Here is a 143,262-nt window from a genome sequence, read left to right on the forward strand (position 1 = left end):
ATTGTTTGGTCACCTTACACAAAAAAACATGAAGAACGTATAGAATCGATACAAAAGCAGTTTTTATTATACGCACTACGTAATTTAGGCTGGTCAGTACTTCCTCTACCATCATATGAATCACGATGCATGCTTATCAATACGAAATCATTGAAAGTGCGTCGTGATTATGTTATGGTTTCTTTTGTTAACGATATTGTTTCACAGCGCATTGATTCTGCTGATATACTTTCAAAACTGAATTTTTATACTCCTACTCGTCACTTGCGCAATCGTTACTTGTTCACAGAAGGTCATCATCGCACGAACTACGCTAAATTTAGTCCGTTTAATCAGATGATGACTATATATAATCACCATTGTGAAATGATTGATGTTAAAATGTCTCGAACAAAACTGAAAAAATACTTTTTTGATTTACAAAACAATAGTAACTGAGGAATGTATTATGAATCGAGTATACTCAACAAATTTATAGTATATAAACACATAGATATTAAGAACACAATGTAATTTAGAATGGTCTACAAAATGTTTGACGTCAAATAAATAAATTTTTGTCGGCACACAAGGTTTTCACTTGGTCCACTCTGACTGAACAAATATTTGAATATTTCTGGTCTTCAATGCTCCGACCCTGCAAAACCTTAATTTTCAAGCTATCATAATGCCACTGATTTCGGTATTGACGAACGCATTATTAAAGAAATTACGTAACTGAACCATAATCTGTATAATCTGCTTGTATTAGAGATATGCACCCAGTTTGACCATGTAAGCATTAAATGATTGTTATTTTCCTAGAAATTGTTCAGTCAGAGTGAACCAACTCACTGAACGGTGTTCTTTAGTTCAGTCAGAGTGGGCCAAATACACATAGTCCATCCAAAAATCGTTCTATCAGAGGTTTGGATTATGATTTTTCATGATTATCACTTCACATTATATTATTTGGAAGAAGAACAAAGATGTGTAGAAATATTGAACCAAAATTTAAACGAGTTCAAAAATTACAGAGCGTTAGACTTTAAACCAATTCTTCTCAAAATATGCTAAATGTTACTTGGTCCACTCTGACTTAACGCCGACCATATGGAGAGTGAAAATGTATGTAGACTGAAGAGACTTATGAAATCATCGACATAGGGAGAGATATCGAGATGTAGAACATCGAGAAGTGGAGAGTCGACTGTATTTTCTACTCAACAGAATAAATAACATAATTCTTAGAAGACAGATTTTTCTTGACTCTCATACCATGCCAGTCGGTACCACAAGACCAAATAGGAACCAGGAGATAACAGTTCGATTCTTCATAACATCAGAACAGACATTTTTATTGAGATCTTAGATTTTTTTTTTTAGATGTCCTCGTGGCATTACTGTGTGGAGCGAGATGACATCAGTGTGTTTGTGTCGTCTCAGACCGATCGTTGCTTACCGATCAATCAGTCATGGTGGAATGCATTACATAGGAAGACGTACGTGTGTTCCCTTCTGGAGCGGTTGTCTGTTTGATGGGTGACTTCCCAGTTACAGTTTGATGTTGCACATTAGCGATCGTGACAAGTTTTGCTACAAATATTGTTGTTTAATATAAAAGCAAAAAAAGAACTTTTTCAACAACAATTAATCTTGCGGAAATCACCCATTGCGTAGTGTAATAAATATAGTGCGACCGATACACAGCAAACTAAGATGGCTGGTAGGGAGCAAGAAGGACACCTTAAGATATATAGGATCAAATCATGATTGATAAGCACAATTTTTGAAGATTATTCCAGTGTAGGGGCAAGCTCACCTCTTGTTCTAAATGATGTTTTCGATAGATTTCAAAAATATAAGAAACACATGATGATTTGAGATTTTTTTAAATGTCCCTTATGAGGTTTTTAAACGAGGCACGGGGCAAGAAGACCACCAGAGCAAAATTCCACATATTTTGTATATTATTATTTCCCCGCCTAAACGATAAATTCTAATTTCAGGAACCATTTTGAATGTCCAAAATGGTTTATTTTGATTTTATTTAGTAGGAAACATTGATTTAATGCAATATTAAACAAGAAAAATAAAAGTTCATTTGATTTTATATGAGAAAGTTGCGGTGTCCCTCTTGCCCCATAAGACATACTGTTTTTATATATGTAAAACTTAATGTCAAAAGGACTTTTTCGAAAAAAATTCCTCGCAGCTATATTAAGCAATTGAAAATCATCAATACGGTGCGGAAAAATCAATATGTTTTGTATTTATTGGGAGTCAAACCTTGTTTTCCAGCCTCACACTCTTATAATATTTCGCATTTTTTCGTTTACCGCTACGGCTATTTGGGCCGTAGTAGTGAAATAGTGAAATAATAGCGAGCTGGAAGAACCGGTTGAAAATTAAACAACGAGTTGCGAGGACCGCTGAGATCGGAAAATAGGGTGAATATTTGTTGTGAGAACCGCCACCTTTGACAAATAGTGTAAAAAATAGCGAGTTGAAAGCGCACGTTGTGATAACTGCCACCTTTCACTTATATTGTAAAGCGAGTTAAGAGGACCGCAGAAATCAGTAAATAGGTCAAGAGCGCGTCTTGAGGACCACACTCCTTTGACTAGTAGTATAAAAATATAGTGCAAATGTTGCGAGTTGAGAGAACCGCTGTAATAAAAATCTTTGATTTATATTGAAAAAGAGAGTGAATTGAGAGGACCGCTTTCAAATGAATCGATGGCTATTTCAGAAGACCATTGAGAGCGCGCAAAACGGTTTAAACGCATTTTAAGAAGCGCCATCTTGAACCAATAATGGAATGCACAGCGAGTTGAGAGGACAACTTGTGCATATTGTTTTTTTGCCATAGTCTAGAATGCGATTGCAGCTCAGTTTGGAAGCTGCGAGCATTTGCACGGTAATAAAAAAAATGCCCTTCACAACTTTCCAAAAATTTGTTGAATACTGACACCACAGAAAGCGAATGAAATGAAAGTTCACATTGATAATTTATGCTTCTTGCCAGAGTGGAGTGTTACAGACGGTAATTGATGAGGATGCAACCGTTCCAGAAAAATTAGAACATCTGAAATGTAATATGGTGTAATGATCATGTCGCAGTTGCATCATTTTTTTGTACTTTGTCATTGATGGCTCGGTGTGAAGGGATAAGTTTAGCCGTTTATTTACGTCGATGAAAGTTTTCACAGCTGCCATGAAACTGTTTTGACATTAGCTTTGCATCAGAAAATTGCATCACATAAAAAATGCGCGATTACGGTTTGGTACTGTGAAGTCAATAAATGGATTGGTAGCAAGTTGAAAGAATCGCAGAAATAAAAAAGCTTTAAGGGTGCGCGCAAATTAAAATTGGGTAATACTTCCATATGCATTTTGATGAGTTTGGAAAGTGTGTGCAAGTTTCTCGAGGGAAAACTGAAACAAACTATGTTTGACGAGCGTATGTGAATGTTTTGGGTTCAAATGTCATTAAGCTCTATGGCATTTGGTGAACAAACTGCATTAGTCATAGAAGAGATACAGCGATGTGGGGTATTAATAGGCGCGGTCTCGTGATCCTTTATGTGAGAGATAAGCGGAAGTAGAATGGAATGATTTGGCAACAGACCAGCAGTGCTGAGTTTGCTCGGCGTCGAGAAAAATATTGTAACACGGACATGACTTCCTCATTGCTAAAATGTGTATTTTGTTTCGTTATAGATCTTTGAGCTTATCCACACAAATAAACAGCAGAAAAAATCAACAACTAAATATCGCATTGACAAAAATTCAAAAGAGGAAGATATTTCATATTTTTTGGTCTATGAAAAACAACTTTCACTAGAATAATTTCAAGCTGATTGCATTACTCCTCAAGAAAATCTCAGAGCAAACATAACGGATGTTCGTTTGGTTCACGCTTTGACAGTTCTCACTGCTCGATTGACTCACAGTTGTCGTTAGGAGGAGTGCCGCATGGTACCTATAAATATTTAGCAAGCTTTTTATGTTCTTACTCTGGAATCCTGGCTAGAACGAGGTATTCAATGATTATTGAAATTTACGACTACAAAGTAAAAAGAGTATCCACATTTCATTCTTACTTGCGAAAAAAAAAACTTGAGAAATTCACACATCAACAACTTCGTAGTCCAGAGTTGATTCTTGCTGTATGCAATTGCACATCGGTGTTCTACAATATTTTTTGAATGAGGTCGTTGAGACGTGATAGATGGTCGAAGTATGGATTGCGTCTTGGAAGCGAGTGGATGATACATGGTTCCATATATGGCCTGAGACAGAAGGTTTTGAGCAAGAATGTTGCATTTTAATGAAGTGACAATTGACTTCACAAGTCCACCTTACATTGGAGTGACTGAGCCGGAAGTGGATGTAGCTATTGCAGGAGATTCCATCATGTTTGTTGGTTTGTTTTTGGCTATGGATTCCGTGTTAATTCGGGTTAATTGTCAGAACTCCAAGTCTGAAAGACTTCCTGTTGTTCCTGAAGGCATCATTTAAGGGCCAATATTATACAATATTTGCACATCTGACATACCCAAATTACCTCAAGGATTTAAGAAATCTTTATTTTCGGATGACACAGGCCTCTCTGCCAAAGGACGAAGCCCGTGTATAATCTGTAATAGATTGCGAAAAAGTTTGGATATTTTTTCTCTTCATACTTTTAAAAAGGGAAGATTTCTCCTAATGCTTCGAAAACTCAACTAACTATATTCCCACATAAACCAAAAGTTCTTTATTTGAAACCTTCAAGTAGACATGTTGTTACGATGAGAGGGGTTCCAATAAATTGGTCAGATGAAGTTAAGTATCTAGGGCTCGTGCTAGATAAAAAATTAACTTTCAAAAACCACATTGAGGGCATTGAAAACCAAAACTTTGTCATAAGAACAAGCTTTTGATCTTCAAACTAATTTTCAGGCCAGCCATGTTGTATGCTGTACCAATAAGGACTAGCTGTTGTAATACCAGAAAGAAAGCTCTGCAGAGGATTCAAAATAAAATTTTGAAAATGATTCTGAAGCTTCTTACTTGGTATAGTACTAATAGTAACGTAGAATATCCAATGTAGAAACATTAGGACAAAATTCGAATAAAATTATTAGGAATTTTAGACAAAATTCATTGCAATCTTCTATTTCCACGATAAATCTGTTATATATTTAGGTTAGGTTAAGTTAATTGAAAGTGTTGCGTTCTCCTATAGGCAAGTGAAAACAACTCTCTTGTAAAAATTCGGATCAGATCAGCTTAATATAGTTTTACCAAATACATATGATAGTGTTTTCCTACACAGAACACCTAGATATAAGAAATAAATGCAATTTTTGGAATGATACTAATAAACAAATAATAAAAAGGGTCCAAAGCCATATTCCCAACAAAACAACTTGCAAAAGTCACACTGTTTTTAATCTAAAATATATTTATATTATTTAAATTTAATTTTTATTAAACATTTCACAACACCATTGAATACACAAAAATCATATTCAACCCTGTAGTTTTCTTAGGAAACAGAACAAATATATTGCTTAGCAAAGCCTGATAACATCTCGCTGTAAATGAAAAATGTTCTGCCTATTCCACAGACTGCATTATCATGACAAAAAATTGGTATAAGGCTCGCAAAACCTAAAAATAAGTATCACTAAATGTATCGGCATGCTTCTACAAATCACCCTATTACCGTCATGTAGCTTTCAAAATTTAACGGAGCAAACCCAAATAAAGTCAAAATCAGTGGTCTCTGTGATCGGGCCAGCAAATAGCCATACTCTTTCTGTTGAATATTGTTCAGAAGATTCCACGGCACGCTGACTACTGATGCATACAGCTCATCAACCTAGAATGGGAAAATAAGTCTTTTGAACAACAAGAAAACGAAGATATAAGAATACATACCTTTAGCTCAACAAAATTTCCAATAAGGAAATAAATAGTAATTTCTCCAAAAACCACAATCAAAAAGCAAACAGCTGCATACCAATCAGTCTGGAAGAGAAGGTGATCAAAAATGAACCGAGAACATGGTACAAAGACTCACCAGAGCTACCAAAAGCATCGCATCACAGATTGTGAATATGCATGAAAATACTTGTACCAGACACAACAAACCGACAATATCTTCCGTACCGTTAAGGTATCTGAAACATTTGAGATCAATGTAATTTACCATTATTTTCGCCATTTGTCGAATAATCCGTGCCTTCTTATTGTGTTTTCAACAATCCTCAAGATTTTTACCGATACTCTTAAAAATTTCGATTATAAATCATTTTCAAGAAGATTGATTGTAATGAATTCTATAATCTCTACACAAAAAAAGCTGTAAGTTTAACTTTAAGTTCCGTGAATGATGTTTTGAGCTGAATTGAAAGTTCCATTATACACTTACTCAGTAGCAATTTGATGATCACACATGCAACAATTCCACTTTTCTTTAATTGCTCTCACATTTTTTGTCGGATCGTTCTCGATCAATAAATCAGACAATTCTTTTGAATGTAAAATGAACAAATCCACGTTCGCCACGGCATGGAAAACAATAAAAATGAATGTGTAATCGGCTAGAATTGATCCGAGAATCCCCAGTATGTAAATGTCGACGTGTAGGAACATGTTCAATATGTATCCGAACGAGCTTGCAGGATCGATCAGTGGAATTTCGTAGGAAAATAGAGGTACCATTTGACCTGTTGAATAGTACACGTAGATGGGCCACATGCCAAAAACGAATAATGTCGACGAGTAGATTAAAGCCAAAAACTTCCAAATGATTCCTAAATATCGTACAGTCTTATGGAGAATCAAAACTTCTTCCTTGTTGCCTTCGGAATAGCGCTGGTAAATTGTTTCCTCTGCGATATCGAACATTTTCCGAAGATCATACTTCCTCGAAATTGCATAGAAAAATTTGAAGATCAACTGTGAAGCAATTCCGAAGATTATCGTAACCTGCATCAACTTGACCGGATCCGATATCTGAGTGAGGACGGTGTACCCATTGCACACATTATAGATGACCATGTGTGCCATCAGCATATACGATGCTGGTTGAAAAAACTTGTCGGATGTCCAAATTTCTGCGCCCATTATTTTTGAAATGGTGATCAATGGGGCACGAATTCTATAATATCCCTCCAGTGAAGCCATGGTTGAAGACTGTTGGAATGTAAGCAATACTGTTTCAAATGAAGCAAATAAGTGTAAATTCACTTTAGATTACGGCATTGTTTTAGGAAAACCGATTAGACCGACACCTGGTGAATTCACATCCGGTGGAATTGCACATAAATGGCGTTGATTATCTTAATTACTGTTAGATTCATATGCAAAGTTTTGCTGAGTACCGATAGCGTTCTTTCACAACAATTAAATCAATTTTTCCATTTCATAACGATGTTAAGAATACAGTTACAGTCATTAATTTGTTAAATAGATTTACAAGGATATATTAAGAACAACAATTGGACTAGAAATCAATGTTTTTAAATTACTTATCATTTCAGATTTTGAAGGCTGTTTGGACAGGACACTTCCTTTTTCCGAGCAGCCTAGATAGCCGCGTAGTGTCGGTAGCCTTTGTTTCGATTGTCTCAGAATTAACACTAATGACTGCCTGTTCCGGTGATAAAAATCCACCTCACACTTGACCCCTATCATGCGGCTTCAAGCTTACCGTGCCTGAGAATGAGTGGTTAGGGTAGTCGAAATAAAAACTAACACGAAGCCTGTGGAGTACCAGGATGCCCTACACAGTAAGGGTATCTGGGGTAATATGTACCCCTGGGGCGAAACTTTTCGGGGTTTCTATGAATATTTTGGGAAAATTGAGACATTTTCCGTTGATTTTGCTTGTCAAATAATATATCGGGATTACTTACAATCAGTCCCTGATGAAAAATTCTTCCCAATCATTTTGCAAATAGCCTAGCACTGTGGGTCGTTTTGCCTCAAGGGTGCATATTACCACGCATTCCTTTTTTATTCTCCTCCTGCACTACCCGGAGCAATGGTGAAGGAGGCCTTATGTTCCTCCGAAATAATCGGATGCCCTTCTTCAGTATTTCTCCTGAGGCTAAATAAGGTTGGGATTATAAAGATGTTGTAATTTAGTTTAAATTTTCATCTTCATGGTTTGGCATTATGCGTTTTACGCAGTGTATTCTGTGATTTTCAACTTTGTAGACTTTGAGGAGATACAGATCTGGTAATTTCACAGCTGGATTTTTTCGATTTGTGATTGTAAAAAGCTTAATCCTGCTTAGTTTAGGTACTGGCTACGGTTAGGAAAGCTCCGATATTTTTTTAGCATGAAAGAACAGCACTCTTTGCAGAGCCATACAAAATGTTACAGCCCAAGTGGTGTTTATTCAAGAACCTTACTTTGCATTTTAGACGTTAACTACGTCTTACGGCAATATGCTGGGTGTCAATTGAAAATCTAAAACGCTGTGACCGTCACAAAATTATGTAATATTTTGAATACTAATAATTCAGCCATTTACCGATAGATTTTCAATATTTTCCCACCAATCGGTTTGAAATTTAAACAACATTTTACTCAAATTAAGAGAACTTTTGATTTTTGACGATAGACTGTCAAGAATTGTGGAAATGTCGACCCCTTTCTTACGCAACCAAACACGCTCGATTACATGGGTTTGGAAGCAGACTATAAAAGCAGAACAATTTCTGCTTCTTCGCTCATTCTTCTTTTGACGTTAACTACGTTTTACGGCAATATACTGGGTGTCAATTGAAAATCTATAATGTTGCGACCGTTACGATATTATGTTAGAGTTTGAACTAAAGGAAGCCTGCAACTATGACAATCAACTAAAATTCAAATACAGAAAATCACTTGGCGTAGTTAACGTCATGCGGTCGTGTCTTGTACACAACCCCCTCTGATTTTTTATACTCCTCAAACTGGGAATTGATTGTAACCAAATGTCATGGATTCTCTCCATGGATTGAAAATCCTAGTGATTTGGATGTTTTCTGGTGAGTCGGGACACAATTGTCCTTGCTTCGAGTGATCTTACAATTGCTTGTCACTTTCTTTATAATTAACTTTTCACACAACTCCCTTCACGATAAGAGTGGACATTTGGCTATTCATAAAGAAGTATGTCAGGTAGTCAGGCTGCTATGAAAGCTCTTGCTTCAGTCAACTCAAGGTCCTAGGCTTGTTATCGCATGTCGAACTCAAGCTGAGGAACTGCAATCAGTCAACTCTGTGAACTTTGCATGGGCACTTGGCAATTCTTCCATGGATTCTAAACCAGCTATTCCAATTTTGAAGTGCTGTGTAAAGCTTCAGAAATTCTTGGGCGGCAACTCAGCTAAAGCTAAAGCGATCATAAATGTCCCGCGAAACGCCCTGTCAGATCTCGTTCCCAATTAAACATTATTCGTATTGGATGCGTATTCTACAAATATTTTAGGTCTAAATCATGATCTATTTGCTCAGTTTACTAAAACAATTGAATTTGGCCCAGTAATATCATGTCGAAATTAACGTTGTCCCGCGAAACGCGGAAATATTATTGGAATAATTGGAATAATAATGTCAAAAAAACTGTACTTTACTTAGCCATTCCCAAAGGTGGCAAAGTATTTAACAAATCTGTCAAAAAAGAATTGCGGTTTCTTAGTCCGAGCGTTGACTGATCACTATCAACTCAACTATTACAAGGCAAATATTCAGTATGCTGACTCATTTGTGTGTGATAGTTGTGATAAAATAGGCTCATATATGGCGATGGCACAAAGCTCCCAAATGGCGAGGAACGTGCCTCTGGAGCCAGCCTTCTGCTACCTGATATCAATGGGGTACGAATGCTATAATAACCTACTAGTGAAGCCATGGTTGAGGACTGTTGAAATGTAAGCAATACTATTTCAAATGAAGCAAATAAGTGTAGAATTACTTTAGATCATGTCATTCGTAATGCTGTAGCAAAACTGATTAGATCGACACCTGGTGAATTCACAGCCGGTGGAACCGCACATCAATGGCGTTGATTGTCTTAATTACTGTTAGAACAATTTGGAAAATTTTGTTGACTACCGATAGCGTTCTTTCACAACCAATTAAATCAATTTCACCATTTCATAACGATGAATAGAATAGTAGAATACAGCAATGATCATATATTTGCTAAACAGATTTACAATGACAAATTCATAAATTCCAAAAATGGGTAAAAATATCAATATTTTCTTCTTTTTTATTGTTTACAATTCTTGTATCATATTTCATTCTTTGTTTCAGTTCAATATGTTATGATGAAACGGTAAGGTGATAGAGCTTGAATCGGTTCAAAAATGGCTGAGAAATGGATCAAAATGCAGGCAGTTGAAAATATTAGAATATGCTTTTAAGGTACCGTTTGAATCATTACTCTGTAACGAAAAGTCCGATCACTATGACATTTAATAGCGTTCTATGGGAATGTTGTTCCTTTCATTTGGAGCTAAAAGTGTTTAAATCGGTTGATAAACGGTTGACATAATTGAGTGACATTTTTGTAACACACACGCACATACACACACACACACATATGTGCTAAGTTCGTCAAGCTCTATCGATTGGTATATGAGACTTGGCCCTCTGGGCCTCGGATCAAAAGTCAGTTCTTCAAGCGATCTTTATACCCTTCTTATGAAAAATGAAAAATGTTGTAAAAAGGGTAAAAATAGATAAAAAAAAAGAAAAATAAAGCATTATTAAATTAACTCAGTTCCCGATCAGTAGATAACAACTGAATTTTATATCAATCGTATACAATAAATTATGGAACAAATAGTAAATATCATTTTTATTTTGGTAGGAGGAAATCATACTAAGGGTATGCGAAATACCGAATGATTCCGTCAAATACGCTTCGAAACGAAATTCCGCGGAATTCCACGGAACTCGCACAGGCGAAATTTGTATTTTGCTATTTCGTTTCGTTTCGCCAAATTGTTAAAATATTTCCACGGAAAATTGAAAACAAACGGAATAAAACGGAATTTCGCGAAATTCGAATTTAATTTCGAACAAAAATTGGCAAAGCGTTCGCTTCTACTCCTAGCTTTGAGTCAAAACTGGGTCCGTATTATGGATCAAATCGACTCATATCATGGATCAGAACACTATAACAGCAAATTACCTGCTAGGCAAACGAATGGTGTGCTAGTGAAAGCATACGTTTTGGCGTTTCTTTAGGAATCGTCTTATCTCAGATTCATAACTGGTATGGGTTTCAATGCCCCACATATGTGAATCAACGCTTCTAGGCATATGTATGACATTTTATTTCCTACGAATGGAACAAATGTGTTTAAGCATATTTTTGTAGATTGCGATGCTGTATAGATTTATGGTTCGCGTAGGTAAAATGGGTTCTGCGTAATTGCTACTCTATTTGATGAGATATTCTCCGTTTAATCCAACTTTGATCCATATCCGTGTGCTATCCATAACTGTGGGATCCCAGACAACCTGAAATCGCATGAAAGTACACGTTACAACTCGTTTATTCATACTAATTACATCAAACCCGCAAAAAACCGTGGATAAACTCGTCAGATTCATGAGTTTCCTCGCATAAAACACTTTTTTTCTGAGTTCATTTGCACATTTTGTTTCGTCTCGTACACTTGTACAAAGTAAATCGAATCAATTCGTAGCAGCTGTCAAATCCACATTTGTTATCATAAAATAATTTGCATAAGATCATAGGTTAGTTCGGTAGGATATTTATACACTCACATTGTATGTTATTATTCATCACATAATATATGCACGCATATCGCCTCCACTTTTGTACGTAGAAGGCCTTTTCGCGACATCTTATGAGTGAAATTTTGCACATACAAAGCCTCCAAGTGATTTCGTTATTCGTACATTTTGGTTGTCTGGGATGACTGACTTGTCCGCAGGATAATATGATAAACTGCACTGCCGTTGTAAAGTTTCCAAAAACGCCCATTTGCCCTAAATTCCTCGCGGCGAATAGCCCAGGAAAGGAACAACTGCGTTTGATGAACTACCGCAATGTTATCTTCATTCTTCCATAAGAATGAAGAGAGCAAAACCACGGTTTCCTCCGGGGATCATCGCGTGTCCTTTTGAGCAAATCCGTTAATATATCGCAAAAATTGTTTGTACACAAATGTCAATAAAAAGCTGCGGAGCGTGAGTCCCTGATGTTCTGGATTTGCTCAGATGGTGCAGATTATTGATGCGCGCATTAGTTCTCTCTCTCTTGCTTTCCCGCTATGACGTCACTTTTAACTCTGCATACGAACAGCGGGAGAATAAAAGAGAAAACTAATAGCACGCATCAATGACTAAAGGCTCTCCCAATTCAACGCGATTTTTTCCACGATGGCGACGAAAAATCGCCGCGATTTCGTTGTTGTGTCATAAAACTCTACATGTAGCAACGAAATCGCAGCGATTGTTTGTCGTTGTCGCCGTAACAAAATCGCGTTGATTTGGGTGATCCAAAGCCACACCTCATATCTTCAAGCATAGCATAGCATAGCATAGACTGACTGTACATGTCTATGGTTGCTACTCCGTGATTGATCGGAACTGGTAAGAATCGCACTACGATCCAAATAAATAAGGGATGGGAGTTTCCGCTTACTCTCGAAGTGCAATTTTAGCAGATCTAATATTATTGATCAATAACGGCGCCGGCCAAGTCCTTACAGTCAGTTGGGATGGAGAAGGAATGTTGGGGTGTAATGATTGTTGCTTCTAAAGACCGAGAATACCTCTGCATCTCCACAATCACCACGGGAAGGGTGTTTATTAGTGAGGGAGGAAAAGATCTGGGAGTCACCTCTGGTCGATGATGCGATCCATGGACAAGGGGGAAATATACGCCTTATATTTAAAGCTAGTTTTGTATTTTTGTGTCGAGAAGTTTTTGGTAGAAGCTTTAAAAAATACATCAACATCTATAATGTCGAACAATTCAAAAGATGTTTTTATTAATGACGAAAACTGAAAATTACATGTATAAATTTTAAATTATATGAAACAGGAATAATGCCGACACTGGTAGTGACGAACTATACATAGTTTGTTTGAAAATTACGTATGAGTATTACTGTGCATCTTGTCTCTATATGGTATCAGTTTTAAAAACATACGTCAACATTCACAATGTCGAACAATTCAAAAGATAATTTTTAATAATGTCAAAAAGCGAAAAATATATGTATATTGAAATTGTATAAGAAAAAAGCATAATGCCGACACTTATAGTGACGAACCATACAAAGTTTGTTTTAATATTACTTAAGAGTTACGCTTTCAAGAAAAAATGTGTTATCACAAGCTGCTTGGGCTTCACGAAGCACTCCCAAAGCCACACCTCAAATCTTCAAGAGCACAAATCTAAGAACCAGACGTCCATTCAAGCTGAAAAGTCTATCGATTGGTTACTCGATGGCCAAAAATCAAATTAATTTTGGACTCCTCTCAATATTTTTGAGATTGTTTTAAATGTTTGTAACTGCTTTTCGACCCAATTCTTAGTTGTTACATTTAAATTAAACCCATTCATTGCCTTGTGTGAATGTCAGATATGTTGAAATGAAACCTTATAAAGTTATTAAGAAGATTTCAAACAAACAGAAAAGAGCCATACCAAAATATGTAAGGATTCCGCTGAGCAACACTAAGGTTTCCATATGGTAGAGGATTTAAAAAGACATTTTTTATGCCCATTGTCAAACTTCCAGCTTTTGACAAGAAAAAAAAATAACTTAAACGTGTATTCCGCGAAACAAATTCAAAAATTTCGTTTCGTTTCGAAAAATTCCGTGAGATGTTTGATTTCGAATCGAGTTACACGAAACATTTTTAAATTTCGTTTCGTTTCGTCATTGTCAGCGCAAAATATTCCGCGTATCGTTTCATTTCGTATCGACATGGAAAAAATCCATATCGCATACTCTTAAATCATACTTCTCCATACATTTCTATTTATTAAAAGTTATTCATGTTGCGGAATCAAATCTCCACCCAGCATTCAAAAGAAAAAGTCGACACTTGTAGTCGAACCATTCAAATATTTTTATTATTAAAAATGAACAAAATTAAGGCATGTTACATTTAAACGTTATGCTTTACTTGTAATAAGGTTTATTAAGACAGTAACCTTCTTTTTACTGTTTGTTGAGCAAATACATAAACGTAGTATCCTCCTTCTCTATCTCAATAATAATGTGAACCATCATTTTGAACTCATATGAAACAAAAGCATGAAACGAGCTCACCAGTAGATAAAAAACATTTTCACTTCAATGACGCGAAAATGCGTGAATAGTTGAAGAACTTATCCAAAACAAAAATCATTTCATTTCTTCTGAGCTACAAAAAAAAAACAATATTACAGAGGCTACCCCGTCTAAAGGCTATTAATCTTTTTTATGATCTAATCCAGCAAGCATGCAAAATAGGACTTTAACTTTCAATTTAGATACAATCTAGTCGAAATTGCATGATTAAATTTTGATTAAATCGATTTTTTTCGCGTGCTTGCAGTACCCATACAAAATGCTTCGTTTCTCTTATATGTCAAAATTCAATACATTTCTGAACTATCACAAAATAACTTTTGACCATCGAAAGTACAATGAACTTTGTTGGTAAGTATTGTTATACTTATGAAGTTTGAATTATGTGGCAAAAAAAAGCAAATAAGTTTAAGTGTACAATATATTATGAAACGTATTTTTATTATGACAACGATGGGTATGTTACTTAAATAAGTCGATTCAACAAAATATGAACAGTTCGCCATTGTAAGTGTCGACATAGACTCTTGTACATTAACATTGAAACCCCATACTTTTCCTTTTACCTCATTTTTATCATTACCGTGCTGCCTCAATATCCGGACGCTTAAGCTGTCACAAATGATTAGGCCGCATTTTTTTAAATATTTCTTTTCGAATGTTATGAATTATTTTTATGTAACAAACAGTTTAATGATAGATCTTAGTGAGAATGATGAATTTTACGATAAAAATCATTATTATGTCATGAAAATGGTTTAAATACAGAAGCTTGTCTTGTCCTATAATCCGGACACTTCAACAAGTCTTGTTTATAAATCCGGACACTTTTGAATCAAAATCCGGACAGCTCTATTTTAGCGTAGAATTTGCAAAGTAAACCATGTTGAGGCTTCGAATCTAACAGAGTTTAAAACACTTTCAATAACTTAAGCAATGCGAATACAATATAATCATTTTAACATTCAAATGTAAGTGAAATTTGTAGTTTGATTACCTGAGGGGTCATGCACAAACTACGTCACGCTACAAGGAGGGGAGGGGGTCAAGCCAAGCGTGACAAGCCTTACAAAATTTCCAGAGGATTCATACAAAAAACGTGACAAAGGGGGGGGGAGGGGGTCGAAAAAGTCGAAATTTAGCGTGACATAATTTGTGTAGCATCCCTGATCTGAAATGCCTCCCGAGCAACACACATGTTATAATTGTGTATTATCAACTAATATATTACTAATTTTGGTCATATATCAGTTGATAATACACAATTATAACATGTGTGTGGCTGTGGTTCGTACTGCAACAATCACTGATTCATTCATTTTTTCTGCCTAAAACAATGCACTGCATTGTTTTTGTTATTCAATGTACATGTTTAAAACATGTCCAAAGCTTCCTTTTTAATATCTATTGGTAAATATGTTCCTACACTATCAAACTACACGATATACAAGCAATGTCCGGATTTAAATACACTTGTTTCCAATGACGGACAGCTCGTTTTCACTGTTTTAAATATACGTTTATACCATTTTTATGAAATGTGTTGTCACTGAACTCTTCAACTATCACTTTGTAAACTTTTTTCAAGAAATACGACACGAATAGATTCTTTTGAATGCATTAAAGTTTGCTAACTATTGTAGGTACGTTCGTTGACGCAATTACAAAAATCACCTGTATCGCGAAGAAAGGGCATTCGACTGAAGCAACTTTTTTGTTTTTGTTGTTATTTATTATTTGGCAATGGTAACTAGATTATAAATGAATGTTAAAAGATCAGCAATGTTTATAGAAGAAGCTGAGAATTGAAACTAACATATTAACATTTAATTTAGCGCTAAATTAATGAACATTACAAGAGTGTCCGGATATTGGTACCGTCCGCATTTTGATTCACCACGGTATAAAAAATAATTTTGAATGGTTCGACGCTAAAAGTGTCGACTTACCGTATGTTCACGTCCATGTGGGCTTCGTGGACGTGCGGTTAGTGTTACCAAACATTAAGCCGCATCGAGTCAAGGAGGATTCCCGCTTCAGTCCGTTTTTTCGTCAGGAATTTTCGTTTTTCGTTTTTAGAAAATTTCGTCAGGAATGTATTTCGACTGTGCCACTGGGCGTTTAATGCTAGTCCGTTGTTTAGGAAGGTGTTTCCTTCAAAATTAATAAAACTCTCACTGCTCAGCGAATATTTGACGGATTTCAATTATTTTTTGTCAGTATACTGGTACACATATCTAGTATCTAAAAGTGGTCAAAGAATCTCGGGAATGTTCATGTAGCCGGAGTTATTGCGGTTGATCACTGGATCAGGTCGGGTGACGAGGGTTTTGCGCTTCTGTGCCCCTGGAGTTAGGCAAATTTCAAGTCACAGATAATTTCTAGAATCTGCTATAGTGTGGCTTCTATATCAAGGAGTTTTAAGAAAAACGCATCAGCTTAAACATCTGATACAGTTGCTATCCGTCTCTCATCCAGACAACACGTTTTTATCAGTTCGCTCGATTCTTTTGTAGTTTATTATTTCTGCAACATGCCAGTGACAAGGAAAAATTGCATTGTGCTGGACACTTCGGTTCTACCAAAACGACCTAGCGTCGCCGATATAAAGCAGTTTTTAGACTGCGAGTTGAAACTGGACATGACGGTGGTGAAAAGCATCCAAATGCACAACGTGAAGCACGTAGTTTATTTGGCCATGCAAAGTGAGGAGGCAGCCGCCAACATCGCTTCAAATCACCACTTGAAACGTTTCATGAGTTGCGAGGGGAAACGGCTCGCTATCCCATTGCCGATTTACATCGATAGCTGCGCTGTCGATGTCCGTCTGCATGATCTCCCGGAGGAGATCGAAAATCATCTCATTGTCAGTTTTATGCAACAGTATGGTGAAGTGATATCCATACGAAACGACGTCTGGAGAAGCTACTTCCCGGGCCTCAGCAACGGCGTGCGTATAGTACGCATGAAACTAACCGTACCAATTCCGTCGTACATCACTGTGTGCGAAGAAACGACACATGTGTCGTATTTTTCGCAGACACGCACCTGCCGAAACTGTGGAGCTAAAGAACATCCAAAGCTACGGTGTTCTGAAGCGGCAACATCTAATAGTCACAAACAGCAGTCTAATAAAATGAACAATCGCCAAAGCCAGCCACCGCTTACCAAAAAACAATGGCCATCTCTATCCAAGCCGGAGACTGTGGGTAAAAGTAGTACGAAACAGATCAAAAATAAGCAGGAGCCAAAACGACAGAGATCAGTTGACTCGGATACAATCAGCACCAATGCCCCGAAACGTGTCGCGCCGCCTATCACCCTCTCCAGCGAAAGTGATAGCAACGAGGCTGTTTCTGATGTTCCCCCCGCTGCCCGACGAACTGACTTGCGACGTGGTTCATACTCGCATATTGATGACCCTGTTCTTCGGCAGCAATACATCGAGGAGGAAAATCAAAGGATAGAGGAATTATATAGGCAAGGATATACAATTTAATTATAATTTTTATTAAATTGATTTGATTATTCGGCTCCGTTATGCCTAGTGCGCTTGAGCATCTGATAATCGATTAAATAGAAAAATTATGCCAACTGCATTTGATTAATCCTACAAATGACCATTTTCGGGGCCCCAGAATGCCTCAAATCTATGATTAAGTGGACAATTTGTATCTTAACATCTGTGTCAAGCTAATGGGAACGCATTTTAGTGAACTATTATGTTTGATCTATATACTCAATGGTTTCAGCAACACTTAATTGAACAAAGAGCGGTATTTTAGTGCTTGAGACAAATACATGTTCCGCATTCTAATTAAACAGATTAATAACTTAAATAATTCCAAAAGATTTTCTGTAGTGAATAAGTATTCGTCTTTCACTACTTATAATCATAATTTATGTCAGATAAACTAATGCGAAATAATTGTACCGTTTTGACTCATATTCCGAACACTTAAGGCCAACAGTGACTTCAAATGCATCTGATTGGCATAAATTGGATGATATTTGTGTAAATTTTAATTCCTTCGCAAAGTCTAACTGTTAGCTGTTGAGTGTACCGATAATAATGTTGATTTAATTAGTTTTAGTATTGTTTTCACGTGAAAGTATGGAACAACATTTTGATTCAAATACCGAACACTGTGTTCATTCTGTCTCATATTCCGAACACCTTGATTCAAATTCCGAACAGCACGAATAAATCATATTCAAATGAATATTTTCGCAAATAAACTTATCTGAGCTTGTTCTACTGATCTCAAACTAAAGAATCATCACTACTCCCGCAGTATGAATTAAATTGGAGACGTTAAAATTGAATTGCAATTGACTGCCATTTCCTTGTTATTTTGTGACATATTTCAGCGAAATATTTCAACCAAATCGCCATACAAAAACCAAGTGTTCGGAATATGAGTCTGTTCGGAATTTGAGACAAAACGGTATTTCGAATTTGTATGGACACGTGTTTAATAAATACGCACAGAATTAAGAGATTCTCGTACTATAAAAAATAGTATTCACTGCAAACATAAAATATATGAAAATTTGGCGGTCGTTTATCGCATTGACCCAACTGTAGCACGTGTATATAATTGTAACCTTGTCAAGGTTTGCTTAGGTGAACCCAAACTTTTGCACGATGACTTGTATGACTGTTCCATTGATTTTGAATAGTTTTCAGATTTTTCCGCAAAAAAATCGTGAGTACCCTTCAAAGAATATAAGATTACGATTCTAATGACACCTTGTTTTAAAATTTTGGTCGATCCAATGCTGAGGAAATTAGGTTTGTTCGTCCAGTGTTTTTTTTTTTTTTTTTTTGAAAAATGTCACAACTTTAAGTAAAAAATTAGTATACAAAGTTCAAATAATGGTTTTGAAAAAAAAATACGATTAAGAATAACTCTTTGCCTTTCGAATGCGGCTTAGAGAGTTTCAATTGGACGTGTAATCACAGAGATATTGACTGAACACTTATGCATGTTTTTAAGGGGGTGAACCCAAACTTATGCACGGGAGTGTACCTACTTTTAGTCATGTCTTTTAAATTGACGTGCTGCTTCTGTTCCGCTCATCAGTTTTATCTCGTCCTTTCATGAAAAGCAAACCAAAGATGAGTGCCAAAGAATTGCACCGTCAGTGTATAATAATTCTCAACTTCAATTCTATCCCAGTTGGTGTGTCACTTTGGAATCCTGATCATTTTTCTACATTCGGATCGTACTAGATCATGACCCAGATGGTCATCTACTTCTGGTGCAACTTCTGGACGGTTTACAAGTACCGTCACGATATAATCCATGTCATGGAAGTGTTGAACTGCACAGGCATAGCATTTCAGCTATCAGCCAAGTTTTTCATCGCAATGAATAACAAGTCTAAGTTTCGTCGTTTATTGCAGACCATCGAAGATAACCTCTACACACGGTATCCAGACCGATCTACTACCGAGGGGGAAATGGTGTTCATGTTCGCAAGGAAATACCATATCCTTCTTAGAATTCTTACTGTTCTCTACTGCTCGACTCTTTTTGTGTTTGCAATGTATTCGTTATACATTTACAGTGAGAGGCAAAATAAAGTGCCCACCTTACCAGTTTTCGAATTTCTCTCATTGATTTGGTTCAAATTAAAGTTAACACACCTAAATCTTTTGTGATATTTTATTTTTGATGTTCTTTTAAAGTTGCACTTACGAAATTTTGATTAAAAAAAGAATTTTACTTAAAGAAAAAGAAAATCAATTTGTATTGAAAAAAAAGTAGTGACAAAAATAAGTGCCCACTTCCTTCTTGGTCCCAGAAAAGATGATTTAAGAAAAATAAAAAGCAATTTAATAGTTAATGTGTCCTCCTTTGGCCTTAAGGACTTGCTGGAGGCTCTCCGGCATGCTTTTCACCAGGTTTTGTAGGTGTTGTGGATCTAGTTCTTCCCAGGCGCGCTCCAAGGCTTCAAAATAATTATTTTTGTTGGTAACACCAGTTTTTTCAACCCTAGCATCGAGAATCGCCCACAAATTCTCGATGGGGTTGAGGTCTGGGCTTTGTGGAGGCCATTCCAGCGGTTTAATCCGACAAGACCGGAAGAAAGACTTGGTCTTCTTTCCAGTATGCTTCGGGTCGTTGTTCTAGAGAAATATGAATTTCTCTTCAAGGCCCGTCTGGATCAGCGAAACCTCCAGATTTTCCAGCAAGATGTTAATGTAGGAATCTGCCGTCATTATTCCGTCGATTTTCACGACGCTTCCTACTCCACTCCATGAAAAACACCCCCAGACCATCACATTTCATCACATCACACTTCCATGCGTCACCGTTCCTTGGATGTGGCGCTCCTGAAGCTCGAGCTGTCTAACCGAGAGCGGCGGGCTCGTGTGTGATGCAGAGCACCACATCCAAGGAACGGTGAAGCATGGAGGAGGAAATGTGATGGTCTGGGGGTGTTTTTCATGGAGTGGAGTAGAAAACCTCGTGAAAATCGACGGAATAATGATGGCAGATTCCTACATTAACATCTTGCTGGAAAATCTGGAGGTTTCGCTGATCCAGACGGGCCTTGAAGAGAAATTCATATTTCTCTAGAACAACGACCCGAAGCATACTGGAAAGAAGACCAAGTCTTTTTTCCGGTCTTGTCGGATTAAACCGCTGGAATGGCCTCCACAAAGCCCAGACCTCAACCCCATCGAGAATTTGTGGGCGATTCTCGATGCTAGGGTTGAAAAAACTGGTGTTACCAACAAAAATAATTATTTTGAAGCCTTGGAGCGCGCCTGGGAAGAACTAGATCCACAACACCTACAAAACCTGGTGAAAAGCATGCCGAAGAGCCTCCAGCAAGTCCTTAAGGCCAAAGGAGGACACATTAACTATTAAATTGCTTTTTATTTTTCTTAAATCATCTTTTCTGGGGCCAAGAAGGAAGTGGGCACTTATTTTTGTCACTACTTTTTTTTCAATACAAATTGATTTTCTTTTTCTTTAAGTAAAATTCTTTTTTTTATCAAAATTTCGTAAGTGCAACTTTAAAAGAACATCAAAAATAAAATATCACAAAAGATTTAGGTGTGTTAACTTTAATTTGAACCAAATCAATGAGAGAAATTCGAAAACTGGTAAGGTGGGCACTTTATTTTGCCTCTCACTGTACTACTCGGAGGGAGAACTTATACCATTATTCATGTTCGAAGTTTCCTACGTCGATTGGCACACCGTGTGGGGCTATTTGCTAACAAATTTTGTTCAAGTACACATAAGTTAGTACTGGGAATATGTGGAATATGTGGAATGATTTTGGCGAATGGACTTCTGGTTTTACTGGTTGTACATGGTTTGGTTTATATGGATTTATTCATGATCCACCTGGAAGAACTGGGAAAAAATACTTCAATCGGAGAATGCAAGCCAAAATAAAGAAAAGATAATTGAGTTATGGAGAGAATGCCTCGTAGAATATCAAACAATCATAGAGTACGTAATGTAGATGTGCTTCATCAAAGTGAAATATTCATTAAGTTAATTTTCCAGATATTTAATTGATATTGAAAGCTTTAATGGTGGAATGAGTTTAGTTCTCGTATTTACTGGCGTATTTGTCATGTGTGATAATCTGGTTTTATGTGCGCTGGTATGTGATTGTTTTTACAATGTATGATCTGGTTTAAAAGCATTGTCACTTTTTCAGACTGACTGGTACGCTTCTTATCTATTCTTGATTATATGCTTCATACAACTAACAATCTATTTTGCTATGGGAAATGCTGTTGAGCTCAAGGTAATCATATTTTACTTTATGCTGGGGATGGTACACAAATTATGTCACGCTAAATTCCAACTTTTTTGACCCCCTCCCCTCCCCCTCTGTCACGTTTTTTTGTATGAGTCCTCCGAAATTTTTGTAAGGCTTGTCACGCTTGGCTTGATCCCCTTCACCCTCTCGGAGCGTGACGTAGTTTGTGCATGACCACCTGGAGATATTACAGTTTTCTATCGCAGAGTGACGCATTGGATGTATGTGTTGTGAATTTTCCGTGGCGTTTGCTTAAAATAAATTATCAAAAAGAATACTTATTTTTGATTTGTCGAATGCAGTGACTGACGCTTCTAACTGTGTATGGGTTTTCTAATCTCAATCTGGAATCATATATGTCGATTGGTATCATTCGAAACAATAAATATTTCAAAATGTATGATTTCCGTTTTTTAACAGATGTTGAAAGCGTTGTATTAATTTGCGATGATGATTCTGAACTTTTTAACTTTTTAATTGCCATATATATTTCAATTAACAGAAATTTAATAACATATCATCGAGAACACCAATCATGTAATCATTCCTTAATTGAAAAATAGTAAAATGTGTTTAAGTGTACACGCTCAAAAAAGCGTTCTGGAAAACGTGAACTGTCAAAAATACACCGTGAACTACCATGATTGGTCTCGTATACATGATCTAGTTCACGGTGTATTTTTATTGTTGACGAGTTCACGCCTGCTGTTCACGGATACGAGAACGGATTTTTTCTGTGTGATACCGTTATTTCACAAAGGCAGCTTTAGCTATCAGAATATACCACAAATATGTGTAAAAATTTCAAATGAACTTAGTGCAAAAATATAAATTTGGTTAAAATGATGTTTACATCTCAAAAAAATTACAAATTGGCAAAACGGAAATGAGGAATTACTTTAAATTCTTTAAGTAAAGAAAACTCCATAAAATAACGTAAGAAATTGGTGATCTCGCGTAACAATTCTTAAGGGCCAATAATCGAACTGTTAACAAATCGGGTCTTCATACCATTTGATAGCATTTCCCAACACCCACAAACCAATAAAAATAAACCAATACATCGATTAAATAGACATTACCAAAAGGTTAATTTAGTCTTCACCTTGTTGTATGCTAGATTCATAAACATTTTCAGAATAATAAATTATTCCTATTCTTCCAGTCGGATTCATTTAAAATTTTGATATTTCAATTCCAGGATTTCATTTTTTTTTTATTTTTTCAATTTTTTTTTTATTTAAAACTTGCAATATCTTCAAAAGAGTTTTAACTAGCAGAATGTATTAATGTTAATTGAAACAACAGCAGATTTGTTTTGCTATAAAAATATGTTCAAAATGCAAAAGAGTGATATTTTATTGCTGAACGAATATTGGTTGCATTAATTAGTAGAATTAGTTAGTAGAATGAGTATATAATCAATGTTTTAGTATGTATTTAAAAAATCTCTTGTGCTTACTTTTTGAACATAATGGATATGGTTGCGTGATTTCAACACATGCTTAATTTTATGGTAATTTAGTAGCAATTCAATATTATCACAGGGTTTCATATTTTAAAAAAATAAACAAAATTGTTTTTTTTTTCAGTGTTGAAACGATTAATCGACTCTTTTATGTATTTGAGCTCAGTAAAATCCGAAAACGAAGATAATCAAAAAGTGATGGATGAGAGTGAGTATTATAGTACTGACCAAATCGACCTTGTTCTGGTAGACGACCAACATTTTCCGTCGTCATCGAAGTTATTTTTTTTCTATCTTTTTATTATCGAGTTTTTTAGTCCCGGGCTAGTTCATCTCGGGACCAAAGGCTCTACTTCGCTCATAACCATTTTTTGTCATAAGCGACTATCTCGGGGATGGGATTCGATCCAAGATCCTCGGCGTGAGAGATGTGAGTTCTAACGAATCTTGTTGCAAGTAATATTTGAGCGTGGTTATCAACCTTTTTGAGTTCAAGAAATCGACAATCTTTGCGTTTCAATATCCAACGCCTTTTAGAAGATGGTATAGTAGCGGACTACTATTAAAAGCTCGACGAGCAGATAAATGAAATCAACGAGAAGATCAACCTCAGCGACCTATGGAAGTCAGTCTACGGAGCAGTAAGCACAGTAACGCAACAAGTGATAGATACTCCTCAACAAAGACCAAGGAACGGTTTGACAAGGAGTGCCAGAGAATGACGGACGATAAGAACGTAGTGATGTTAGTATCTGGTACCCGCCAGAGCAAAGAACGGTACAAGGAAGCAAGGGCAACCGAAAAACGGATCCATCGCTGAAAGTAAAAGGAGCATGACGAGGCAGTAGTAGCTCCGGCGCAAGAAGCTATGGAACAGAACGACATGCGACTGTTTTTCGAATCTGTTAATGGTTTGCGGAGAAAACCAGCGTCGTTTCCCGGATAAAAAAAAGATGGCCGCCAGGTGGAAAGAGTATTTCGAAGCATTGCACAGTGGTACCGCCCATAGGTCATAAATCGAAAAACAAAATGTCTTGTTTGTCACTCCATTACCTTTTTATGGATCAATTTTGATCTCAAGACTGTAAAAACATAAACATTATAAACGTTCCTGTATGATATTCATAGACGGGCTATGAATGATTGAGTGTATTTTTCTTATTTTAAAAATACGTTAAAAATTAAGCAATTCCAGCACTTTGTTTATAGTCTTCGCAAACCAGAATCAATTGATTTTTCAATCAGTTTATTATACAGAATCTTAGTTCATGTGTATATCTATCACTTTCGATACATTTCAAAGTGTAATTTGACATCTAGGAGTCAGTATGTAATGAGGATTTGACTTTATTTGAAGTAAGTTTTTGAATATGTTCTTAATAACATTTAATCAAATGTGATTCTGCCAGCAAATGATCATGTTTGAGAAGAAAAATGAACCTGTGAAGGTTCTAGCTACAAATATTTGCAGATAAGTTAGCAGCGTGCCTTCAAAGTAGTCAGTTTTTACCAATAATGGCAATGATAAAAATATTCATAGAACTTCTTGCATACCAGTATATTTGTATCTCATTGGAATGCATATACAAAATAATGAAATTTTCGCCCTAAGTACTTCAATTCCATGTGAATACACTTGCAATATTGTATATTGATTCAATAAGTAGTTTTTGTGGGGGCGCTGAGACAAATGTGAAATTGGTATTATCAATTGATAAGTATTTTAAGTATTTATTTGGTATGTACATCTTCGGCATTCAGAAAAGCGTTCAATAGCATCTTAGATCCATATACCAAAAGTAGGCATATGAGCATGTTAAGTAACTCTGAGCGAGGAATATTCTCAAATTGGACAATAATAACCCTGATGTATTTCTTTCAATGTATACATTTCATGCTCCTTTTCAATCAAGTGTTAAATACTTTAGTTATTCTTGGACACGGATAATAGCATAGTCGGTGTTATGCACATATAATATTTCATATAACAGAGCCTTCGCAAAATGATCTCCGCATCCTAATCAGAATTTTTGAAGTGATACCAATGACGACATCAACCTCGACGGAGTTTTAGCAGTCAAAAATAATTAATTGTTCAATTTCTGATGGTATTTGCCATCGGATATTGAGCAAAAATGATTTATGACCGCTCCGTAGAACAAATGGTACCACTGTGCATTGTTGAGATAATGGATATCGGAAAATGGATCTGGTAGCAGAATTCAAATCAATGGCGATGGACAGGCTGTGGAACCTCCAACGCTAAATGAAGTAAAGAAAGCTATAAATGGGCTAAAGTGAGCAGCTGCACGTACTTTTACACCGTATAATTTCGAGGAAAAACAAATGTCTACAAGTTGGTTGGATGGTCTCATTTACCCTTTGCATGAGAGAGTACATCGACTGAAAATGCCAATTATCAAAGGATAACACTCCTTAATTTAGCGTACAAAATCATGACTGGAATTCTGTTCAACAGATTGAATCCGCATGAGGAGTTCTTTGTCGGTGTTTACCAAGCTGGTTTCCGGATGTGATAGTGGTAACGAAATGGTGCTAGATGATGAAATGTTCGAAGTGATGGAAGAATTCGTTTATTTTGGAACACTAGCAACGTACGATAATGAAGCTACCCGCGAGATGTAAAGACGTATTGCAGCTGGGAGTTGAGCTTTCTGCGAGCTCCGGAACCAGCTAAAATCCTGTAGCCTGCAAACGAAAAAAATCTCGCATTATACAAGACACTGATCCTTCCAGTTTTCCTATATGACTATGAATCGTAGACATTTAAGGAAGTCGACCAGAGAGTTTTCGGGTATTTTAAGTAAATTGCTGCGAACAATACTCGGCAGTAAATTACAAAACGCCATGTGGCGGCGTCGTTTGAATCACGAATTGTACCAAGTGTATCAAGAGGTGAATATTGTCAAGCGTATAAAATACGACAAGCTGCGTTGGGCTTGTCACGTTACTCGCATGCTGGAAGAAAGACAAGCAAAGATAGTAGCCTTAAAGTCACTTAAAGTTCAAGGCGACTCGAAGCGATTGGCCCAGGACTGAACCCAGTTGAGAAGACTCATCCATTCGGCGTAGATTCACCGTAGCATCAGCAAAAAGGTTGGCAATCAGGACGAAAATAAAAGGTACAAAACTCATGCTTACTTTATACTAGTAGAGTGAGTTTTGTACTTTTTATTTCCGTCCTGATTGCTAACCTTTTTGATTTCTGCACTGCTATTTTGCAAGCTCCCAACTCATATATTATTCAAATCTGTGCTGAATGTGGTCGTTGCCTTGTGGGTCTGGAGATATTCCAATGATCCTTGAAGAACCTCAACCCCAGTTTTGTTTTTCAGCTCAAAAGCCTTATTTTATATACAATTTATATAAATCTGAATTTACACGTTTAGCCTTCTTGTCCTGCCCTAAAGCAACTAACCACAAGCATCACAAACAAACAACATTGCGTTAATCAGTATTCTTCTTCTTCTGCTTTTTGGCATTTACGTCCTCACTGGGACAGAGCCTGCTACTCAGCTTAGTGTTCTTATGAACGCTTCCACAGTTATTAGCTGAGAGCTTTCTTTGCCAAAGTTGCCATTTTCGCATTCGTATATCTTGGGGTAGGTACGTTGATACTCTATGCCCAGAAAAGTCGAAGAAATTTCCATAACGAAAAGATCCTGGACCGATCGTTAATCAGTATATCATTTATAGAAGGAAAATGTCATCAGAACATCGAAAAAAAAATCGTATTTGTTTCATGCATGGTGTGTACTTAATCATAGTCAGCTGCTCCATTTCATTGCCTTTATTGAGTTTACAAGCAAAGTTGTCCTCCAGCGCTCACTTGCATTTTTCGTATTCGATCGTAAAACTAATAATGTACGTAATAATAATGTATGTTTCTCGTACATTTTATGTGCTATCACAGCAAAAACTAAACTCATCTATGTTTTTTTTCACCTATATACAAAGTTTACCAACATGGTATCCGAAGGCTATTTTAGCAAAAAATATTTGTGACAAAAATATACGCTCCATTTTTGGTCTGATTCTTTCATTGAAATTCGTTGTACTTTATGCTCAAGCTTGTCGTCTTTAAAGCAAGTATATGAAATTTGTTGCTAGTAATGTTTTGCCTTGTGTGGACTGTATGGTTTAGTTTCAACATGCACGTGTATTTGAAAATGCGGTTTGTAAATTGCCGTTCTAATCCATTTCATTTGTAAACGATTGTTAATATTAGTTACCTAGCTTGCTGTTGCGCGTGAACACTTTTAATGAGAACAGTGAGATGTAAGACGATATCGGCTTACGGCATTTTCTGGTTGATGGGATGCATCCAAATTAAATAAACGATAAACCGATTTTAGTACTATTCTTCTTCTTCTTTCTGGCGTTACGTCCCAACTGGGACAAAGCCTGCTTCTCAGATTAGTGTTGTTATGAGCACTTCCACAATTATTAACTGAGAGCTTTCTTTGCCGATTGACCATTTTTTTGCATTTGTATATCGTGTGGCAGGTACGAAGATACTCTATGCCCTGGGAATCGAGAAAATTTCCCTAACGAAAAGATCCTCGACCAGCGGGATTCGAACCCACGACCCTCAGCATGGTCATGCTGAATAGCTGCGCGTTTACCGCTACGGCTATCTGGGCCCCTATTACTATTATACCATTTAATTCCGCAAGTGTTTGTATCATTTGACTGCAATGCGTATTTCGACCTCAACTGTAAGGCCGCCTTCAGTGTGGTGTACTAGACTCGACTTATTTTCGTTTATGGTAGTGTCTTCCAACATGAATTATTATATCACGGATTACCAAGTACTATGGGTCAATGTTATAGCAATCCACACAGCTAATGGGATTTCGCTTACTCGTAACTAGAAGCATTTGTAAACTACCACGCGTCCCCATCAATGATATCATCGGCTTACAAAATACGTTGAAAACAACAAAAAATAGGGTGCCGGTACCAATGGTTGTAATGTACCAGTAGATTGGACTATGGAATAAAACGTACAATGTTCGATAAAAACGACATGCGATATTTTTCGGTGGATAAATCACCTCTAGTTTAGTCGATTTGCAAAAATTTTGCAAAAATATTGCATAAACACGTCATGATGTAAACTCAAAGGTAAGTCTGAAAAAGCACTAGAGTAAGGTGGGGCAAAAGTTCGACCTTAGTGGTATAATCAAAGTTTCCAGAAAAACAATAGCAGTTCAAACAAAACAAATACCATACAGTGAACCTTCAACATATTGGCTATAATTTTACTGATTGAACTTGTGTCAAAATACTTACCCATTTTTAGTTATATCAATTTTAAAATTGATTGTCTTATTCAAACTTTTGCCCCACCGGTGGGGCAAGAGTTCGAATCTAGTGTGGGGCAAAAGTTCGCTGGCTAAAACACAAAATATCGATCCTTACATGACAGGCATACTTTACACCAGCCGTAAACTTAAGTTTGACGAAAAATACACACTAAATGTTCATCAAAAAATTGCCCAAAACCGGATTGATTGTAATATACTGTAATATACTGTAATTCGCAAAACTAAGTGGAAATGTGAAATTTTGGTGACAGTTTTCACACGATCAGACAAATTTAACTAAATTTGAAGATAATATGTGGATTTTAGGCAATTTTTAAATTTTTCCGTGATTTTATACATGGGTCGAACTTTTGCCCCACTATAGGCCAAAAATTGTTTTCAAGCATTAATGCCAAAACTAATACACCTCAAAGCAACCTTATGATAGGCCTAGAAACGCCCTTACATAAACTATTGAAAAAGATTTCATCTTCAATTGGTTCCATGCAACGAAAGTTTGACCAAAAATTACAATATTGACGTCGAAAAACAACAAATATCCATAACTTTTCCAAATCTCAATCGGTTTTTGTGATATTTGCATTGAAAGTCTCTTACTTGAATAGCATTCGAACCACCATGACATTTATAAGATTTGTTTTGAATTGAGCTAGAAATCTTAAAAAGAAACTCTTACCCCACTCGAACTTTTGCCCCACTTTACTCTAAGTCATCGACTCGTCATTCGATTTGAATGAGCGATTTGATTTAGATTATTATGGAGGTGACTAACAGTAAGTGAAATTTATAGATTTTTTGCTAAGTGGCAGCTTTTTAATTCGTCTAAGAATTCAAAATTGCTACCCGGAATTCAAACCAGCGTTTCTGGATTATTAAGTCTTGTTCATAGATTTAAACATAAAGTAAAACGCGCGTCAAATAATTTTTAACCACAATATTCCTAAATAATGGAAACAGTGATTGAAAGGCTTTACAGCGAGGGACGGTATCCATTAGGCCAACCTTTTTCATAGTGTATTGTGACAAAAAGAGCACTGAACACAAAATGTTCGTCTTTTATAAAGGTAAATCATCCATATAAGCTTTGGACGGCGAGTACATTTTTTCCAAATCAGTCAAATTTTAAAATCTACGATAAAGTATTAGTTCTTTTCATTTTTAAACTTGGACACTATATTCTATGTTTTGGTCGTCATTGGATTTTGTACCAAATTTAGAAAAAAAAACTACGAAAAAACAGATGTTTCGAGCCATAGGCTATACAAAACAAAAAAAACAAACATAAACCATTTTTAGCGTAGTTTTTAGCTTAAAAAAAGAATATCTGTGGAAGACACTCTGGATTTCATATATTTTTGTGATTGAATGGTGCAGTAATGAATACAGCTTTGATAGTGTTTATTTTTCTGATAGTTTCATAGCCGTTTTTCAACCCCTTTCACACATTCCCATAATGCATACTCCCATAAGCTGTGTAATTTCTATAATGTAGATTGACGAGCCTTATGAATCCGTGTTATATGAGATCATGATATATACATCAGTGTTGGTGGAAACTACATGACTCAAGGCATGTTTTTCTTAAATTGAGGATCATTCTCCTTTCTTTTATATCTATGCAAGCTTAAAGAAGAGCTGCTTAAATTGGCTGCATATCTTGAGCGCCCAATCGCATAAAAATTGCGCTCCACCATGTTTTCGACCGGTATCACAAAACTATAAACCTTACTTGAATTCATAACAAAGTAAAAAATGTATCTCTGTATAGCATTGTGATAACGCCAAAGCCTTACCCAATATTACCTAATAGTGTTTCTCTCAATATTTCTCGTCCGGTAAATTCTCAATTTTATAAGAGCCTAAATTGATGTTCTTCATCTGAATTGCAAAAAATATTATGTTAAGCTATGAGACATAATGAGAATGCGTGTTCCAGAATGCAGGCGTGTACGTCCGTGCTTTGCATTTCTATCATATTTTTAGTGCCATGAGTTGTTTGTTTGTAAGGCATTAATAAGCTTTCATTTTTTCGTTCACTTCGCAAACTGAACCAGCTATGCTTAGACATTCTATAAATATGAACATTTTCCTAATTGGATTGAGTATCTGTTGATTTAAAACAACTGTGTCGGTCTTCATGTCTTACAACATACCGTCATGCAATGATCTTTTTCACTAGACTGGTTTTGATAAGATCCTACAGGTAAAATTCCTCGAAATTTCTCTATTCTATCATCATGGCTGTTTACAAATGCTTGCATTTGTATAACTCTACATATTAAAGAATGCAAAATATACTCTACTAGTCGCATGGATGAATGAAGGTAAAAAACTCCAGCTTAGCACTTCGGTAAAAGAAGCGTCGACTAATGAATCCATAAGGCTAACAAAGGAATGTGGCGTTGTATAGCAGCAACCAACTCGTATACGATCATGTCCGCTTTTGAGCCCACTTCATATCATCTGCCCTCGGTTTGTGGCCTGTGCAAAGCTCTATGGTGGCTTCCAAAGTGGACCAGAACCTAAAAAAATAATATGCATTACTTGATGAATAAACATGCATAATTTTACAAGAGCGCCTCACTTTATCTTCTCCAGGGGCCAATTGAGCCATCCCGTTGTGATGCAAAAATATGTTTCATGCGGTGCTACGTGATGAATACGATGATGTCGCCGGGGCAGAATGATGTGATGATTTTGCAGGAACAGCACCCACTTCGGTAGACCCCAGTAGGTGTGGGACCATTTGTGAATCTGAAATGTTGAAAACAAATATTGTGCTGATTAGTATATTTGATTTATTGCCTTTACGATACATATTTCATCACTGATTCCAAGGCTGCTATTTTGAATGTTTTTAAATTTGTTGTTATTAACAGAGGAATGCCAGATTTTTGAAAGATATTTGAAGCCCTCTGAAGGTGTTAGTTTGTTTTTAGAAGATTTTAATATCGTTTGTTGGAATTGATTCATTCGAAATTAGAAAAAAACGACTGACGTTTCGTTCCTAAAGAATATAAGTGATGGTAGATATAATGCTCAATATCCAACAGGGCAAGATTTTATTATATGAGGATAGAACAGGTTTGAGATTATCAAGGCCGTTTCAAATTCCAAGTGGAGTTCAAAACTATGCTAGGAATGAACGTATAAATCGTATAATGTCATTTTATAATGCAAACCGTGATTATGTCTATGTTTAAATGTCCAAACAACAAATAAAGTATGTAATAAGATATAATTTTCAACTGTATTGGTGGACGAACATTGTCATTATTTCAAGATAATGGGCAAATGCCTTCAGTCACAATAAATAATAATAATCTACCTAAAGATCCAAAGTGTATGGATGAACACATAGTGGATTTTTTTCTAGGTTTATAAAAGTATTCCTCTAGAGATTACTCCATGCAAGCACCGATAATTATCTGTGATGCAAGTATTTCTACACAGGTTCTACGAGGAATTTCAAAAATACTTTCAAGAAATTCCGCAAAAATGCTTTACCAGTTACAAACTCTTTTTAACATCCCTGCATTTATTTCAACTTAAACTATATCACATAAAATTGCATCACGATAAAACACTATAGAAGATAGCTAATCTATCCTTTTCAAACAATCAGACAATAGACTATAAACCCTAAGTTAGCTTTGGCATGTTTAGGTATTTCATTGAACTTCTTCTTTGATCCACTCATTAGGTTCTGTACAACATCTGACTACAGCTTCTTCTAACCTACTATTTCTTAATGTTTTCCTCAGATTCGACCTCTCTGTGATGCTTCGGGGGCTTCATGTCCTTGGGCAAAAAAGTGACCCCGTAGCACTCCAGTAGGCGAATTCCGGCGCGTATTTTCTTCGAAGAAAAGAAAATTTTCTTGCTGGTGGATTATGGAAGAAAATTTCTTCTCTTCGAAGAAAATGTGCGCCGGAATTCACCTGCAGGCATGCAGATTCAGCTATAACATCGAAGAGCTCTCGTTTTGCTTCAACAAAAGAAGCAAACGCTTATGTAGGCGCTCCACTTTACATATATCGCTTGTCAAATCGTATGTGGTATACTTTGAATGTTTCTGCTTCTTAACTTTCTCGGGAACATCAAACTTGTGCTTGGTAGTGAAAATCAGTAACCCCGGAAGCTGCCGGAAGTCAGCCTTAACGTAAGTCTCATCATCCATAATGAGACAATGACGCTTCATGGGGACAGGGGGAAGAGACGCTATTGTGAGCCAGTCATTTTTTTTTTTTTTTTTTTTTTTTCCTGAGGATGCTCATACCCCGGCCATGACAAAGTAGAGATAGGAGTTGCTGGAAAGAAGGCTAAGGACCACACAAAGGGGTCTATTTTATTCCTTTAGCTGTGTCGGTCTCAAGAAACACGGAAGTTTTATCAGAAGCTGAATGCAACTCGCGTCAACTAGAGTTTCCAATTTTCCCGGGAACTGACTTCCTGGGAAACGGGAAATGAAATTGTCATTTCCCGGGAATTGTGAAGTAAACCATGCAAAATTCACCTACAAAATGTCAGTGAAATGCATCCCGATTTGTTCCAATTTTTCAGTTGATTTTCACCAATATTTTAACTCACAAACACGTCGCATCTCTTCTAGTGAGGACATTGTATGGTATGATATGCAAAGTGAATTGTGCGATGGTTTTCATTTCAAAATAGATGATCAATTCTGTATTTAAATAAAGCTTCCTCGTAACAACAGAAATCACGGGAAATACGGGAATCCCGGGAAACAGAGAATCATTCCCCTGGAAACGGGAAATCCCCGGGAAATGTTCCCGGGATTGGAAACTCTAGCGTCAACGTACCGCGAACCGAGATGTGCAGGGATAAGCACGGTAGCATCTTGACGGGTGAACGTGAGGTGATCGAAAGTTGGAAGCAGCACTTCGATGAACACCTGTATGACGCTGAGAGCGTAGGCAATGAAGGTCGAGACAACGGAGGAAATGCCTTTGTCAATACTGTGGACGATGAAAACTAATCAACCCCTACTTTGAGGAAGGTCAAGGATGCCATTCTCTCAAGAACAATAAAGCTGCTGGTAAGGATGGTATCGAAGCTGAACTCATAGAGATGAGCCCGGAGAGGCTGGCCATTTGTCTGCACCGGTTGATAGGCACAATCTGGGGAACAGAACAACTACCGGAGGAGTAGAAGGAAGGGGTAATATGCCCCATCTACAAGAGAGGTGACAAAGGGATTGTGAGAACTTCCAAGCAATCACCATCCTAAATGCAGCTTACAAAGTGTTATCCAAGATCATTTTCCATCATCTGTAGCAAACGAGTTCGTGGGAAGTTATCAAGCCGGCTTCGTTGACGGCCGATCGAAAAAGGATCAGATCTATACTGTACAGCAAATCCTCCTAAAATGTCGTGGAAACGCGAGGCAGTAAAAGTTGAACTGGTGGTTAATGCTTCCAAGACAAAGTACATGCTTACATGTGGAGCCGAGCGCCTCAGGACTCGCCTAGGAATCAGTGTTACGAAAGACGGGAATACGCTCGACGTGGTCGACGAGCTCGTCTACCTTGGATCCTTGCTGAGGGCTAACAATAACGTTAGCCGTGAGATACGGAGGCGCATCATCTGTGGAAGTCGAACCTAATATAGCCTCTACAAGAAGCTGCGGTTAAAAAAGTTTTACCCCGGACAAAATGTATCATGTACAAGACGCTTATAAGACCGGTATTCCTCTACGAGTAGCGACGTGGACGTTACTCGAGGAGGACCTGCAAGCCACTTGGAGTCATCGAACACCCGGTGCTTATGACGATCTTCGGCGACGTTCAGGAGAACGGTGTATGGCGGTGAAGGATGAACAACGAGCTCGTCTAACACTACGGCGAACCCAGTATCCAGAAGGTGGCCAAGGCTGGTAGGATACGATGGGCAGGGCATGTTGCAAGAATGCTGGACAGCAATCATGCAAATATGCTGTTCGCTTTGGATCAGGTTGGTACAATAAGGCGGGAAGTGCAGCGAGCTTGGTGGGCGGATCAAGTGCGAATCGATATGGCCAGCGAGGTGCAGAACCGAGGATGGAGAAATGCGGCCACGAACCGAGTATTGTGGCGTGAAATTGTTGATTCAGTGTTATCTGTTTAGATGTTAACTAAATAAATTAAATAAATCTATTATGACTACTATAGGTGCTATGGTCAACACCGGTGATTCTTCCCTAGATACAATTGATTGCAAGTTTTATAAAATACGACATTTAAATTATAGTCTGCAAGAAAGAAATTAACAACTCAACGCACATTTTGAAATAAGTATGCTCTACTTAACAATATAAATTACACTCCTGTGCCTAAAATAATCCAAATTGTACCATTACTTGCCTCACCTGATTTGTCATGGCGATGAAGATAGAACACAGGAACAGATATGCACTCAGTGCGTACTCCTGCTGTATCTCCGAGTTGGTTCGTGTGAAAAAGTTCCACGCAAGCTTCGCTAGGATAGGCACGGCCACCATAAAGTTGTCCCCGTTGGTTTCGATGAAATCGTGCCGCGTGATTGAGGTTGGATCGATATGATGCTCTCGAAAGGGTCGTAAAAAATTCTGCAAAATAATAATGAAATTTGGAGATCGGACAGCAGGAACGGTCTAATAATGGCACTTACTTTTCCCAGTATGGGCAGTTCGACCGAACCCCACGTGTCGGCACCCCAGTGAACTAGACCGGAACCGAAATCGGCAGTCAGAATCCCAAACACAGCCGCCACCACTACTTTGCTTATCCGCTCCAGCCGGAAGTGTTTGAGGATGAGAAACAGATTGATGATAATTAGCGTGAGGCAGATGTAGACACAGATGATTTCCTGAGTGCGTTTCCCTGGGAATAATAGAAAAAAATGTAATTTTAATAATAGGGTATGCCTATAATTGTCAAGGTATTCCTCGAGCTTAATTTTCGATAAGAAAAATAATGTTCCTTCACTCATTTTCAGATTAAATGGCGCCACATATACAATCTCCTTCCCATGACAACAGCGTACATTCAGAGGTAATCCCGGTCTCTAATAACAATGGTTGACTAATTAGCATTATTCCCATTTCTGGCGCCACATATACAATCTCCTTCCCATGACAACAGCGTATATTCAGAGGTACCAATATTTTAACTCACAAACACGTCGTAGAGACCGGGATCTAATAACAATGGTTGACTAATTATCATTATTCCCATTTCTCGATAATGCCTCACTTTTTTATTATTCGTTTTATCTATCATATGAGATAGATTCCATAACACTAGATGGTACTACAACGATCACCTCTATTCAAGTTTGCGTCTTGGATCATACTGCTACATGTGTAATACTATTTTAGTAGTGCAGAGTTAATCCTAAGGAAAGACATATCAAAATAAATGTTCCATTGGTACCTTATGTATACTGAGCAGTGAATTTTAAAATAGTCCAAAAATAAATTTCTGCTGGTTTATTTTCATACTCCTAAAGTTGGGTGAGCAGTAAAGGTTGTCAGTCAAACTCAACCAGATAATTATAGCAAACTAATGACGCCCTTTTCGTCACCGGCGGTACAGCACGCCAAACATCGATAACACGATTCAGATTTGCATATCCCACCAACCAAGACAGAAACATTCCATTATTTTACTGGGCATCTCGTGAGTCCAGTGGCGTCGTCTTTGTCGCCACTGTGTCGAATAAAACAGTCTGTTTCGTGCACGAATGCCATAGTTTCTGTTCCATATTTAGGCCTTAACCAACAATTCAGTTGATTTCACGCGGTAAAAAAGGTAACCCTAACTTCAACAAAGCAAAACTACCGTTTTGTCTCAAATCCCCAACAGACTCCTCATATTCCGAACACTCGGTTTTTTTATGGCAATTCGGTTGAAATGTTTCGCTGAAATATGTCTTCAAATTACCAAGAAAAGGCAGTCAATTTCAATTAATTTTTAACGTTTTTTAATATATTTTTTGTTTAGAGAGTAGTTATGGTTCTCTAATTCGAGGTCAATAAATTTATTTGCGAAATTCTTCATTCCATAACGATTTATTCGTGCTGTTCGGAATTTGAATCAAGGTGTTCAAAATGTGAGACAAAACGAACACAGTGTTTGGCATATGAATCAAAATGTTCTTCCATACTTTAACGTGAAAACAATACAAAAAAAAATAAAATAAATATTTTCATCGGTATGCCCAACAGCTATCATTTTGATTTTACGAGAAAATAAAGTTTTCAAAAATATCAGCTTATTTATGCCTATCGAGTGCATTTGAAGTCACTGCAATTTTAAGTGGTTGGAATACAAGTCAAAACGGTAATTAGGAAGCCAAGAACGACAAAGAGTTGGTCATAAGGCAACGTCAGTAGATCACACAACGCACAGTGGGAAAAAAGGAAGTAAACCGACGAAGCATTCTGTATCGTAAGAACGCAACGCATAATCCTTGAGAAACTACATGTATCTTATGTAAAACTGTCTAAACAATTTAATAAAAATGATGGCAGCACGAATTTTTATGTAGCCCATTTTAATCAAATTCCCCATTTGTATTAGATTTTTGATTGGATTTCTCACATTATATGCAGGGAAACTGTATATGCGCTATTGAAATAACTTTCTTAAGACTATAGAAGTCTAAAAATGTAGGTGGAAGAGTTGAAACTGACCGCACGGATCGTTAGCATGTCCATTTAACACACTTTTTATAAGATTGTTCATATGATTTATATGCAGGGAAACCATTCATAAGCTGTTACATAACGTTTTTAAGCAATATTAGTCTAGATAAGGCTAGATAAGGGTGTGCATGAATTAAAACTAACCGCATGGATCAGTTCAAGCTAATTTTACTCTAATTCCCCAATTTATCAAGCTTTTGATAGGATTTCTTATATGATATGAAGGAAAACTGTGTATGGGCTATTGAAACAACGTTTTCTTCGCGATAACTGCCTGAGTAAGTGAGTGTAGGTGTTGAAACTGACTGCCATGGCCATTTGCCCCAAATTCACCATTTTATCAGGTTTTTCATATGATTCAACATATTATATAAAGGGAAACCGTTTATTAACTATTGACATGACGTTTTCTTAGCGATAATAGTCTAGAACTGGCCTGCTCGATGTACGGCCTGCGGGCCGCATCCAGCTCCCAGCCTCATTTTGTGCAGTCCGCGCAGAGCTTAGAAACCCGTCTTATATCTAGCCCTTTTCTTACTCTACCAACTTGATGTTTGATTAATCCAAAGCAAATTGTTACAACTTTTGATTCATCAATATTAAGCTATTTTACTTGTTACTTCTAAATTTGGTTGATTTCTTGGAAGATTTATTGAGGGTTATATACAACAAATTTATCTACTATCAAATTGACAAAATTGATCGTGGAATCCTACCTTCTACTCTTCCGCAAACGCCTTATTGGGGAAACGCGGAATGGGACCTGCTTGCTGGCACGTCCTGGCTGCACGATGGTCCGAGGTGGAAAGAGGCAGAGTCAACTTCGTGAATACGCAACTACCCACGAAGCTTCTGGTTAAACCCGAAGACCATAAAGGGGAGAGAAAATATGAGAATGTCGTTGATTGCTCTCTTATGCAAACATCGACTATGGACCGATGCACGAGATCAGTTGTCAGCCACCGCTCGTATACATCGTACGCGTTCTCTCTCATCAGTTCCTCTTTGAGTTTTTTTTTCTTTCCCATGAGTGTCGAACAGAAAAATACTTTGGTGATCGATATCGATATCGATATCTTGCCCGTACGGCCTGATGTACCGAGAATCCATTAGTTCCTGGAGAAGGACATCCAACAATCAGAGGTAGAAAAGATTCAACTGAACCATGTTTGAAATTGTGTTTTCTTCGAAGTTAAGGATAGCGAGACTGCTGCTCGCTATCAGCGCCTTCAGGCAGGTTATTTACCATGGAGACAAAGGTTTCAAGATCCCTGTGTACGTGGAAAGTGAAGCTGTGCCAGTGCGTGTTCTTGACCTTCCGCCAGCTATGAAGCATACAACGGTTATCGACTTTCTTATCCAGTACGGTGAAGTCGGTCACAAGAGAGCGCTGGAAGAACTTCTTCCCCGGAGTCTACAACGGCGTTCGGATTTTACACATGAAAATCAAGCACCCAATCCCATCATTTGTCACCATCGCTGGGCATATGTTATCTATCTCCTACCCTGGGCAGCAAAAGACGTGCAAGCGGTGTGGAAAGGCGGCTCATCCACCTACGACGCCAGCTGATGTCCGACAATATGCAATCGACAGTAACAACAATGAAAACGGCAACGATTGCACATCATCAGGTAGCATCAATGCATCGAACAGGCGGCGGCGGTCAGCCAGGCTGGCGAATGAGAGGAAGAATATTTGTTCAAGTCAAGCGTCTCTGGACAACTGTCAATCCAGCATTGATAGTTGTTCAAAGAGAAATGGTTTTTCCTCGGACAAAGTTTGTCCAAATGTTCAGAACAATAATAATCTTGAATAAGATTTTGTTCGTAATTTGAAAATAAAATGACTACCGTCTCCGTATGCTCTCGGGTGCATGAGCCTATCGAAAAAAGATTAAGGAAAAAAAATGCACGAGTGATTCATAGCAGTAATGAACATTAAAAGAGAAAACGGTTATATCGGAAATGAAGTCTTAGTAATTTCGGGTGTGGACCAATGCACGAGTTCACTAATTTGACGTTTGAGCGGTGCCGAATTCACTGGTTTCCATGGCCACATGAATAACATGGTACCGCTAAAACGTCAAATAATGAACTCGTGCATTGGTCCATTGAAATACAATAGGGTGACCAATATCTCACACTGATTACATATCAAATTTTAACAAATATTCTCAAAATAATATAAGGCCGAATAAAATAATACTTGACAGAACCAGAGGCAGATTATTAGCTTTTAAAATTTATACATGATTGTCACATATCTTTGCTGTAAACTTTGGCAAGATGCTCTCAAAATGTCTAGAAGATTGTCACGGAATTTATAGCAGAATTTTTAAGAATTCTAGTCATGATTATCATCAATTTCGGGACATTGTGCTGGTAAAGATTCTTACACAACCCTTCATAAATTTCTTAAAAAAAATCTGAGCAGGACAAACTTCTCCAGTTCCTAGAACAGTATTTAAAATGAGCCTTGGGTTAGATTTATTATTAATTATTAATATTTATTTAGGACACTTTACCATTCGTGTCGAAATAGTCTTGGGTTAGATGGTATTGGATAATATGCACAGAATCACAAAATCCGAGACTTCATGCTTAGAAAATACTGAACAGGATTTTGAAATAATACTAGATGAGATTCTAACAAAAACCTATGTAAATTTGTGATATAACTCTGAGAATGATTTGTATAAAAACCTGAACTACATTCTGGCAAGCTGAAGTTAGAACATCTAAAAGAACTGTGAACTGGATTCTGAAGTAATTAATGGCACAATTCACACACGTTCTTCAGATTGTCACAGGAGCATATTTGTACTTTCAATTTCCCTAAATGAATTTTTTTTTCGCTTTATTACATAGGCTGTTGGAAAACGTCATGAAACGTCCCATATAAAAAGACAGACCCTTTCATTCTCGTGGGAAACCACTTTCCTGGTAAATATCCTGATATTTTTGTACATACACACAGTCTTCTAAGAGCATCCTTCTGCTCCCAGATTTAAACAAGCAGCATGCTTTGAAATCATTTCAAAGCGCGGGATCGTTTTGAATCCTGGTTTTTCCAATCTCAGCGTGCATGATTCAGCCAAGGATTCAATCCCATGATTGAATTTCGTCATTACGCTTATGTGCAATCGAGTCAAGGTAAAATACTCTTCGTCTGGAATGTTTGACGGTTAATTGGAAATTGGGACAAATAGAACCTGCCTACTGAACATGAGACGAAGTGATATGGAAAGCAATCAAGTTCAGTAAGTGAGGATAGAGGAGAAATGGTATCATACCACAGCAAAATGCCACTAAGTACTTTTGGTCATTTCCACTCGAAAAGAAATTAATCAAGTCAAAGATTTGAAAACTAGAGTTTCGTTGAATCTTGACATGTTTCAACCGAAATTGAATTCAAATTGTCCTGATTCATAGTTTCTGTTAAGAAGCTCAGAGTCCCGTCTACATATGAGTTCATTACGTCAGGTCAAAAAGCTACCAAAAATTGTCGCTAGCTTCCTGAAGCCGTTCACTGGAAACAGCTGTGCATAATAAATTCCTGTCAGACCAATCAATAAGGAACAGGGTCGGGAAAAAATCTTAAACTCACTCTACAGTAGCCAAGCAAAGCCAATCACAGTCAGCGAATCCAGTGAAACTCAGCCCATCGCTGCTGTAGGCAAAAAGCCTTGAAAATTGAAAAACATCCGTTGTTAAGGGCAACTCAAAATTACTGTAGAAAAATGTTCTATTTCCCGCATTTAGAGCCTTCAATGACACTAACGATTTAGAAAATTCATGCATCCAACATAGGCTACTTGATGAGATTCAACGTTTTTGAACTACTGTAGTCAGAGAGCCACGTGACTTTCTCGAAATTCAAGCCTACTACTATTACCATTCCCAGCACTGATAAGGAATAAAATATCAATGCTTACTCGATTCATTTACCCGGCTAACAGACGATCAAGGATTGAATCTTATGATTCAATCCTCTCATACACGTGGCATTATTCATTGCATGCCTGGATTTGAGCAAAAGATGCGCGCAGAAAAAATCTTGTTCTGATGGCTGTTGATCTCAGCAGCTCTTGGAGAGGGATTTTTTGAAGACGCATAGTGCATACACACGTCAGAGCACTATGGACCGGTGCACGAGTTCACTAATTTGATGTTTGAGTGGTGACGAATTCACTTGTTCCCATGGTTACGTAGATAACACGGCCCCGCTAAAACGTCAAATAGTGAACTCGTGCATCGGTCCATACACACGTCAAGCACATACACACGCCAAGAACATGACTATGATATAATTTTCAATATTGGATGTCCATTTATATATATACAGTAAGATAGATAGAAGAAAACCAAGAATTTGAAAATGGTTGCGTTAAAAACGTAAGAAGTTATAGTGACGACTTCCTTCGGAAGGTAAGTAAACCCGTTGGGCAAAAAATCTAGTTAATAAAGATAAAAAAATACTTGGCCCGTCACGCAATATTATTTATGAGATTTGACCCGCTATTCAAAAAGGTTGGGCAAGTCTGGTCTAGAGAAAAGGTTGCATGAATAAAAAATGACCACCCGGATTGATATCATACTCATTTTACTCAAAATCCCCAATTGATCAGACTTTTGTTAGGATCTCTGACATTATTTGCAGGGCAACTGTTCATGAACTATTGAAATAACGTTTTCTTAGCTATAAAAGCCGAAGAAAGCAAATGCAGGAATCGCAATTTATCCAAAGAATCGTTATTATTCTTATTTTACCCAAAACTCCCATTTATCAGTATTTTGATAGGATTTCTCATATTATACTCAGGGAAGCTTATAATGAGCTATGCAATAACACATTCAAAGCGATAACAGTTTAAGGTATGAATTCAGGAATTGAAACTGATCTCACGAATTGGTATCGGTATGCTCATTTTATCTAGACTCCCTATTTTACCAGGCATTGATAGGATTTCTCATATTATGTGCAAGCAAACTTATGATGAACTGTTGCTTTAATGTTTTATAGGCAACAATAGTCGATGGAAGTGAGTACTGGAAAAAAAAGTTATCACAAGGGTTTCCATCATGCTCATTTTGTCCTAATTCTCCATTTTTATCTGGTCCTTGATAGGATTTTCATAATTATATGCAAAGGCATCTCTAATGAGTTATATAAGTAACGTTATCTAAGCAACAACAGTCAAGCAAGTTAGTGCAGTAATTTTGAGTGAGCGAACAGATTGTTAAAATGCTCATTTTACCCACATTCCCTATTTTATTCACATTTGCAAAGCATTTCTCGTGCTATATCCAAGAAAACTGATTATGAGCTAATGAAGGAACGATTTCTAAATGATAACAGTCTAAACAAATAAATGTAGAAATAGAAACTGATCGACGATTTGTTATTATGCTCAATTTTTCCATATTTCTCATTTTTTCCAATTTCATAAAACCAAATGGGGAATATAGGTGAAACAAGCATGATAAAGATTCACACGGTTGACTTACTCCCTTAGACTATTGTCGCCTAGATAATTTTATTTCAATAGCTCAAATTACAGCAGCAATGCTTTTTTCATAAGTTTCGCTCCGCTCCATTTGGCTATTTGGTTCGGTTTAGATCATTCTCTCCTACAGTCTTTTGCTTGCATGTCGACCACGGTGCTGCAAGAGTGGGTGGTTATTGCTTGTGACAACCAGACGTTTGTGCTCATAAGCCTGAATCCTTAACCCATACACACCAACGTAGTCGAACCAGGTGAGTCGGTCACTATAGTCGGCGCTTTGTTTCCATAAATTACCCCTTCCAAAAGAAAGTGGAAACAAAAACATCAAGTCAGGTTGTTGCTTCAAAAAAGGTGCTGAAACGAAGGTGTGGGGTCGCAATCTATTAATACAACTTGACTTGCTTCAAGTTCAAAAGGTGAATGGATGCAAATCTATTTCTAGCATGGCGAATGGCAGTGTATGTAGAGAGGTTTTACATTGATTGCAAAATGAGTTGGGATAAATAGAAGACCTAGTCGAATGGTCAACAAATTACAAGGATTTATTTTTTCTTTATAGGTGGGACAAAAGTTCAGTTTTGACATTTTAAATATTCTACATCTTCTATAACTTCAAATGGATAGTAATCTGGAATAACTTTATCCAAAGAAGATGCAACGCATAAATTCTATCATACAAAGTGAATGCATTATTAATGGATAACGCCTTTGTCGTAATATCTAAGATAGCCATCTAGCGAGTAATTTAAATATTCATTAATTTAATAGATCAAGATTCACTATTGGATGAAATGTTAAGGATAGACTGGGTAGACTTGATCCTCGGGGAGGCTTACATCATCATCATATATTATTCAGTAAAAACGAGAATTAAGTTAATTGTAATTTTCATTATTTTTAAGAGTGTATTTTCCAGAAAAAAATTTCAATTTTTATAACATTTCATTAAAGGTTGTACAAAATTATATTGCATGATTCCAAATTCAATTACCATTCCTTTGATGCAATTGTTAGAAAAGGGTATCAACTATCACCAACCTTTTTAACGCTTTCTATGACATGTTACCGGTGAACTTGTGCAGAAATCCAATCAAAGAGTTACAGCTGCACTTAAAGAAGGAGACCAAGTCTTCCCTTCTGTATCAAACGATACGTTTTACAAAATTTGAAAATCGCTTCTACTCTGTATACCCTTGTGAAATTTCGATGAATTTAAATTCATTACAGTCAACCCAGAAGCACAAACCAAGCACAGTCCAACAAAGAGGGACGTCATCACCAAAATTGCATCATAATCAGATTGGTGGGACCGTGCCAACCATTCGCTTACGGTGCTCAAAACCCCGTTACAGTTGCCGGCCTGGAACCATTACCAGCAAACAAACGGTCCCAATGTGTATGTTCACAACCTAAAACTACCATTGCGGTTCACCACTTACAACTGGTGGCTCCCGGTCCGATTCACGGGAACCATTTCACAAATCGAAACAATTACACTATTCAGCGGAGTATCTCTTCAGGCTTGGCATATTTCAGCGCGCATAGGCATATCCTTGTGTTGATTCAAATACTACGTCCTTAACTTTTTGGAAGTTCTCAATAATAACCGTCTCTTTGATTTCATTCATGAAATATCCAAATTTACATTCGTGATAACAAACTTTTGCTCCACTAAACTTTGGACATCGGATTTGAATGACCCCCAATCTAACTAGAACAGGCCTTTCTGCTGCAAGCCAACCACACTGCAACTACAACAGTGCTGAAACGCACTCTTTGCTAACCACATCCGAGCAATAACATGCCATCACAGCTTTCACGCACTCTGTCATCACGACTGTGCGTGCAGTGAATTTCACTTACCACTACTGTACAGTTTAGCTAATTCCTGGGCCCCTTTGTGCTGTGGTCCCCATCGTGGTCGCTTTGCCAGGCTTTCGCGTCCATCCAGGCATTTTCCGTTTCCATCGATGGCCCCACAATTTACTGCTGTGCTTAGGATTGTGTTCGAGTTGGGGTCATCCTCCAGCATGGAGTTTTCAAGAATTTCTTGATCCGTTTTGACCGGTGTCTGTGGAAGAGAATAACATCATATCAGAACTACTGGGTATGTATATGGTAAACAGCTCAATCATGCATGACAACGCCAAATTTTGGTCCAAAACATGTCTACCCGAGCTACGACAAACAAGGGTAATTTATTAAAATGAACGATTGGTTGTTCGTAACCTAAGAAGCCTAATGGAACTCAAAAACTAATGGCTCCGACTTGACGGTGATACCATGTTATTGACCCCGACTGAAATCCAATCAACTATACGACGTCAGCAATTCGAGCCATTAACTTCAGTTCCATGAATAGTGGAAGCAATGATGACGCATAAAAAGTGACCATAAGCTAGAACTAACACAGTTTAGACAAATTGAAGAAGACTGAATAAAAGAGTTGGTAGTTGAAATCACAAAAATTGTCCTCATAGGTTTTTGATAGCGAAACATATTTGATGTCATCAATCACCATCAATCAAACAATTATTTGTGGATACTTGAATGGAAGCGTTAATGAAACTCAAATCATTCGTTTTGAGAACCTCTACCATGTTCAAAAAATCGTAATTCAAAAGTAAAAATCCTTTCTTCATAAATTGAAAGCTATTGAATAGATTCAGGATCGCGAACCGTAATTCGGGGTCAAATAATTGGATTGCGGTGAATAGCCGTAGCAGCACACACTAAGATATTCAGTAAGACCATTCTGAGGGTCGTGGTTTCGAATACTATATCTCTCCGCTTGAAAATATGCTCGATTTCCCAATGCGTACATTATTTTTTATGTTTTCAACACAATATACATTTGCAAAAATTAATCAATTGAATACACTGATATAGATCCACGAAATACTGATTTTGTGAAAATGAGATTGACAATAAATTAATTTCTAAGGATCGAATGACACAAAGTTGCGAAACTGTGATCAATTGGCTCCCGATTTACGGTACTTTATTATGTTCAGTGGATTACACTCGGTATCTTATACCTATGTAATAATGGTGGGTGAAAACGGGTGCACGACGTTAGGCATAAATACGTTAGGCATAAAGACGTTAGGCATAAGTACGATAGGCATAATGGACGTTTGGCATAACAGATGTTTGGCATAATGGATGTTAGGTATAATGGACGATAGGCATAATTTTCAAAATGAAAATAGAAACCGTTTACTGGAAAAGTGTACTGGCTTTTTTGATATATTTTTTTCCTATCTTTATTAACGTGATTTTTATCCCTGCACGGGTAAAAATGCGGCACTCAAAACAAGGAGAAAAGGTCATGATTTTGGGAGGAACTTGTATTTTCATGTTATGAAAATACACCATGACCAAAAGCCATGAAATCATGAATATTTTTACCGTAACGCCAGCTGTACGTTACGTTTCCAAAGCGTAAATTCAAATCATCAAATCATAAACTATGTATGCTGGAATCATGAATTACATTCATGAAAACATAAACACTTTTCATGGATTTAGATACCTGTCATTTATGATTCCAGTTTTGTTGATGAAAAGTGGAATTTTGAGTCATGAAATCATGAAGCAGGATCATGAAATCATGAACAAACTTCATGAAAACGTACAAACGTCAATTATGATCCCAGTATATTTGTCATAGGTAAACAAATAACATGAAGATGGATTTTGTGCCGGTAGTTTCGAAATAAGCTGTGAGAAGGAGTCAACTTAACGAGTGCCACATCTTTGGCAGGAACGCGAACATCCGGTGGTTAGGTTTGCACGCAAAATGTCATTTCAAACATCAATTGAATTGGCACACTGTCCCTGCGCAGCAAAATACTGGTGGATTGTATTGGTGATGGAAAAATCCTAAACGACTCTGCGGGCGTGGAACGTGGTAAAGATCATGCGGCTGCCGAAGGTTTGTGTGAGCTGCTCTATTGTAAGATGTGGAGAATGCATCACATCCGAACATTTAATCGCCGACGAATTTGTCAAGCAAAACCTTCGTCAATCATTGCCCGGTACTGAATGATCACTGTGATAGCTTGCAAGAACATTTTCGCACATCTAATAACGCCGCCAGTTTAATTGGGTTATCGGGAATGTCATGGATATGATGGTAAAGTTCCGACGAGTATGGTATTCAAATTAACCACTTCCGCAAGCAAAACTTATTTATAATTTCACTGGAAAAAACATTACCGATCGCAAAAGACGTGTTGACTTAAATGAAAAAAGTGACAGTTGGAGTTATGTAACGCCCTGACCACACAAATTATTGATTAATAGCCATGGTTTCATGACTTATAGTCATGATTTTATGAAACATAAAATTTTATGAATTCATGACTTTTTGTTCATGATTCCGGAAACGGATTTTTTTCCGTGTGAGCTGGTTCATCTCGGGACCAACGGATTTACTTCCCTTCCGAAGGAAGTCAAAACTTCGTCATAAATGACTATCTCGGGGATGGGATTTGATCCCAGGTCCTCAGCGTGAGTGGTGTGAGTTCTACCCATAGAGGAAAGCCATGCTGAAGGTATCTTAATTCGGTTCTTAGTCGTTCCAGGATCTTTTCGTTTTCTTCACTTTCTTGGCCATAAAGCATAATGTATCGTGCACAAATGAGAATGCCAAGAATAAGAACGACGCTGTACATGATCAGTTGCTCATCTTTTGGGTTTGGTTTTACACATATAACTGGCAATTTTTTCATCAGAGATTATCCCTTCTTTAAATTGAAGGCTGTTCTTTATAGTTTTGATGTCAACAAAATTATTGGAGTTAGTGCTGCTAATGTCTATATCAGAAAATTTCCGTTCTTCTATAAATAAGCTGTTCTTTCGAGACAATAATGTCATGCTTTAAATATTTCCATCATACATTTTCCCTTCTTTGAATCATAGGCTTTTCTTTATACTTATACGGTTAATTAAATGGTTGGAGGAAAAAACTGTTTGAAAAGGCACCTTCTTCCAATATATGTTGTTATTTGTATTTTTATTTTTGTAATAGTTTTTGGAATTGCAGATGTAAATATTTCTATCCGAAATTTTCGTTTCGGCTTGCTGTTGATTGATTATGATTAACACTGGGTAATCAAATAAGTTGTAGGAGCTCTATGCAATTACATTGAGAATATCACTTTGCTCCTAAATGCACGCCATGTTTTATGTTGGATACTGTGTTATGTTGAATTTGAACTTGTCTTTTGCAATTAAAATAAATATTTAATCAAATTTTACTTTACAAACTTGACGAATTTCGAGGAAATTGATTGAAAATCATCGAAAATTGTTTGCATAAGTAGCAAAGGAACCACCAATGCCAAGAAGATAGTTGTCATACTACCAGAAAATTATTGCTGAAGATTATGTCACCTATCATAACATAAATTCTTGACTTGCCTCTCGATTATAGTCTTCAAGGTACTCATGCACTATAAGTAATTATATTTATATGGAAGATTTCCCTTCTTTAGAATTAACTCAATTATGTAAGAAAAATATATAACAAAAAATGTCATATACTCATTAAAATTAACATCTTTAGAAATAAATAACACTTTGATTGCACATCGCAAATTTAAATTGATACTTACAAAAATGGATTGAGTTGGACTTAAGAATTATAACAATAACAATGACAACCAATGTTCCTCCATATCTGTCATTCGGTTCATGGTCACATTTCATAGCACCGAAAAAAGTCATTTAATACCAGCCAATCAATCCTCCCTTTCATAACGCTTCTTGTATGAACATCGCACTTTTTTATGAGCTGTCACAACTTAAGGACAGATACCCACCCCCATCAGCGTAATTGAATTTGTAAATGGGCCCGAAAATGTTTCGATATAAGACGAGCTTCAAATGACACACGCGCATTATGCCTGATGTATATTATGCCTAACATCCATTATGCCTGATGTCTTTATGCCTAACGTCCATTATGCCTAACATCTTTATGCCTAACGTCCTTATGCCTAACGTCTTTATGCCTAATGGGGTATACTCGTAAAATTAGGCAAATCCTACAACTGAATCTATGGCGCCACCGTAGTTATACAAAAATACTCACTTTACGATACTCCAGAGATCCTTGAAGATCCATAAATCCATAAATTAGTATGACCTGAGTTCAAATTTTCTATCAAGTCCCTTTTGGGTCTAAAATAAATAGGGGGAGATCCCCCAGTGCCGGACAGCACCCACTACCGGACGAAGTCGAAACATTGAGAAATCATGGTCCAATCAAGATGGTGTATTACTAGAAAAGAAAGCTCTTATGTAGACTAATGTTTGCGTAGAATAACACATCCTTGAAATATGCATGCCTTCTTAAAAATTAGAAAAGTTTGAAAATCTTTAAAAAATTCACGTATCCCCTTAATTTTGAGCCTATTTAGTAATTATTTTGAATATTAAAAAATACTTTGGATCCCGCAAGCATGATCGAACATCATCCTTGTTTGATAGTATGAATGTATTTTGTACCATAATTGAACTAAATGTGGACAAATTACAATTTTGGTTAAGCACCTCCTGTCCCTCAGTTTCGGACAGCTTGATTTGTTATATGATATCTTTGTAATTATTGCATCAGTGTCTCAAAATACTTTCATTTTTCATGGGTTCCGTCGATCATGATATCAAACAAGCAATAAAATTAAGAAGGATGAACATTCAGAACAACATCGTAAAATGTGCTATTTTTCATCATATATGAAAGAGGTTTTTGAAAGGCATCTTGCAAACTAAAAATAACTCAAATTATTCTTGTAAATGTTGCAAATGCATTGAATTGGTAATGATAAACTATTCCTATAGTGTACACATTCAATGATGTTCAAATTTACAGAATTCGAGGCATTTCCAGATCGTGTCCGGTATTGGGTGCCACCTTTCAAGATCGATCAATTTGGTACTACATCATCAAAATGCAATGTCAAAATTCATATTTATATTTTCAAATTTATTTTTGTACACTATGAAAATGATAATATTTATCATAAATGGGTAACACGAGCCCATAAAATCAATAATTTTCGAATTATGAATTTAGTGGCTTAAGTGTCCGGTACTGGGCGATCTCCCCCTATATGTAATGCGTCCATTAATCAAGATACACAAATAATTTGTGACGAATAAGGCTCGTAAAACTCAATGACCCGTAACTTTTTATAAATTCAATTTTCAACTGTGAAGCCTAGAAATCTCCCAATGATCCTGGATTGATATCAGTTCGTGATATAATCATCTAGAACACCTTATTTGAAAATCGTTGGAATTTTGAGAGGATATTTGTGCCAACAATTTGGTCAGTTTTGTAGCTGTCCACAAGCAATATGAAATGCCATTTTGATAAGGCGCACTTAGCTGCTCTCGGCTAATTAAGGGTTTAACCCCACCGATGCCCCAAATTTTACCTCGGGTTTTTTCCTTCTTTTTATTAAAGGCTTTTCTTTAGAGTTCAGCTGCAGTAGTGTCTAATTTAAGTTTATTATTTTCCTTCTTTCAAACATTCTCCATTACACCACGATTCGAGTTTGACAAAACTCAGGTCATTTTGACAGATCTCTCACGCCTATGTACAATTTTTGACAGATTGACCTGAGAATTGTCAAACTTAGTGAAGTTATGTTTTTTGGTTTATTGAAGAATTGTCTATTCTTTGGAGCCTTACGTTCACAATGATGGTCGGAGTATTGGTTGCTCCCTTTCCTACGAAATATTTTCCCATGACAAAGGTGCTTCCCAGAATTTTGATGATACTCATGAGTCATACACCGCTGTTTATAATGATATGCCCACCCATGTAATACTAATACTAACAATACTAATTTTAAATGAACATTATTTCATTTCAATTAGTATTATTGATATAATGGATTAGAGGCACGTCCACGATCGAAACCAACGTTTTCAATAGGACAAACGTTTTCAAATATTTTGAGCACAGTGAAGCTACGAAAATTTTAATCCTATGGAATCCAAGGCCGGAGATTTAAAGTTACTGTAGATGAGGGGATTAAACGCAAAGAGGTGTAATGACATTTTGGTTTTGCATGGCGTTGAGAAAACTGTAATGTTTCAATATTTTCTGATTGGTTTTTCCGCTCAACAGAAAAAATAACATGATTTTTAGAAGACTGGCTTATTTATTTGAATTCCATACAATTTGTGTAGAATGAAAATTTGCAGAAAACACCCCTTTGCTTATAACCCTCTCATTTTCATGCCAGTTGTTATACCACAAGAAAGTTTTTCCTAATTGGAGCCAGGAGATAAGAGTTTGACATTTCATAGCCTCAGAGCAGAGAGTAGGGTGTAGATCTACTTGGGCACTTCTACGATTCACTATGGTATAGAGTTTTTGTTTTCGGTCAAATTATCTGAAATTCTTTGCATTAAGAAGCGCTTCAAAACTATGCATATTGTGGCCAAATATGAGCTCAGCAGCTTTTAAAACACTCTCTACTGCCGAAGTTAACCAAAAGAATAGAATCCGGCTTATTAGAACTTTTTTTCGAGAGTTCCTCATGACATAACAAGAAGTATAACTTGGTGTTATTTCATGATTTTCCTTTGAAATTTCATCTCAAAATTATTCAGGTATTTGTCCAAATATTCAGATATGACTACGGAAATTTCGGAATTTTCCTTCTCAATTTGCCGTTTTTGAAATAAAATAAATGGGTGGTAAATGACTGGCGTACCATTGGTACTTTGCGTACCTGCTGGTATAAAATTTACTCCATTTATGGTCTCTAGCCTCTTGTTCAGTAAATCCTATCCCTACGCCTGCGGAACGAGTAGCTGTAGGGAAGATCGGGTAACCAACCCGTTTGGGACCTTGGTCGTATGCTGACAGGGAAGGGGGGCTCCTCTCTTCTGAGGGTGTAGCTTATCAGAGCGTCTGTTCTCCATGTTAGGGGCGGCTCAAAACAGCATCTGTTCTCCATGTTAGGGGCGGCTCAAAACAGCATCTGTTCTCCATGTTAGGAGCGGCTGATCATCGTCCTAGTGCCATCGTGGGACTCTAAACAGTGCTGTGCACGATGGTCCTCCGGCGAGACAGGGGGTTGGTGCAGGCCTTACAAGCCAGCCGTAAAAATCGTCAGTACAGGAAACATACAATATAAAATCGCACCGGAACAATCGGAATAGACCCAGGCATCGAAAACGGAAGGTGAATTCACGTTTCCTCACCTCGGAAAATGTATTGTGCTGAGTGACACGTTCGTCGTTTTCGGTACTCGCGTGAGAACTTCTGGGCCGTCTTACTCGAGGGCAATCGGAATTAGAGGCCTCAATTACCCACTATGTCATTCATTGGTACCGAACTTGTTGGTTCCTCGTGTCGCTATTGGGCCCAAATAAAAACCCACGTCAACGTGGGCTTTTCACCTGGTCGTCGTGTCCGATTAGACCACCGATTTGCATTTACAATTCAATATATTACCTGATAAGATGGCCAAACTTTGAGCAATTTATCGGTTTGGTTTCTAATTGGTACGTGGGCATCACCTTTCTAACGATCTCTTCCAGCTTGGGCTCCACTTGGGAAACCACAAGATGTAGCGCACAATTACATTGTGCGTCTATACTTTTGCTCCTAATTCGCATTATTTTCACAGTTTTTCTTGAGGATTACATATGGCATGAAAATACTATTATTCACTTTTTATAAACTCTAACTTTATAAGCTATTTCATACATTAATTCACAATCATAGTTCTTAACCAAATATTGAAATTTTCCTACTTCATTTAAATTTTCCTGTACACGAAAAATTATAGGTGATCATATAATTATGAAGAGCATTTCGAAGGAAGATTTCTCTACCTTCATTTCTCCACTAATTTGCCCTGATGATCCATTTGGTCTAACGCACTACGGCCTAACGTACCTCGGCGTTATGTCGCAGCATTCTCCATTTAGACAATGGAAATTAGAAGTGTGGTTAGGCTTACCAGATGGTATCCTTTGGGAGGACATGTCCTCCTCTTTGATCATGTGTCCTCCCGTCCTCCCTTAGACTGAAAATGTCCTCCTTTTTCAAAGTGAGCAAATATAATATTTGATAGCCATTCACATCTTTTCCTTCTGTATTGGTTCATTTTTTTAATATTTCTGTCTTGAATAAACTTTGTTGAAGATGCAATTTGAAAAGTGTATTTCAAGTTATTAAACTCTTCTATTATTCAAATCGCTGTTGTTCTTATTCAAAGGCGAGATGTTTTCAGTTTTTTATTTTGTTTCTATTTTTGTAAGATTACACTACTTTTGCATTGTTTTCGGAGTATTGTTGATATGCTTATACTTTATAACCTCGAACTCAAGCACACCTGATATGGTTACCCTTAATGTAAGGTACCGTGGGGTAAGTGGATACAGAAAAATCAAAAGTTAACTTCATTGTTATGTACAGCTAACGTGAATAATGCAATTCAAACTTTTTTCTGTGGATAACAAATGAGGGACTAATATTCTTCAAATCGTCATTTATTTCGATTTTTCTGATTGTTATGTATGCAGTACGAGGGACTTGAAAATTTGCGCCAAATGATCCTCTTGCCCCACCATGGTGGGGTAAGTGGATCACCAATAACAAACTTTTGTTCTCAAAACAAATGTGGTGTAATTATGTATAGTACGAATGGTATTACTATTGATCTTGTAATTAGTGCTAGTAATGGTACATTTTAATACTTTGAAATTAAAAAAGTATCTTTATTTAATCAAGTTATATGTATATACATATATTATACATTGATTCCCACTAATTCGAACAAAAAATATATTGTAGCTAGAATAATTTGAAGAAATTTCATCCATTTATTATTCCTAACGATGTTTTATAAAAACACTTGTTGTTTAAAAATATTAGTAACATTTACTTTTGAATAACAAACTGAAATCCTTTTATTCTATTTATGAATAAATTTGTATCATCTGTCTAGAAAATTTTTTATATAAGGTCAAATAAGGTACGATTATATGCTTTCAATTGTAAAATTTGTATATTTCGCTCTTCTACAACTCAGTTTAGATAAACCACGAAAAATTTCGTGTAAATTTTAAAATTATTATTTTTATATACCAGAAAGGTTAAAAAAAACTTTTAGGTGGATTATTTCAAATTTTCTTTGGACAATTTGACAAATTTAAGTTGGGAATGAATTAAGTTAAGGGAAAACAATATTTGCAGATACTAAAACTTTTTAAAATTATCGGAAGCAGTCTGCCAATAAATAATAATAATACTTGATCCACTTACCTCACCCCATTGAAAAGTAGGGGTAAGTGTACCATGTAGAATATATCTGTATTTATTTATAAAAATCACATATGTTTCATTGTGATCCATTCAAATAGATCAGAAATGCTCACCACGTGTCGAAAAAAAATAATAGAATTTGATTTTAGACAGAGATACAATGGATTTTTGATTGATGGAAAACAATTTTCAAATTAATTACTTTTTGCAGCTAACAAGTTTGCTTGTGTTAGTGTACGTGCAGTACTAGTTTTGCAATAGTATCAGTGTGGGCGTAAGAATATAACCTCAAACGAAGCAATGGTGTGAAAACATTCAACATATTCAAGTATTAATGCTTAATATTGACGAATGATCCACTTACCCCACTGATACACTTCCCCCACTGTACCTTATCGTTATCCAGAATGTTAAAACCCCAAGAATACTCTTATCCTGAATTTCAGTAAAAAAAAATATAGGTAGTGAATTATTTGGGGTTAAAGTCAATTCCGGAATCAGTTGGGTGCGATAATAACTGATTGTATACGGGTTGCTAGCATTTGAGATATTTCAGAAGAATCAATGGCATCTGCGTCAGCTTACTAAACAGAAGGCCATAATTTCAATCCAATGACCATATTTTACAGAAAAAAAACGTTTATGAAACCTGTTGCAAGGACGTAGCCAGAGCATTTCTCAATTTTGTAAAAAAATAATCAATGTCCTCCTTTTCCAAAGCCAATCACACTAAATGTCCTCCTTTCTTAAATTTTCATCTGGTAAGCCTACGTGTGGTCCACTCAAACGTGTTAATGTCCTTTAAAAAATAATATTTTCATTATAAGTCACCAAACCAATACAAACACCTTTTAACGCGCTAGTGAAAAATGATCACAATTTTGAGCGACAGTAGATCGTTCTCGACTCAAAAATCCCAGCAATGTGACAAAAATGAGTCCACGACGTTCTGTCTTTCAATAATAGTCTATCACAATCACACAATGAAGCAAATTTTTTTATACATTCTATGTCGTAACAAAACCAGCTAGTAAATGCTAAAGATTGCGTGGAATATTTATAGTCTCGCTTGTTGAATCCAATGCGAAATTAAATCCTATTAAATTCATTGAAGTCCCACAATTTGCTTAACCTCATCAACTTCAGCTCCTTCTAGACAATGCATTGTTTCATTGGCAAGAACAAAAGCTTGGGGAAACCCTCTCCTGCCTAACGTCAACTCACCTTCAGATACGTAGTGGAGATCTTAATCGTTGTTGACGTGGGCGAAAGGCCACCAGTTGCACCGTTTCCGGTCATGATGGTAAGCTGATGATGGTGCTCTGCAGCACAACTCACCATCTTTTCCGTCCGTCGAGAGCACGGGGGAAGCGATATTAAATCCATATTATCGTGCCATGTACTGGAACAGGGACCTTACGTCGGTGGACGTTTAAAAGCTTCCTCCACGTTGCGTTGCCTTCGTTGTGCTCGGTACTCTTTGTGCACTATTTACGGTTTCTTGTTGCTCACGGTAGAACGTCTTTGTGCCTTTGTTGGACCTGGTGGTTTGATCTTGTTCTTGAAGTAACCTTGCAAGCACAAAACATCACTATACTGATTTGCGATTAGACGCAGGTAAATTATTTCTACTTTATTGGGCTTTGTTGTTTCACCTCACTAAACACTTAATTTAAGCACTGCAATATAAGTCTACATTGACTAGAGGTGTCCATATATTTTACTGACACCAGTTATGCACAGTTTTCCTACATTATCACAGTTCATTTGTTTCCGGTAGCATTCCTTAAGGGCGAAGTCTCTTTTGTATCGAAAAGAAATTTCTGTTCTACTGCCACTGATCTGTAACAAAAAATGCAACAAAAATACAACCTATCAATACATTGTCAACAGTTATCGTTACCTAAACGATTTTGAAGAGATTTAATTTCAATTGAAATTCAAGTGCCCCAATCACATACATATATTGGATTCCCATGTAACAGCTCCCATGATAAAAAAATAAATGAACTCAGTGTCACTTTCTCATTTCATACTCCCAGAGAGATTAATGTAATTATCCTTTATGACACTCACTCCGTGACGCCAATTAGCTCATTTTCATAGTTATTTTTCACTTCCACTCTATTAGCGATAATTAGGTTTTCAACTCCCCAAACAATGTGCCGACAACGTCCAACCCACGAACTATGCGCGAATTCCGGAAGGTCTACTCGGCCCGACGATAAAGTACAAAATGTGACTAGGTACATGTGTATCATCACACCGACAAAACGACAAACTGGTTGGTAGTTATGCTAGATGTAAAGAACTACTGTTTGAGACGGTACACCAATTACATTGTGTACGGCACAAAACGATTGTGGCACATTTTGTGGAGAGGATGGCCTGCTATTTTGAATATTTCATTAGCTGACACACGTGGAATTCTCTCATAGGACTTTGCCACCGGACTCGGAACTGCTTTTGAATCTGGAACCGGATATGTATGGCGACCGTGGAGGTATGTGATGAATCCACACCTACACAGATGCCAAGCTTCCCAACGCTTAAAATCCTCTTATGAATATTTAACAAACTTATCGCCTGTTCGGTTGAACACCTTTTCATTATTTTTTCCACGAGAAAGACTACTCGCATTAACTGTGCTCTGGTTGGTAGGACAAATTGGGTGATTTATGACCTAGCAGTTTTCAATCAAAAATTTCAAAGAGTATATGCCATGTTATGTTGAGTTGAATCATTACTCAACTCAGATCGAAAACATGAATATTCAATACATGGTGGGTCATCTTACCAAGAAACTAGACATTTTCGACTTTTATTTGACGTTGTTCCAATTACATGTCTCAAATCATAAACACGAAAGATTAAAAAGCTTACTAATCGAACCAAAACCCCAATTTCTGTCTCTGTTCAGAATAAATAACTGTAATAAACCATCATTTCCCAACCAAACATCCCTCCTCCGTACAAACATCAATCTCTCACAACATGCCATGGCACTCAATTTTCCATAATCCTGCGTGACTGCAGGCCAACACGAACATGTATCCGATTCCATTAGCCCCAAGCCGTCTGCACCTCACAGTAAATTAACGGGTCACCCGTCAAAAAGGCAATATCGATTCTAGGTAGGATACTCCATGTTTACAGTTTGGCTGACTTATGTCAATTTTTTACCATAACCCCCAAATTGATTTGTAAACTACAGTACAGCTGATACTGCTGATTATGCACTATCGTATATGATTTTGTGTTAACTGCTAAGATTTCTCCAAGAATTCAATCAGGAGTTCCTTCTAAAATTCATCCATGGGTTTATCCAAGTATTTCTTCAAACAATTTTGGTTAATATCTTAAGAAATTTTGTGAGGAATTTTTCTGCATCTGATACCTTAAGGAATTATTTCATACGTCGGGATTCTTCTAGAGTTTTCCAGGAAATTCTTTTAGTTTGTTTCAAAGAGATTAACCCAAAAATGTGACTCCTTTTAATGTATTCGAATCCTCTGAGCAGATTCTCAATAGAGAAACTGAAAAGTAGATTGGAGTACCTTGTACCTTTTAACTCCGCCCTAAATGCTTATCTTTGACATATACGCGTATTTCGACTACCCATCAATTTTCACGTCTAAAAACAGCAAATATCCATAACTTTTGAAGTTAATGTTACTTAATTGAATGCATCCGAAGCACCAGTGCGTTTATAACATTTGTTCTGAATTTAGCTTGAAACTCTTGCTCCACTTTACTCTATGCAAACTGCGAAACTGTGAACTGTGAAATATAATTCATATATATGAGTATGCTTTGTAAAACACAGGGGTAAAAGTAGTAGTTAGGTTTCAAAAGTTCAAAATCTGACTTAAGTCCGTCAATAAAGTAAAAACCGAGGTTCAGAGTGAAATTTGTAGAATTTTGGAATACGATGTTTCGATAATGTAAGTTCGTTTACTATTGGGAGATAGGGTTGTTTGAATAGTTTTTCAAGAATTCTTGGTTTATGAACTAAAATTACCTACAGATGGACTTACATGCTTTCTCGAGTGAACGTTTCATCACTTCATCGCGCCTTGGTTAACAAAAAAGAATACGTCATGCTAGCCCAGCAGAGCTGCATCACGCGAAAATTTAATATTCTCAACCACATCCTCGACGCCAGTCGCCTGATATATAGGATTTTGGCACGAAAGCAAGCATGCCTCCAAGAGGATGGGCGCTTCTTTGGAAAGGATGACGTCACACTACGGAACCATGAACGGGAAAATAAAATCCGGCAACCAACAAAGCAGCGTCCCAACACATATGACAAATTCAACCAAGTCATCAAATGTAGGGGAACATGGCCCAATACGCACTGATGGGGTAAAATGGCCCGACTTATTCAATCACTTCTAGAAGCAAACGATGTCAAAATATGTTTACCTAAGAGTTTCCACTATTAGATATATTGCGAAAAAACGACGCAAATCCTTAAAGTGGCATTTTGAACCATTCTACCCTACGTTATATCGCGTTCATTACTTCAGTTAGCATCACTATTTACTATGTATTTACATTGGCTGATGACGCCATTATATACTAGTGGCGCGTGATGGAAATTCGCTCTTTTGCCGGCACAACTTTTTTAACATTAGGTACTCTTAATACTTCTTCATACAAAAATCTCATAAGGACTGTTCATTTTATAAAGTGGACACCTTGTTTATGCTATATCTTTTTTATTTATTGATGAAATCGTAAACGGTTTTCTGTGTATCGTTCAACTATTATTCTACAATGTTAGGAAAATACAGAAACTTACAAAATGCTTTCGGTTGAAGAACTAAATAGTTTATGCAAAAACTCATAAGAAAAAGTGTTCGTCAAGTTTAAGCATTATTTTTCGCATGAAAAAAATCCTAAATTTAATGAACAAATTGTATGTTGGTATCCTTTACTATTCAACTTAAGGTAGAGCTTTTAAAAACATCAATAATATTCCATCAGTTCCTGACGCTGAGTCACTTTAGTGATCTATTCCTTATGGTCAAATTTGCTGATACACCATCTTTTTACTACCAGCAAAAAAGTAAAGTAATAAGCGTGTTCAAAACTGGTTTAGATTACTAAAGAAACTATATATGTATAAAAAAAAGCAAAATCTTGAGTTTTAACCGCATTCTTGGGTACCAAATTTACTCTTTATGGTCGTTTTATTGAAAAATCCCATACTTTTAAAATTATATACGCATGTTTATCGATCTAGAGCAAACTGTAAGCGTTTTTCTCAAAATATTTTGATAGGTAGTCTCAGAATAACACATTCTGAAAATAATACATGCAAAATAAATTTGGTTTAATTCAAGCAGTGTTCCCAATCTTGATGACTGATGATTGTGCTTTGAGTGGTCTTCTGAAAATAAATTATTTGTTTTTCTATTGTGCTTAAAATATGACGTGGGGACTAAATCAGCAACTCTATGAAGGCGTAAGTTATTTTTATCATAAATACTATATTATTACTTCCGTCTGGACGTACTTTAAACCTTAAAATTCTACTCATATCAATTCCATTTAAATTTAAGATATTTTGCTTTAAAAAATATTGATAAAAAATGATTTTATGATATCTGCAAAATTGCTTCTCCAAAAATAACTTGATATTTTTTAGCAAGCTTCCAATTGATGATGCTTTCTAAGTACAACCATTTTTTGAAAATAAAAAATAGAAATTGTCGAATTTTCCTGCCGATTTTTAATAATGCTTGATTTTGATAACCTCCAAAAATCGACCGTTCTAAACGTTGTGCCTTATTAGTGTGAAATCATATTATTTTGGTAACTTTTTTATTACCACAGCATTGTACAATATTAGTCGAACGATGTACAGAAAACCAATTTCGATTTCATTGATAAATTAAAAAGATATTGCATGTCCAAAATGTCCACTTTATAAAATGAACAGTCCTTATAAAATGAACGGAAAAAGCTGCTGAAATCGTTCTGTTCGATGTTGGGCTGTTAACACCACGAATCAATTCAATTCTTATTTCATATCGATTTTCAAAAGTTGCTTTTCGTTGTTTATCAAACAATATCACGGATGAACTAATTTAACAATGCTCAACTTTCTCTAATGTCGATTGAAAAACTTTTGCCGAAATATTATCGTTGTTCTCTGCTTCCGTTTGACAACCCCCGCCAAAAATTCCAACATTCCAGCTATTCGTTATTCATCTTCTGTTCTCCATTCCACAGGCACTCTTTGTTGTTGAATTAAATAGGTCACTGTTCAATACTACTCTCGAGTATAGGACGACACGATGTACCGAAATAGACCGACCACTTCTCATTCACACACCGACCGGCACCGTTCCACATTGTTGAATTTCCTCAATACTTCTCAAGCATTATCAGCTGCTCACAGCCCGCGCTAATACCCATTCACCTTCACTCGGTTCCCGTCTTCGGCGGCACACGCAAACCTAGCATTAACAAACTTTCTATCCGTCCTGATGGAGCCGTCGTTATCGTTGTCGTCGTTGCTGATGAAGTGTATCCTTGCAGGCAGCTCTCCAGCGAGCGCGATCAGACTTCCTTCACCAGCAAGGACCGTACCGCGAATGAGGAGACGTTTCGTGCCTTACGGACACCAGCAGAAACCACCCATCGAAGCTCTACCTTACAGCCCGCCAGACCCCAACCCTGGCCCTGTGAATCACGTCCATATCGATTCCGACCAAGTGTCACCTCTCTCGCTGTTGCTTTTCCGCTTCGGGGCTGGAGTTTGGTCCTGTTGCCGTGGACCGTTCGCATTACTTTCTACTTCTTTTTCTTTGCATTACGTCCCCACTGGGTACAGAGCCCAAATCTTTTGAATTAGTAGGCTTCAATGAGCGCTTCCACAGTTATTGACTAAGAGCTTTCTTCGCCAAAGTTGCAATTCATTCGTCCAGGAAAGTCAAGGTAATTTCTATTAATATAAACATCCTAAACCGACCGGGAGTCGAACCTAGACACCTTCAGCATGGCTTTGTTTTGTGGCCGCAGACGTTACCAGTAGACTAAGGCAGGCCCCTTAACTTCACCATAGTTAGTCCTTTTTACGTCAGTCAGTACATACACAAGCAAAAGGGGGCAAATCCCCAACAGTGAACCAGGAGCTTCCACGAACTGGACCTGTGGGGGTATTGGGACTCACTCACCGCAGACTCAGAACGCAACACTGGGTCCGGCGACGATCGACAAAGCAAAACGATGAAAAGATTAATAATTCAGTGATAGATTTTTTTATTGTCTCTCACCAAACCAGAGCTAAGCCATGCCGCGGCGCTAAAGGGTTTTCCTTCTTCTTCTTGGCATTATGTCCCCAATGGGGCAGAGCCTTTATCTCAGCTTAGTGCTCTAGAGGTACACTTCCACTTATTAATTGAGAGATCTGTGTCATTTTTTTCATTTACGGATTCGTATATCATGTGGCTGGTACGACGATACTCTATGCCCAGGGAAGTCGAGAAAATTCTTTTTACGAAAAGATTCTGACAAAGAACTGAACTCACACACATTAACCACTAGGCCCCAAAGTTTTTTCAAGCTGATATAAAATGACTGTGAGACACAAAAAGTTGAAAGTAGAGTTCTAACTAGAACCTATAAATGTTGAACTAAAGCAACCTGACGACCCGCTTTGCACGGGTCGATCTCACAATTTGTCAAAAACTTGTTCACCTCCAGTTTTCCTTAGATTCTGCAATAATTAAATCGAGGAATCTATGAGAATGTTCTTAAAGATTCTGTAGAGCTTTTGTAATAGTAATTTTTGTGTATTCTTCATCTTCTTCTTCTTCTTTCTGGCGTTACGTCCCCACTGGGACAGAGCCTGCTTCTCAGCTGTTATTATGAGCACTTCCACAGTTATTAACTGAGAGCTTACTATGCCAATGACCATTTTTGCATGTGTATATCGTGTGGCAGGTACGAAGATACTCTATGCCCTGGGAAGTCGAGAAAATTTCCAACCCGAAAAGATCCTCGACCGGTGGGATTCGAACCCACGACCCTCAGCTTGGTCATGCTGAATAGCTGCGCGTTACGGCTATCTGGGCCCTCTGGGTGTATTCTTCATGAAAGCAGTTAATATAGCGAAATTGAAAAAGTCATCAAACTGGAATTTTAACTTTTAATTAAAAAAGCGATTCTGTGGACATCTTTACTGACTTACTATAAGAAGGAGCAAGATGTAGCAGTTTTACGAACTTATGAAAAAAATACTAAAATTGATAATAATCACGCTTTATATGTATCGTTCGTTCTCGAAACTTGATGATAGTTCGATTGCAAACAATATTTTCTAACATACATGTCTCAATACATTTCATCCGTCCCAAATGGTTGTGAGAATTGGTAAAAAAAACAGTTAAAGTGAGCACTCTTATGGTTTGATCAAAAAGCATTGAACCACATAAATCAAATATGATTTGCCCAGAACATCAACACGTCAACCTTAATCGTAAGCGCAAATAGTCACCGCTAGTACTACTTTGCACCTGCTGTATATAACTTAGATTGTTGAATTTTCAGCTTTATAGGTATTCCACTAAGAAGCTCGAAGATTTATTGTCACATATGTTCACTTGATGTCAAACGCAAATAAAATGTGCTCACCACTGCAGCCTGAGTATGAAATTAATCCCCTTCACTAGCACCTTTTTACCACAAAAGATATATTCAAATCACGATAACTTTTTTTTGTTTCTCGATATTTTTGCACTATTTCTACACACATTTTCAAAAAACTTTTCTAGTTTTAGAATCAGTGTCGATATTGATCGTAAGACATCTTGATCCGATGATATTACTAAATTCCTTGAGGACCTACACGTAACCATAACCATTTCTCAGGCTATACAAATTTTATCGTATTCAGATATTCATACTTCGAAACAGCCGGCTTTGGTGCAGCCGGCTTTGAATAATGAGCATCTAGGTTTGTGGTACCACGCTGGCCAAATAAAAATCTTGAAAACTTCAAAAAACATCATACCGTAATTTTCCGAAATCTCCAAGAATTCTTAAGGGTGCAGGATCCGTCATTGATTTCGGAATTTTCAAAAGCAGTTTTTTCGTTCAAAATCAAGAAAATTTACTGGAAAATTTGTTCACTGTATTCTATTCTCCAACCGAAACATAGTGAACATATTTTCATCGAATAATTTTTAGTTTTGAACAGAAAAACTGCTTTTGAAGTTTTGATGTTGACGGTGATTACGATAACGTTAACCTTATGGATGATTTTTTCAGAGTAGCTCCTTACTACCTGTCTTGTTTTATAAATTGACCAAAAACAAAATGGTCGCCAAAAACAATTTGTATGAAGAATGTCGGTCCCCCAAGTAACATCGGAGTATCTTCAAAACTAGATCACCAATGATTTATATCTTAAATTCTTAAAGTAGAAGAGTTTGCGGTAAAAAATGAAGCTGCCGTTAGAGGGGTTAAGATCAATATTTCAGCAACGGGTTATTATTTCTTTTCAACGGATTCAATATTTAAAATAAATAGCGTTACCCTACAGGGGTGATTCTTAGGCTTGCGCAATGCCATAATTACGGACAGGGGCAAGAGGTCATGGCATCTTACCCACCATCAAATCCCAATAGCAAATTTTGGGCAAATTCCAGATAAAGTATGATTGATAATTTCTGGTGTAATTCAGAGAAGCAGAAAACTCTTTGGCTATTTTGTGCTTACTCATAGAACACTGAGCTTGGGAGCAGGCCCTGTTCAGTAGATAGCTACTTATCTGCAGGAAAAAAGAAGATCTCTGTCTAAAATTCCTCATCAGGAAATATATAGAAATGAAAATTTGGTGTTGTTGAAATTTATGAAAGATTGATCAATTTCAACAAACATATTTCATATAAAAAATAGCTGCCATTTCCTAAAAATCAGCCAATCTGTTTTTGAATATCGAAAAAAATATACCTAGGAACCCTCGGTTGTGTTAGGTCTTTGGAAAATACTACCCAAGTAGATTAAGGTACCCTGGGGCCAATAGGACCTAAAAATATGATAGTTCAGACAAATTGCGATGAAAGCCAAAGCTTCCGCGAAAATGCGAATTTCCATTATCTCTAACGATGTTGTTCTAAATGATTATTCACAGCTTGTTAATTGTATCACGATATGTTAGTTTTGGGATGATACCCAGACCTGGGACGTATTACCATTGTACACTATTTTTTATGTATACATCAAGGCTTTTAAGTGATTGACTGTTAAACGCTGAAACCCACTTTACGCAATTTATCAGCTGTCGGTCCGTCGAGCAAAAAAGCTACATTCACACACATATTTAGTAAATCATTTCATAACCACATAAATTTGATTTATATAATGAGATAAAACATAATATTTTTTGCTAATGTGTTGATATTTATATCCATGTATGGCGTTGTCGCTTTCTTTTCCAACAGCCCAACGTCGTGACGTCTTTCTCGATTCTCGCAAACCGCGCTATGGGCAATCTCTCTCCCGGGTGCACAAAGTTGAGTGCACCAGATTTCACCTATACAACACCACTGTTGGTCTAGAAATGCCAATACAAATGCACATACCACGCTATTCTCGTGCATAAGAGAGAGTACACGGCTGGACTGGATATGTTTTGCAATACGATGGAGAGTCGCATGGCAGTTTGACTTGTTTGCTTTGCTGTTTGAGAGAGCCCATGGGAGGGAGAATCAAACTGTGGAGACTGGGTTTATTCACTAAGGGCGATGCACCAATAAAGCAAAGAACATTTTCAAGCAACTGCATATTTCGAATGTTGCAAGTATTGGGAATTATAATATATATTCTTATTTCATTAGTTTGAAATATTCGACTGTGTAGTGCACCAAAAGCACCTTAGGACGAGACGCTACTAGACAAAAGTAATACAGCAATTTAGACACGTCCACTTTTATTAGTCAATCCTCATCAGTCAAACAATTGTTAAATCATTACTTTTTATATTGATTACGTGCAGGGTGTCTCAGAAAGTATGGGCACGATTGTAATAATGCAAATTACAATATATTTTCAAACAAACAAATATTGTTATACTCTTGATTACATTTTTCATTGAAATTTTTGATTTTAGAAAATCAGTTCTTATCTAGCCATCATAGACCCTTCTTTTGTGTTTCGTTGGAACTTAATTAGTAATGAATGTTTTTATAAAAATCCTTCGATGTGGTAAATTCAAGTACATTGTATCTAGGATGTTCTACAAGATTTTTTGTTTAAAATTTGATTTGGCTTTGCTAGAAAATTTTTGACAAATGGTAAAATTCTTAAAACATCACGAAATCATAGCTTATCAGGTATTTTCAATATAAATGAAAATAATTGTTATTCAGATTTACTGATGTGAAATATCTATACTTTTGGATAGGCAACAAAAATTTTAGATTTTTACATATATTTGGACTTGTTTTAAACCGTTTCTAAAATCGGCCACAGCTGAAATCGGATTTTTAGTTTCTTGTCAAATTTCATATACTTAAGTTTAAAATTTCCTCTAATCATTTATCGGATCGGCAATGATAAATATATGTTTTAGGATTTTTTTGTAAGTGCTCTTTGACCTAGCTCAAATTTCGTACAAAAAATTCGCTGAGATATAACGCGATTTGTGCAAAACTGATAAGAGGAGCTTCATATTATAAATTCATAAATGTAACACCTTCAACAAACAGGTAGCGAAAAATATCACACCAATTTCAAACTCTGCTCTTGATAAGTGCAATAATAAAATTTGTGAAAATCAGTTTTTTTTCTGCACTAGTCTCCAAATGGCAATATGGTAATGTCGTGCCCATACTTTTTGAGACACTCTACATTTGATGTTTCGAATGGGGCAATTTATTTTTTTTTTTTTTTTTTTCAGGATTTATAGCTCAATGCAGAACAATTATTTTAAATATTAAGTTGGTTTGAATGTTATTCAAGTAAGGGACTTTCTCTCCGAATATCATAGTAATCGATTGAGTTTTGAGAATGTTAGTGATTTGTTGCTTTAGACGTGAAAATTGTAATTTTCGATCGAACTTTCATTGCATTGAATAAAATTAAAATAAACAATATTAGATTTGTATGTGAGGGCTTAGCTAGGATTATCATAAGGATGCTTTGATATGCATATTTTTTCATGAATGTTTGGGAAGTTTCGAATAAGCGGGGCAAAAGTTCGAGTCATATAACTGTTTTCACAAGTGTCGGATTGTTTCGTGGTCTACGGTAATATTATTCATCATAAATACCTATTGAGGTCTGTGTTCAGATATTTTATAGAGGTCAATGGGCGACCTCTGGCGATTGTTCTTTGCAAATGTAAGTTTTCCCATAGTAAATCCCATACAAACTTTGAACGGCTGGCTTTAAAATACAGTTTCACCAATTGAGCTGAAATTTTGCACAGTTGTTATGGGACCCAAATGCAATCCAAAAAGGGCAGACAATTAATCGTTCTTCAAAAAAATATAAAATTTCCATAAAAAATGCAAAATTTGCCAGTAAAGAAACAAGGGTAAAATCAACAGAAAAGTTTAAAATTTCCATAAAAAAATAAAGAAGTGCATAGAAAAAACAAAATTTTCCATAAATAAAAAAATTTGAGCAATAAATAGATTGAAAAGTGCAGTAGAATCGACAATAATCTCACTAAAAAATATCGAATTTTCCATTTAAAAACCTCAAAATGTCCCTATTTTCTTCCCAAAAAGCAAGAAATAATTATAAATTATCCACAAAAAAAGCCAAAATTTGCAATAAATAAATAATAATTCGCCCACAATAAATCAAAAATTTCCATTAAAAAAATCAAAAATAGCAATAGCAGTAAATGCAAAGTTGCAATAAACAAACCCAACTGAGCAATTCAAAATGACAATCAATACATGAAAATGTTGTAGAAAATTCCAATATTTAAGTAAAACTTTCCATAAAAATATCGTAATTTTCCAATAATGAGTAATAATGTGTATAATGGATTTCATAAATTTTCAGTCAAACTGAAGCATTGTTTTCACAATTGGAGCTAGTTAGTCGTCGTACATACAGTATTGGACAAAACATTTGCAACTTTTTCGATTTTCCATACAAAATGACCAACTTTGATAAACTATGTCTCAGTTATTTATGGTCCGATTTGAATGAAATTTTCACAGAATATAAGACATAACTTGAACTTTAACATATATTTTTGAGTGATTTTTCCAATCACAAGTTGAAAAGCAGTAACGGTTATACTAAAGTGATTTTTTTGACGATTTTTCATAATTGACATAACTTAACATATTGAAGGAATAGCTTCATCGTATGTTCAGCAAAGTTGTAGATTTTTACGAGATGAATAAGTTTGCTGAAGACAGTTTTTGTGTAAGGCTATCAGATTTTGAGATAAAAAGTTTTGAATTTTTCGTCGAAAATTACACTTTAGTCAAATCGTTATTACTTATAAACTCGTGATTGGAAAAATTATTCAAAAATATATATGACACTGAAGAAGACTGCAAGTGGTAGTCGATAAGCATTTAGGAGCGGAATTAAAAGGTACACGGTACTCCATCTACTTTAAAGTTTCTCTATTTGAGATTCTGCTCAGAGGATTCGAACATTCATTAAAGAGCAAAAATATATGTTAAAACTCAAGTTACATCTGATGTTCTGTAAAAGTTTCATTCGAATCGGTCCATAAATAACTGAGATCTAACTTACCCAAGTTGGTCATTTTGTATGGAAAATCAAATAAGTTGCAATTGTTTTGTCCAATACTGTATGTAGATGTAGAAATTGCATTTTAGAGTTCGATAATTAATTACGTAAGAATTTAGGGGAGGGGAGAGCGGGGAGATTGGCCGGGTTTGAAAAAATATTTCTTGCCATATAGAAAAAATTAAAGTTTCATACAAAAAATCATTCATGGAGGGGAGACGGCGAGGTTTCGAAAAATCACAAAAAAATGTTTTTTAATACACCCGATCGTTAGGCGCTAAAATTTTACTTATTTCGGCAAAGTTGAAATGAAACATGGAACATGGGATATCTAATCTTCCAATATTAGGAACACTTATGTCACTGCTTGGGTTATGTCCAACTACATTGATGGTAGAAGCTTATGCTCTCATGCCCCACCAGCCAGGGAACTGGTGTATACAAACTAAGCATCAGTAAAGTAACTGCCCACAGCAGTTGCAGAAATGTGTATACTTCGATTGATGAGTTTTTTCCTAAATATTTTTTTTTTTATTTTCATACGAACATAACGCTTTTTAAAGTATCTTCTAATAGGTTCATTTTTAGATCTAGTGGGTTGTCTCAGTACTACAAATATGGTTAAGCATGCTGTAACGCTACTTTTGTACCTGATCACCCACTTCATGTTTCATTTCAACTTTGCCGAAATAATTAAAATTGTAGCGCCTAACGATGGGGTGTATTAAAAAACTTTTTTTTGTGATTTTTCGAAACCTCGCCTCCCCTTCATGTATGATTTTTTGTATGAAACATTATTTTTTTCTATATGGCAAGAAATTTTTTTTTCAAACCCGGCCAATCTCCCCACTCTCCTCTCCCCTAAATTCTTACGTAATTAATTGTCGAACTAAAAAATGCAATTACTACATCTACATACGACGACTAATTAGCTCCAATTGTAAAAACAATGCTTCAGTTTGACTGAAAATTCATGAAATCCATTACACACATTATTACTCATTATTGGAAAATTACGTTATTTTTATGGAAAGTTTTACTTAAATATTGGAATTTTTCTACAACATTTTCATGTATTGATTGTCATTTTGAATTGCTCAGTTGGGTTTGTTTATTGCAACTTTGCATTTACTGCTATTGCTATTTTTGATTTTTTTAATGGAAATTTTTGATTTATTGTGGGCGAATTATTATTTATTTATTGCAAATTTTGGCTTTTTTTGTGGAAAATTTATAATTATATCTTGCTTTTTGTGAAGAAAATAGGGACATTTTGAGGTTTAATTCTAATTCTATTCGAACTATTAATTCCTTAAGTACGAACTATTATTTGCTTGGGTATACATTGTCAGTGGCACAATCACTCATTCGCGTTTCTTCTTCACATTTTTAGTTACTACTCCAAACATTACTTGTAATGCCACCACAGTCACTATAATTACAGTCTGGCAAAAAAACTGCCCGAATCAATCGATATGACGTCAACATTCAAGACAGGTGGCGTCTCACTAGTTTGGAACCCCTGCTGTCTTCAAGCTAATTCCATACTTGTATACATTAGCGAGGATTCCATGAAATCATACACGATTCGATGCGATTCTTTTTTCTTTGTTTCAACCGTTTTATTGTAAATGTTGTTGTTTTATATTCGTAGAAGCTGTTCATAAATCATGTATACTTGTTTAAGGGTATTCAAAAGTCCCATAGACCACGTGATACATAAACGACCAATTGCTCCTATTCAACTCATAAAAATAGGCACAAGACAGCACAGCACATTTGTTTTCTACGAACCACGTAATATTCTCAATCAATACAAAATGTTGAACGAAGCACAATTTTTTAACACAAATTTACGTTGACGTTCCAAAATTTGCGGGTTATCATTTTCAGTATATTATATATCATCTCAAATAATTTTGGAAAACTCTAGAAGATTAATACAAACACATTCTACCGTTTTCCCGGCGGTTAACGTGTTTTCACGATCAACGTACAGTTCGACACTGAATCAGGACGGACGAAATAAAGTCTTTGATGTTTTCCTTTCTTTTCGCTCGGTTCACAAATATCAACCAGCACAGCAAGTGACATTCAAAGACGAAAGAGAGTAGCCGGCTGAATCGCGTTAAAAGCACCCCACCCAATTCCAGCCCACTTTAGCTACCCCAAATTCCCATACTCCTCTTCTCTCTCTTTCTCTCATTGGTGGCAGCTCTAGACGACGATGCTCCATTCATATTCTATACTGCCACTCGGTATTTTTTGATAACATAAGGACCGACTAGACCTATATCTAGCTATCAATCTCTTCCATACCTCATTTTGTTTGTTCAGATCCAGCAACAAACCAGCTGAAACTGAATGACTTCAGCTAATGTCTGTCCTTCACCTGATTTTTCCACTAGTGGAGTGACAAGACGGTGGTGAAAAACGCACTATGGTGCTAAATAGCGACCGATATATAAATGATAAATCAAGGGGCCTTTCTTAGCCGAGTGGTTATAGTCCACGGCTACCGAAGCAAAGCCATGCTGAAGGTGTCTGGAGTCGATTCCCGGTCGGTCCAGGATCTTTTCGTAAAGGAAATTTCTTTGACTTACCTGGGCAAGAGTATTATCGTACCTAATATATACGAATGTGAAATATGGAAAAATTTGTCAAAGAAAGCTCTTAGTTAATAACTGTGGAAGTGCTCATGAGAACACTAAGCTGAGAAAGGCAAGCTTTGTCCCAGTGGGGACGTCACGCCAAGAAGAAGAAGATATAAATTATTACCGACACATTTCTTCTTATTTCACAACAATGCTGTAATCATTTACACAGCGCAAAATTGGTTTTGTCTCAGGCACCAAAATTCTTCTTCTTCTTCTTCTTCTTCTTCTTCTTCTGGCGTTCCATCCCAACTGGGACAAAGCCTTCTTCTAAAGGTTTGTGTTCTAATGAGTGAGAAATATATTCTTAAAATTTTATTCACGTTCGAGACCCTGTCAATAGAACCTTTTGCTCCACTGTTCCTACATAAATACTTCCCCCTAAATCCACCCAGCCAGTCCCCATCGATTGTTTGTTTGCGTTGAAGAGTTTTCTCACCGGAGAGCTACCAACACCAATTCAGTGGCCACTCACAACCACGCGTTGATGCTACCGGTTCGACGAGGGACACGGACAGACGGAAACAGACAGGAAGTAAATAGACCGCATGTTGCTGTGAATATTGATGAGCAATCCTCCGACTCCTTGCTCCGAGTGTGATTGCTTTTAGTTGGTGAGGCAACTGGTCGCCCATGTGAAATTGTACACATCTTCGGATATACCTACATGGGGAATGTTGGTTAGCGACAGCAGAGAACATGCCTTAGAACATGTGCAAAGTGCAAACATAACATGACGATATAATCGTGCAAGCACGAGGTTACGACTCTGACGAAATTATGGTACTTTATATGGTCACTACCCGTCCAGAGCATAGAGACGATGTAATACTGAATATTGCAGCATGTAATAAGTTTGACGTTACTCGATACGAATGGATTGCAATTCAAATCAAATAAAAAACTTCGTGACTAAACCTTTTAGGATGCTGCAACATTTGCTATGACTGTTGCTGGTTGGTGCACACATGTGATGGGGGCAAAGCAGCGCGATGTGTCAGCTTGAATTGAATCTTCCGATTATGGAGACGCGTGATATTTAACCCTCTAATACCCAACCCCGCCTTTAGACGGGGTACACTTTGGAATTTTGTGTATTTTTTCGTAGCTCGGAAATCAAAATGATTTTATTTTTGGCTTATACCTTGACTCATAACACGCATATGAGTGATTCCAAGCAACAGCACCAAAATTTGGTAAATTTTTTAATTCATTTTTTTCTATTGAGCTGAAACTTTGCACAGTTTTCCAGTTCCATCTAAATCGTCATTTTCCGATTTCAAATCTTCAAGTTGAGTCACGACTAACTTTTCAAAAGGGTGTATGTGAAAATGGTTCAAAAATATTCAAAAAGCTGCACAGCAAAAACGGTTCGTTCGATTGTTAGACAACTAAAGAAACAAAGTTAGACAACTAAATAAAGATTCCAAAAAAAATACACACAGTAAAAAAAAAATTTTTTTGCATTAAAAACATCATTTTTGACACAAAAACTCAAATATCTCAAAACCCTATCGGAATACCATCGTATTTTTTGAGGGAAAACGGTCCATTATATTAGCTATCTACCATAAAAATTTGGTGATGGTAAACCAATAAACAAAAAAGTTATGACATTTCAAACATGTCACAATTTTCACATTTAGTAGAAAAAAAAAATTTTTTTCGGTGTAAATTATTACGGGAACCGCAGTTTGTTGCTGATTTTATTGTTAAGGGCCTTGCGTGAATTAAACAAGTTGTTTTCATGTATTCATTAGTATTATGTATATTATATGTATAAATATTATGTATATGTATAAATATTATATGTATATGTATATATGTATAAATTAAAATGAATTAACAGATTACACGAAAATAAATTTTTTTTTTTACCAGGATATTTTTTTTAGAGTATGATTGATGAGTTTCTAAATGTTATATATAAACTTTAAAAGTTTTGGATTTGGGTATGCGTCATGAGATCATGAAAACATTTTATTAATACTTATTTATTTATTTATTTATTGTTATTCAATTTTTTTACAATATCGAACACTTTTGCATCATTATCAGTACAGTTCGAGTATAGTTTTGCTTTAATTTTATTTTCTGACAATGGAATGGAACAGTGAAATTTTTGGGTTCCTTGGATCGTTATTATATTGCTCGCTGAGCTCTGATGCCGTTAATTCGTACTCTTCAGTAGTAGTAAAACAAAATGATAATTTTGTTAAATCTTCTTCTTTTCTGCGATTCGTTCAATCAAATAGTCCTTTTGCAGTTTTAATTGGATGCTCACGTTCTTTGGCTAAACTTGCTCTTGTGGCCATGCGCTTTATGTTTCCTCCAATAGCATCACAAGGACCTTTGCCATGTGACGTAGCAAAGAAATGTCATTCTGCATCAATTCCGTACTTTGATTTAAATTGACATAGGCTCGAAAAATTCTTACGGTTTTTGTACTGCGATGCTGCTCCATCAGACATGAAATATATCTTTCTGATTTCTTTATCCTTATCAACGCGTAAAAAGTTAATCATTTTGGCAATGAACAAATTTACAGATACTGAGTCGTGTCTTAAATCTTCGGAAATTACAATAAAACTAAAATGTTCAATTTGCGTACTTCCATTGAGATAAATAACGAATGGATGAATTGTAGCTTGTTGTACGTTCCAGTGATGGGACTGCACTTCATCTTGCAATACAAAGCTATAGTTTTCAGAAAAATCACAAATGACTAAAAATTCACCATCTTGTAATGCATTTTTCGTATTTTTTAAAAAGCGGTATTGCTCTGTTTTAATAAAGTCGTGAGGAATTAAACTTTCTAATTTCAAGCAAAAAAATGACACAAACTCATCTACAGGTTTTACAATAGTTTCTAGGTCACACCTATCCGTGGTCACCCATTGCTCAAATGATAACTGATCAATATAATTTTCTTCAAACTTAGCGAATAAAGTATTTTACAATGATGAAGAATCTGGACAATCCGAACAAGATCGTAGATAGCAATTTGATGTTGTATTTTCACACAAAAGACTACCAGTTAACATTTTAATATCCTTTGATAAATTGATTCTTTTCAAACTATGTAAGATTAGGTTAATATTTTCGTGTGTTGTGCACACACAAACATTATGTGTTCCTGAATTGGATAGAAGCTTGCATTGCCTTGGACGAAGGCTTGCAAATGAGGAAAAACCTACCTTAATATTTTCGTTAATTTCCTTGAAGCGTGTATACGCTTCTTTCAAAGTAGTCATCATTCATCGTTTTTGGATTGCTTGACGCTTTCCATCTTTTTTTACAGATACATAATCTTTTTGGCCAGGCATAGCTCTACTTACTTCATCGTCTTCAAAATATTGAATTATTTTTTCTTTTGTCTCATCTGTTAATGAAGTACTCGACCTAGCATTTTTGGTTGCAAGACAGTTATTTTTGAATTGTTTTGCCTCTTTTGCTGTATTTCTATTGGTTTTGAACTCATCAATGGCGTCATGAATAGACCACGAGCTTGGCAGCATCGACAAAATCAATAATTTTTCTTTCCTTGTCGTGGCTAGATTCGAGAACCTTTTCTTCATATTCATAATTACCTCATCGTAGTCTGTATTTTCCACATCCTCAGGTCCTAATTTGAAGAGGTTTCTTCGTACAGCTTCGTTGATTTCACGGTATTTTTTCTCGGGATAATTGACGTAACCCATCTTCGTCCATTTAATCGGAGTCACTTTTATTCCAGCTATCCCTTCGTTGAAGCGTTCGATGTTGACCTTCTGGATGCACTTATCTTCTGATTGATTTGTTGAAACAGATGTCGCTGATGGTACCGTGGCAAGACTATCTGCACTTGGTACTTCTGGTAACTCCTCAGTTGTTGTCGGTGCATCTAGTAATTCCTCAGTTGTTGTTGTTTTCGAACTTCCTGCAACCTGATCCACCGATGATGTACAGATTGCCCGTTTGTCAACGTTTAAACGGCAGGACGTACAAATGCGTAAATTTGTATTCAATGTAGACATTGGAGCATAACCAGCCGCTTTCAGTTTATCTATGGTGCTTTCGGTGAGATTTCGTAGCTCTTTCGAACTTTTCTGCAAACGGCCTGCAACAGTTGAGAAAGCGACTACTCATGTTGCTCGTTAGATTTTAATAAACAAAATCACTTTTAAGTTTTTACTGACTAGTTTGGTGTCGTTTGCTTGACTGAAGAAAAATTTTACAATTAAATCTTTTATAACCATAGTGGTAGTATATTTTTAGCTTTTTCGTGAGTATGTTCATGGTATGTACCTATCATGTTTTTGATGTTGTTGAAGTTACTCGCTTTCTCCCAAATATGATTAACAAAGTCTATTCTCTACCAAGGCGGGTCTATACCCAGGCTTAATCAGATTTTAACTTTGTGGATAAAACCAGCGCCGAGAAAACCGACCTGCTTTACGTATACTAGATCACCTGGGTATAGACCCGCCTTGTTCTCTACGAGGTAAACTTTTTGCAGGTAAACTAGTCGTATACCTGTATAGAAAACTTTTTTTGTAGCTTTTGTCTTCAATGTTAGATTTCTTATAGGTTTCTTTTATCAAAAGGTTTCAACACTATTGAGAGAATTTTTCTTCAGTTACGTACAATAAAAAATATGACACTATCAAGACTTTAGATCACAACACTGGATCGCGTCTAACTTTCTAATAGATGCTATAATAGTTATGAATAATTAAATAAAATATCATGAAAACAACTTGTTAACCTCATGTGGTACCCTTAACAAAAAATTCAGCAACAAACTGCGGTCCTTAAAAAAATTAACAATGAAAAAAAAAAAATTTCACTAAGTGTCAAATTTGTGAAATATTTGAAATGTCATAACTTTTTTGTTTATTGGCTTACCATCACCAAATTTTTATGGTAGATAGCTAATATAATGGACCGTTTTCCCTCAAAAAATTACGTTGGTATTCCGATAGGGTTTTGAGATATTTGAGTTTTTGTGACAAAAATGATGTTTTTTAATGCAATAAAAAAACTTTTTTTACTGTGTGTATTTTTTTTGGAATCTTTATTTAGTTGTCTAACTTTGTTTCTTTAGTTGTCTAACAATCGAACGAACCGTTTTTGCTGTGCAGCTTTTTGAATATTTTTGAACCATTTTCACATACACCCTTTTGAAAAGTTAGTCGTGACTCAACTTGAAGATTTGATATCGGAAAATGACGATTTAGATGGAACTGAAAAACTGTGCAAAGTTTCAGATATTTTTGAAATGGTCGATCAGAATCGACTTGCATGCCTCCGTGGAATCCCTCATATAAGAAAAGTTTTTTATGACTTTTGAAACTTTTTTTGTATTTTTAGAAATTGTTTGAAACATTGCATTCTTATATAACCTACAAATGCCTGGGCTTCATTAAACGTGTAATATAAAAAATCGTACCTTTTATATTTTTCTACGATTAACCTATCACAAACGAAGAGCCTGGTGGTATTGAAATCATTTCAAACCTGTTTTTCCGTTAGTTACACGGAAAATAAAATACGCTCCGAAAAAAAAAATAAAAATGTAATATGGCCCCTTTATGCTCAGGGAAGTCAAAGAAATTCAGTTGATTTTCATTATGCTATGAAAACTTCTTTCGAAACAGAAAAAAAAAAACAGTCGAACACGAGCGACTGACCAAGTTATTAGCGATACGCCGTTATTGAGCGCTGTTGCTAAATGCTAGAATTGTATATTGAAGGGATCGCGTTCTAGAACGAATTAAATATTTTCAAATGTACTTACGTCAAAGGACATTCCATTTTATCTGTATTCCTACCAAAATTTAGAACTCCTTCTGGAGTGTTCTTTGGCAACTCACACTATGAGCATAGACAGGAGAGGTAGGGTGATCTCGTATCTTGGATCTCGTAACAAAAACAAAAACTCATTATCGAACAATAAACATATACAAGAACTGCTCAAATGTTTTGTCCAGGAATTTCTTCTGAAAATAAAATATAATCATTCTGCGCGAGGGATCTTGAGATTTATCGTGAAAGATACAACTATAAAGTACGAGTTAAAGGACGGGCCCGGGATTGAACCCATGAACTTTTGCATATGAAGCAGAAGCGGTAGCCATTAGACCACCAACCCCGTCATCCAAGAAGAACGCGAATTTATAAAGTATTTATAAAGTTGAAAAATCATAACTAAGCGCTAACGTAACAAAAAAAAAATTTTTTAATTGTATTTTATAATCGAAAGTACCTTAAAAATGTGAGTTTTTTTCTCTCTGTAATACCACTATTTACAATTCTAATTATTCACCCCTATTCTTGTTTACGTTCGAATGCTCTTTGGATCAAAAACCGTCGCATGAGCCAATATTCACCAACCCAACATTGATTCAACATGGCGTCCAGTCTTCTTGTTTTGATTGTTTTGGGAGAGGCAAAACATATGTTTTTATGGGTAGGAGCATCAATATTATCTTGCTGATGCGTAAAACATTAAACAAAATGATGAACAAATGAAAAGCGTCATCAAATACAATGATTTAATGCGATATGTTCAATTGCCAGAATCTCTAGTACTAGCGTATGAGCCGTGTACTCGAAAATCAGGAGCAAATTTAGGGCAGAAAGTGGGTGCCAAAACGCGAAATACCAAAACGTTGTGAGGAAGCGCCGAAATGTATGCAGGATGACAGCCGTGTCAGTCCCCTGATTAGGACCACTTACGCCAGTAATATTAAGTGTGACGTGGATTCGAACGAATCGGATTCGATCGAATGTTGGACCCGTCGTAAACAGGAATGTAGGTTGTACTTAGTAAAATCGTTTTTTGTCAGATCGCCGGAAATTCGATACTTCCATATTCTTCTGTACCCAATATGAGCCAAATTTTCATAATTTTGAATTATTATTTTAGTGGGTTTGTTTAAATATCGCATTTTTTACTAATAGCCTAGAATTTACAATAGTTTTACCCAAATGTACCGTTTTGATTCGTATTACGGACACTTAAGGCCTCAGTGAAGTATAACCCAGCTTGGACCATACAAAATAAAACATTCTGAATGATTTTTTAGCGTTATCGAGCGTCGGAAGCCCTTAACTTTCGGATGGTGGGTAAAGAATACGCATCCGCAACTTGAATAAATTTAAATAAATCAAAACGTGTGGCCTTTTCATGATTCTTATTCCGGACGCTCCCTCACTTTTGCCTCATATTCCGGGCGCTTTGATTCGAATTACGGACAGCTCATGATAATTATTAATGGAACAATCCAATCATTAATTGAAATCGTTCAACCACTTAAGAGACGTCTAAGGTAGTTGGGTATTATAAATTTGCAATGATATTCATGGAAAAAACCTTATGAAACGAGCCTCGAAAATGAGAACTTTTGGACGGCGAAAATTGACACATTTCATGTGAAATGTTTCCCATACAAACGAGAGTGTCCGGGATTTGAAGCTGTCCGTAATATGAATCAAAACGGTACCGTGTTTTTAATTACAGTTGTATTTTACCCGATTTCTAAATTGCCAGCCCAAGTGAATAGCTTATCAAGGTATTTTTGCTGTAGTAACTTTTGCACGATTTGCATCATACTGAGTGGTGAACCCAAACTTTTGAACGATGACTTGACTGACTGTTTCATTGATTTTGAATACTTTCCAGATTTTTCCGTAAAAATTTCGTGGGGTCTTTTCAAAGAATATAAGATTACGATTATAATGACACTTTGATACAAAATTTTGGTCGATCCAATGCTGAGTAAATTAGATATGATTTTTCAGTGTGTTTTTTGGAAAATGTAACAACTTTAAGTAAAAATTTAGTACACAAAATTCAAAAAATGTTTTTAGAAAAATACATACGCAGTACGAATAACTCTTTGCCATTCGAATGCGGCTTAAAGAGTTTCAAATGGACGTGTAATCACAGAGATATGGACAGAACACTTTTGTATGTTTTTTAGGGGGTGAACCCAAACTTTTGCACGGGAGTGTAGCTAATTCTTATAGCTTTTCTGAAAGTAATTTCCATGAGACTAGTTAAATAATTGATTAAAGCAACGAGAAAAAATCGTATAGTAATTTGAACAACGTCTATTCAAGCCAAGATTAGACCAATAACTGACACTATGTTTTTCTTGGTTTGCCTACTCATGTTTTTCCTAACCCTGCTTAACATACGACTATGCTTCCTTAACTTTCTATTCTTTTTACTCTTTTTCAATTAAAGTTAAAGTTCAATCTCTCATTTCATTGATAACTAGAGGAAAAAAAATCTATTTTATATGTTCTAGGTATCATCAATCGGTTTAACATGTCTTCCAATATTTGTTCCTAATTTATTCAAATATTATACTCAAAAGAAAGTCATTAAACTTGGAAGGTTTATTCAACCCACTCTTCTGATGGGTCATTATTACTTCAAATACAGTGCTGAACTCGCGAATCAAAAGTCACTATAATAAACATAATAAGAGTTATAACACAAATATTATACTCGAAGTAATTTTTTTGTCGATATCGATTTGAAAGACCTCTGGAAGAGTTTCATTCACATGTAATAAAAGGTATATATATCTTTTTTTTTTTTTTTTTTAATTTCTGACTAAATAATATGCTCTACAGAAATTTATCCCATATGGCCTTGTTGGGAAGATTGTACAATAGACTGATGCAAATTTTGAAGTTTTTGCTCCCCTATGCTTAAACGGTGTCAATTATGATGAAAATAATTCTCCCATAATTTGAAGTGATTTGGAAGAAATTTGGTTGTGCACACGCCATTTGAAGCTTATATGGAAATTACTATGGAAAAGCCAAACCTTTTGTGTTCAGTCCTCTTTCTGCTCGCCATAATAATATATGTAAAAGCGAACACACTCTTCCTATGTAAAATTTTCCCAGCTACAAGTTTGCCGAAGACCACATTTTGATGGGACGTAAGGATAATTCGTTATTCTTGATTCCAAAGTCTAAACCATGCTGAGATGATCATTCAATTACTTTCAGAGCAACACTGCTTTTTTGCTGTAGAACATAGTAGCCTGGATTACTTTGATCTATTCTTCCCGCCAGGAGCATCAATATTGTCTGCCGAATAGTTGGTGAAGCTTACTGAAGGCAAACTCACTTCATGATGATGAATAACAATTTTTCATGACGTCCAATCAAAATGTAGTCTTCGGCAAAGTTGTAGCCGAAAGAATTTCACATGAGAAGAGTGTGTTTACTTTTCCATAAAACTTAGTGACGAAGAGATAGAGGGCTGAACACAAAAGGTTGGCGTTTTCCATAGTAATCTCCATATGAACTTCAAATGGCGTGTGCACAGTCAAATTTTTTCCAAATCATTTCAAATTTTGGGAGGATGCTTTTTACCATAATTTTAATCGTTTAGGCATAGGGGAGCAAAAATTTCGAAATTTGCATCACTCTATTGTACAATTTATTCGTCTATGGTAGTGATCCTCAGCCTAACTGATTGTGCGGGCCACTGTGATACTTACAGAATATGGCGCGGGCCTCACGAATAATAAGCATGTTTTTATCAACGCATCTACTCGTTTGAATTTCCTTGCTGTCAATCAATTAAGATAAATTCAAATAAACTACTGTGAAACAACCTTATCCATCCCTGAATTTGTAAAATGTGCTTTCGTAGTGGTTCATATATTTCAAGCATTAGGATTTTGAGAAAGCATTAAAGAGTTAAAATGTGATTTTCAAAAAAAAATTGAAGATTTATGAAGCTTGACTGATATGCAACTAACAAATGACCAAATTTCTAGGGACCTAATAAATCGCAATTTATTGTTAGTCGGCAATTCATTTCGGGTATCAGTTTTGTTCGCTGAAATCAACTCGTTTAAATTACATTTAAATTAAATTACAATTGAGGTGTTTTAGGAAAATCCCCGACACAAAATTCAGAGTGATCTCGAAGTTAATACATTGGTATGATTTTGAGGAATTTCTAAGATTCAGAACCCCAGTTTTCTTGTTTAAGCTTGATGTCAGCTGTAATCAAAAATACTTGTAAACCAAAAAAAAAAACGCCCGAAAATTGGAATCTACTTAATAAAAGGAATGCCATTTCAATAAAACTTTCTTGCTATTAATCAATTAAGAAAACTGCTGTGAAATTCAGTGTGAAAGAACAAGATCCATCCCTGAATCATCAAAAATTCTATAAAATGTGCTTTCATTTCCGGTCCGGATATTTCAAACATTAGTATTTTGAGAAAATTTTGATGATTTATGTGCTACTAATTCCTCCTCTTCATAGCTCTGAGACTAAGGCAATCGTTATTCAGATATACATGTTGAGAACATTTTTTATTTCTATTCCTGATAATCATTCAATTGTTTAACATGCAGGATCGCTTAAAATATTGCCAAGATATTAATGATATACTGCTCTCCACCATGTCATCATGAAATCACATCACGCGGGCCACATTACACTAACGTTTAAAATCAGTTCGCACAAAATCTCTCTGGGGGCCGCAGTTTGGTGACCACTGGTCTATGGTTTTACTAATTGCTTTCTATAAAGTGCAATTTTACAATATTTAAGTAACCAAGGACCTAATAATCTAATATATATTTACCACGAACTCAAGTCTTCGCATCTTTGTTTTAACTGCTCGAAAACCAAAGCATCCCATAGTGAGTCTGCATTGATAATATTTTTTATTTTATTTTATTTTTTTTTTCAATAAAATTTCCGCCATGTTCACGTAAATAATTACTATTTGCGTATCAAAGGAGCCTTCCTTAGCCGAGTGGTTAGAGTTCGCGGCTACAAAGCAAAACCATGCTGAAGGTGTCTGGGTTCGATTCCCGGTCAGTCCAGGATCTTACCTACAGGAGGAACAAACAGTCAGTCAAAAATATGTTGGAGAAATTCGTCAAAAAAACAAAAGAACTTAGGGAGATTAGGGGCATAATGAACATACGGGGCGAAACGGACACCCCTTCAATATCTGAGAATATGCATACTTCATCAAAAGTTCATACACTGCATGAAATCTGTATTGGATTTGAAATGTTTGACGGTATAAAAGTTTATTTTTTGCTCCAATTTTCCTGCAAAATTTGACTTAGTTTTTTTTTAGTTTCAAATTGGCATATAAGCAAGGCCGTGGAAGAATCTAATTTTCGAACAAAGTAACGAACCCAGAAAGGTTCTTTTTGACTATTATGATTGAGTGAGAGCTATTTTACATATAGGAACAATTGACAGTCATTAAATATATTAGAATCACTAAAGTTGATGCAAGTGTTCATAGTGATATATATATATTTTTATCATCATGAACGAATGTAGCACGTCGTAATAACATCAAACTTGAAATCTAGCCGGGGGTAAATTAAAAACATTGCCATTGTATGGTCTAAAAACGATAGGCTGACCTTACGTCCCGTATTTAACGGGACAGTACTGTTTTTATCACCTTGACGATCTGTCCCGTCGTTTTATTTAAAAAGCTAAAATTGTCCCGTATTTTAAAAATTGAGAATGGACACTGCATTTAACACAACAGTTAAAACAAAAAACAACAGTATAACAAATAGTTTTTTAAATTTAAATGTTTCATTTTTTTAGTAACTATCAGTTTCTCAATGAAAGTTAAACTGATTTTATAGACAGAATATGCTTCTGATTAACTTTTTGTGTTTTATGTCAATTTTTGGCCGATTTTCCAAACATTCATTCATTTCATTTATTTAGTTAACATCTACACAGATAACACTGAATCAACAATTTCACGCCACAATACTCGGTTCGTGGCCGCATCTCTCCATCCTCGGTTCTGCCCCACGCTCGCCAAATCGATACGCACTTGATCCGCCCACCTAGCTCGCTGCGCTCCCCGCCTTCTTGTACCAACCGGATCCGAGGCGAACACCATCTTTGCAGGGTTGCTGTCCGGCATTCTTGCAACATGCCCTGCCCATCGTATCCTTCCAGCTTTGGCCACCTTCCGGATACTGGGTTCGCCGTAGAGTTGGGCGAGCTCGTGGTTCATCCTTCGCCGCCACACACCGTTCTCCTGCACACCGCCGAAGATCGTCCTAAGCACCCGACGTTCGAAGACTCCAAGTGCTTGCAGGTCCTCCTCGAGCATCGTCCACGTTTCATGCCCGTAGAGGACTACCGGCCTTATGAGCGTTTTGTACATGGTACATTTGGTGCGGGCGTGAATCTTTTTCGACCGCAGCTTCTTCTGGAGGCTATAGTAGGCCCGACTTCCACTGATGATGCGCCTCCGTATTTCACGGCTAACGTTATTGTCAGCCGTCAGCAAGGATCCAAGGTAGACGAACTCGTCGACCACCTCGAAAGTATCCCCGTCTATCGTAACACTGCTACCTAGGCGAGCCCTGTCGCGCTCGGCCCCACCAGCTAGCATGTACTTTGTCTTGGCCGCATTCACCACCAGTCCAACTTTTGCTGCCTCGCGTTTCAGGCGGGTGTACAGGTCTGCCACCTTTTCAAATGTTCGGCCGACGATGTCCATATCATCCGCGAAGCAAACAAATTGACTGGATCTCGTAAAAATCGTACCCCGGATGTTAAGCCCGGCTCTCCGCATAACACCTTCTAGCGCAATGTTGAACAACAGGCACGAAAGTCCATCACCTTGTCGTAGTCCCCGGTGGGATCCAAACGAACTGGAGTGTTCGCCTGAAACCTTCACACAATTTTGCACACCTTCCATCGTCGCTCTTATCAGTCTCGTGAGCTTCCCGGGAAAGCTGTTTTCGTCCATGATTTTCCATAGCTCTACGCGGTCGATACTGTCGTATGCCGCCTTGAAATCGATGAAAAGGTGATGCGTTGGGACCTGGTATTCACGGCATTTTTGGAGGATTTGCCGTACAGTAAAGATCTGGTCCGTTGTCGATCGGCCGTCAACGAAGCCGGCTTGATAACTTCCCACGAACTCGTTTACTACAGGTGACAGACGACGGAAGATGATCTGGGATAATACTTTGTAGGCCGCATTTAGAATGGTGATCGCTCGAAAGTTCTCACAATCTAACTTGTCGCCTTTCTTGTAGATGGGACATATTACCCCTTCCTTCCACTCCTCCGGTAGCTGTTCTGTTTCCCAGATTGTGCCTATAAGCTGATGCAGACAAATGGCCAGCCTCTCCGGACCCATCTTTATGAGTTCAGCTCCGATACCATCCTTACCAGCAGCTTTTCCAAACATGGTTGGGTCGTATTTAGTTATTTTGAGTTAGATAATAATATAATAAATTTGAAGCATCTAGGTTGAATGAATAAATAAATCATATGAAACAGCAATATTTTCCAAAGTTTAGCCTTAAATTAAGGCTGAACTTGAGAAGACTTATTTAAGAGATGAGTTCAGTAATCGAACCTATTTTCAATTTCCTTCCAAAGAGAGCAAAGTTGTTTTTAAACCAAAACTAATTTTATTGAATGAGCGTTTTAGGTCATTCACGGATATCATGATTTACTTAAAGCTTTCAAAAAGCTTTCAAAAAGCTTTCTAAAAGGATAAATATTTTAAAGAGTAAACAGGGCAAGGTTATCTATATTTAATACTTACTTCAAATCAATCTCCTAAACCTCATAGGTACACTATCTAACAAACATTGTTAATTATATTGAAGGACTGTGTATTTTTCATTGAAAAAATAAATAAGAAAAAAAAGTTCAATTTTTTGATCATCATGACAAAAACATGTTTTTCTTACTTTTTCTTAGGGCAAATTCTACTAACCCAGAATCATTTTTTTGCATTGTAATTTATATCGAAATTTTAAGATGATAATTCTTAAAGCTGTTTAGTAAAATACCTTTGAGTAATAAAAACCAAATTAAATACTTGACCATTTTAACTTAAAAGATTGAAATTTTTAATGATCCATATATTTTAACAATTATTAAATAAAATGTTAGTTTCCAAGTTATTTTTTTATAAATCATGTAGAGACATTTTTACTATTCATACGCAATTGATTTGAAAATAGTGTATTTTTTTTCAATCTAATCATCTAAATTATAACGAATTTTGAAGTCAAACTTTTATAGATAGATATTTCCTAGAATTGAATGATTTCTAGGCTGTTTTCAAAGTATTTTTTTAATAAATCACGTGGAGATTTATCTAGTATAGCATTATCTTCGTCTTTTAAGATTGTCCTGTTTTTATTCCACAGCCTAAAAAACGAACATTTGCTTAACGTGTCCATTATGCCCCTAATTCTCCTACCCTAGAAAAAAAAACAAATCATAGGCAACGTCTGGAGAACACGTTTGAATTAATGCCTGCTATTCTCGAAAAAAAAAAGGAAACTCTTTCAAGGGTCTTCGGAAAAACTTTTAGACGTTTTAGACGACTGAAGTTATTACCGGATGAAGCACTGTTGGAATGGCTGAATAAATTATTGAACGAATGACTGAAGAAACTGGAACAAGCTAAAGTACCCTTCTTGATATTTCGGTGAGTTCTGCTGAACATTCTGAACTAAGGAGTTAAAAATACTTTTTTTTATTGATGTACAAGGAGGTCAGCGGCCAAGTCTCCAGCATAAGTTTAAAAACTCACACCTTCCATAATACACCAGGGGTTTTGGAGTTTGGGAAGTAGGCAACGCAACATCTTTGACCTGGGGTTCTTTAAGTTTTGCTTCTACTCAAGACTTCCACTACATGTATGAATGATGCAAGGTAAAAAAAAAACATTGAATCAGTCATACATATAGCGGTAGTGAAGTGTTTTGCCTATGGATTTGGGAAAGGCGAGGGATCATGTGTGGTGTTTTGTAAATAGCTCTGTGGAACAAATTTGTTATTAGTTAAATAATTAGTTAATCTAATTTACCTCAATTAGCAGAAGTAAAGCACGAATGCGAAGTAATGACCTTCCATCCCATTTTCAAGTGCTCCCCACAAGCACAACACTTCATTCTGACACTATAGAACGTCCATGTTGCAACTTGTTCCCACAAGAAATCTGCCTCTACCGAGTTGGCAGAACGCGCCCATACCCCTTTCTGAACCAAAGGACAGGGGAATTAAGGTGAAACAGTTTGGAATCAATTTCTAAGATTGCACTAAAACTTCAAAGGCACAAATCTTGCGAAGAAAGCATCCAACTACAGTCAACTTTTTATTTTGGCTTTGTGCACTAGCAGAAAGCTTAAAATAAGAAGATCAGAAATGTTTGGCAACTATTTCTCCAGTTTAGTGCCTTTGAAATCGTGAGTAGGAGCACAAGTCGGCCATTGTGACGGCCATCTTTGTATTCTAAGATATTTCACCTTAAGGAATAAAATATACGAGATGAAATTACAAATATGAATGATATACACTCAAAATAATCCAAACGTCATTGTTACGTGAAAACATACGTGATTTTTTTCCATCGCACTTTTCACGTAGCTCCTAAGCAAACCATAGGTAGCCCAGAATGAACGCATGAACTTTGGAAGTTCGTCCATTCCACCGTCGTTAAACGTAAGAGCTACGTGGATTTTTCGGTAGCCCTTACGAAGCGTTTCAATAGGACCTAGATGGTTTTGCATTAAATTTAACTGTAATAAAGATCAATCTTATTTCTAATAACTTTTGGAAGAAAACTAGTTCCAAATTGGAAAATGTAAACAAGCTTAAAAAATTGTGATATTTTTATTGTCAATCTGAGCATTTTGAATCCTGTTTTCTCAATTTTGTGAGTTTGATCTGTCTTGTTGTAGCCTTCGCGTGCTATAATTGATAAGACGTTATAAATCACGTGTAAAATATGAAGTAATGCAGGGATTCTTCGATATTCAAAGCATATTTACCTTGAAATCAATCTTACACAGAGATTAAAGCAGCAGCAGCTTCTGAAGCTCTTCACAAAACAAGCGGCGCCATCTTAGGATTTGAGCTACACCGAATGTACGTACAATATGCAGATGTCAAAATGAACTTAGGCACCTACGTGAATTCCACGTAAGTGCGATAGGTAACCTCAGTAAACATTACCGAGTCACTGTTTGGTGGTTATTAATGGTTTAGTGATCTTTATCTTAGTCAGGTGAAGTGGAGGTAAAATGAATTTGGAATGATCTACGTGATTTTTCACGTAGCAATGACGTTTGAATTTTTTTTTGTGATAGGTGACTAAATAATTAACACATCTTAGTCGTAACATTGCGACAATTAACGTATATATTCAACTTAACGGTTCTACATCTCTTGTCTACGCTTTAGGTTTCGTCGTTTTATCCTCCTTCTTCATAGCATCATAAACCACTCGGATTTCCTTCAACAGCTCCGAAACATTAGTGCCTAACTTAGCGCTAATGGGTATCACAGGAACGTCCACGTGGTGCTGAAGCAACTCCAAATTCTTTTCCGCTTCTGGCAGGTCGATCTTATTGGCGATAATCATCTTCGGTCGATCGGCTAGCTCTTCGCTAAACATGGTTAATTCGTGCATCAGTGTTTGGTAGTGATTCCACGGTTCCTCGGAAGATACATCTACAACAAATAGCAGGACATTACAACGCTCTGCGTGTTTCAGGAATTGGATTCCAAGGCCTTTGTTTTTGTGGGAGTCGGGGATTAGTCCGGGCAAATCGGCAACTGCAATCTGTTCGTAGTCATCGTACTGAACCATCCCGAGGTGAGGTTTAAGTGTGGTAAATGGGTATGAAGCGACCTTGGGTCGTGCTCGGGATATTGCTCTGAGAAGGGTGCTTTTCCCCGCATTTGGCAAACCGATGAATCCCACGTGAGCCATACTCCTCAACTCCAAAATGTACGACTTGTCTTCGCCTTGCCCTCCGAACTCGGCCACTTGAGGGGCCTGTTCCAGATCGCTAATGAAGAAATGATTGCCTTTTCCTCCTGCTCCACCACGGGCAGCAATGAACATCGTCCCTTCCGAATCCAGATCGCCGACCACCTTTCCGTTGCTTGTTTTAACAATCGTTCCTAGCGGCACTTTTACAACCGTATGACTGGCGTTCTTCCCGTGGCAGTCCTTGTTCCGTCCCTTGTCGCCCTCATCCGCCGAAAGCAGCGTTGTAACGTGGTTCAGATCGCGTACATCCGATGTGGCTTGAAGCACGACGTGACCACCATTTCCACCGTCGCCGCCATCAGGACCGGCATTCTCGTTGCACCACAGCCGGAGAAACGAGATACAACCGTCCCCGCCTTTGCCACCGACTGCACGCACGTGCTTACAGTCCACGAAGTATTGAGTCTACAAGCAAACAACTATGATAATAAGAAATTCACAAAGTTTCATGATTAAAGTTCCGTCATAGAACACAACTTACGGTTGGTTTGTCCGATTTGGCCTTCTTGCTCCGAAGGGCAATTGCCACACGTTGCGATGAAAAGTTTGCGTTTTCCAAGAACAGTACCGTCCGGTGGGCCGGTATCCGATGGCACAGGTTTCTCAGCATTGATGGAAACATTTCTGTCGGTAAATTGTCAATAAACTATGATAATTTTTCAGGATAAAGATATTTCAAAGCTATGTTACGAAACCAGCGACGAACAAATTTTTAAACTAAAGTTTGTAAACAAGGCTCTCGCATGCGTGCACGTCATTTTGCTGTGTTGTTTTGATTTGTATGACAGTTCTACCAGAATGCACTTTTGAACAACGGGAAGTTCAAAAATTTCTCTGGTCAAAACTCATTTATGCATGAGTTTACACGAGTTGAGTCTAGGACACCTACACTCAGGCAAATTAATTAACGAACTTCATAAAATTTCCCTTATGAAACCTTGAAAAATCTGTAAAAACTGATTTCAAAAGGCTATTATGGATTTCATAACATTGAAATAATAATCATCATCGAGAAAATAGTTTAACATAATAATAGTTTTTAAATTTCATTGCGTGCCTTATGATTTCCATTGCTGTCGTTAGCAGTGTTGTGAAAAACTCAATTTCTCACAACTCACGCTTGAGATTTTTCATGCGTGAGTTGTCAATCATGCAACTCAGCAGTCAAAAAATCATGGATGAGTTGGCTCACCTTTTTAACTCATTGTCTCGTATTTCCACAGTTTACTCACACACGGCAATCATTTCTTGTTAGTCTGATAAAATTATGTTAATCCTTTCTAACGTAAACAACAACATTCGGGTTTCACGAGTTTTTGCCGGGTTTTGCGACTGAATCATTTTTTACGGTTTGAGTTGATTGAGTTGATTTTCCATCAAAATCTCAAGCGTGAGATTTGCGAAGCAGATCTCCAATGAGTTTGCTCTCACGGGAGAGCGTATTGATTGAGATTTTGAGTTTGAGTCTATCAACCCGGATAAAAAATACAATACAAAAACAATATAACGTATTGAAACAGTACCATTCAATATATTGGAAATACAATACAGTATATTGTAAAATGACAATACAATTACAGTACGATATATTGTTTTGAACAGTTCTCTGTATGGTATATGAGATTTTTGCAATATAATGTATGGGTGGTTAAGTATCGTAACAATACAAATATAGATATTTTCTCATACAAACATTTTGAAAATACAATACGATATATTGTTCATGTATTGTCTTGATAAGCAATTCGTGTATTGTTGTACAATACAAAAACAATTCAACGAACTGTATCATGGTTGCATTCGTCGTTACAGCTAATGTCAAGTGACTTCTAAAAAACTACTTATTTTTACTTTTTGAATATTTTTCACCCAACATTTCTTGCTTTCTGAACTTGTTTTGTTTATTTCTTTCAGCAAAGCTACATAGAAAAAAGCAACAGTTGTTTTACGCGAAAATAGGAATTTGACCAAAATTGTAAGGTACAAAACCAATTGAAAACAATACAGTGTTCTGTTACAATATATTATATTGTTTTTGAATTGTATATCCATACAAGAATAATGTTGCTTCGACATTCAATAACAATACGCTGTATTATATCCAATACGTTATATTGTACATTAATGGTTTATTCCATTCACTGAATGATACGTTTTTATCCGGGAACACTGGTCGTTAGTCATTTTCATTGAAATGATGATCATAAGCGAAAAAATAGTTGAACATAATGAACTTCACAAATTTCATTGCGCGCCTTATGATTTCCAATGCCGTTATTAGTGTGAAAAAGTTATAAGGCTAGTATTATGAAAACGTAAAATGTCTAGCTCTGTAGGAATTTAAACAGCTTACGTTCATTACTCGCTGACTAATTTTCTTAGATATTTGTAAAGGTAATATTTAAGTAAATATATTAAGGAATGTAAAGTTAATATGAATTTCAATTTTCAGCTGCCAGAATCATCGAGATCGTTTAAATTGGGTAATGTGAGCTTATCTCAGCTACGGTGCTTGTGCGTGTTCTGCAAACAGGAGGATTTTAAAGAACGATGCAGAAGAAAATCTTAATCTTGGTAGTAGGTATGAAATGATGAAGAATTTTTATTTGCAACCATTAACAGATTATTCTTGTAGCACACACGAAAGCAATTTTGAATTTCATCATACTTTTAGCACGACCAGAAACCAGTGTTAATATGGTGTATTTAATGGACACCTTTAATGCTGTCTCCCTCAGAGCAAAAAGTCTCTAATTATGCTGCTGAAGATTACATCAGAAAGCAAATTGAAATAAATAGAAAATGATGAACCATCCTACATCTTACGAAATGAAGTATAAGCCATCAAAAAGGTCTGATTACATCATTTGCGCATTTTTCAAATATCCGCTTCGCACTACAGCGTGGTCTATTTGTAAAATCAGAATTTCAATAACATTCTTCAAAACAACATTCTGTTAATAATAATTTCCGCCATAAATAGTAATGTACTTCATACTTGCGAAGTATTGAGTTCTTAAAATTTTATATCAATGTTCATAATGGTATTCTATGAAATAAGCAAGATACAGCTTTGGCAAAATGTAGATTGAATCATAAGGCAAAATAATGAAATGCTTACCGATTTCTTGTGGCAAATAAACATAAGTGAAAATAATGAATTTTGATGATTCTTTTGCCTGAGTGTAGTACACGACACTGGAAACGGCCTTATATTGAGGTCGAAGCACGTATTTGTCAAAAGATACAAACTCTAGCGGAATTAAATGGTATAGTACTAAGTTCAGTTTTTCATTTATTCAATACAAATATATGTAGATATTTTCTTATACATAGCTTTGGGGGCCTTCCTTAGTTCCAAATTTCCAAAGTCATGCTGAAGGTGTCTGGGTTCAATTCCCGGTCGGTCCAGGATCTTTTCTTAATGGAAATTTCCTTGACTTCCCTGGGCATAAAGTATCATCGTACCTGCCACACAATATACGAAATCGAAAATTGCAACTTTGACGAATAAAGCTCTCATTGAATAAATGTGGAAGTGCTCATAAGAACACTACGCTGAGAAGCAGGCTCTGTCCCAGTGAGGACGTAAATGCCAAGAAGAAGAAGGAAGTACATTTTAGCATGTTCTTTGACTTGGTTACGCTGTGAAATTGGGACAAAAAACTAAAATATCTTCTTTAGGGGGTCCAAAATACGACCGTTACTCTATTAAAGCTTGAATGGATGCCGCAAACAGGCTCGCTTTCTGGTAGGGATCGGTCAATTGACGTTTGGCTTGGGTTGTTTTATATGAACCAATGCACGAGTTCACTAGTTGACGTTTGAGCGGTGCCGTGTTATTTACGTGACCATGAAACCGAGTGAACTTGGCACCGTTCAAACGTCAAATTATTACCCAACGGACCCAAGCTAAACGTCAAATCGATCGATCCCTACCTGTTTGCGGCAGCCATTAGCGCTCGTAAAAAGCTGGATATTATACATTTTTGGTTTATTCCATTCACTGAATGGTATACGTTTTCTATCCGGGTACCAATAGCTTTTAGGTCCTGATCCTAATTTATGCGAGAATTTCACAGATGATGGGACCTGGGAGGGAGGCACCGATACTACACACGAAGTATTAAACAAAGTTTGTTTGAACTGCAAGATAACTCCAGTTTGCCAACAACAATCAAGGCAGGCTTGGGGAAAATCGCTAGTTTTCTTTTGTTGTGTACTTTCGATCTTTCCTGACAAACATGGAAAAAGGGCCACAGTTTTCTATACACCAAATATTATTTTTCATTGGAAAAAGTAAAAGCATGTGTTTTTCAATACTTTATATTCAATCAGTTGAAAGGTGCTCACGTGACATTACTTGCATTATGTGCATGAATTGATTTTCATTCAATTTTTGTCACTTTTGATGAAATGCGAAAATGTGTTTTAATCAGTGACACGCTTTTTCCATGTTTGTCCAATGTTTGAGATCTGGGCTCACAGTGACAGTTCGTGACAGCGGAATCCCGGCTCACTATGACGTACAGAAATTTTGTATTGGTTTCTCCCTGGGAGGGAGGCACCGATACTACACACGAAATATGACACAACATTATTTCGAACTGCAAGAAAACTCCAGCTTGCCAACGACAATCAAGGCAGACTTGATGAAAATCGGTAGTTTTCTTTTGTTGTGTTCCTTCAATCGTTCTGGACAAACATGGAAAAAGAGCCAAAGTTTTCTATGCATTTCATTTTCGTTTTTATTGAAAAAGTAAAATGATGCGTATTTGAATACTTTATATTCAATCAGAATAGAAGGTGCTATTGTGATATTACTTTCGAATAAGCATGAATAGCTTTTCAATCGATTTTTTGTCACATTTGATACAATTCAAATTGTGTTTTAATCAATTACGCGCTTTTATCATGTTTGTCCATTGTTTCAGATCTGGGCTCACAGTGACAGTTCGTGACAGCAGAATCTCGGCTCACCTTGACGAACATAAATTTCGTATTCGTGATCAAACGTCAACATCCCACCGCAAAATCGCTAGTGTTTGGAGGTGATTTTAACCTCCAAATTGCCAAATAACCTCCAAATCATCACCTCCAAGTTAGTTCTAATAACCTCCGTTACATGAAATATGGTGGCGCGTCGATCGTCGCAAGTTTATCGTTAAACAGTCAATCGGTTTCTCCCTCCCAGGTTTCTCCCTCCCAGGATGGGACACGTTCGCGAGATCACATTGATATACCTATCCCTTCTCAATCTAAAATCGAAAAGGGCGTCGCCAGAAGTTTTGCGTTTTGACACTAAATTGCATCGCGATGCATTTCGCAGCTCGGCCGAAGAAAGGTGTCAGTTTTTCTCATTCGTCGCCAGCGTTCGTAACCGTGCGGATTGCGTGTTTTTCACTCCTGCTGTTCGTCCGGCTGAGGAGGCAGCAAAAAAAAAGAGAATTGCACCGCAAAAAGTGTGAGTGTGGCAGGAGAATTCGTGTGACAGAAGATAAAAACGTGGATTATTTGGAGCTCCTTAGCCTTTACGCTTCGATTCTGACCGGAAAACTATTTTGCGTCTTGCAGTTTTGAAGGGATAGCTAGTTTTGCACAGGTGAGTACCTATTCGGCCTAATCTTTATTTTGCTGGGTTGGCGGATGATGAAATTAGAATGCAAGTCTCGATCGTTCAAAGTAAGCACCTATAACAGGGCTGGTAGCAGGTCTCTTTAAGGAGACACTCTATTTTAATGCAAGTCTACTTTTGGTGGAAGGTCTCTAGTCCTTAGTTTGAACAAAATTGTCTCTTGAGTCACTTTTGGCAGTGATTCTGATGATGATCTACAGTATTTAGAGAAATCTAATGCGAGTTTTCTACAGTTTCATCAAGAATTTTCCTCGCAGATCTCTCCAGAAATTCATCTAGAGATTTCTCTGCCAATAGGCCAGGAGAAGTGGTTCACCTAGAGTGAATTTATAGCAGAGAAAAAGTAGATTATGTATGAAAATTGACAGGAAAATTAATGACAAGTTCATCAACTTCTCCTGGCATATTCTTATAGAAATTGTTCAAATTTCTCAAAAAATGCTAAAGAATTCATCCAGGAAATCATTGAACACTCCAACGCTACAACCTCCAGTGCTTTCCTCAGGGATAGCTTTGAAAATTTTCCAAAGACTATCCTAGGTTTTCCACTACTTAATACTTCAAACCTTAATTTCTCCAGGAAATCGCCAAAGATTCCGAAAAAAATCTTTCATGAGAATTCGCTATTCTGGAATAATTTCCAGTGTTTTTTGAAGGAATCGGTCTAGGGATTTTTCCAAGAAACCCTACAAGTATCCCTACGCATTTTTATGTAGATTCCATCAAGGATTTATCCACGGTTACTCCCAGGAATTACACTGAAAATTCATCGAAGAATTTTTCAGGGAATTCTATTATAAACTCTTCCATAAATTCTACCTAGAATTCATCACAAAGCTCCTCTTTTTTCTAGGAATTTCTTCATCATTTCAAGTAATACTCCTGCAGTTGTTCCAAACATTTCCCAAGAAATTTCTCATAAAAATCCCCATGGAACTTCAGAAGTTCATTTAAAGTTAGAAGATGATATCTTAAATAAATCCTTAACGACAATTTTATTGCAAATCCTAAGTAATCCTTGTTGGCATCTCTAGATAAACTACTGGTTGAATTTCTAAAAATAACAAAGATATATTTAAAAATGCAGGCTAACCTAAGAAAATCGATGGAAAAACTCTGCAGGACTTGGAATTTTTTGGGAAAATTTCGTAGAGAATCCGAAACAATTTCCGTTAGAAGTTCTGAGCTAATTTTAGTGGTTCTCCTTGGTAAAATACAGTTTGAATTCCTAAGGTATCTGCTACAAAATTATTGAAGGAATTCCGTAGGAAACATCCTAAATGGACTTCGGACGAAACCATCTTAGTAGTATATAAACTTTTGGGCAAATATTCGAAAAACTTTCTCGTAAAATTCCTACGATAAATCATGAGATATACAAACAGTAATACTTGTGGTAATATCATGAGGAATTTTTTTTTGTCTGTCCCAGTGAAAGTAATCGCAGGTTTTTTCTATTGAGAAAATGTTTCCTTCATTGTTAAGCTGTGAGGGCCTTGCTCAGGCGAGTGGTTTGAGTCCGCGGCTACAAAGCAAAGTCATACTGAAAGTGTCTGGGTTCGATTCCTGGTCGGTCCAGGATCTTTTCGTAATGGAAATTTCATTGACTTCCCTAGGCATAGAGTATCATCGTACCTGCCACACGGTATACCAATGCGAAAATGGCAACTTTGGAAAAGAAAGCTCTCAATAAACAACTGCAAGTGCTCATAAGAACACTAAGCTGAGTAGCAGGCTCTGGTCCCAGTGAGGACGTAAACGCCAAGAAGAAGAAGAAGAAGAATGTTAAGCTTCAATAAGAACACAAATTGTAATTCTTGTAAAAAACATCTGAAAGGGAATTACAAATCTCAGTCAAGAATGTTAGGAAACCATTTGGATAATATACTAATTGCAATAAATAAATAAATCAATAAAGGCACTCAGTCGCTACCAGCCCTGCCAATAGACGTAAGCTGAGTAATATCACTGCAGTAGTGGGGGAGGCGGGGTAAAATGCCACATTATAATGTGGTGGATTGGCACAACAAAAAGTGAAAGTAAATCGATCGATTGAACCAGTTTCGTATTTTTGCAGGACGAGAAAATGGACACCTCACTGACGGCCAAACAGATCCGGAATGCGTTCCTGGATTTCTTCAAGGAGAAGGAGCATCTATATGTGCATTCCTCGTCGACGATTCCGTTGGACGATCCGACCTTGTTGTTCGCCAACGCCGGAATGAATCAGTTCAAGCCGATTTTCCTTGGAACGGCCGATCCGAACAGCGACATGGCCAAATGGGTTCGTACGGCCAATACCCAAAAATGTATCCGTGCCGGAGGTAAGCACAACGATTTGGACGACGTTGGAAAGGACGTGTATCATCACACATTTTTCGAGATGTTGGGAAACTGGTCGTTCGGAGATTACTTCAAAAAGGAGATCTGTACCTGGGCTTGGGAACTTTTGACCGATAGGCTGAAGCTCCCAAAGGATCGGCTGTATGTAACGTACTTTGGAGGACACCCCGAATCTGGTTTGGAACCTGATTTGGAGTGCCGTGAAATTTGGATCAAGCTGGGAGTCAAGGAAGAGCACATCCTTCCAGGAAGCATGAAGGACAACTTCTGGGAAATGGGAGAAACGGGTCCGTGTGGCCCTTGCTCGGAATTGCATTTCGATCGCATTGGAGGACGCAGCGTTCCTGAGTTGGTCAACATGGATGATCCGGATGTGTTGGAAATCTGGAACTTGGTGTTCATCCAATTCAATCGCGAACAGGACGGCAGTTTAAAATTGCTCCCGAAGAAGCATATCGATTGCGGTATGGGCTTCGAACGTCTTGTATCCGTTATTCAGGATAAGCGATCGAATTACGATACCGACGTGTTTGTGCCATTGTTCGAAGCCATCCAGAAAGGAACGGGAGCTCCGAGTTATCAGGGGCGTGTCGGTGCAGATGACGTTGATGGCGTAGACATGGCATATCGAGTGCTTGCTGATCATGCTCGCACGATCACTATCGCTTTAGCCGACGGTGGTTTCCCGGATAATACCGGCCGAGGCTACGTTTTGCGACGAATTCTCCGCCGTGCAGTTCGGTATGCCACTGAAAAACTCAACGCCAAGCCCGGATTCTTTGCAACGCTCGTTGACACGGTTGTCTTTTTACTGGGAGATACTTTCCCGGAAGTGAAGAAAGATCCTCAGAATATCAAAAACATTATCAATGAGGAGGAACAACAATTCTTGAAGACATTGACCCGTGGCCGGAATCTACTGAATCGGACAATTGCCAAACTTGGTGACAGCAAAGTAATCCCCGGAGATGTAGCCTGGCGTCTCTATGACACGTACGGATTCCCAATCGATTTAACCCAGTTGATGGCCGAGGAAAAGAACATGACCATCGACATGGAGGGCTACGAAAAGGCCAAGCACGAATCGTACATTCTGTCTCAGGGTAAGGAGAAATCCAAAGCCGCCACCGTCGATCTGGATGTACATGCCATTTCCGAACTGCAGGAAAAGAAGGTCCCAACGACGGACGATTCGTTCAAGTACCGTTACAAGGCTGATGTCGATCCGATGGCAGAATACAAGTTCGAACCGTGCAATGGAAAGGTTTTGGCTTTGCGTGCTAACAATATCTTCGTCGATGAAGTTCAAGCCGGTCAAGAGTGCGCTGTGATTTTGGACAAGACGAACTTCTACGCCGAAAGTGGCGGACAGATCTACGATCAAGGCTATCTGGTTAAGGTAAGTTTCATCGCATAGTGCTCACTGAGTCCTAAATTCGCTATCGAAATTGTTTTGCCCCCGAAAGTTTGTGTTGGAGGTACATATGATGTCTACAGATTTTTTCTTTTTTTTTCAGGAGATCCTTAAGAATGTTTTATTTTTGTGATGAATCTTCCTAGCAGTGAGAAATATTTTCAATATATAGCAATGGTATATTCGGCAACATACTATAGCGCTATCTATTGAATTTTAAGAGATATGGGTAAATGACAAAATTATGAATTTCAAAAAGGTTTGAAAATTCCATTTCTCAATTCTTATGACGGAAATTGAGTTCTGTAAAAATTTCAGTCGTTTTTTTGGTGAGGGAGGGACGATTGAAAGGTGGCCCAAAGACGTTGAAGGGTTATATGGAAATTTATATGAAGAATCTAAAATAATACTTCCAAGACTTGTTGTTGTTGTTGATGCTAGCATGAATTATCAAAAATCATTAATCAAGCTGTGATGAAGAAAGTTGTTGAAGAAGCAAATCCTTTTTGAGCTAATTTTGTTTGGGTTTTTGTCAAAGTTTACTGGATTACAATCCCATAAGGAGCTAAATAATAACAAACAAATATAGAAATCTCTTCTCTCATTCTTGGTTAGTTAAACCTTAAAAAGTAAGCTAAGTCATCCGTAATCTGAAAACAAAAAAAGCTTTAGGTCTTCCAAAACACCTCCCAAGGAAACGTTGTGTTTCTAGCAACAATTTTCTCAGCTTGTCTCAAATTATGCTATTTTCCATCCAGTTGGAAACAAGCTACAGTTGTAGCGATTCCTGAACCAAATAAAGGTCCCACATTGCTATCAAACTACAGGCCAATTAGCTTATTACCAACGGTCAGTGAACTGTTTGAGCGCAAATACGCGTTGAAAAAACACCTGGAAACAACGAGCATCATCCCACATGATCAGTTTGGTTTCCGCAAAGGCCATTCTACAAGTCCTCCATCAGATTGTCCGTTTGGTAAATGATGTGAGGCAATAATTTTAGCAACAGGGTTGGTTCTCCTCGACATCGATAAAGCGTACGACTCGGTGTGGCACGACGCTATTCTCCATAAGATGTTTCTGGGTATTCCTGTCTTTTTATTAAAAGCCTTAGGTACGAGAATTCCTGAAAAATCGGACGGCTGTACATCAGATCGTATGGGAGTGCCTTTTGGTGTTCCACAAGGCTCGGTGTTGAGCCCAACCCTGTACAATATTTTTCCTGCAGACCTCGCCAAAATCGATGGAGTTAATTACTATTGTTTCGCTGATACCAGATTTTCAACTTAACACAAGTTATCGTGGAAGGTGAATGCTCTAAAATCCCAAGCCATATTATTTACTCGCCGAAGAAGTCCGAGACACATGCCCACAAATCTGAGGGGACATAGATATCCCGTGCTCAGAAACCGTAGGGTATCTGGGAGTAACCTTAGACAAAAAGCTGAATTTTGAAACTCACGTTACCTCTTGTCTTCGAAAATGTGATATGCTATCAAACTATTGTACCCTCTTATAAACCGACGATCTCACTTGGTCCCCAACACCAAGCTACTACTGTACAAAACCGGCCAACGGTTACGTACGGATTTTCTGCGTTGTCCATTAGCCTGGGACACGGTTATATGAAACATTTAGATTCTCGCTCCAGTCTACTTTTTGGGTTGCATTTAGGTCCTATAACAACTGTGCAAAATTTCCCTGTCCTTCGGCACGTTCTGCCAACTCGGTCGAGGCAGACTTCTTGTGTGAGCAAGTTACAACATGGACGTTCTAAAGTACCAGAACAAAGTGTTGTGCTTGAGGGGAGCACTTGAAGATGGGATGGAAGGTCATTACTTCGCATTCGTGCTTTATTCCTGCTTATCTAAAATGTTATATACAATAACCCTTAGCTGAACTATCTAAATTAACAGTTGCAAATACAGTATTCGTTCTGAGCTTACTAACATGTCGTCGCGTTAATTTTATCATAATGATCTTTTATCTACATCATGAGAATATCACCAAGAACTTCTTACATGCAATAAAGCTGGATTGTCCTACATTGAAACATCAAGGTTCCCCCTCTTTCGGATTCATTTTCTGTTATTTATCATCAGTTTTGTTGTGATGTCCTGAATGCCGCACATGGCGTACAGTGATCATTGCCATGGAGTTTCTCGGAAGCTACATGGGGATTGTCATCGTGGGAATCCAAAGAGCGAATTTTGTATGATTTCATTGTATAACGAGGAAAAAATGATCGGAGAGGAAATACATGGCAGCGTATTGACTGAGAGAAGGAGGAACAAGTCATCCGAGAGGAAGTAATATCCCTTATCATGGCAGCGTAATGGCCGAGAAAACAATGAGTATAATTTTTATTTAATCATCACTGCTAATTGAGGTAAATCAGATTAACTAATTATTTACTAATAACAAATTTGTTTCACAGAGCTATTTACAAAACTCCACACATAATCCCTCCTTTCCCAAATTCTTAGGCAAAACACCAAACTACCGCTATATGTATTCATGTTCTTTCGACCTTACATCATTCATACGTGTAGGGGAAGTCTAGAGTAAAAGCAAAACTTAAAGAACCTTCTGGTCAAAGATGTTGCGTTGTCTACTGCCCAAACTCCAAATCCCCCGGTGTATTATGGAAGGTGTGAGTTTTTAAACTTATGCTGGAGACTTGGCCCCTGACCCCCTTGTACATCAATAAAATAAAATAAAATATAACAACTGTGAAGAATTTCAGCTCGATCGGTGAAACTATATCTACGCGTCAGCCGTTCAAAGTTTGTATGGGATTTACTATGCGAAAACATACTTTTGCAAAGAAAAATCGCCAGAGCTCGCCCATTGACCTCTATAAAAATACTGAACACAGATCTCGATAGGCATTTCTACGATGAACAACATTGTCGAAGACCGCAAAGCAATCCGATGCTTGTGAAAAAAGTTATTGAACAAATCCTATTCGGAAATTTTGCCCAATTTTGTTATTATTGTTCTTCCTTTACGTGTTAATCAACGTTGCCTTGCTAATAGGTTTTCATTAAATAACTTTTTTCACAAGTGTTGAATTGTTTCGCGGTCTCCGGCAATATTCTTCATCGTAGAAATACCTATCGAGGTCTGTGTTTAGAATTTTTATAGATTTTTTTTTCTTTGCAAATGTAAGTTTTCCCATAGTAAATCCCATACAAATTTTGAACGGCTGGCGCGTAAATATAGTTTCACCGATCGAGCTGAAATTTTGCACAGTTGTTATGGGACCTAAATGTAATCCAAAAAGTGGACTGGAGCGGGAATCTAAATTTTGTCCCACACTATTGTCCATGTGCCCGAAGCCACCGAAAGAAAATTCAGGTGAAACAAAAACACATACTGAAGATGATGCTGAATATACACCCCTCTCATTCCACCGATGAAGTTCATCAACTTGCCAAAATTGAGCTGGTAGACGATTGGTTCCTAAGACTGATGCCAAAATTTCGTCTCTGCGAATCCCCTAATACAAGAACTGGCCATCTACAGGGTGTCCGCAAATTATCCGAACAGCAATATATTGGGAAGATGATCTCGCATTGAAAACAATAAAAAAATGTATGTATATGTAATGTATATGTTTACACAAAATATAACTTTAAATCATTTCGAATTGATAGCTTGTTACTGAGATACGTAAATTCAAATTTTTCGACTACGTTTTTCCTGAGGGCCGCTAGTTATGCTGGCGATGTTTTATCCCTAAAATCTAAAAGTGATGAATCAAAACCTACAGCTTAGTGGCTTCAAGTTAGACTGAAAATGTAAAATTATACGGTTCAAATCCAGTGCGTTTAATGGGCATTTCTCTTCCGTCATAAAGCTCGGAAAACGGCTCCCTGTAAGACACTTCTACACTTTTTCCATGGTTCTACAAATATTTGGAATCGGAGATATGTGAAACTAACTTCTTAAGATTATAATAAGCCAATGGTTAAAACCATGCAAGAATTTTGAATTTATTATGCTTGATTGTATATAGCAATTTCTTCAAATTTTGTACGGATAATTTGCGGACACCTTGTAGAACTGTGATAGTATATTATTAGGCTTTTTTTTCTCTGTGTTCATTTCCTCTATGTAATTTCTAAGGTTATTTTTCTGTCTATTTTTTCTTATTATTCAATTTTTGTTGGTGAGCCTTAAACATTAATATTAAATATGTTCAATATCACTGCTGTAAGGTAATCCACATCTCAGTAACAGCCCTTACCATCAAATTGTATAAGTTAAGGATAAATATGAAATAAAAATAATAATAACAATAATAATATGGTGCAGAACTACTTGGGTACCTTCATGGTTCACTTTGGCCTGGAGGGTTTTTATCGGCCGAATCGTCCAAAACTTTGCAATAAAAACCATCTCAATACGACGCATACTGTAGCTATATGAGCTCAGTAGGTTAAAAAAACTCTTCCGAAGTGAATCTAAAGTGCCAAGAATAGGATCCGGCTCCCTATTTCGATTTTCAAAGTTTTTTTTCTCAATATTCCGCTGATTCTATAGCTTATAAAAAGTATAACCCCGTACACTTAACATAGTTTAAATAAATCGTGTTTGAATTTTTTTAAAAGCATTTGAAATTTGACTTCCAATGCTTTTCCATGTAAAAATTCGGAGCTTCACGCATAAGATCACCTGTGGTATAATTGCCTTCGTAGTCGCGAATTAGTTTAATATTCGTATTATTTATTGGCGATGCAATGGGAGGTTAGGTTGCGAAAGTTTTGAAAATTCAAATCAATATTTACAGTTCTCTGTCCTTAAAGGACAAAATCTTATCTGTAATATGATCATGCTGTTATTTTTTTCAAAGTTATCGCTAATAATTTCTATTAGTATGCATTAATCACTATTATAGAAGAGCATTTTAGATTTGTGTTAGCTCACGAATGGCTTGATTTGATTTGTCGTTATTTACGAGTGTTCTACACGAGTATTTTTGAATACTAAGAAAAATCTATTGTCAAACACATGTTTAGTTCTTTCTAAAAGCTAATAAGCGATATTTTATCGTACAAAAGTAGAAACGAAGGATGTTATTGAATTTGTATTCTTCACGTTCTGAAAAATCAATCGTATAAATGTAAATGTGCCACATATTTCTAGGCGTAGGAAAGCAATGGCAAGCTTGAGGTATGACAGGTTCGATAGCTATTGAGTTACTCCGAATATAAGCCATAAATTTTGCCCCTCTAGATGTCGAGGAATGGAAAACTGTCAATTTTTAACATAACGTGTCACTTAATTCCGAAAATTTGCGAAATATTTTTGATGTCTTCTGTAGAAATTAATTAGAATACGTTTGTAAAATATATGAAATATCTCAAAAATATACAACCAAAACTTTATAGAGAAAACTAATTTTAAGTGGTCATTCACAAAAACCCATATCTTGTAAAATGCAATACAGCTTAATATGTTCAACATAATCTCATGTTGTGAAAATTTATCTCATTCTTGGGGGATTGGTAAGACCCTTCATAAGAAGTGTCTTTACATCCTGAAGAACTTCTCTGACGGCATTATACCTCTGAAACCAACTTTTTAGGTCCAAAACGGTCTCAGGAAGCATCGCCACGTATTTTAACAATACTTTTCGTTCTAGGTGGGCGATGAAAGCACTGAATTCAACGTCAATCTCGTATACAACCGTGGAGGCTACATCATCCATATCGGTGTGGTGGAAGGAATTCTGCGCGTCGGTGACGAGGTCGCTTGCCACATGGACACGCTTCGTCGTCAACTGACAATGAAAAATCACTCAGCCACCCATGCTCTTAACCATTCCCTACTTAAAGTCCTTGGACTAGATACCGACCAGCGTGGTTCTTTGGTCGTTCCGGAAAAGCTTCGTTTCGATTTCACCAACAAATCCGCCATGACCGTTGAGCAGGTCGCCGAATCAGAACGCCTCACCCGCGAAGTGGTCAAGAAGAATATGCAGATCTATGCCAAGGAGTCCAAACTCTCCGTTGCCAAGAGCATCAAGGGTTTGCGATCGGTCTTCGATGAGGTCTATCCCGATCCAGTCCGTGTGATTTCCTTCGGAGTCCCTGTGGAAAACCTCGAAGCTAACCCAGAAGGCGAGGAAGGAGTGGAGACTTCAGTTGAATTTTGCGGTGGCACCCATTTGCATCAATCCGGTCACATGTGGGACTTTGTCATCACGACCGAAGAAGCCATCGCCAAGGGAATCCGTCGAATTGTTGCCCTAACTGGCCCGGAAGCTCTGAAGGCACTCAAGAAAACAGAACTGCTCGAAAATGAACTCAACGCTCTGAAGTCCACCATCGAAGCCGATAAAACCGGAAAAGACTCCAAGGAACTCGTTAAGAAGATCGTCGAACTCAATGAAGATGTTTCGCAAGCTGTCATTCCCTATGTTAAGAAGGATGAAATCCGTAACGTCCTCAAATCGCTGAAGAAAACTCTTGACGACAAAGAACGTGCAGCAAGAGCTGCCGTTTCCACGACAGTTGTAGAGAAAGCCAAGGAGCTATCGGAAAGCAACAAGGATGCTCCTTTCCTCGTTCACCGAATGGAGGCCTACAACAACACCAAGGCTCTGGACTCTGCACTCAAAGAGGTTCGCAAAATCAATCCGGAACAGTCCGCTTTGTTCGTTTCGTCCGATCCTGATACGAAAAAGATCTTCTGTTTAGCTTCGGTTCCGAAGTCGGCCGTCGAAAAGGGACTGAAAGCCAACGAATGGATTTCGCACATTTCACCGAGCATGGGCGGCAAAGGCGGTGGCAAGCCGGAATCTGCTCAAGCTTCCGGAGCCAACTTCGACAAAGTGGAAGAAATTCTGGAATTGGCACGCCAATTCGCTGCTTCCAAACTGTCTTGAAACGTGACACCGAATAAACTCTTACCGGCAGTGCATTTGATTGAATCAGCTTCAATGTTGAAATAAGTTTAAAACGAATCGAAAACATTTTGCTTAAATTATACATTTTTCACACTTGAAACAGTAGACACAGAACCGAATTTGATTTTTCAAATAAACTCTGAAAAAATACTCATTGAGCAATGAAAATTTCTCTCATCCGAAAAAAACAATCCAATACAAATAACACTTACAGAAATACTTATTTATTTATCTTATATCGATAACCTTAAGACGACATCTCGGTTAGTCGGTTTTAAAATAATTCAAAATTACCGGTAGAATGTGTCCCCTTCAATGATGGTTCTCTAATATCTAGGAATCTTCCGCTGTCGGAAGCCAGAATGCCATATTAGTGCAAGCCGAAGCCAGCATCATGAATTTGGGGTTGAACTGCACGCACTGAATCGGTCCGGGATGGTCGCCGTTGAGAACGCATATTTTGTACCCAGTGTCAGCATTCCACACGTGAACTCGTCCGTCTGTGCTGCCGGAGAAGATGAACTGCGAATCCGGGCTGAACGATGCCTCTATGGGGATACCCTTGTTGTTCAAATGGCCTGTAAAAAGAAGCAAATTATTATTAACTGTCATCAAATGGCAATTACTGAGCTGGTAGCGACTGAGTGTCATAAATAGAGACAGGGATTAAGAAAAACAGTTATGCTTATCATAAAAAATATCATATTGAATGGGTGATAGAAAAAAAACATAATCACGAAACAGGTCGTCCTTAAGATGCTCATATTGCCCATCTTATCCTACTCGAGTAATGAGAGAAAATTCCTGAAGAACCTGCTACCAGCCCTGCCATCCGATATAGTTGCACCCACTTACCGGTAAATGTCTGCAGCGGAGTGCCATGGAAGGCATCAATCAACCGGATGATCGATCCGTTCGTACTGATCAGAATGGTCTTTCCGTCGCGGGAAAACTTCAGCCCCGTCCAGTCGCACTCCTTTTCCTGGTTCAGCTTGAACGTCACGAACGGCCCTTTGTCAAACGACCGCAAATCGTACAACTTGATGCTCTCCGAGTTGACACCGGCGGCAAAGATTAAACCTTCCGGGTCGTAAGCTGCCACGGGGCGTCCATTTAAGTGCATCACGCCTTGACAGTTTGGCGACCGCAGATCCCACAAACGCAGTGTCTTGTCCAACGAACCCGAAAGGAAGGTGTCCTCCACCGGCGAAATGTTCAAGGATATAACCTTTTTCGAATGCCCGGGAAAGTACCGCAGATACTTATTGTCGTGGAGGCTCAGATATCGGATGGTATCATCTATCTTGGTCGAGCTGTGAATCGCCGTATTGTTTGCGTGTGTGAAGTGAATCAAGTCCACGCCGTACTTTTTCGAATTCACAGTCCGGATCTGGGTTCCCTTCTCGCAGTCAAAAAGTACAATCTGGTCATCTTCGCTGCAGCTGATTAGCATTTCCCCATTGGAGGAGTAGTCGATTGCATTGATTTTGTCCGTGTTTTCGCGAAAAACTTTTGCGACTTTGAAGCTTCGAACGACCGAATCGGTCAGCTTCATTTTTACGACGGCAGACAGTTTGGTAGCTTGTGATGGCCCTCGCAATGCGAAGGACAGACGGTTTTCTCAAGAAATAAAGGAAAACCTATCGTTTTCCGGATAAATACCTGCTAAATTGCAATCGTATTTTGTATTTCCGCACCGCTTGTTTGGTTTTGCGGGTTTTGCACGTAGCGGCGTTGATTTTTTCAATGCGAACTGAGATGTCAAACAGGCGCCATGACAGAAGACGAGGGTCAGGAATGTAAAAAGAAGTTGAGAACGTGATCCCGCAAAGTACCGGAACCGTTCATGAAACCAAAATTGGTTTTGGTCGTTCGCAACGCTACACAGTGGCCGAAAGCTGACCAAAATCAAAAATTTTAAGCGAATCAACGATATCTCCAGATCATGGACATGCCATATATCAACTGCAGTGATTTGCATAAGACAGGATATCCCGGGCCCGATCCATCTGACAAGCCAATCGGGTCCTCTGTCACCATGGAAGATGGTGTATCCATCCCAGGCCCATGACAACCATATATTGATAAACAGTGTTTTTCGTAGCCAGGATGTCCCGGGCGATAAAGTGAATATCGCCCACTGTCAGTTGTAAGAACTGTGAAAATAAAGACCATTGTTTTGTTTGATTGTTTGCTATGGTTTGATTATCAATTTTTGATAATGTTAAATTGTTAAATAATGTGCCAACAAGTTGAAGAACATTCAACATTTCGATGGTTTTGGAAGGAGAGCAAACATTGAAAAGCATCCTGCAAGCATCCAAGCAAGCAATCAGTGATTTGTTTGCGACTCTTGGCTCGATTATGGATCATAAACATTAAACAAAACTTCGCATTCTTTACCCGAAAATGAGTAAACACATGGAGATGTTGACTACGCTAAAAGTCGTCCCGTGCCATGGGCCTGATCCATCCATGTCGATAGCCTGGATATCTCGCAACTTATGAACTCGCTTCAAAATTCATTGTTAACCGAGTATGCAGCTCATTGTTTTTATGCAAATTGAGCTTACACGGAGAAAATTTTCGTATGGATTCAAACGTAAACAACTTCCACCCCATTAACTTGGTATTCTCTTTCTTCCACACGAATATTGTCGAAAACAAAGAGAGCTGCATCTACCCGACGTGGTATTTTATGTTGAGCAGTACAACTTGGAAGCGAAGTAAAAAACTGTTTAGAACAAAGAAATACACGTCTATATTTGAAAAAGTTTACAACTCAAGTGAAAAATCTTTAACAGTCAACCGTTGCTATAGTTACCACCTGAAATCTAGGTTGCTGCGATATGCAACTCGTAATACTATCTACAAAGTAGAAACCATCTTTGAAATCATCATCATTTCTACACTCCTCCTTGATGTTTCAAATTTACAATGCTTTGCCTTTCAGTTTGTATACACCATTTATCTTAGTGCCTACCAGAACAATCCTTTTATCTTTTTGTACAAAACAGTCAGATGATCCAAACTCAACTCTAGCACCTGATTTTGTAACCATACTAACAGAAATTAGATTATTGTTCAATCCAGGGACATAAAGAACATCTTTCAGTCTAACTTCGGTTGCTTTACCATCGTCTCCAACGCCGATACAATTCCCGATTCCAGATGACTCCAGCTCTTTTCCGTCCGCAAGCTTTATCACATCCTTCTGGCTCTTGATACTTGTGAAACTTCCTATCTGATGTCATATGACGTGATGCACCAGAATCTATTATCCATTGATGGTCCACGTGTGTGTGCTCAACTGCAGAAAAACAAACCGATCGACCAATCTCCTCCTGAACTGCTACCTTCGCATTCGATACCTTCCCATTAAATCGTTCATCCATTCGTTGTTCTCTCGCAAGTCTCGATAGATGTTCTTGGCATCCTTTTCGTATATGGCCAGCCTTACCACATTCGAAGCAAACACGATGGTCAGTTGGCAACTCTGGAATCCTTCGGTCTTGGTGATGAAACACTTTCATTCCCGCTTTCATTGCCTTCTCATCCTTACTCGTGAACTTCTGTTGGCGTTTGAAGAATTCGTTCAATAGCTTCGATTTCAACGATTTCATAGAATATCCCCCATCCAGTCCTTCCATCACTGTGACGAAACCGTCGTACGATTCCGGCAAGCTTGCCAATATAAAACTACCTTTCAACTCGTCCGCTATTTCACAGCCAACTTCCGCCAGCTTGTCGAACATTGCATCCATTGAAATCAGATGCTCTTCGACATTTCCGTCCTCTTCTAATTCCAAACAGCTCAGGTGCTTCAAAAGTCCTACCCTACCTGCCGAAGTTTGCTTCACATGGTAGTCCTTCAGGGTGTCCCACGATTCTTTGGCTGTTGCAGCGTTCTTGATTAATTGCAACTGACTACTTTCAATCAAATACCCGATAGTAGCTGCAGCACGCTCATCCTTATCGATCCATGCTTCTGTCCGTTCGGATCTCGGGGGAAGATCATTCGCGATAACACGCCACAGTCCTTCTCTGACGAGAATCTGCTTGTTCCTTTCTTTCCACAGATCATAATTACCAAAATTCAAACGAACAGGTCCCGTCTTCAATTCCATGTCCATTTTGATAACTCCACTTGAATCCTGATCTGAATTTCTGTATCAGCCGAAAATCACTGCCAGCAAAAAACTTTTTCTTACACAATTTTTACTTCGCTGGGCCCATAACCTGTTGAGCAGTACAATTTGGAAGCGAAGTAAAAAACTGTTTAGAGCAAAGAAATACACGTCTATATTTGAAAAAGTTTACAACTCAAGTGAAAAATCTTTAAGGGCCCATTCACAAATTTCATAACGCTAAAGGGGGTGGGTGGGTGTCCTCGTGGTGTTACGGCTCATACAAAATTTGTAAAATATTCATACAAAAAGCATTACGAGGGGGTGGGTGGGTGTCGAAAATGGCCATTGTTGGCGTTATGAAATTTGTGAATAAACCCTAACAGTCAACCGTTGCTATAGTTACCACCTGAAATTTAGGTTGCTGCGATATGCAACTCGTAATACTATCTACAAACTAGAAACCATCTTTGAAATCATCATCATTTCTACATTTTATTCCAATAAGCTAAATATGGGTATATGCAACTTTTCTTATACTTGGGTTGAAAGCAGGTCCGTCACACTCGGGCTCAGATTGAGTACCACTTCTAGTACTGCATTTGGTCCCTCGGTAGTACAACAGGTACCCAAGTTTGACAGATCGCAGTACACTTTTCACGGCATTCTAGATTACCTTATGAACCATGAAATTTTGAGCAACTGCAAGGGACATGGAGGTCTTTAATTTGTCTTTGTTGAAAGTATTGAGTATATTTTGGAGTTAAATGCAAACTATTGTACATTTTCTCAATTGAGTCTAAGATCGATTGCCCTATACTTTTTCCACAGTAGGACGGTTAGAGATTCTTGCTTAAAATTTTATTGAGGACTATCTTCTTTTCACATATAAATAATTTACCTTTGACTAATATCAATAAATAGATAATCACGATTATCGATATCATCGTCACTTTGGTCTATTATATCTTTTTTACTGAAAATCAATGTTAATATTCCAAATAAGTAAATAAACAAGATTGTATTTTCTTTAACCAGTCATTGGAACCATTACTGAAAAAATGCTTGGGCAATTTCTAAATGTTACTCTTGAAATCAAACGTCAGTGAAATCAAAATAAACAAATTAAATTGATCGTATCGATGGCATTGATTCCGTCCTAATCGATTTTAATAAATATTTTTTAAGAAGGTTTTCAGAAGGTCAGGTAACAGGTCCAGAAGGTAGGGTAAATCGCAGACAGACGTTCAAGTTAGACTCAGCCACTTGTGTAAAAACATGGCCGCCACAAATCGCCAAGTGGCAATAAGCTAACAGATGGCGTTAGTGGCGTATGCGTCCCGCCACCATTCTGATCACATTTCGTTGACAGCATGACACACAACCGCTCCCACAATCCACGTGCTCAACGCTAAAAACTATGCACCTTTTTTTCGCGCTGGGTGGGTGATGTTCCCTTTTAATTCTAATTTCTCATGTACAAGTTAATTAAATCCATTGTAATTTTTACCACAAGTTGGCATTTAATTTACTCACAGATTCATGCTAGTATAACACCCTTGAATAATCGTAACTCATGTAAAATAAATTGGCGTGAAAATATCACAATTGTGTGAATCATTTTTTAAGTGATTGTTTTGATATTTTTGTTCAGTGGGTGGTGGACTGGGTGGTAAGTGAGAAGATGAAGCCACGTGCTTTTACGAACTGTCACTGTACTGCAGCAATTTGCTCCCTATGTGACACTACGGTAGAATTTACACAGGAATTTTGAATAAATTTGTTCCTGCTTAAACGTCTGTCTGCGGGTAAATCATGTATTTTGGACAGGCTAAGGATATGTCTGATAACGGCGATCGACAGTTACTTTGAGAAGCTATGAGCAATTCCCAGGTAACATTGATAGCTGAACAACAGTTTATTAAGCTGAAAAGAGGCTGTTTAAATAGCATTTGAGCTGAATAAGCTGTTATTCAGCAATCAATGTTACTTGGGTTTTGTGATCGAAAATTCCAGCCCCTTCAATCATCTTGGCATTTTGACTGATACGTAGATCAAGAACAATAATACAACATCTAAACAACAACAAACTCCAGTCGAAAATATTATCAACCGGTCGCGACCAAGTAATGTTTATCTTCTAAAAATGAAAGGTTCTGAAGAATTACCGAATAAAGTTGTAAGTAAACCCTTATTTATTTATAAAATTTCAGTTTGCCTAATTTCAATACAATTTCATTTTCAATAGGACTTATTTTGGTGTCGAATTCAGCAGGAGGTCGGAGATGTAGCAACCCATTTAAAAAAACATCATAAATTTTCAACAGCTAGCTGCCACCAAGGCGCTAGGCAATTTAACGGTTGAGGACATTGGAGTGATTGAGGAGCAGATGCGCAACGCAGTTTCAAGAGTGCGGAAAACAGCGGCTCAGCAAGGGAAATCTTTGAAAGATTATTATGGAAGCTACAGCGACGAGCCGGAAGGTTTTCAGTTTAGCATCGGCGATGTAAGGGTTTTGCAGACCGTTGTTTAGGCAGTAAAAACTTGTGGAATTCATTCATTGAAAATCACTTTTGAATCACCCTTCGGCAAATTTTACTTCGGGACGAGCTGTCATTTTGTAAATTGAAATGTCATTGAATCGATGGATTGAAATCTTTTTTAATTATTTACTATATCAAAATGAAGATATTGAAGCGCAATAAAATTGTGTGACACTAAGAAAAATATGCTCTTTCGATCAAGCTACAAAAAACAGTAAATTTTTCATCATTAAACAACCCAATTGTCGCTGGCGTCACTGTTGGAACATCTTTTGCTGGCGGAGATAGGCGGGGCTATTCAGCTTTTTACGCTGGCTTTAAAACTGTGGGGGGTGATTCAATTTTGACATTTATTGCCAACACATTTTATAGCATGTGCTTAGAAGGCTTAGTTTTTTATTTGTTGATCGAGCTGTCAATAATTTTCACTGTATTTATTTTGATGTTCAACTTTCTGTAAGTCGAAAAAAATAAATTGGGTCCTAAAATGTTTAATGAATTCTTGTTTTTATTTAATAATACGAAAGAGCATGTTCTTGCAACTACTTTAGAAATTTTCTAGCTCAAATAACGGCTATAACCTTTTTAAAATTCAATTTTAAAAATAGTTCCAAATATGAACCTTGACACTTGTGATCATGTTTGACATTCACTTTTTCGACAAAATTGCCACAGGGCTTATAGTTTTAACACTGGGGTTGTTCCTATCTGACATTCCGGAAGGGACACGGAAAACAAAATATACCCAAAATTTGAGTTTAAACCAAGAGGCGTGACAATATCTCAAAAATCATAGAAAAATGTTTTTTGTACTTAAATCAATGAAAATCATTTTAAAATTGAGTAAACATGTGTTTCTGCCCTAAACTTAAGCGTTTGATACTAAAATTGGGACAGGGCTTTAGGACCCTATTGAAGGTTAATCATTAATTTCTAGTAACTGCATTCCTTTTATACCATTTTAGGTACCAGACCCAAAGACCTTCAACTCTACAAAAGAATAAAGTTACTAATGCTAATAAAAAGGAAGTGGAGCTTTATCTAATAAATTACGACATATAATATTTTGCACATCAGTTGGGCCAAATAACCATTCGTAATGAAGTCTAGATCGTTCCGGTCGAGTTAATGTGCCGTACATAAATCATGTGAACTTTTTGGAAAAAGGATATCAAGCAATTAGTCCAATGGACAGTGTACTTTAATGTGTTTGTATTTCTAAACCAATCCTCCCTTATCCAATCGCACTTTTTTTTCCATATCAAGAGCATTATGCTTAACTTGAGGCCATTTTGGTCAAAGTTCGTCAGAATGAGATGTCTAGAATAGCAAGAGAAAAATGGTCTTCGATGTTCGAAAATTGTTCTACGTGTGGTGGTCTAGGTGTATGTTGGTTACGAGTCACGTTATACATAATTAACATGGTATAACTTCAACATAGTATTTCCATTTGAGGCTTACCGGAGAACTGTCCATGGTAGTATGTAGGATGGTAATGAGGGGTCTTTTACAGGCACATGATACGTCTCTGTTAAACTGATTCTAACAGCAATTCCGAAACGGTTGAAGTAGTTGGGAACAGCTTTAGCTGAAATATTTAATTGCTTCTTAAATTCTGTTACATATAATTTTACACTCTACTTACAATTTTTCAGTTTTCTTCTCGCTTACTTTAGGCTAGTTTTCAATCCGTACTCGTAGGGTAGGTTTTAGATCTAATTGTATACATAAGTAGGTTTTAAGTTCACATTATTTAAGTTCATTTAATAGTTATCCCTACCTTGGATCAATTGTTCAAATTAGTATATAAGAGAAAATAGTAATTTTGTAATGCACAATAACGAATTCAAGTTTTGTTTACGCAAACTCTCCGATTATCATTTCTGCTTATCATCCTTCGTTGACGTCTGCCACATCTCCGACGATTGTCAAAGGTGAAGTTTCTACCCTTTCGCGTGCCCCGTAAGATCCCTGTGATTCTTTGTGACGGGTGTCTACCGGGGGGTACTCGTCGTCACATTCCCCCGCCCGTAAAGCATTCCCTTGGACCGGTTTACGTTCATCCATGACGTCGAGTAACGCCAGCTTCACAACCGGCCTACGCAACACTCCGTTCTTTGTCCGTACCCACGCTTGACGTGTCCGCCCATCTCGGCCGCATACCACACGTTCCACCTTTCCTCTCAGCCATTGATTTCTCACAGCTTCTTCCACCACCAAGACCAAATCTCCGACTTCCAAATCCCTTACTTCGTCGAACCACTTTGAACGCCGTGAAATCACCGGGAGATACTCTTTCAGCCATCGCCTCCAGAAACCATCTGTCAAATGCTGGGCAAGTTTCCAGCCACTTCTTAGTGTCGAGCGGAAGTCCACTGGTTCGACTGGTAACTGTTTAATTCCACTTGAACTTCCAAGCAGGAAGTGGTTTGGTGTAAGAGCCTCCTGCTCAGCGTATTCAAGTGGGATGTACGTCAACGGACGGCAATTGATCATGGCCTCAGCATCAATCATGACTGTTTCTAATACTTCGTCATCTGGTCGGCGCTGAGTCTCCAGAATAGTCCCAATCGCTGCTTTCACAGAACGGACCATCCGTTCCCAGACTCCACCCATATGTGGAGCCCCGGGTGGGTTGAACCGCCAACGTGTTGTAGAATTGGTAAAAACCGTTGCCATACGGTAATTGCGTTCCTCGATTTCACGTTTCAACTGGTTATCTGCCCCATGGAAGTTTGTCCCGTTATCGGAATATATTTCTGCCGGAGAGCCTCTCCGGGAGACAAATCGTCGCACTGCCATTACACAAGACTCTGTCGTCAAGTTGTGCACCACCTCTAAATGTACGGCCCGGATGGTCAAACAGGTGAATAACGCTATCCATCGCTTTGAATTACTTCGACCGACTTTCACCAATACTGGTCCGAAATAATCGATCCCCACAAATGTGAAGGGTCGTACATATGGTGTAAGCCTCACTTTGGGTAATGGAGCCATTGGTGGAGAACGAGGAACTGTGTGATGAACGCGACATTCCATACAATCGCGGGATACTCTTGCGATAAGTGAACGTAGTTTCGAAATTTCATACCGTTGTCTCATCTCATTGACGATTGTTTCGCGATTAGCATGGCGGAACCGTCGGTGGAAAAAATCAGTTAGCAGAAGGCTTATCCTGTGCTCACGAGGAAGAATTATAGGGTTTTTAGCATCATATGGTAACCAAAAAGCTGCACCGAGACGACTTCGCTTGCGTAGTATACCGTCTGTGTCTATGAACGGCGATAGTTTATAGATGTTGCTCGATTTCGGAACACCAACATGACAAGCGTCTAGGCGTCCTCTAGTCCTTTGAAGTAGCTCAATTTCCGCACCGTAGAATTCCCGCTGCGCTTGTCGCCACAAAGATTCTTCTGCACTCTTCAGCTCGTCGTGTATCAAAGCACCAACCTCCAGTAATTCTCCTCTTTGAGATCGTCGAATGTTATTCACGAAACGATGAACATACGCCACAGAACGGAGAAGCCTTTCCCATTTGCTGAAGCGAGCTACATCTACGAACTGAATCATTGCAGGAAGGTGTACATTACATGAACGTAGTTCTTCATCCGTGGAAAGTTGTAGTTTGATCTTTTGCGGCCAATGAGTTTCAGGCAGTTGAAGAAATTCGGGTCCGGTGAACCATCGATTGGTCGAATCGATTTGTGGTCCAGAACCCCATTTGGTGGCAACATCCGCTACATTCAGTTTCGAGGGAATCCATCTCCACTCTCCTACTTCTGTGGTCGACAGTATCTCCCCAATTCGAAATCCCACATACTGATGATATCGACGCTGCTCTGAATGCAGCCAAGCTAGAACCGTCGCTGAGTCGGTCCAAAGAAATCTCTGTACAACTGGCAAACCGTGCATCGAAATAACGTTATTTAGCAGACGAGTTCCTAATACTGCGGCTTGAAGTTCCAACCGCGGTATTGTCAACATTTTTAGCGGTGCCACTTTGGTCTTTGCACCCACAAGTGCAACTAGTGGACCGTGCTGAGATTCCACTCTGAAGTATGCCACGCTGGAATATGCCGACTCACTAGCATCAACGAAAACGTGTACTTGCAGTGATCGATACACCTCCGATTCTGCTTTTGGGAAGTAGTAGCGCGGTATTCGAATGGAGCTTAACTGTGGCAAAAGTCTGCACCATTGAATCCATCTATCGTACAGCTGTTGACTGATTGGGTCATCCCAGTGTACACCAGAAACCCAAATTTCCTGCATGAGGATTTTTCCGTGCACAACGTAGAAGGCTATTAATCCTAGTGGATCGAAAAGGCTCATGACCACTCTCAGAACCTCTCGCTTTGTTGGGATACGACCGTCCTTCATGATGTCCGCTAAGTCGCTGCGCATTGTGAGGTCGTATGTAAAGCAGTCACAGATAGGAACCCATCTCATGCCGAGGACAGACTCAGCTCCATCCAAAGACAGCGATTTGTCGTTCTCTGTTGATTCCTCTCCAACCCGAGCAGATATTTGCGCATCATTCGACAGGAAATTTCTGAGCTCGAAACCACCTTCGCTGTGTATCATCTTAACCTGCCTGCCAACTGTGATCGCTTCGTCGCGTGAACTAAAACTATCCAAATAGTCATCCACATAATGGTAATGGTGGATTGCGTACACAGCACGTGGACACTTTTCCGTGAACTCACTAGCATTCAAATTTTTTACGTACTGGGCCGAGCACGGAGAGCTGGTCGACCCAAATGTCGCTACGTCCATGACGTAAATCTTGGGAGGGTCGTGGGGAGCGTTTCTCCACAAAAATCGTTGAAACTGACGATCTTCTTCACGGATTCGTATGCGGTGGAACATCTCTTTGATGTCACCTGTTAGTGCGTAGCGGTATTGACGAAAATGGCAAAGTACACTTGGAAGCGACGAAAGCATATCCGGTCCTTTGAGAAGCGCAGAGTTGAAGGAAACTCCTTGGACCGATGCTCTGCCATCCCAAGTCAAACGAATCTTTTCCGGCTTTTTTGGGTTCTTATGGACACCCAATGGCAGATACCACGTTTGATCTGGCGGTACCTGGGCCAATTCTTGTTCGGAAGCTATATGGGCGTAACCCTTTTCGAGATATTGTTGTATTTGAAGCCGAACGTTATCGTACATTGCAGGATCCTTGCTTAGCTTACTTTCGAGTGCACGAAGTCGTCGAACAGCCATACCAAAACTTTCAGGAAAATGCACATCATCCGTCTTCCAAAGTAGACCCGTCTCGAACCCCGTTGCAACCCTACGTGTGGTTGTTTCCAATAACATCCTGGCTCTTTTATCTTCCTCGGATTCCAAGATCTTCTGGGGGCTTGTGACGCCCGCATCTTCAATGCTAAAGAAGTTTCTCACGAGATTATTCAGTTCTCGATCCGGATCGGTCCATCCTCCAAAATGAAACCCACAAATTACTGACGAAGCCGGTGCTTGCGTACAACCGTAGATACTCCACCCAAGACGGCTTCTGGCTGCGATTGGATCTTTCCATCCACCTTCTCTGACTTTTAGTGGTATTGTGAGTTTCAAATTGTCAAGACCGATGAGGATTTTTGGTGATACGTTCGCATAATCTTGCAGCGGTAGGCCTCTTAGATGTGGATATCTCTTCGCTAGTTCCTCATACCGCATAGACTGCGATGGTAGTAAAAGTCCACCTACAGTTCGAGCATCTGACAGTTCGAAGCGTTTGGTTGATCCTGTTCCCGAAACTTCCATAGAAATTCGCTGGGATTTTGCTTCGTTCCTCTTGATGTTTCCTGTCCATTGTAGGCCCAGGGGCTCCGTGGGACCATCGATTCCTAGCTGCTTGGCAACGACATCCTCTAGTAGAGTCAGCTGAGACCCTTCGTCTATGAACGCGAACACGTTAATCTGGCATCCGTTTCCATACAGAGTAACTGGCATAATTCTGAAGAGTGGACCATTGATCGATTGAAGTGCTCCCATATGATTATTCAAAATGGCCACGTTTGACGAACCGCTGATGGAATGTAGCAGGGTATGGTGTCTCAGCCTACAGTCTCCGAACTCACACCCATTCCACGTTTTGCAAGGCCATCGCCCATGTTGATTTAAACACGTTCTACATAATCCGTTCTGTTGCACCACTTTGTACCTTTCGTCCATGTCCATTCGCTTGAATGTGGGACAGCCTCCGACCTTGTGTCCTTCTTCATGGCAAACTACGCAACATTTCTTCGAAACGTGCTCGTTGGGCGAAAATTGTTTGCTTGATGGTGATTCAGAATGCGCATGTAGAAAAGCACGCTCCTTGGGCTTCGATTGATTTACTTGTTTGATGCTTTTTTCGGAAGGAACATCATCTGCCACCTCGTATGCTAATTCCACCATAGTGGACATAAAGTTTCCAAATGCAGTGAGGTTTGGTTCACGCAGTGAACTCTTGTACGCCGCCCACTTTAGACGATAATCCACGGGTAGCTTGGTAACTAGGTCGTGGAGCAGGGACGGATTGTTCAAATGGGAAATCTGTGCGGAATTCTGTAGATGCTCTACCAAGCTATTGACTGCTAATCCGAATTCAATGATACTATTCAGATCATTCATTCTAGGGGATGGCAGCTGACGAATACGCTCTGTCATCACACGTATCAGTGTGCTGGGACGTCCATACCGCATTTCCAAAGTCCTGATGACATGAGGTACACTACTGGGGCAAAGCAATTTACTTCGTACTGTTTCCAATGCTTCGCCTCTCAAGCAGCGCTGCAGCCTGATGAGGTTCTCATCATCTGAGAAGCCGCAAGTTGTAGTCGAACGCTGAAAATTGCTGAACCATAATGGCCACTCCTCTGGTCTACCCGAAAATGGTGGAAGGTCTTTACCCATCACTTGGCGTGCGGCCAACTGCCGGTTCGTCGGTCCGTCATACTCCTCAACATACTGACGACCACCCCTGGTATGCAAATGAGAATCTTTCAGTTCAGTTTCCAGAAGGTTTTCAACAGGACGATTTCTAGGTGGATCCTGAGAACGAGATTCGTGGTGTGTACGGAAATTTAAAGTATGGGAACTGGGCTCTTCATTCAGAACAGCATTTTCTGCGGCTCTATTCAAATCCATACTCGCCAACTGATGCCTCAAATCCGGAACTATTCCAGATTCCGTAGGTGCGTTTTTGACCCGGGGCTTGCTTGTATTATCGAGGGGTAGTTCGTCATTTCTTCGAGAATGTGGTACGCTCACATCGGGAACTACGGCTGACGAGAAAGTTTTAGCTATGCCCTCTGTCTGCCGGTCTGAGTTCTCCAACCACTCCTCAACACGTTTCCTTGAATCTGCAACGCTCGATATTTCACTTGTACGGCTGCTACCATACTGCGAAATCTGCTTAACCAATTTTGCCTTATCTTCTAGTGATTGCTTCCTGATGGCCATTTGTTGCTTCCGATACTCCAATTCTTCGGCCATCTTCCGCTCCAGAAATTCCTTTTCATCCGCAAGTTTCTTGGCTTCAAATGCTCTCTCTTTCTCCTTCAATTCTTGTTCATGTTTCAGTTGCAGATCTTTCATCTCCTTTTCGGCTGCCAACACCTCTTCCTGGATACGTTGTTGTTCCTCCAAGACTTGCATCTCCATCGCCAACCGTGCACGCACACTCGATGTTACACTTTTATCACCAATCGTCTTTTTCGTTTTCTTGGACGTCTTGCTTCCCGCCACTGACTTACCAGATTTTTTAGCATCCTTCTCCGGAACCGTGAGTTTTAAATTCTCATTCGACGCTCGGTCACCTGTTTTGGACTGGGTGATCCACATTTCCTTGGATTGCTTGGGAATCTGTACAGTTTTGGCTCTCATCAGGGGTTCACAGGTCGAGCAGTACCACTCCCGATTCTTGACATCGGCACCCACTTTTGCGCACGAATAGTGACACCATATCTGGCACGAATCGCACGCAACCATGTCATCGAATGAATCCGGTCGATCACAAGCGGCACAGCTCCTATAGGCCTGAGAATCATTCCCACCTTCCGCCATGGTTTCGAGGTTAACGGATATGAAAAATTCTAACGTTTGTTAAACTGATTCTAACAGCAATTCCGAAACGGTTGAAGTAGTTGGGAACAGCTTTAGCTGAAATATTTAATTGCTTCTTAAATTCTGTTACATATAATTTTACACTCTACTTACAATTTTTCAGTTTTCTTCTCGCTTACTTTAGGCTAGTTTTCAATCCGTACTCGTAGGGTAGGTTTTAGATCTAATTGTATACATAAGTAGGTTTTAAGTTCACATTATTTAAGTTCATTTAATAGTTATCCCTACCTTGGATCAATTGTTCAAATTAGTATATAAGAGAAAATAGTAATTTTGTAATGCACAATAACGAATTCAAGTTTTGTTTACGCAAACTCTCCGATTATCATTTCTGCTTATCATCCTTCGTTGACGTCTGCCACATCTCCGACGATTGTCAAAGGTGAAGTTTCTACCCTTTCGCGTGCCCCGTAAGATCCCTGTGATTCTTTGTGACGGGTGTCTACCGGGGGGTACTCGTCGTCACAGTCTCAGTGAACACACCAACGTAACATTTAGAACGCAAGAATTAAAAAAAAGGTCGTTTGGAATAATTACGACCGCACCTAGGACTGTCTTATTTAGAAATAATAATTAAGAACTTCATTACAGAGTCACTTAATCCGTTCATCGGTGTAAAACCAGGTCCGTCCCACTCGGGCTCAAATTGGGTACCACTTCTAGTACTGCATTTGGTCCCTCGGTAGTGCAAAAGGTACCCAAGTTTGACAGATTGCAGTACACTTTTCTCGGCATTCTAGATTACCTTATGAGCCATAAAATTTTGGGCAACTGCAAGGGACATGGGGGTCTTTAATTTGTCTTTGGTAAAACAGATTAACGTTAAGTAAAAATTAATCCACAACCATTTCGGTACCATTTTCTTAGCTTCATCGGTGGCTCATTCACAACTTGGTTATTAACAGCACCCATTGTACAGTCACAATTGTAGCCAATGGATCATTAAAATAACCAAAACGGCCGCTATGGAAAGCATAGATAGCGCCACCGTAGCCTTGTGTGTTTGACAGAACAGCAATGCTGTCACAATGTTAAATCCCATATACAGTGGCGCCTTTGTTTTGATGCGGTGAGCACTTGCAAAAACTACATTCAATGATCCATTCCTCTCACATGCTCACCAAACCTGAAATAATAGAACCAGGTCCGTCACACTCGGGCTCAAATTTGGTACCACTTCTAGTACTGCATTTGGTCCCTCGGTAGTACAAAAGGTACCCAAGTTTGACAGATCGCAGTACACTTTGAACGGCATTCTAGATTACCTTATGAACCAAAAAAATTTGGGCAACTGCAAGGGACATGGGGGTCTTTAATTTGTCTTTGATAGAACCATTAGTATATATCGAGAAAATGGAAAACATTTTTGATTTTCTCCAACACCCAGCTAACAACAAAATGAAAATATTTGACGTTACCAACATAAAATTAATCATAACTCGCAAAGCTTACTACGACCCAGCTATAAAAATTATAGTGCAGGCAAGGAATGTCAGAGAGGGGTGAATCAAGGTTTATAGCTAGCTAGCGTAAAAAGCTGGATAAAAGTCTACGCGAAAAAGTATTAAGTTTGACAGTTATGTACGCATCATATTTCTTAGTGGGAACAAAGGGAACACCAGCGGCATTCGTCCTCTATAGTTTTTTATCTCTATTTTTAGGGGCCATGAGCCTCTGTACGTACCATAAATCCTTTTGTTCTTTTGACTTTTACTGTGCGCCGTGTGTTGGTGCTGTCTCGCTCTCTCTCACGGGCAATTTGAAAACAGGGCGCACAGTAAAAGTCAAACGTTTTATAGCATGCATAGGCTCATAGAGCGAAATCGTTCATGAGCCTGAGCATGCTATAAAACGTTTGACCACAGAGAAACAGACGTAACACTTAGAACAAATCTCGATCAAAATCATAGTCGCGAAATCATGTACGCCCAATGCTAAAAACACTGTAGTTGGCCGATGGACCAACCGGTGGCGGTAGTGTGTAAACGTCAAACACGAACAAAAATGACGCGAGCGTTGCGGGTGGTCGATTGACCACCTACCCAACATTTGAATCGATCGTTAAAAAGTTGGTCGATGGACAGTGATGAGAGTGTGACGTCTGTTTGTCTGTGGTTTGACTTTTACTGTGCGCCCTGTTGCCCTGAGAGAGATAGAGAGAGAGAGAGAGAGAGAGAGAGAGAGAGAGAGAGAGAGAGCGAGACAGCACCAACACACGGCGCACAGTAAAAGTCATCAGAACAAAAGAATTTAGGGCCCATTCACAAATTTCGTAACGCTAAAGGGGGTGGGTGGGTGTCCTGAAGATGTTACCCCTCATACAATATTTGAAAAATATTCATACAAAATGTGTTACACGGGGCAGAGTTTATATACACAGAGTTACGCGAAGAGACTTCTTTGAATGCCTGCTCTTCTTCGTCTTCGAAAACAGCCCCTATCTGTTTTGCTGGGCTGCTCGATAGGTAGACGGTTTGACAGTTCGATAGGTAGATTTGGTTTCACTCTTCGTGCAACTCTTCATTCATAGACTCTGACACGGGGGTGGGTGGGTGTCAAAAATGACTATTTTTCGTGTTATGAAATATATGAACAAACCCTTATGGCACGTACAGAGGCTCATGGACCAAAATTATGAATTTCTTAATCCACTTTTGCGATAAAAACTTTTCTTACTGTGTATTTGGAGTGCGTTCACAGGTGTTTTGAATGATTTTCTTGGCGCAACACGGTGACCATCCCAACGTATTTTGACAGCTACTAAAGGTACGCTGCATTTTTGTTTATCTTACACACAAATACTCACACCGATAAAATAGTTATGAAAATTCGTCAGATTTGTACTGAAATCGGAATATAAATTCAATTTATTCGATCAGATTGTTTAGGGATACCCAGGTTTTTACATATCATGATTCTACGTTAAAAATTGAGCCAGAATCCAAAGTTTCATTTTCTTCCGTGCTCTGGAACTATTTTTAAAACACATTTGAAGTTAGTATGGAAATCGCTTTTGAATCATTGCTCGCCAAATGTTACTACGGGACGAGCTGTCATTATGTAAATTGAAATGCCATTGAGTCTACAGATTTAAATCTTCATTAATAATTTATAACGTCGCTTGAAAACAAATACCACGAATCTTTTCGTTTGTTCCAAGCACTTCCGAGAATCAGATAGCAGGACCATAGCGGAAGATAATAAAGAAAATCATGATGTAAGATTTTAACTACTATCGAAAGTTAAATTACACTGAACAATAAACAACAAGCAAATGCACCTTGTGTTATTTATTTTATTATACCTATCTAAAACACTCTTGTAAAGCTTTAAACTTTTCAGTATACTTAACTCAAAACCGATCTCAATGTCAATCCCACTCCTTTGTATTTGGCCCCTTATGTAACCTAGACATTCGGTCAAATTTCAGAAATTATATCGGATTCAATTCCTGCATTTCGTACAATAAGGCCTTTCTATGTACATTTAGTAAATATATTCTTGTATGTAAAAAAAAAAAAACTAATTGCACGGCTAGTTATTTCTGAGAGATTTTATGGTTTTGATGAGAAACATGGAAAATACTCATCATAAATAGAACAAATGCATTGAATAACCTTCCAATCTAATACGTTACAAATTATTCTGCTAAGCCATCGATATTTTGTTATTCTAAATACCTTAATTTACTTAAATTGCATTAAAATATTATAAACGCTATGCAAATCCAGAAAAAGTTCATAACTATCTACTAATACCAATGCACAGTCGTGAATAGCATACCTTCTATAGCTGTCAATATACTTCGGTGAATAAGCCATTTTACGAGACGTTCGAATGACGTTTTCTGGCGGGCCGTTCATTGTTGTTGTTCAAAAAACTAGCATGATATCTGAATGACGCTGGTCACATTTTTGTTGGCGATGACGTCCCCGTCTCTTTCAGCGCATGTTTCTACCCGGTTTACATGTATTGCGGCGCTTATATTAAATCCACATCCAGCGGCGGCGGTAACGCGCAGAAGATATGCGCGCAATTCAAACGCAACGTCAAAATTCAAGTAGGCTTGGATTTTTTCGTTCTTCAAGGACGCAAATGTTTCAAATTTGCTAAATCTGAAACATTTGATGATTTTCATTATCACTGCGACGGTATATCGACATTTTCAGATAATCGCATTACGTGGATTTATCTTGCAGAGCATAATATTACAGGTAACGTAGATGAAAAATATCTTCCCTGCCTACTGATTTAAATTTTACATGCGAAAATTTAAAACTTTGCTACATTGCCACCAGCGCCATTGTTGAATATGCTCCTTCCAAATGTAACGCTAGAAGAAACGTAAATAAATCGGCCCGCCAGAAACTTTCAAAGCTGGTAAACAAACGGAAACCATATGATTCGAAACGTCTCATAAAATGGCTTATAGCATACCTTCTATAGCTGTCAATATACTTCGGTGACCATCCTTAAAGAATAGGCCTTTTCATGTGACAGGTCCGTCTATGCATTTGTTTACATCGGTGGAGGACCGGTGCATACACGAGGCTGTCATTTTCATAAAAGAACTGTCAAAGAGCTTCCCGATCAGCTGTTTTGGAACGTCATGTGAATAGGCCCATGTCAATCCGCCGGTCAGGCGCGAAGTATATTGACAGCTATAGTGGTTATCACGCCCAATGGTATGGGTGCCCTAGTGTAGATGTAGTTGTGAACCTTAGAGGAAAACAATATGCACTCTGTCTCGAAAAACACCCAGAATCCGGGTGTAAATTTTTCAAATTGGGTAATATTTCCATATGCATTTTGATGAGTCTGGAAAGCGTGTGCAAGTTTCTTTGAGGAAAACAAAAACAAACTGTGTATGACGAGCGTATGCTAGTCTACGTGTGTTCAAATGTCACTAAGCTCTATAGTAGCTGTCAAAATACGTTGGGTCAGGCTAGGGTTGTCGCAAAATCTCAATTAATCGATTAGTTGATAATCGATTACAGTCCAAGAATATCGATTATCGATAACGATTAATCGACTAGTATTTTTCGATTAATCGAATAAATCAACATTTTTTCTGTAAATATGAGTTCTTACTGCTATAAGGTACACCGGAGTAGGCTGAAACGGGTGGGGCAAAATGAAATACTAAGTTTTAAACATGATGACAATAAGTGTTAGCAGGTTTTTCGTTCCTTAAAGTTGGTTTCATTTGTTAGCACAATGTTTCTGTAGTGAAATTTTAAATTATTACGAAATTTTACATTTCATGTAAACCTAGCCCCAAGATGCCCGAAATTTAATTGAAAAACAGTTTTAAAAATAGCTCCTAATAGATAAATTCTTGTGAATTCGGATGGACATGCACGATAAAATTCTTTTAAAATTTTCGAAGCATGAAGCTGAGGTTCATGGCTTAGTAAATTGTTTCTTCAAGTTATTTGTTTTGAATAAAGATGAATTTAAGTATGTTATTAGTATTTTATTTAGTATATTAGTATTTCGTTGAACCAATGGCCTACACTCATAATTTTGAAGCTTATCCTTTTCTTCTTTTCTTTCCCATTCTTCATGATTTCCATTATGAAAATGAAAAAAAAAATAGAATTGACCCATTTATGCAGAACATACATGAACGAGAATAATAAGATCGAACTTCCATTGAAGTTTGTGATATTTTTATTCATGGTAAATTGTAGGGAATAACTTAAAGAATTTGTAAAACAATTCGTATTTATCAGAACCACTAAAAATGTTTACGGAACTGTTACAAAATTCTAAGGATATTTTGAAATGAGTTTCTACACGATTTTCGAATGAACTTTTAATTCGTTCTTCAAGAAATTTTAATATCTAATATCTTAATACCGATATTCAGTTTTCTCAGGTAAGCTCTGTTTAGGTTACTTCAGAGTTTTCTACCTTCTGAATATTTGTTTCACAATTCTGCAAGGAGGAGAACGGTAAAGATAAATAGAATTTTTACTATTAATCTATGCGTTTGCTTTTTTTTTTACATTATAACCTAGCTATTCCGACATACTGCATGTTTATGGGCGTTTATTCTACAAATTATTACACACAATTTCCTAACGTTATCTTTAAAGTTTATGGAATATCTCCTCGCATGCGTCTGAGTTCTGGACAAATGCATCAGTGAAAAAAAATACAAATCCGTTGACCCGCTCTCATGTCAACTCTTGACTAGGACTGGTATACTGCCCAGAACTGCATATTTGTCACTTTCGACATTTTTGACAACTTCGAGTTAATACCGTGGAGAGTCATCAAACGATAAACACTTACGATCAACTTACTGAAATCTGTGAGATTGTTCTAGAAAATTCGATAAAAAATACCAATTTGTTTGCTAGTTGTAATCGCATAACAGTCACATTGAGATTATACATGGGCCTCGTAATGTTGTAGCAATGAAATTTCTATCAGAATTATTTTCTGACTATTCTTCCAATATGCAATAATGTCTAAACAATTTAAAAAAAATTACTTTCCTCCCATACTACCATAAAATACAGTTAAATATGCAGTTATGGGCAGTTAGGACTGGAACTTTTAAGTTCTTTCCTGAAAAAAGACACCAAACTGGAACCAGGAAAAAAAAACAATGAGACACAAACAAAAGTTAAGAAAACAAAGAGAAACTTAGCAGGAAATAGAGGATATAAGATCGATGTATAAGAATAAGAAGAAGAAGACAAAGAAGAAGAAGAAGAGATCGATTAATCATAAAACCTGACCAGAATTTTCTATGAAGTTTTTTTTAGATTATTTTTTTATTATTTTCTCGCGACATTACCATAAGTGTTACTTTTCGTATTAATGTATGCATTATGTCATGATTTTCACTAGGAATTTCATCTGAATATAATTAAAATTTCCCAGTCTATTTTCTAAGTTGTCACCAGAGAAACGTCAAGGATGTTTTTCAGAAATTATTAGAATATGAAAAACTGAATTTAGTACTATACCATTTAATTCCACTAGCGTTTGTATCCTTTGACAGATACGCGTATTTCGACCTCAACTGTAAGGCCGTCTTCAGTGTCATGTACTAGACTCGACTGGAAATTGTTGGATTATTTTCCGAAATAAATCTGGGGGTAAATTCTAAAGAGAATTTTAATGACGAAAGCTAGACACACGGAAAATAGTCACATTTAATGGTACGAGGCGACCTTAACATGACATATGTAAACACAGCTTTGAGATTTTTTTTTGTTATGCATAACAAATATTAATTGTTTCCCTGTGTGCGACGCTTCGTATTGGTATACTAATTCGCTTTGAATTATTTGGAAAAAATATACAACATTTTGATGTGCACATTTTTTTTTATTTAACAAAAATCGTAGCTAGACGGTAGTTTAAAAATAAATTTCTTGATACTTTTGACCCGTGAAAATGTCCAGGGAAAACTGCTGGAAACATTTTCAAGGAAAATTCCTGAAGAAATGTTGGATAAACTTCTAGAATTTAATCCTTTAAGAATTCATTGAAAAAATTTAATAAAAAAAAAGGCAGAATTCTTGGAGTAAGACCTGGATATTTCCCCTTTTCCTCAGGAAACCTGGATATTTTTTTTTTGTTGGTCCTTTGTTAAGGTTATGTATTAAACAAAAGGTTATGTATTAAACAAAAAATTTACATCATGCATTGAGGGCGAAAATGGCCATTGGCTTTGAAACAATTGCAGCAGGAATTCTACCAGAGACTCTTTTAGGAATTCCACCAGGGATGCTACCGACAGGATTTTTTTAGGGATTTCTCCCGTAATTTCACCATCATTCATGTTTCCAAAGATTCCTCCATGCATTTGTCCCAGATATTTTCCTCACGGAATTCCCTTGAAAAAATTCTCACAAGGATTCTTTCAGGGAGTTCTTTAGAAAATTTCATGAGATTCTTCCAGCAAAACTACCAAGGAGTCCACATGAAACCCCTCCAGAGATGCCTTCATGAATACTTCAAGAAATTTTGCTTCAGAAATTCTCAGTAGATTATTTCAGTTTTTTCCTTCGCGATTTTTTTTTTAATTTTTTTTGCCAAAGATTCCCCTAGGCATTTTGTGTCAGAGGTTTCTTAACCCCAATAGGAGCAGCTTCAATATTTTGCCATGAAGAAATATTGAAATCGCTATAACTTTTTTTTGTTTCTCAATAGGGAAGGTGTACCGGTATTCGCCATGTACCAGTTATTCGCCACCCCGGATTATATACTGTTTTATGATATATATGGTTGCCAATTGTATAGTGCTCGCTAAATTGCTTTAAGATGAAACGGAAACATTCTTGGAAACCGCAAAATTTTCTCAGAAAATAATAGAAAAAAATCATTATCCTTAAAATTATTGCTCCTTTGCACCTATTTGCCATGGTGTTCCTGATTCGCCACCCTCCATAAGAAATCAACGTAGGTGGCGAATTCAGGAACCGAAATTAAAATCGTGGCGAATACTGGTGCAAGTGGTCCAGTATTCGCCACCCTCATTTTTAATACAAAAATAAAGTCTCTGATAAGTTTTTATATTTTCTCTGCTGAGCATGGATTGAAAGCTTTCGTTTGATGTATTGACAATAACCAACGTTTGATTTATTTATAAACAATATTTTTCCTTAGGGTGGCCAAAACTGGTACACTTCCCGTATATTTGCACCACCACAAGTTCTCAAAAATCTCTTCTTTTTTAATAATCTGTATTTGTTTTGATCATTGGTCATCTGGATCCGGAGATATTCCAAAATTCTTTGGGGGACCGACGCGTAGCCAATGACCCACGTTATATCTCAAGTTACAGATTTTTCTCATGTTCTATTATTGGCTTTTCAAAAAATCATGCAAGCGTTTTGATTCATATTACGGACACTTAAGGCCTCAGTGAAGTATACGGTATAACCCAGCTTGGACCATACAAAATAAAAAATTCTGTATGATTTTTTAGCGCTATCGAGCGTCGGAAGCCCTTAATTTTCGGATGGTGGGTAAAGAATACGCGTCCGCAACATGAATAATTTTAAATAAATCAAAACGTGTGGCCTTTTCATGATTCTTATTCTGGACGCTCCCTCACTTTTGCCTCATATTCCGGACGCTTTGATTCGAATTACGGACAGCTCATGATAATCATTAATGGAACAGCCAAATCATCAATTAAAATCGTTCAACCACTTAGAGACGTCTAAGGTAGTTGGGCATTATAAATTTGCAATGATATTTATGGAAAAAACCTAATAAAACGAGCCTCAAAAATGAGAACTTTTGGACGGCGAAAATTGAAACATTTCGTGTGAAATGTTTCCCATACAAACGAGAGTGTCCGGAATTTGAAGCTGTCCGTAATATGAATCAAAACGGTATTTAAATAATTCATCCATGGATTCCTTTATAAATGGCTCTAGTACAACTTTTAGGATTGCTTATGGGTCTCTTTCTGAAATTTCTTAAGAGATGGGTGCAAGTATTTTGTTTGAAATTCCTCTAGGGATTGCTTCAAGATTTTTTTTAGAAATTTGTTGAGGGCTTTCTCCAACCATTGCTTCAAAAACATCACTTGGCTTCTCCGAAACATTTTCCTGTGGTTCTATCAAGAGTTCCTCCAGGAATTTCTTCAGAGTTTCGGAAAAAATCTCTTTGAGGTTCTTGAAGAATTCTTCCAAAAAAATCCTAGGGTTTTCCTTTATAAATTTACCCGGTGATTCCTCTACGACTTATTCTAGGAATTGTTCCAGCTTTTTTCAAGGGATTCTACCTGTTTTTTACAGTCGTTTCTCCTAAAATAGGCCAGAATTTCCTCATGTTTTGTATTTCAGTAATCCCTTATTTGTTCTTACAAGATTTCCATGAAGTCTACCGATAATTTCTCAACAAATTCATCATGAAATTCCTTCCAGTGTTTCTTTAGTAAAAACAACAAGTATTATTCCTGAAATTCTTTGAAGAATACCTGTAAAAACTCATCAATTAGGATGTATCAATGTACATCTGAAAACTCCTCCTGGAATTGACCATTTTTTTTTTCTTATGGAATTTCTCCAGTTATTTCTCCTGGATTTTCTTCAAAAATTTCCTCCAGATTGTTTCCTGGAATTCTTACAGGAAATACTCCAAGAATTTCTCCAAGAAATCCGAGGAAAAGTTTTTATTAAATGCCCTGGTTGAAATCGCTGAAGAAATCTCTTAGTAACGTCTGGAGGAATTTCTGAAGGAATTCTCGCTGGAATCCTAATAGGATTTTTTGGGGGAATCCCATGAACAATTCCTAGAAAAATCAGGAGGAATCTGTGGACGACTCCTGGTGAAATTCTTGGTTCATCTTCTGTAAGGATTCTTAGGGCAAATACTGCAGGTGCACATAGAGGACGTTGTTTACGGTCTCATGAGGGTTTTTTGTAGTGTCTTGCATATGAATCCTAGATGGAAGTGATAGAGAAATATTTTGGAATGTTTTTGGGAAACGCTAAAGATTATTTCAACATTTTTTTTTTATTTATTGTTTTAAATGCCTGGAGGAATAGCCTTGAAAATAATGCCTAAAGTAGTCTTGATATGAATTTCGAGACAATCTCTACCAACTTCCTGAATTAATTCCAAGAATCCTTTGAAGAAATGCCTGGACGAATCACGAAATAATTTGGGAAGAAATCCATAAAGGAATTTCTGAAGCAATTCTTGAAAAAAATGAAGGAATCTCATATTTGAGCTTCATGTTAAATTCCTAGAGACATCTACAGGGATTACACAGCTATAAATATTCCTAGAGATCTCTTTGGAAAAATCTTCGCAATGTGACTCCTGGAGCAATTTTAGGATATATCTGTGGAAAAATCTGTACAAGTTTATAAATCTATGAATTCCTGGATAAATTAACGGGAGAATCACTCTGGAAATTTTCATACGATATTTCTGGAGCAATTTATGTAGCCCTATCTGTACCGATTCCATGATTCTAGTTATTGATCGCAGGTTTTACGTTTTTTTACTTTTGTATAAAAATAATATAAATTTCGTTCTATATTCGTGTTTTGTCATAAAATGAAGAATTCGGATATAACCTATTTAATATTTGCTATGGTATGACGTCTTTCTGAGTGTGGATAAAAATCATAGATTTTGAGCTGACGAATGATGGTACAACATGATGTTCAGGAATTGTCCACACAAAGATCTACCAGAACCGATATCACATGACCTAAATCAATCGTCCATGACTTGATGCTCTTGTGAATCAGAATAAAAAAGTGAGCCATACACGCTTATGAAATTCTGACCATAGGTGTATACCACTTCCTTGTATACAGCATGATCAAATTTACAAAAACTGTTCAGAACTCTATTCTAGGGTCTCATACTATTAACAGTGTATGACCCAACCGATTCCCCTTCATTCTATTTACCTTGACATAACAGCCCTTCTGGCAACCCTGTAACTGTTATTGATGATGAATAAATATCACTACTAGTTGAACTTCCAAAGCAGAAAGGTGTTTCTCTTGTTCGCTGCTGAGAAAGCCCTCGGGTGTATTTTTCCTCTGAGTGTTCTTCCTCGTGCCGCTCTTCAGGTTATGGGCTCCAGCATGGAAGACAAATCGAAAGTGTTCGCGTTCGACGGGAATAATTTCCATAACTGGAAATTTAGAATGGAGACGGTGCTAGATATGCACGATCTTCTGGATTGTTTAGTGCGCGACGCGGAAGAGGTCCCGGAGCTGCAAGTGGAAGCGGAGGATACGGCCGCTGTGAAAAGTGACAAAGAGAAAAAGTTCTCCGAGCGAAAAACGTGTGAAAAGAAGTGCAAATCGTTTATTGTTCAAGCGATCGACGATAACCAGTTAGAGCTGATTAAGGATTGCCGAACGCCGAAGCAGATTTGGAGCACACTCAAAAACGTTTTCGAACGTCGCGGTGTGGCTGGCCAACTGTATCTCCGCAAGCAGCTCCTCACGTTGCGGTACGTTGAGGGAGTTTGCCGGATGTCGGAGCATCTCTTGCGATTCGACAAGTTGATACGCGAGCTGAAGGGAAGCGGAGCGACCGTCGAAGAATCAGACGCTGTGTGTCATTTGCTTTTGACACTTCCCCCATCGTTCGATTCGGTCGTGACGGCGATTGAAACGCTACCTGATGGCGTCACGATGGACTTCGTTAAGAAGAGGCTATTGGACGTTGATTTGAAGCGGCGTAATTCAGAAGCATGTGAAGAAGCAAGTGGTGGTGGTGTTGACGGTGTGGCAATGGCGAGTAAGCACAACAAGAAGAAGCTGAAGTGCTATCAGTGCGGGAAGTTCGGGCACAAAAAGGCAAATTGCCGAGAATTCGATCGCGAGAGTGAGAAGCAAAAAGTGAATAATCAAAACAAAGCGCCGAAACCGAAAAGCGATGCATATCGGCAGAAAGCACACGTTGGTGCACAAGAAGATCGACCGGAGATTGCTTTCATGGCTGCCGGTGATGAAGACTTAGTGCGTGTCGGTTGGTTTTTAGACTCAGGGGCAACCGATCACATGTTGTGCGATTCGCGGTATTTTTCGGTGATGCGACGGTTGGAGCGTCCGATTGAAATCGTTGTGGCAAACGGACAGAAACTGTTGGCAGAGTATTGCGGTGATGTGATTATGTACACGGTTGTTGATGACACAGTGAGAAAGTGCGAAGCGAAAAACGTTCTCTACCTGCCGGGGTTAAGTTGCAACCTATTTTCGGTAAAGCGAATTGCGAAAGCTGGTCTTCAAGTGTGCTTTGAAGAAGGAAAAGCCGAAGTGAAGAAGAATGGTGCAGTGGTTGCCTTTGGCAGATTGAATGGCAAATTGTATGAGCTCGATATCTTCTGTAAACGAAGTGAAATGGGGTCAGCCATGATTTCTGGAAAAGTGTCACGCAATGCAGTGCTTTGGCACCAGAGGTTCGGCCATGTCGGTTGTGACAGTTTGCGAGAACTGGTAAAGTGCGAGATGGTTGATGGACTGAAGCTCACGGACTTTGACTCGGAAACAGTTACATGTGAACCGTGTTTGTCTGGGAAGATAGTGAAGCTACCGTTTACTTCTGGAGAAGAAAGGCGCTCGTCGCGGCCGCTGGAACTAATACATAGTAATGTATGTGGGCCGATGACGCCGTGCACCTGGAACGGTAAGAGATTCTTTGTATCCTTTATTGACGATTTTTCGCATTTCGCGATCATATATTTGATGTCCACGAAGGACGAAGTGATTGATTGCTTTCGAGAGTACGAGGCTCTTGTCACGGCTCATTTCGGCAGCAGAATTGCGCGGCTTCGCACAGATAACGGTGGCGAATACGTGAGCGAAGAAATGCGCAAGTTTTGCCGGAACAAAGGGATCTCCATGGAGTTGACCGTTCCCTACACGCCGGAGCAAAACGGTGTATCCGAAAGGATGAACCGTACGCTGATGGAACGGGCTAGGGCACTGTTGGCGGAGAGCGGATTTGGTAAGGAGATGTGGGGTGAAGCCGTATACACCGCTACGTACCTGACCAATCGGTGCCCAACTTCGGCGGTGACAGAGAAGAAAACTCCGTATGAACTTTGAACTGGTCGAAAACCGGACGTGTCAAGGTTGAAGATTTTTGGAAGTGTCGCGTATCTGCATGTTCCGAAACACCTCAGGTCGAAGTTGGACCCCAAGTGCAAGAAAATGTACCACATCGGGTACACAGTGAATGGGTATCGACTATGGGATGACGATCGGAAGAAGATAGTGATGGGCAGAGATGTGGTGTTCGATGAATCCACCATGTTCGGTGGAAAACTTGAAGTGGAACCTAGCGTTCAGAAGAAAAAGGAAGTAGTGCTTGAAGAAAAGATCGAACGAAGTAGTGGAGCTCCAGATGAGCGAGAAAATGACTTGTTAAGTGAACATGAAGAAGAGTCAGGAGCGGAACAGTCTGATGAGGAGCAGCAACCGTCAGTGCGTCGTAGTGGTCGAGAAAGGCGTGCGCCAGTATGGCATGATTGTTACGAATTGTGTGAAACTGCAATGTGTGCTGAAAGCTTCGTTGAAGATCTGCCAACTACAGTGAACGGTCTTAAGCAGCGGTCGGATTGGCCGCAATGGCAAGCGCCAATTTCCGATGAAAAGGAGTCTCTCATCAAGAACAAAACTTGGATTCTTGCTACGCCACCCCCAGGTAAGAATATCATTGACAGTAAATGGATATTCAAAATTAAGCGCAATGATGCAAGCGGAGCCGAACGGTTCAAGGCAAGACTTGTTGCCAGAGGTTTCTCTCAACGCAAAGGTTTTGATTACGAGAGTACCTATGCGCCAGTGGCCAAGCACACGACGTTGCGTGTATTGCTGGCCATCGCTAACCAGAAAGGAATGCATCTTCACCAGCTCGACGTGAAGACTGCATTTCTCAATGGTGTGCTAGATCAAGAAATATACATGCGCCTACCGGAGGAATTCGGTGCTGGAAACCTGGTTGCCAAGCTGCAGAAGTCAATTTACGGCTTGAAACAGGCATCCCGTGCCTGGAATTCCAGATTTCATGATTTCATAACAAGCATTGGCTTCAAGCGCAGTAGAGTCGATAACTGTTTGTATACCACAACTGTTTCCGGAGAGGAAGTATATTTGATCATATATGTAGACGACATTGTGATCGCTACCCAACTAACAATTCAGAGCCACAAACAAGCATGCATGTTTAATTATTGTTCAATAATGGTAATGGCAGCTGAATAAAAAATTTGCTCTATAAAGAGCTGAGAAGGTGCTTTTTTAACACAAACTAAGATCAATGTTCAACGTTATGCATTAGAATGAACAAAAGTTGAATCGCCACTTATTAAACGTTTCCAAAGATTCTCATTCGACTAGTCAAGATTGTTCTACAAATGAGCTGAACAAGACATGTTTCCCCCAATTAAAAAGCCAATATTCCACTAAACAAATGTATATGTATAAAAGGATATTCAGAAGACGAACTAACGTTTTACTTGCGTCGCACTTCAGCTATTCCCACATGTTTAACATAAGCATGAATAAGAGCTGAATAAGTATCTTATAAAATCCTAATTCAGCTTCAGTATATTATAAGAACAGTTGATTCAATAGAGGCCAAAATGACGATTAACAAACACATTGTTCAGCAATAAATAGGCCTTGTAAAAGCGATCACACTATAGCCCACTATTGGGGGCCCAGTTAGCCGTAGCGGTAAACGCGCAGCTAATCAGCAAGACCAAGCTGAGGGTCGTGGGTTCGAATCCCACCGGTCGAGGATCTTTTCGGGTTGGAAATTTTCTCGACTTCCCAGGGCATAAAGTATCTTCGTACCTGCCACACGATATACGCATGCAAAAAAGGTTATTGGCACAGTAAGCTCTCAGTTAATAACTGTGGAAGTGCTCTTAAGAACACTAAGCTGAGAAGCAGGCTCTGTCCCAGTGGGGACGTAATGCCAGAAAGAAGAACTATAGCTAAATTTCATAAAATGGACAAAATATCCGAAGTTCGTGTTGAGTTCCGAATGCATTTTAAGGCTCATAAATTATGCTTTCTTAAAACTTTTGAAATAGCTGTTCAGAAAATAAACATGGTCAGTCTCCAGAAATGCAGAATTATTGTGAAAAACAAAAATAAACATTTAAGCTAAGTACTCCGAGTAGGAGCAAAGTACTGACAAACAAAGCGTGATATTGACTTGATTGACATAGGAGATAAAATATCTGAAGACAATATCAAAATTTTGTTCCTGGAACTTCTAAACCTATGTAAAATTTGTTGTACGCAGACCTAATGAATAGCTCGCAGCTATTGGTAAAATCTTGCAGAATCTAAATATGACATGCCAATTTTGTTCTAGCAGTTTATTTTAGATATCATTTCCAGATATTTTATATCATATATCTATCAAGTTAATATCATTTTTAGCTATCCATATTATATTTTCTATTGCTAAGCTTTTTTCGCCTGCTCGGGATGTTTTTCCGTACAAGAAAAATGGAAATTTCTTTGACAGAATTGATTAAATAAATTTCTATAGCCAGCTACATTTGAAATGACATTTCTTCACAACTGAATAAATACTGCGCTCTAAGAAAAATGATTTACTTGGCCAGTTCCGAAAATAAAAATCGCATCAAGATTATTCGAATATTTTTCTATTCAGGTGGGTTCTGAAGACTAACCCTTCAAATGATTCAAATATTCTGTATGAATATACAGAGAACTTTTACTTCAATGCATATGTAATAGGTTTATGAAAAATACAAATAAAAAAATAATCAAACTATAATTTATAAAATTATTTAAATTAATTAATCAGTTTTGAACAAACTAAAACTTATTATGAAATTACATTAATCATTTCAGACTGTTTTTACTTTGTGTAAATAAACATTATTTTGACCAACATCGACATAAATTTTCTCACTGTGCGCTAAAAATAGCCGACTGAACTCAGCTTGGATCAGCACTAAACAGCAGCTGAATAATATGCTTGTTCAGTTGTAGATTAGCGTACCATGTGTTGATGAGAAGTTGTCGAATAGAAGCTCGAACATGGTCAATATTCAGCTATGAAAAGTTTATATTTTGCACTGGATGGTATAATCATCAATTCTAGGATGGCGCAGATGGCAAGGCATACCGCTGACGATTGGAAGGTCTCGAGTTCGAATCCAGTATACAGGCGATTTTTAAATAAGATTGATTTACTATCATAATAATAGTGCCACTATATTTATAAAGTGCCTAGAAAAATATTTTATTGTTTTTATTAGTCTTTAATTATTTTTAGACCAGCCGTATAAAAGCTGAACTAAATGCTTGTAAAACGTTTTTAAAGCTGAAAAATGAAGTTGGTATTCAACGACATGCTTTAAAGTTTCTCCAAATTTGTGTGAACAATGCTTTAACAAAGGTTGGCCATGGAAATTATTAAAATGTTATAAAACATGATGCTGGATAAAACTGCCATAATGGTGTTTGTTAAATGAGTGAATGTTAGTTGGGTAGTCGCTCTGTGGATACGATTCGAGATTTAAAGGCAAAATTGAAGGACGAGTTTGATATGAGTGACATGAATGAGATCAGCACGTTTTTGGGCTTAACGATAGAGAGGCGTAAAAATGAAGGCGTTCTGCTAATCAGTCAGCGTAAATATTTGGAAAATCTCCTAGCTCGTTTCGGCATGGCTGACTGCAAGCCGAAGCAAACACCGCTGGCATCGGGCGTCAAACTTGAGAAGTGTAACGATCCGTCCAAGTACACTAAGCAACCCTACAGAGAATTAATCGGTTGCCTTACTTACGTTACCGTGATGTCCAGGCCGGATTTGTGCGCCGCTGTTAATTATTTCAGTGCATTCCAAACTTGTGCTAGCGACGATCATTGGAATCACGCCAAACGTATCCTGCGATACATTAAAGGAACTTTGGACCTAAAGCTGGTGTACAGACGAAATGATAAGTGCGATACAATCGATGGATTTGCCGATTCGGATTGGGCGAGCAACATTTGTGACAGGAAATCAACATCGGGGTACGTGTTTCGTGTTTACCAAGCAAACGTATCCTGGTCAACGCAGAAGCAGAAGACTGTGGCGTTATCGTCTGCCGAGGCAGAGTACGTCTCCTTGGGCGTAGCTGTGAAAGAAGCGCTGTGGCTGCGAATGCTGCTGAAGGACTTCAACGTCGATGTTTCTGAGCCAGTCACAATTCGTGAAGATAATCAAGCGTGCATCAGTATTGCTGAAGAAGACAAGCCTACAAAGCGGCTGAAGCACGTTGACGTACGATTCCATTTCGTACGTGAAGAGATCCAGAGAAGAACCATCCAGTTAGAGTACGTGGCATCGGAAGACCAATTGGCCGACATAATGACTAAGGGACTACCGAGACCACAATATGAAAAGCTGCGAAGCCTACTAGGGTTATCGGCTTGAAGGGGGGTATTAACAGTGTATGACCCAACCGATTCCCCTTCATTCTACAGTGAAACCTCCATGAGTCGATATTGAAGGGACCATCGACTCAGGGAAATATCGAGTCATGGAACAGCAATCCTTTGTGAAGCTGTTTCTAGGGACCACCATAGTAACCATGAAATTGTGTTTTAGTATGATTCCATGAGTCGATATCGAGTCATGGAACATCGACTCATGGAGGTATCACTGTATTTACCTTGACATAACAGCCCTTCTGGCAACCCTGTAACTGTTATTGATGATGAATAAATATCACTACTAGTTGAACTTCCAAAGCAGAAAGGTGTTTCTCTTGTTCGCTGCTGAGAAAACCCTCGGGTGTATTTTTCCTCTGAGTGTTCTTCCTCGTGCCGCTCTTCACATACCTTTTCATTAGAGTGTAAAAAAATTAAATTAGGTTCAAAAGTTATTTTTTAAGAGCGTTTAAAAGCATTGTAGCGCCGTAAATTCATTGTAAACATTCGTTTAAAAATGTGGGAAAATCTCAAGAGATACTTTAGGAAGATCAAGAAAACGCTGAATGTGGAATCTTTCCAAAAGTGAATAAAGGAAATTGAGCAGAATACTTTTCTCTTCTCCCTGTAAAGTGTAAAACATGGTAACGTTAGTAAAAATTTGTGGCGTATGCAATGACATAATGACCCATGACCATTGATTGACAATATACTGCTGTGAATCGCAAGTGAGTTCCATTCAAACGAATACTAAAAAAAGTTCAGGAGATTGACACATGTTTGGATATCAATGAAACTTTCACATTTTGCTCATCATTCTGATACCTTTTGAGAGAAATATAACACGTTACAAAACTATGCAGTGGGACTGTAATGAGGTCACATTTCATTATAGGATAATTCGACTTGGTATTTTTTTACAAATTTTACCGAACAAATTATGCAGTCTCGTTAGTGTAGCTGAAAGGTCATAAATAATATAATATAATATAATATAAGGGTCCGTTCAAATATTACGTAACGCAACAGGGGGAGGGAGGGGGTCTTACATAGTGTTACGGTCCATACAAAAATTTTAAATTTTCCATACAAAACCTGTTACGTGGGGGTGGGAGGGGATTTAAAATTGACAAATTTTGCGTTACGTAATATTTGAATGAACCCTAATATAATAATAATAATATAATAATAGGAGTATATGTTCAAAACATGCATAAACTAAAATTGGACAAAAAATCAGATGGGACTGCCTTGCGATTCACGGCAGTATAGAAATATAGGACTGTGTTTGGAAAACTGGTTTGCTGGTTCGCTACTGACAAGAAAAGGAATCGCCTATCTCGATGCGAGGAGAATTTCTTCCCAGAAATGACCAGGAAATTACATTTCTCTGATCGCAGTACGCAGTTGGTGAGAAATGTCATTTCAAATGGGACTCTCTGTAGGAGATTTCTTGACCCATTCAGTAAAGAAACTTGTTTACTTTTCTTGAGTGAAACAGCATACTTAGCTTAACACAACACAGTGTTTTATTTTGGAAAAATCGTCAAATAATCGAAGTCAATTAATCGATTATTTCGATTATTAAGTGAGTCAGCTATCGATGAAAAATTAATCGATTAGTGAGTCGATTAATCGATTAATCGAAATAATCGATTAATTTGCGACAACCCTAGGTCAGGCGTGTTGTTGTGAAAGTGCGATGGATTTGCGATTATCACATTCAATATTTTCACAGAATTTCACAAAATCTTAGTGATTAATTAGTTAATAATTATTACATTAATTTGACTAACATCAGAAGTTAGTAGAGAGTATTGGAAGGTAAGAATGATATCTACTTTATTTTACAAGAGTGCGGTTGCGACCCAACCAGCGCGTTACGTGCTGATGGCTTCACACGGCATTGGACCTGGTTCCTGGATTAGCCGGTTTTGGCGGAACAATCAGGTGAGCCTTCTGTTGATATTTTTCTTTGACCATATATGAATTATCATTACATCGTTTTAGAGGAACATCTCGGTGATTGAACAAGGAATAAAAGACAGTAAGCTGCCGCGTTTGTGCCACACAAAAACTTATCAGAAACTAACACGGAATGTTTCCGGGAATGTAGTTAGCCTTGATCTGGAACGAATGGTTGACTCAACGGAAGATTGTTCAGTGAATAAGTTCACTAATAGAACACATAACTGCGGAGAACTTCGAACTAGCCATGTGGACCAGGAGATAGTAATCTGTGGATGGTTGGAGTTTTCCAGACTGAATAAGTTTTTCACGCTTAGAGATGGCTATGGAAGCACCCAGATATTTATTCCGGATGAATTGGCTGCCGAAGTAAACCTGAACAATATACCGTTCGAAAGCATTTTGAGGGTGGAAGGTAAAGTGGTGAAACGACCTAAAGGTCAGGAGAATCCGCGTTTGCCAACCGGAGAAGTGGAAGTCGTTCTTGGAAATGTGGAAGTACTGAATAAAGCCAGAAATCGGTTGCCCATCGATATCAAAGAACATAACAAGGCAAAGGAAAACCTTCGACTAGAATTTCGGTACATCGACCTGAGAAGTACGCAATTGCAGCGTAGTTTGAGACTGCGGTCACAGATCATAATGAAAATGCGCGAATACATGATCAATCAGTGTGGGTTCGTGGAGGTTGAAACTCCAACGCTTTTCCGGAGAACACCAGGGGTAGGTTTAATGTATTAAGGAGTCGTCCATAAATTTTCGATTATTCTGGGAAATCACGGACTAGCAAGTACTTATGCTATGTATTTTTCAAAGGGGTTATTAACTTCTAAGACAAAATACTGTTAAGATGGGCAGGAGTGTGTAAAATAAAATCAGTAAAAAATGCTGCTTTTTATGGACGATCTCTAATCTCTGTTGTAATAACGTCAATATAATGTTTCTCTGTTGTAATTTGCTAGGGGGCTCAAGAATTTGTAGTCCCAACGCGAAAACCTGGCCATTTCTATTCCTTGGTGCAAAGTCCTCAGCAGTTCAAGCAGATGTTGATGTCTGGAGCAATCGATCGGTACTTCCAAATTGCTCGCTGCTATCGAGATGAGGCAACACGACCTGATCGTCAACCGGAATTCACCCAACTCGATATCGAGCTTTCTTTTACTGATCGAGACAAAATCATGACCCTATTAGAAGGCGTGCTTGCTAGTTCATGGCCTGTAAACGGCGAACCATTGAAGGTTCCGTTTCAACGCATAACCTACGCTGAAGCCATGAACCGTTTCGGGATAGACAAGCCAGACACTAGGTTTGAGTACGAGCTGCAAGATGTTGGTGGCCACATAAAACTGAATCCAAATCTGACACGTGGACTTGACGAGCAGATCTTTGGGGCTTACGCAATCGTTGCTAGGAATCCTCACAGCGCAGCACCAACATCACTGAAGAAAACATTGGAAACCGTTTCGAAGGAGCACAAAAACTGCCGATTCGTGTTGAGCGCAGTTACAGATGTAAGATACGGATTGACTCAAATTTAGCTTAAATAATAACATTTTTATGATTTCAGAATTGGCTGAAGTCATCGATCGTTAATTTACTGGGAGATGAAGTTGCTAGAAAGCTTCAAAATCATCTAACTCTTCAACCCGGAGATTTACTTCTACTAGGATTTGGAAGTCGCTTAGAAACGGTAAGATTCCGTTTACCTTTTTCATTTTTAATTCTATTTTTTATAATTTTCCCATACTTTCGACAGCAAAATCTAATGGGCCGCATTCGGTTGGCATTTTACGACAGTTTGGAATCCCGAAATCTTGTCCCGTTGCGATCTTCAACCGATCAAAAGTTTCTCTGGGTGTACGACTTCCCTATGTTCGCGCCGAATGAGGAAACCGGCCATCTGGAAAGCGTTCATCATCCCTTTACAGCTCCGCATCCCGAAGATTTTCCCAAATTGCACGAGAAAACTGACCTCCAGGTAATTCGTTCGCAGTCGTTTGATCTGGTTTGGAACGGAGTCGAGATTGGTGGGGGATCGGTTCGAATTCACGACGGAGCTCTGCAAAAGATGGTCTTGGATGAGGTTTTGCAGATCGAGCACGCCCATTTGCAACATCTGTTGGATGCGTTGGAGTGTGGATGTCCACCGCATGGAGGTTTCGCGGTAGGACTGGACCGGTACATTGCACTTTTATGCAGTGCACCATCGATCCGTGATGTGATTGCATTTCCCAAGTCGTCCGATGGGAAGGATCCGCTTTCGAAGGCACCCGTACCGATTAGTGAGGAGGAGAAAAAGTTGTATCACATTCGAACGGTTGATGTAAGTTAACCCTCTAATACCCAACCCCGCCTTTAGACGGGGTACACTTTGGAATTTTGTGTATTTTTTCGTAGCTCAGAAATCAAAATGATTTTATTTGTGGCTTTAACGGTGACTCATAACATGCATATAAGAAAAGTTTTTTATAACTTTTGAAACTTTTTTCTATTTTTGAAAATTGTTTGAAAAATTGTGTTCCTATATAACCTTCAAATGCCTGGGGTTCATTTAACGTGTAATATAAAAATGCGAACCTTTTTTATTTTTCTACGATCAACCTATTACAGAAGAAGAGCTTGGTGGTATTAAAATAATTTTAAACCTGTTTTTCCGTTGATTACACGGAAAATAAAAAATATCACAGAAAAAAATTAAAAATTTCATATTTTTAAAAGTACCGTGAAAACTTAAATTTTTATTATTGCCAAAAATCAGTAACCAGAAGAGGCTTCAAGAAAAAATGAAAAAGGATAGGGATGTTCAAAAATACAAATTACAGTCATCTCTCCCTTACTCGATATTGAAGGGACCATCGAGTTAAGGAGGTATCGAGTTACAGAACACAAAACCAATGCAACTGCGATCCAAGGGACCATCGAGTTAGCCTTGAAAACCAACTTTTACTATGGTTCTCTAACTCGATATCGAGATACGGAATATCGAGTAAGGGAGAGTTAACTGTATAAAAATCAAAAACCAAAATTCACAAATTCGTGAATAAAAATAAATCATTGCCCAAAACGTGTTTAGAACGATTTTAGATAACGAAAAATGATATTTAGATCGAAAATAAAAATTTGGGTATTAGAGGGTTAACGGATTCTGTTTGAGATAAAAGTGAGTATATAATCATTGTTAACTAGTCCAAATACGATAATTGAATAAGATTACTGTTTCGATAGACTGTATCGATTTTTGTAAAACTTCGAAATCCTAAAATCGCGTCGTCACAAATGGTTGCATACGGCCCAAAAAACGCATATTTGTCTTCCTTATCTGGTTTGTCTCGGGCCTTGACGGATTCACGTAAACCGATTCTGGCAATATCGTGTTCGGGACAATACCAGACGACATGTTTTTTTCACTTAGCCATTTATCTAAAAGGCTCATGCGCCTTCAGGCATTACGGAGCCGAATTCTTTGAAACTTATTTTGACAATTTCATGTTTTCTTCTTAATAATCGTGTTAGTCAGAAGCGTGAAGTTCTTGCGTATTTGCTGCCGGACTAACGTATAGAGGACTGAACAACCTGTAACGATACAAGAAAAGATTTCGAGGGGACACAAGGTGAACGAGTGGAACAACAAGACGGGGGAATCAAACGATAATTGCGGCTTGCTTAATGAAATCGTACACAAGCTTCATGTAATCCAAGTCAAGTTTATCCAACACATCTCTAATGTCCTCCTTTTCTGGGTTCCCTTGGGCCCTGAGGGATACATATAAATCGGATCTGGCAACACCGTATTCGAGGCAATTCCAAACCACATGATTGGCATCTTGATAGCCTTCACCACAGCTACAGCGCATTGTGTTTTATTTTCTCGATTTCATGCGCTTTTCGAATAGCGCCCAAACCATTGATTTTAGCGATATAGTTTGTTCGGAGAAGTTTCTTGGTGCATTAAAGCGCATCTTTTGATGCAAAAAGTTTTGTGATCAATCCACCTAGAAGTGAGATAGAAAAACTATTTTTTCAAAACATTTAAATAGACATATGGTGTCTTCGGCAAAGTTGTAGAATTGGCTTTTTGAAACAACTTTGTCGAAGACACAATTTTTCTATCTTTTATACTTTTTGAGATATATGCCGTTGTATGTGAATGGCCCCTAAAAATCATATTTTTTATCATAACTTTTTTCCAAGATTTTTAACATTTTTTGTGTTTATAACAAAGTTGTTTGTCATGGAAAAACCCGTGTTTTTGATGAACATATCATCACCCTATCTTTTGAAGTAACAAAGTTATTCATAATTAACTTTTTTTTAAAAGGTAGTTTAGGCCTCTATAACTGGCATCGGCGCAAAATGGCACAGACAACTCTTACAAATCATGAAAGTACCATATCTCCCCTTTCGGCAGTTGATAAAAACTTTTGTCTATAAGCGTCTTTGCATGGGTTTTTACTATCAAACAAATAAGCCTTATTGAAACGAATACGACTGATAATTCTTTTACTTTAAGAGATAGAGAGGTGCGATATTCAGCAAAAACACGCGTTTTAATATGTTTAACAACTTTGTAGAAGACATGAAAAATGTTAAATATTCAAGTAAAAAGTTATGAACAAAAATG

The 143,262-nt window shown here is 37.8% G+C and overlaps 6 protein-coding genes across 13 annotated transcripts; 2 read left to right on the forward strand and 4 right to left on the reverse strand.

Annotated features, from left to right (window-relative positions):
* Positions 1 to 5,180: 5,180 nt before the first annotated feature.
* On the reverse strand, positions 5,181 to 7,216 carry LOC5569065 (odorant receptor 30a). The gene is made up of 5 exons (XM_001658243.3): positions 6,404 to 7,216; positions 6,053 to 6,152; positions 5,911 to 6,000; positions 5,696 to 5,851; positions 5,181 to 5,640 (listed from the first exon to the last, which is right to left on the reverse strand). The coding sequence occupies exons 1-5, from the start codon at positions 7,159 to 7,161 to the stop codon at positions 5,587 to 5,589; spliced, it is 1,158 nt and encodes a 385-aa protein (XP_001658293.2). The 5' UTR covers positions 7,162 to 7,216; the 3' UTR covers positions 5,181 to 5,586.
* A 22,743-nt stretch (positions 7,217 to 29,959) lies between these two features.
* On the reverse strand, positions 29,960 to 70,220 carry LOC110677009 (transmembrane protein 189-like). Of its 7 annotated transcripts, none has more exons than XM_021847335.1 (7): positions 70,130 to 70,220; positions 55,654 to 56,271; positions 44,991 to 45,198; positions 35,583 to 35,794; positions 35,302 to 35,520; positions 31,520 to 31,689; positions 29,960 to 31,457 (listed from the first exon to the last, which is right to left on the reverse strand). In XM_021847335.1, the coding sequence occupies exons 2-7, from the start codon at positions 55,813 to 55,815 to the stop codon at positions 31,367 to 31,369; spliced, it is 1,062 nt and encodes a 353-aa protein (XP_021703027.1). In that variant the 5' UTR covers positions 55,816 to 56,271; positions 70,130 to 70,220; the 3' UTR covers positions 29,960 to 31,366. The 7 variants fall into 7 exon arrangements, with proteins under 7 accessions (XP_021703027.1, XP_021703028.1, XP_021703029.1 ...); XM_021847336.1 differs by having other exon boundaries at positions 70,121 to 70,140; XM_021847337.1 differs by lacking the exon at positions 70,130 to 70,220 and adding an exon at positions 69,967 to 70,053.
* A 16,784-nt stretch (positions 70,221 to 87,004) lies between these two features.
* On the reverse strand, positions 87,005 to 88,432 carry LOC5569087 (mitochondrial ribosome-associated GTPase 2). Its single transcript, XM_001658245.2, has 2 exons — positions 88,146 to 88,432; positions 87,005 to 88,069 (listed from the first exon to the last, which is right to left on the reverse strand). The coding sequence occupies exons 1-2, from the start codon at positions 88,284 to 88,286 to the stop codon at positions 87,059 to 87,061; spliced, it is 1,152 nt and encodes a 383-aa protein (XP_001658295.1). The 5' UTR covers positions 88,287 to 88,432; the 3' UTR covers positions 87,005 to 87,058.
* A 4,577-nt stretch (positions 88,433 to 93,009) lies between these two features.
* On the forward strand, positions 93,010 to 104,122 carry LOC5569067 (alanine--tRNA ligase, cytoplasmic). Its single transcript, XM_001658246.2, has 3 exons — positions 93,010 to 93,266; positions 95,377 to 97,041; positions 102,707 to 104,122. The coding sequence occupies exons 2-3, from the start codon at positions 95,386 to 95,388 to the stop codon at positions 103,949 to 103,951; spliced, it is 2,901 nt and encodes a 966-aa protein (XP_001658296.1). The 5' UTR covers positions 93,010 to 93,266; positions 95,377 to 95,385; the 3' UTR covers positions 103,952 to 104,122.
* Positions 104,123 to 104,174: 52 nt separating this feature from the next.
* On the reverse strand, positions 104,175 to 105,756 carry LOC5569068 (WD repeat-containing protein 82). The gene is made up of 2 exons (XM_001658247.2): positions 104,828 to 105,756; positions 104,175 to 104,550 (listed from the first exon to the last, which is right to left on the reverse strand). Exons 1-2 carry the CDS (start codon positions 105,525 to 105,527, stop codon positions 104,306 to 104,308), a joined length of 945 nt encoding a protein of 314 aa, XP_001658297.1. The 5' UTR covers positions 105,528 to 105,756; the 3' UTR covers positions 104,175 to 104,305.
* Positions 105,757 to 138,350: 32,594 nt separating this feature from the next.
* On the forward strand, positions 138,351 to 141,868 carry LOC5569063 (aspartate--tRNA ligase, mitochondrial). 2 transcript variants are annotated; one of them, XM_021847339.1, is made up of 6 exons: positions 138,351 to 138,623; positions 138,684 to 139,364; positions 139,604 to 140,152; positions 140,209 to 140,331; positions 140,398 to 140,968; positions 141,776 to 141,868. In XM_021847339.1, exons 1-6 carry the CDS (start codon positions 138,504 to 138,506, stop codon positions 141,778 to 141,780), a joined length of 2,049 nt encoding a protein of 682 aa, XP_021703031.1. In that variant the 5' UTR covers positions 138,351 to 138,503; the 3' UTR covers positions 141,781 to 141,868. The 2 variants fall into 2 exon arrangements, with proteins under 2 accessions (XP_021703031.1, XP_001658298.2); XM_001658248.2 differs by having other exon boundaries at positions 140,398 to 140,974; positions 141,782 to 141,867.
* Positions 141,869 to 143,262: the final 1,394 nt, after the last annotated feature.

The sequence above is a fragment of the Aedes aegypti genome, chromosome 2, assembly GCF_002204515.2.
Source record: "Aedes aegypti strain LVP_AGWG chromosome 2, AaegL5.0 Primary Assembly, whole genome shotgun sequence".
In the NCBI taxonomy this organism is placed as follows: domain Eukaryota; kingdom Metazoa; phylum Arthropoda; class Insecta; order Diptera; family Culicidae; genus Aedes; species Aedes aegypti.

What these genes read in the sequence shown, in the direction of transcription:
- LOC5569065 (XM_001658243.3), bottom strand. Translation starts at nt 7,161, where the DNA reads ATGGCTTCACTGGAGGGATATTATAGAATTCGTGCCCCATTGATCACC. An exon ending in CGATGCTTTTGGTAGCTCTG is followed by an intron (nt 6,001 to 6,052) that starts GTGAGTCTTTGT and finishes CTTCTCTTCCAG; the next exon opens with ACTGATTGGTATGCAGCTGT. An exon ending in GAAATTTTGTTGAGCTAAAG is followed by an intron (nt 5,852 to 5,910) that starts GTATGTATTCTT and finishes TTCCCATTCTAG; the next exon opens with GTTGATGAGCTGTATGCATC.
- LOC110677009 (XM_021847335.1), bottom strand. Translation starts at nt 55,815, where the DNA reads ATGGATTTAATATCGCTTCCCCCGTGCTCTCGACGGACGGAAAAGATG. An exon ending in AGCTAAACTGTACAGTAGTG is followed by an intron (nt 35,795 to 44,990) that starts GTAAGTGAAATT and finishes TATTATTCCCAG; the next exon opens with GGAAACGCACTCAGGAAATC. An exon ending in TGGCCCCTGGAGAAGATAAA is followed by an intron (nt 31,458 to 31,519) that starts GTGAGGCGCTCT and finishes TTATTTTTTTAG; the next exon opens with GTTCTGGTCCACTTTGGAAG.
- LOC5569087 (XM_001658245.2), bottom strand. Translation starts at nt 88,286, where the DNA reads ATGTTTCCATCAATGCTGAGAAACCTGTGCCATCGGATACCGGCCCAC. An exon ending in CCAAATCGGACAAACCAACC is followed by an intron (nt 88,070 to 88,145) that starts GTAAGTTGTGTT and finishes GTTTGCTTGTAG; the next exon opens with ACTCAATACTTCGTGGACTG.
- LOC5569067 (XM_001658246.2), top strand. Translation starts at nt 95,386, where the DNA reads ATGGACACCTCACTGACGGCCAAACAGATCCGGAATGCGTTCCTGGAT. An exon ending in ATCAAGGCTATCTGGTTAAG is followed by an intron (nt 97,042 to 102,706) that starts GTAAGTTTCATC and finishes TTTTCGTTCTAG; the next exon opens with GTGGGCGATGAAAGCACTGA.
- LOC5569068 (XM_001658247.2), bottom strand. Translation starts at nt 105,527, where the DNA reads ATGAAGCTGACCGATTCGGTCGTTCGAAGCTTCAAAGTCGCAAAAGTT. An exon ending in TCCGCTGCAGACATTTACCG is followed by an intron (nt 104,551 to 104,827) that starts GTAAGTGGGTGC and finishes TTCTTTTTACAG; the next exon opens with GCCATTTGAACAACAAGGGT.
- LOC5569063 (XM_021847339.1), top strand. Translation starts at nt 138,504, where the DNA reads ATGATATCTACTTTATTTTACAAGAGTGCGGTTGCGACCCAACCAGCG. An exon ending in TGTTGAGCGCAGTTACAGAT is followed by an intron (nt 140,153 to 140,208) that starts GTAAGATACGGA and finishes TTATGATTTCAG; the next exon opens with AATTGGCTGAAGTCATCGAT. An exon ending in TTGGAAGTCGCTTAGAAACG is followed by an intron (nt 140,332 to 140,397) that starts GTAAGATTCCGT and finishes TACTTTCGACAG; the next exon opens with CAAAATCTAATGGGCCGCAT.